Source organism: Pleurodeles waltl, chromosome 1_2 (genome assembly GCF_031143425.1).
Source record: "Pleurodeles waltl isolate 20211129_DDA chromosome 1_2, aPleWal1.hap1.20221129, whole genome shotgun sequence".
Taxonomy (NCBI): Eukaryota; Metazoa; Chordata; class Amphibia; order Caudata; family Salamandridae; genus Pleurodeles; species Pleurodeles waltl.
The window spans coordinates 373468530-373612708 of NC_090437.1; positions in this window are offsets into that span (position 1 = coordinate 373468530).

Below are 144179 nucleotides of genomic sequence, written 5' to 3' on the forward strand. Positions count from 1 at the left end.
CCATACATGGGCAGAAGTCCAAACACAACTCCTATTGTGGTGGTCAGCAGACTGCTAGCACTGGCAGTCTGTTGACTGCAGAGGCTTTGGCGGTCTTTGGAAAAGATCGCCAAAGTTGTAATGAGGCCCTGAGTGTTCTATTTAGAGATGAGAGTATTTTATCCCTTAGTGGACTCAACAATTTGAGTTCTTTTGAGGTGGCAAAGTTTTGCTGATCTGGGTTCATATCTAGAGTGTACAGTCCCCCTGTTCATCCAGATTCATTATGTCTTACACAAACCAGAATCTGTGGACACTGCTGTTTGGTTGATTTTAGATGATTATAGGTGAAAGAGCATGGTCCGTTTACCCTATACCCCGGTAAAATCAATTTAGTTTCCAATGTATATGGAGCTCACGTCCCTCTATGAGTAAACAACATGTTAAGTGTGTGTGGTATGATGCCCACTTGCTGTTTGGAGGTGAGACCATGAGTGGTACGAGTAATGTCCAATGGTGAACAGGGTTTTTTGTTGCATAAAATGCTGGTTCTCCGCCAGGTTATAGCAGTCCTCTGTGCTGACTAGACTGATGCTGCTCCTGGAGTCTTGGTTGGGAGAGCCCAAAAATGCCTGTGCCTTAGGAATATATGAATTCCTTCCAGACCGAGGCGAGGCCATATTTATAGTTTTTGGTGCAAAACTGCGCTATCGCAGTTTTGAATCAAAAACTTTACCGTTGGCTTGTGTCATTCTCAGGTGTCATATTTATAGAAAGGCACAAACCGTTAGTAAGGCCCAGCTAGCGTCCTGAAAAACGACAATAGCCGGGTGGGTGTGACAGTAGGGAAGGAGGAGGTTGTGCCTAAAAAAATGGTGCTAGCCTGTTTAGAGGCAATAAAATGCCTCTAACCAGACTAGAGCCATTTCCTGGTGCAAAACCACCAAAAACATGACTGTTGTCTTAGGAAAGACAGGAGTCATGCCCACCACCCCAAGGGCCTGCACAAGGGACATGTGTCTCCTGCTACATGGCCATTGCAACCTGTGCATGCAGGGGACCCCAAGTTAGGACTCCCGATGGCAAAAAAATAATTTTTAAAATTAGCATGGGCGATAAATATGGCGCTATGAGGATAGCACCATTTTTTGGATGGGAATGCCTACCTTGCATTTCATTGACGCAAGATAGGTTCGGACATCTAAAAAATGGTGCAAACTCCAATATTTTGACGCAAGACGTGTCTATCTTTAGCAAAAAAACTTGATGAAGAAATGAGCAAGGAATGAGGCCTCCATTACAAGAAAATGGGGTAGCGTGCCGCTGTTCAAAAATTTGCCGTATTTATGAAAATAATGCACACCCCTGTGTTTCCCCTAGTGCTGGTGCTAAAATTAGTTGCCTAGTGCCAATGCAGGCACCCTTCCACATTAACAATCAATAATGGCAAATTATTACCTTTATGCAAAATGCAGCATACATAGAAATAGCAAATTGTCATTATTTAATGACTGTTTATGAACAGGAGGGGACACCTTCCTGCATATAAACAATCACTAATGTCATTTTGCTTTTTCTATGTGTGCTGCAGAATGCACAGGAAAATAACCATACTTATTATTTGTGTGGGAATGGATTTCCCGGTCCACTCACAGCTCTTCCCTATCTCCGTGACAGCTTGGATATACAGTACAGTGCCGTGAACCAGTGACCTCTGGCCTCAGAACTCTCCTTAGAACATCAGCAAAATGTATTGCTGTCTGGGAAGGAAGTCATCTCTCTAATCATACCTCTTTTTATGGAGACAGGTATGCATTGTAGGCTATGGGGAGAAACTGCCCTCTTTTCTGAGACAAGTCTCTTGCATGATAACTCTACATAGTACAGTGTGTAGAGAGACTGGCCTCTCGCATGTGATTTGTCTCCTGGATAATGCTTGTGCATATTAGACTGTGAAATGTGGCTCACCTCTGTGGTCACACCTCTCCCCATTACAAAAGAAGTGCAAGTAAAGTATGCAGTTGAAATTACCTTTATTTGCATAAGTATATCTTGCATATAATAAAACACACTGCACTCTCAGCTGAGACATCTCCCTAGAGTAAAACATGTACAAAATATGATGTGGGTAGACACTGCTTTCTCTGCCCACACCTCTCCTTTTGACAACTGTGTCTTGCACAATCAGTGTGCACATGTGAATATAAGGACACACTCACCTCTCTGTCAGACATCTTTTTATGGGGACAAACATATGTATTATAGTGTACACAAAGGCAAAGCTCTGCATTGAAACATCTCACTAGATTGATGAGCACATATACTAAGATGAGCAAAAGAACTGCCCATAGAATACTATAAGAATGCAGTTGTATGTGTGCCAAAACTTCTCTAGTATAAACATCTTATTCTACAGTGGGAACAAACACTAATCCATCTGTTGCACCTCAAACATAAACCTACATACAGGAGAACAATTGCTGATTTAAGTCAACATTAAAAGAGTGTATTCATTTTCAAAGCTTTAAAAGCTTTTAAGGAAAGAAAGTAGTAGTAACTTCAAACATTTTAATAAAAAACGATTTAACAACATAACAAACAATAACAACATTATTAAAGTACAACAGTAGAACAACAAACTTTACAAATTATTATATCTTTGCTGATTTGTAAAACAGACACAAAGGAGTTCAGCAGGGGCAGCAAGAGAAAACACTACAGCATCACTGAGATCTGGTGATATTTGAGTGCTATGTACTCTCAATTCTTTCCTCCGGCTTAGTAGCCCAAGCTGCAGAGCTTGATGGCTCCTCAGGGGCTTCCACATCTTTGAACCTGGTGACACTGTCTGCGCACGTACTCAATGCTCAAGCAGGCAACAACCCTCCCTATAGAAATAATGCACTTTTTTGCTGCTTAATTAAACAGATCATCTTGTCTCCAAAAACAAGTAGAGTAGAGCTACACTGAACAAGCTTCTTCACAGGTATATGTCACTGCAAGCAGGTTGAACAACGTTAGTTGTGCAATTACATATTTTCCTGACAATCAACACAGTTGAGGTTCTATCTTTCTTCCAAAGTAAACAATTTTTGTTTTACTCCCCATATATTGTGTGACATGGTATTTCTGTTTTTCAGAGATTCTGTTTGCCATTTTCTCCCTATAAGGGACAAAATAATAAAACATATATATATAAATACATACTGATCTGTAATTTAATTAATAAAAGCAATACATCACTATATTCTCTGAAGATTTCTGTATTTATATTTACTGCACCACCAGCTTCATGTTCATGTTAAAAAAAAAACACGCCCTCAAACACTACATTTTTTAAATTCTTAATGAAAGTATAGAATGCCTTCAAACATGGTTCCATAACAATTTATAAAGTAGCATATTCCGTTTTACACACGATTCCTAACAGTGAGCACAGTGTTTTACTCTAGAAGTGGCAATATCCCCATTCAAATGTCTCATAGGGGTAATATATGAGCACAGTAAGGTTTATAAAACACTAGGCCTTGTATTAACAGATTGCAGATACATTGGGCCTCTTTTACAAGAAAATGTCGGAGCCTAGAGCCGCACCAAATTTGACAGTGGCGCACCCCTGTGTGTTCCCTAGCACTGGTGTTAAAATTAGCTGCCTAGCGCCAATGCAAGCACCCTTGCACCGTAGTGCAAGGGTGCCTGTATTACAGGGAATAATTGTTTATGTGCAAGAAGGTGCCCCTTCCTGCACGTAAACAATCAATAGTGGTGAATTGTTACTTCTATGTGTGATGCAAAATGCAGCACACATAGCATTAGCAAATCGTCATCATTTAACGATTGTTTGTGCACAGGAAGGGACACTTTCCTGCACATAAACAATCATTTATGGTGTTTTGCTCTTTCTGTATGTGCTGCAGAATGCAGCACACATAGAAAAAGGAAAAACAAGGAGAAATAAAAGTATTTTCCCTCGTTGTGCCACTTGAACACCATCCTCGGGGTGGTGTTAGTTTTCGGTGCTGCCTCAGGTTTCAGATTTCTCATAAATCAGGGGCAGAGTGAAAAGCAATGGGTGTTGCATGGAAATGCCCACAGCAACACCCATTACTCCCCACTCTGCCGCAAAAAACATTGTCAGGGGCCCATATTTAAAAGGCGGCGTTAAGCCACGGAAAGTGGCTTAGTGCTGCCTTGTAAATATGGAAAAAGGGCACAGCTCCACCAGAGCATCGCTGAAAGTGATGCTCCAGTGGTGCTAGGGGCTTGTAAATGAGGCCTTTTGTTTTATCATTTTATAAATACTGCCTCTTTTACTTGCAACTACATACAGATTGAACATTTTATTTTTAACACAGCATCAAATACTTGTTGCTATCTCACCACATACTAAACTCTACCTCTCAAAACCTGCATCAATAAGCATGCACCTCCACAAGCAGCTTTTGACTCACTAAACTGTGTATAGAATTGATTTAGGAACAGAAGTGCACTTACAGACACTTCTCAACAAAATTCATAAAGTTTATTTCTAATTACCTGACCTTATTGCAGTTTTCTATATACAGCTGAAGACACTAGTCTGTCTCATTTCCAAATTCAATCACTTCTTTTGAGCACAACTCCAGCAGGCTTCATTCACCTCCAAATCACCCAGAACAACCAGAGCTATTCCTGGTTCTGGACCCAAACACATCACATCATTTCTACAACCGTGCAATAACAATGGTAACTATTGGTTGAGCTCTAGCCCTTGTGTTTTTTTTACTTTCGCATACGTAAAACACCTTGTGGCAGGCCAAGTAATTTTCCATGCGGGTCTCATGAGAGGCTTGCAGGATCATCAAACACCTTGTGGCAGGCTCAGTAATTTCCCACACATGTCCATGCTTCAAGCTTCCCTCCCTGAAGCTTTTCAGCTAGTCTTGTGAGAGTCATGCAGAATAGCAACAAAATTGTAGGGAAATAGTAGTATGTGGGATGGAGTATCTACTCCACTGAGATGTATGTCTTACATGAAAGGTGTGTGGAATAGGAAGTGGGGAGAGATGGGGCTCTCAACACAGACCTCTGTCTCAGATGACAGGTGTACATTGTAGCATGTATAAAGGGACTGGCCACTGCATTGAGACCCCTCTCATGGATGATGGGTGTGTATAGTACGATGTGAGTAGAGATTGGCCTCTTCCCTCAGACCTCTCTCTTAAATGAAAGGTGTACCTAGAAAGGTGTCTGTATGGACTGCCCTCTCTTTCCACACCTCTTTCTCATATAACAGGATTGCATAGTAAGGTGGGTACATGGGCTGCCCTTTCCTTCCCAACCTCTCTCTCAGATGGCAGGTTTGCATAGTAAGGTGCATGGAAAGAGATTGCCTCACCACTAAGTCGTCTCTCTCAGATCACAGGTGTATGTACTAGGGTGTGTACTTAGACTGCCCTCATCTATTATATGCCTGTCTCAGATAATGGCTGTGCATAGTAGGGTGTTTATAAGGACTACCCTTTCCTTCCATAACCTCTCTCAGATGATGGGTGTGCACAGTAGGCTGTATGAAGAAAGACTGGCCTCTCCAGTATGACCTCTTTCTTCGATGACAGGTGTGCTTAGCAGGATACATACATGGACTAGCCTCTTCTGTCAGCCCTCTATCTCAGATGGTGGCTGTGCATAGTAGGGTGTGTACATGGACTAACCTCTCCTATCTGACCTCTCTCTCAGATGACAGATGTGCGCATTAGGCTGTGTACATGGAATGGCTTCTTCTAAAACAACTCTGTTTCAGATGATGGGTGCGCTTAGTAGGGTGTGTTGAGAGAGACTAGCCTTTCTGCTGAGGCCTCTTTCTTGGGTAACAGGTGTACATAATATGATCTGTCCAGGGAATGTCTTCCCCTCTAATACCCCTCTCTTTGGTAATAGATGTGCATAGTAGGGTGTGAAAACATACTACACCTTACTCACAACTCTTTCAAAGCCAATGGGTGTAAATAGTGGAGTCTGACAATCACCATCTCCAGTAATACTTGTTCCTGCAGTAGCAAAAGTGCATACTACAATCTATTCAAAGATCATCTACTCCTATCTACTGTCCCATACGTCTTGCAAGTTCATAACTTGTTTTTTTAGAAAATAGGAATTAACCCTCTACTCATCACAGTACTTAGGGGGTCATTCTGACCCCCGCGGGCGGCGGGAGCCGCCCACCTGGAGGGAGCCGCCATATGGCCGCTCGGCGGTCGAAAGACCGCGGAGGCCATTCTGGCTTTCCCCTGGGCTGGCGGGCGACCTCCAGAAGGCCGCTCGCCAGCCCAGCGGGAAACCCCTCCCCACGAGGAAGCCGGCTCCGAATGGAGCCGGCGGAGTGGGTATGTGCGACGGGTGCAGTGGCACCCGTCGCGTATTTCAGTGTCTGCAAAGCAGACACTGAAATACAAAGTGGGGCCCTCTTACGGGGGCCCCTGCAGTGCCCATGCCATTGGCATGGGCACTGCAGGGGCCGCCAGGGGCCCCACAACACCCCATACCGCCATCCTGTTCCTGGCGGAACAGGATGGCGGTATGGGGTGTCAGAATCCCCATGGCGGCGCAGCAAGCTGCGCCGCCATGGAGGATTCTGCAGGACAGCGGAAAACCGGCGGGAGACCGCCGGTTTTCCTGTTCTGACCGCGGCGTCAGAATGTCCTGAGGAGCACCGCCAGCCTGTTGGCGGTGCTCCCGCAACCCCGGCGCCGCCGGGGTCGGAATGACCCCCTTAATTCTTACACACTTCTTCTCAAAAGCAATTACCACAATATGCATTCCTACTAATGGAGTGTATTCAGAACTCACCTACCCGTTTTTAATGCGAACGTCCAGCAAAATCATAAAAATTAGTTTTAAACAATATACAATTATTTTATTTGCAGTAAAACATCGCTTAGACTCCTCCTCTCTAAATCTAGGGAACAGCATGCCTTTTTGCTGCCCTCTTGCATAGTTGTATTACTTCATTTCCACAACAACTCAAATTATGCACAGTAAACAGTAATGGTGGCCATTTAATTTCTAACATTCCAACAACCAGCCAATCAGAGTGCTCATGAGAGTTGCAGGAGCCTCTCACTCCTGTGAGAGCATGAAGGCTCATGGAATAAATGGGCTTCTCAGCCTATCACAGGCATCTATTTATACATTTGTGCACCCAACCATCCAAATATACATTTGTTTTTGCTTAAGTTCTCAAAACCTACTGAATGGATTTACAATATATCACAATAAGCACATTCTGTGGACCAAGATCTAGCTTTCTGTTTAATTTGGTGTCATTTGCATTCAGCATTTCCTGCCGACTTTGGTGTAATTCTGTTCAGCAGTTTTTGCTATAGCCATGTCTACAGAAGTATGGAAATATGCATGGGAATTTTATGTTTTGGGACACCTCTTTTTTCTCAGCCCTGCTTAAAAGATCACCCTCAAACTACGTTATAGTCAGGTTCTGAATTTACTCACACAAAACCATTGAAATTCAGAAGTTCCTGTTAGAGTTATTTCAAGTAACTATAACTTACTCCCTAAGATAATTATAACTTGTGCCCCCATCATGCACAGTTGATTATTCAATAATTTGACTGCTAATATTTCATTGATATTTTCACTGATGTTATAAAAGTTGTCTCAAGTGCTGCAATATTTGGCATAGTTAGCAGTGCATGGTCAGGGCCATAATTAGCAGTGCATGGTCAGGGCGCAAGTTATAGTTACCTTAAGGCACGTGTTATAGTGCTGTGACCAGGCCCTGCGACCAATCCCCTAAAACCACCCATTCCCATGCCATGCACAGCCTTTGGCCGTGTGCTGCAGAGGTTGGCCCCAATGCCTAGCCTGCGGACAGACCTTGCAGCCATTCCCCTATGCCCACCCTACCCCACCCCACCCCACCCCACCCCACTTAGAATCAGAAATGTTCTGACAAATTGAAAAAAAAAAATGACAAGTTAAAAGAGTTATATCACCTTTCTATATGTACCTTAAATATTTGAAGTTGAAAAGAATTTAAAGCTGAGAAATGACAACTAACTCACCTAGATTGGAGCCCTCAACCATCTGTGTGGGGGTCTGATACCTTAACCACTCTGTCACAGGTGAACTCTTACTGTGTATTTTCCAGACATATCTATGACATTTAAACCCAAAGAGTTTGAAGGCAAAAATATGTAAATGTTGCATCTGTAGCAATGTTTAACAATAAAAACAAGAGCAAATAAACAGACACTGCCATTTCTATGGTTTTCAATGCTATTCCTAACTATTGTCAGACACACATATGTTCTAAATATTATATCCTTGGATGTTCCTAAGATCCAGATCTGTAAATAATTTGCAAATGAATGGTCAAGATATACATACAAATTGCATTTGAAACCCGACCAAAGCCTTTTGTAATGCAACAATCTCAAACAACTGAATGATGTACCCCACACCAGCAAAGGGCACATTCTGAGTAAAGTGCCACCTTTCAGACAGTCAGTTAGTTCTGCTATGCAGGAGAACAAACATTTCTACGGGGCTTAAAATAAAAAACACTACTATTAATTCAGCCCTAATTCCTTTATCCACCCTTAACTGATCTGCATGAAATATGATAAGAAAAGAAAGTAAGTTGGACGTATCAAGTGACTGACGCATTTTTGCAGGTTCATCAGGTGGTACCAAAGTTATGGTCAAATAACAGTCTTTTTCCATGGAATTAGTAATTTATCTAGAAGTGGTGTTGCTATTCCCAGCTACAAATAGTATAAATGCAGATGTGTATAATTAAATAATGTAGTCAGTAACATTTATAGTATGGGGAGGAGGTGTGATCGTCATAAATGTGGCATGTTTATTTCTTCTAAGCATCGGTCGATTCAAACTATTTCTGTACCATGTGGGCATACAACCTTCATATAGATCAGTAATGCCACGCCCCACTGCCTGATTGAATGTCGCAGTTGAATATCAAACTCGGCCAAACAGGCTTCCCTTGTATTTATAACATTTTTGTTCAATAGAGGACTTCTGAATGCCCCACTTTCCATGAAGGGGAATTACAAAAGCATGGCAACATCACATTTTTCGATATAGCGAACTTTGGGGAATATTTAGGAGTCCCTAGTACCTTCTTGCACTACATTATAGTCATTTATTTTGACGCTAAGGTGGCCCAACGAGGCCAAAATCCACACCATATTTACAAAATGTTACAATGCTTGCATTGCGCCACTTTGTAACCCTTTTTGCTACATTATGCCTGCGTCAGGCACAATGTATGCAAAGGGGGCGTTCCCCATTAGGGAGGCCGAAAAAATGGTTCAATGAATCTAACAGATTTCCTTGCGTCATTTTATTCAGCACTATTAATGCCTGCTCAGAGCAGGCATTAAAAGGGGGCACACCATTGTTGACAATGGGCCCTTATGTACTCTGCAGGAGTAGAGGCAACATTTTGGCACTACTCCTGCAGAGTACATTAATAGCACCATAAAAATGACTTTGTTGCCCTCTACCCTGCACTGTGGTGCGCCGTATTTTAAATATGAAGCACACATGGTGGAGGTGGTGGGGTGGTACAGGTTGCAAGAAACTGGGTGCTGCACTAGGTGAAGCACCACTTTTCATAAATCTGCCCCTATGTTTTCACGATGTTAGCACAAAATAAAAAATAATACACATGGTTTATCCGGATCACACATTTGGTCACATGAAGGTGGTCACACTGGAAACCTAAATGTCTGCTAGCACAGCAAAAAATCTATGCACAGCCTCTGGTCTGATCCAGACAAATGCTGTTAACTCCAGCCTGAAATTAACACACTGCCCTACTTTCAGCTGTGAAATTATAGCCACATACATCATCAGACCATACATTATGTTGTCCCAACTAAAAGAAGTCAGCACCCCCTACTGCCCCATAGAAGGAATGAAAAGTGGATTAGGAGGGGTATTAATCCTGCCACCCAGCCATCACTTTCCCCATTAGAGCCATTGTGATGCATTAGATGCAATGTATTATCCATGTGCAACAAAACACATGGAGCTGAAAGGCAGATGACCTGGGCGCGCAAGATAAGGTAGAACAAGCAGGGCTTCAACTATAGCCCCTATTCAAATCCATTTAAGAACAGTGGCCTCCAGTAAATTTAGGAGGGAGGGGGCGGGACACACATGCACACTCACGCTCACTCACTCATTCATTCATTCACACACACAAATGGGCAGACACATACATCCATTCACAGCACTCATTATCAAATATTGCAAACATACACACACCATGCACCAAACATTCATTTTAAAAAATACACACACTTACCTTCAGCTCTGCTTGGAGGTCCCAGGAAGGTTGGGACTGCTGCCTTCCCTCATTGGCTCACGTAAGGTCAATCAATGAGGGAAGGCAGCATTTCCAACTTCGTCACAGACTGGGATGGGGTCAGTGAGACTTCTGACCCCTCCCCACTCTGTGACGAGGTGTCACTGATTGACACTCACCCTGGACCTTCCGGTCTTAAACCTGAAGTGCCAAGGTAGGAGTCAATGGATGACACTTCCCCTCATCATTGAGGAGGAGGGCCTAGAGGCACCTTTGCTGAGCTGAGGAGGTCACGCCCATTGGAGCTGTGACCTCTTCATCCCAGCAAAGTTCAGCTCAGACAGCTAAGAGCCTGTTCAAATCGCATATGTCTATCTCCTGGCTGCCTGACCTGAAGATAAAAAGTGTCTGTCAGGCTGACCTTTGCTCAGCCTGACAGACACTCTTCTTGAGGGGCAAAAGGTGGGGAGGTGTGGCCCCTCAGCCCCAATGGACAGGCCACTCCTGTTTAAGAGTGAAAACTAGCACTGTTGCCAGTACAAGCCACAGAGGTGGTCATTCTGACCCTGGCGGTCTTTGACCGCCAGGGCGGAGGACCGCGGGAGCACCGCCGACAGGCCGGCGGTGCTCCAATGGGGATTCCGACCGCGGCGGTAAAGCCGCGGTCGGACCGGCACCACTGGCGGGGTCCCGCCAGTGTACCGCGGCCCCATTGAATCCTCCGCGGCGGCGCAGCTTGCTGCACCGCCGCGGGGATTCCGACCCCCCCTACCGCCATCCAGATCCCGGCGGTCGGACCGCCGAGATCCGGATGGCGGTAGGGGGGGTCGCGGGGCCCCTGGGGGCCCCTGCAGTGCCCATGCCACTGGCATGGGCATTGCAGGGGCCCCCGTAAGAGGGCCCCTACATGTATTTCACTGTCTGCTGCGCAGACAGTGAAATACGCGACGGGTGCAACTGCACCCGTCGCACAGCTTCCACTCCGCCGGCTCGATTCCGAGCCGGCTTCATCGTGGAAGCCTCTTTCCCGCTGGGCTGGCTGGCGGTCTGAAGGCGACCACCCGCCAGCCCAGCGGGAAAGTCAGAATTACCGCCGCGGTCTTTCGACCGCGGAACGGTAACCTGACGGCGGGACTTTGGCGGGCGGCCTCTGCCGCCCGCCAAGGTCAGAATGAGGGCCAGAGTGTTTCTACAAGCCTTTGAGGCGTGGGTCCACTTATAAGAGGCCACAGGAACATGCTTGGAAGCCTAGGTTTTAATGCAAGCAAAGAGCCACCAACCCAAAACATACATACAAATTTAAAATACACTATATAACCTCTCTCATGTCCACAAACACACAAACAAACACACACATTCACACAAATACTAGTCTCACATACAAAGGCAGACCTTCCTCCTCACAAACACAGACAGACATACACTCCTTTCTTCACAAGTAAACAGTGCGTGCCTGTAGTGTGGCCTTGTGCGTAACCCACGTATAGTGTGCTGTATAGACACACTACCTACAGCACAAACACACTCCCACCCACAGGCTTAAACCGAAGTGAATAAGCGGTTTGCCATCTCAAAAAGGCAGCTGTTTCTGTGTGCAGTTTAAAAACCCTCTTAAATATCACTAGAAAGGCCCTAATGAATCAGAAGTGAATGCCAGGCACTTGGATGCTAGCTTCTAGGCACTTTGTTGAAGGTGTCACAGCAAAAGCAGTTGTTTTTAATAAGGCTACCTTGAAAGGATTTCTGATAGAAGGGGGGAGCATTCTTCTGCTATTGTTGATTGTTGAATTACAGTTTTAATGGAAATATATTTGAAGTTGCAATCTTAAGTATCACTAGAAATGCCCCCTGTGTCCTGATAAGACCCGAGCCAGTACAGTGGAAGCAAAAATGAATGGCAGGCACTTGGATGCCAGCTTGCAGGTGTGTTGTCAAAGTCATCACAGCATAAGCTGTTGTTTTTAACCTCCAGATCAGCTTATGACAGAAAACTGTCACTGTCACCAGTATGAGCCACAGAGTGCTCCTCTGAGCTTTCGAGGTGCGTGTCTACTTGTAAGAGGGCCCACGTTTTAACCTGAACATGGAGCGAACAATCTGAGCTTCTCTGTGTGGTGCCAGCGAGTGCTTAGATTAGATCTGTCCCCAGCATATTTTTAGCATTTAGCCCCAGTGAACTAGTGGTCCCCAGGACTTCTCTAAGAACTAGGAGGGAGTGCCTGTGTGCCCCCTCCTATTTTGGCCACTATGCCCCTGGCCCACCTGGGGGCACAATTAAAAGCAAGTGAGAGAGACCCCACTTGCTTTTTTTTTTAAATCATGGCAAAATTCACTAATATTCCTAATTGTTGCTGTGATTTAAACAAATGCTGAAGTAACTATAACTTGTGCCTTCCCCATGCATAGCTAATTAATCCACATATTAAATCATTGATGACATTTGCTATGCCATCTTTTATATTCTCACTTCAACATTTGCAATAAAATTATTGATGAGACAACTGTGCATGGTGAATGAGTGAGTTATAGTTACCTTAGGGCACGAGTTTTAGTTACTTGAAAGAACTATAACTATTACTGCAGAAATTCTATGGTTTTGTATGAGTAAATTCAAAACCTAACTATAATGTCCCTGTAACCTTTGGTTTTCATAGTGAATATATATATCTATATCTATATATATATATATATATATATATATATATATATATATATATATATATATATATCCTACTGGTGGTTGCCAGTAGGTAGTTACATTTAGGACCATGTTTCCAATGTAAAAGTGCTTTTTGACTTTGCCTATATCTTTTGCACCCTTAGATGAATTTTTAGGATATATTTTTTTTTTAAAGTGCCCCCGTAATTTTTTTTACACACAGAAAGATTCAGGGTGATCCATCAATCGGGGACCGCAAAAAAGAGGATGAGCAAAAAAGTTGCATTACCCATGTTAATTCCCATAGGACCTTTGAACACAACTACAGCCTGAACCGATGGGCAGAATTATACCAAATTTGGCAGAAAGCTAACTTTTGGTACGCAGATTGTGCTTTTGCTTATTTGGTGTAAATCTCTTCAGTAGTTTTTGAGACATTAATGGGTAATTACATTTGGATATCTTTAGTTGTGAGTTTTTTTGCGATGATCACGATGTATTCAGGAATGCACGTGCCAACAGAAAAACTGTGATTGGCTGGCCACAACTTGACTAGAAAGTTGAGGCTGTCATTTTCTTTTTTGGGAGAAGGTCCCCGGTGTTGAAAATAGAATTTATAAGTGGTATGAGGGGTTAGGGTGGAGGTACTCTGACCCTAGGGGTATGATATAGGGGTGCTTGAGGGTCAAATTATGGGTTTAAATGATTTAATTTCACTATGCACAATATTGGAGAATATTCCCAAATATTTGGAAATATTCTTGAATATTCCTAAATAAGCAAAAAAAAAAGAACAACAATTCACAGATTTATTCATACACTAATTCATTCACTGACACATGCACTCAGAGACTCATGTGCCCACTCACATATCCACTCAGACACTCATGTACCCACTCAGACCCACTCATAGACTCACACACCCACTGTCAGACCCACTCAGACACTCAATCACCTACTTGAGGACCCACTGACAGAGACAGGCCCTGTGGCCAACCCCACTGCACACAGGTAGAGGGAGTGCACAGCCTTTTGTTGGGTGGTTATAAGGGCTTCGTTGCAGTGCCTGGCTGCAGGTCAGGCCCTGTGGTCACCCTCACCATGTACGGCTGAAGTTCGTGTGCAGTGGTTGTTGGAGGAATGTATAGTAATTAAAATTACTTTACGTTAAAAAAAACATACAAATTAACTGAAAAAAAAAGTGACAGGGAGGGTATAGTTAGGTTCTGAATGTGCTCATACAAAACAATGGAAATTCAGCAGTTATAGTTATAGTTATTTCAAGTAACTATAACCCAGGCCCTAAGGTAACTATAACTCGCGCCTTCACTATGTACAGCTAATTATTCCACATATTATATCACTGATGACACTTTCCATGGCTTCTTTGAAATTATCACTCCAACATTTGCAAAATAATTATTGTTGAGAAAACAGTGCATGGTAAGGACGTGAGTTTTAGTTACCTTAGGGCGCAAATTATAGTTACTTGAAATATCTCTAGCTATGCTGAATTTCTATGGTTTTGTATGAGGATGATGTGGCCGGCTTTGTGGGATGGGGTCCTTGGTGTCGAAATAGGCCTAGAGAAAAGGGCCATGTGGCACCTTCCTTTTTCAATAGTACAAATGGCCCTGGGGAGTGAGTGGTCCTTGTGGCCCGGGGGTATCTGTGTGGCACTGCCATATATTTATTAAATGTAGCTTAAACAAGTTGTGGTTCCTGGGGCCTGGGGTGGTTTGTGTGCCCCCCCCCATATATTTATTAAATTTAACCCCGGAGAGGTGTGGTCCCTGGGGCTGAGGGGTAGTCCGAGTGCCCCCCCATATATTTATTAAATGTAGCCCTCAGGAGGTGATGGGGCTCAGGGCTTGGGAGTTCTGCATGGTCCCTCAAATATTTTTAATAGGTAGCCCCAGGAAGAGGTGATCCCCGATGCTGAGGGTGGTCCGTACAGCCCCATTTTATTCTTAATTTGTTGCCCCAGGATGGCAGTGGTCCCTGGGGACGCGGGTGTCCATGTAGCCCTCAATATTTTTTATGAGGTAGCCCCGGGGGGGTGGTCCTCCCCGGGGCGCTCTGCCTGGCCACCAGCAATTTACTTTAAAAAATAGGTGGTGCATGGCATGGGGTTTGGTGATTACAGGAGACTGTTTGAAGGGCAGGGCCTATGGTGTACCCTCCTGCACTCGGACAAAGCCTGTTCGTGACACAGGCTTTGGTGGATATAGGGAGCTGGCTGCAGGGCCTGGCCGGAGGCCATGTGCAGCAGTGGTTGGATTAACATGTAGTAATTGATATTACTTTACATAAAACATAGAAATTCACTGGAAAAAAAGGTTACAGGGACATTATAGTTAGGAAATAGAATTTAAAAAAACATAGAAATGTATTTAAAAAAACAAAGGTTACAGGGACATTATAGTTAAGCTTATATTTTAAACGTACAAAGCCATAGAAATTCACTTGTTATTAGAGTTATCTCAAGTAACTATAGCTTATGTCCTACGGTAACTATAACTTGAGCTCTCGCCATCCACTGTTAATTACCCCACAAATGATAACACTCATGACATCTTTGATGACATTGTTGATAATATCAATGCAATATTTACAGTACAAATTGTGATGAAAAAACTGTGCATGGCGGGGGTGCGAGTTATAGTTTCCTTACAGCACTAGTTATAGTTACTTGAGGTAATTCTAATTATAACAGGTACATTTCTATGGTTTTGTACATTTAAAATGTGAGCCTAACTATAACATGCCTGTGACCTTTGTTTATTAAGTGAAAAAATACCCTTGGACACCCCTTCCTGGGCCCTCTGACCTCCTGGTCAGTGTCTGCTGGTTCCCCTCTACGCAGCTACAGCTGTTGCTGCCTCTGCCACGTTTCGAACTGAGAGCCTGTCTGTCTCTCAGTTCGAGGTTCACCTCCACCCGCAGCATCCCACCTGTACCTCATCCCAAGTGGCCTAGTTGCCATCTGTGTGCAAGTATCTTGCTGTCTCTTTTTATTTCTGTTTATTTTTCAGTCATTTTTCTTTTTTCCTTTCTTTCTTTCTTGTCTCTTTCTCTCTCCTTCAGCCTTTCACTTTCCCTGCATTTCCTGCGCGGCTGCTACCCCTGTGGCCCCACCCTCCTACCTCCCTGCGGAAAGTGACAGAAAAACTTAACGTTGGTGGAGATGTCCAGAAGGACTCAAAAGCTAAATGCTGCAAATGTGGTACTGCTAACCGTCTATCGAATAATTAAAAATGTTTTGCTCACAAATGCCTTTGCAGAAATTGTGGCAAGAAGGGTCACTTTCCAGGGTCTGCACGAATCCCAAGAATAACAATGTGATTGAGTCCCCGAAGCAAACCAACAGATAATATTGCTTATCAGCAGATCATGTGGTGGAATTACAACAAGTGGGTGATGTTGTAGATGGGGTAAGTATAGTTATGACTAAAGGTGGCATTGCAATTCGTGAGGAAATTGTACCAGTTTTGGTGGATTTAGATTTTCCTTTCACAATAATTGGGGCAAAAATTTGGGAAGAAATATTTGGGAAGAAAAATGTTATGCTTTTGCCACCTGATATAACCCTAAAGAGATGGGGGGCTAGAGAATTCACTTGTTTTGCTATATTGTGATGTTGATCAATATCAAGAGATGCACAACTGTTGGTAGGATCTGTGGCCAAACATGATGACTACCTTTTAGGTTAGCACCACCAGAGGGACCTCAGCATCACCTAATTCCGAACTCACCTGACCAGATACTTTTAGTAACACATGTTAGAGATGATGCTAATATTGTTAGAGAGGTTCCAGAAGTATTTATGGATAAACTTGTTTTTTTGAAGAATTTCAAGCATACAATTGTTTTAAAAGCCAATGGAAAGCGAATTATGCACAACAGCAAGAACACCACCTTATGTTGAAACCCATACAAAAGGAACTCAATAAGTTGCTGCAATTGGGTAAAATAGAGAAATTTGAGGGTTCTGAGTGGTAGGAGGCCATAGCCCTAGTCTGAAGGACAATGGTGCAAAACATAGGATGTGTGTAAACCTGAGAGGTTCTACCAGTGTATTTGGGTGTACCATCATCTATTGATCAATATCAATGAGGCCTTGATCATGCCACGAAGAGCAAAAGTTTTTTGTGTCATGGATCTTTTGGCAGCCTCTGAGAAGGCCTCTTTTTGACATGGTTAGCCCCCATTTTTTGCCTGGTATGTGGTATAGGTTAGCAGTTCTTAGTGCCCAGGGCCCCTGCTAACCAGGTTCCATGGGCCAGAGCTCTTTCCCAAAACTGTTGTGATGAATTAGCACAATTGGAGACAACTTTAGCTGCCATCATAAGTCCCTAGTAAATGGTACTTGGTACCCAGGGCAGGAGGTACTGAGGGTAGGCCCCTGAGGGCAGCAGCACTGATTGTGCCACCCTCCTGGGCCATTCATTCAGGTGCACCCAGCACTGCCAATGTCCTGATGCAACCCTAAACTGCAAACTTGACATGGCACACTGCATGTGTGCCCTGTCCACTATATACTGCATACAATATAGGTAAGCCACCCCTCTCGCAGGTCTTCGAGCTCCAAGGCAGTGTGCACTTTGCAGTATGTGAGGGCAAAGCTGCATGAGTAATATACCGTCAATGTGTCCTTGCCAAACCTGGGACATAGTGAGTGAACAGAGCAGTCATTTTAAATGCATGTGCTGGATGCTGGTCAGTACAAGTTTCACAGCTACACGATGGCCACTCAGAAACCTGGGTTATTTGGTATCAAACAACTCAGAATGATAAATCCAAACTGGTACCAGAGTTGGATTTATTATAAAATGCACCCAGGGGTCACCCTACAGCTAACTACCTGGCATGGTTGCTGGTCAGTCATATCCAGCCTGCCACCTCCAGATACAAGTCTGCATCCCAGGGGTGAGGGCCTCTGCCCTCTGGGATTCAGAACAAAGTCCTTCTTGGGTGGAGGTGCCAACTCTCCATTAGGAATGCGTAACTTACTGCCAGCAGAGAACAACATGATCATCTCTCACATCTCCAAACCCCACTGGACCGACCACGGATGCATCTACTTTGCTTTCAAAAATCCCAATGCACATCACCATGCCTCCCCCTACCCCAGCAGAAGCTGGGGCAAAGTCACCAGAGAGCAACTCACTGATGAACTCAACCACTCTCCCCGTGGACGCTGCGAATGTAAACAACTCAGCATGCAACCTTCATCACTGGATCACAGAATTCACCAACAGCATAACCCCCTTCAGAAAACCCACCAGAAACCAGCACCATAAGAAACCAAGCTAGTTCATGAAAGAACTCCAAGAATAAAACGCATCTGCAGACGACTGGAAGAAAAATCAAGAAACAACAAAACAACTGAAGACCACATAGCCTACAAAAATGCAGTCACCATGCACCACAAACTCATCAAAGCCTCCAAGAAAGCTGCCATTCAAGAATGCATCAGCACCAAATCACACAACAGCAAGGAGCTATTACCATAGTCAAAGATTTCATGAACCCCGGAATGGACACCCCAGACATCCACCATCTCAAGACCTCTGCAATGACCTTGCCACCTTTTTTCACTGGAAAATCCAGGACATATACAAAGGATTCAAGAACCAAAGCCCACCCAACCGCCCGCCAGCCTCACCACGGACCACATGTCGCACCAGACCTTGAACTATTGGGCACCTATCTCCATAGACGAAACCTAGAACTCATGCACCTCCATCACACCAGAGCTCTGCCGGACTTTAAAGCTCTCCATTAAGACTGCCACTTTCCTATTCAACTGGAAGCACATAGAGATAAGAGCACTCAGGAAACCCTTCGTCAACCCAAGAGAGTTGAAGAATTACAGACCCATTTGTCTGCTCCCCTTCTCAGCCACAGTAACTGAAAAGGCCATAACGTACAATTCACAGAGCTCCTCAAAGCAAACCAGACACTAGACCCCTCCCAGTCCAGATTCAGGAGCAACCACAGCACCAAAATGGCCATCCTCGCAGTCACCGATGACATCCATACTGTACTGGACCATGGATACACGGCCACCCTCTTCCTCCTCGACCTCTCCACCGCGTTTGACACAGTCTGCCACTCTGCCCTTCAACTTTCACTTGGAGAACCTTCAAGACCACAATTCTTCCTCCCTTCTAGGCAAACTCACCAACCTCGGACTCAAACAACTGGTCACAGCACCCACCTACTCAGCAGGACACACACTTGAAACAATCTTCACCTCAAGCCAACACATAACCTACACCCACACCACCAAACTCCACTGGACTGACCACCTCTGCGTCCACTTCTCCTTTGCCAAACCCTCCACACACCACCACCAACACACCACGCCCTACCACATGTGGGACAAGATCCCCACTGAACGCCTGAACTCCCAACTGGCACACAACCGCCCTCCCCACACCAACGATCCCAACATCGCAGCCCACAACCTCTCAAAATGGATCACTACCTGCACAGACACACTAGCCCCCCTCAGAAAAAACGTCACTGCCTGCAACATCAAGAACGCCCCATGGTTCACCACTGAACTCCAAGACTCCAAGCGCAAATGCCACCAAGCGGAGAGAGCCTGGTGACAAGAACCCTCAACAACCAACTTCTCCACCTTCAAAACCTCCATTCGCACTCACCACTAACTCATACGCACCACCAAAAGAGCACACTACAAGGAACGCATTGACAACAACTCCCAAAACAACAAAGAACTCTTCACCATCATTAAAGAGCTATCCAAACCCAAAGCCAGCAACATAGACCCCCCCCACACACACAACCCCTTTGCGACTCCCTCTCCAACCACTTCCACCACAAAATCTTGGACATACAAAACAGTTTCATACCACACACACCTACCACACACGCCCCTCACCTGTCTAACTCAGTCCCCCCTCACAGCCCCCCAACCTAATTACCACCTGGGCCCCAACCACCGATGAACAAACTGAAAAAAACATGAATTCCATCCACTCGGGATCCCCCTCTGACCCCTGCCCCCATCGCATCTACAACAAAGCCAGCACAACCATTGACCCCAAGCTTCGCGACATAATCAACACGTCATTCGACATCGCCACCTTCCCAGATCTCTGGAAGCACACAGAAATTACCACACTCCTAAAAAAGCCCAAAGCCGACCCAGACGAACTCTCCAACTACCGCCCCATCTCTCTCCTCCCTTTCCCCGCCAAGGTCGCTGAGAAACTAGTTAACACCCGCCTAGCCCACTTCCTTGAGGAAAACAACACACTCGATCCCTCCCAATCTGGGTTCCGCAAGAATCATAGCACGGAAACCGCCCTCATCGCATGTACTGATGACATCAGAACCAGAGTCGACAAGGTCGAGACCATCGCACTCATCCTCCTAGACCTCTCCGCGGCCTTTGACACTGTCCGCCACCACACACTCCGCACATGCCTCCACAACACAGGAATTCAACACAAAGCCCTAGACTGGCTCACCTCCTTCCTCACCGAAAAGTCTGCCTCCCACCCTTCCACTCCACTGCCACCAAAATCATCTGCGGAGTCCCCCAAGCGTCCTCCCTCAGCCCCACTCTCTTCAACATTTACATGACCCCCTCACCAACATCCTCCGACCACACGCAATCGCCATCCTCTCCTACACAGATGACACCCAACTCATCATCTCCCTCACCCGCAACCCCACCACTGCCAAAACCAACCTACACGCTGCACTCCTTGACACCGCCACCAGGATGAAAACAAATCACCTCAAGCTCAAATCCAACAAAACCAAAATCATCATCTTCGGCCCCAACAAAACCATATGGGACGACTCCTGGTGGCCCACTGCCCTAGGCCCTGCACCCACCCCCGCAAACCACGCACGCAACTTCAGCATCATCCTGGACCCCTCCCTCTCCATGACCCAGCAAATCAACGCAGTCACCTCCTCCTGTTTTCACACACTCCGCACGCTGAAAAAAACCTTCAAATGGATTTCCACAGAGACCAGGAAGACCGTCACCAACGCACTCATCAGCAGCAGGCTAGACTATGGGAACGCCCTCTATGCCGGCAGAATCCAGAACACAGCCGAACGCCTCATCCTAGACCTCCCCTGCCGCAAACACATCTCACCACACCTCAAATCCCTTCACTGGCTCCCTATAGGCAAGAGGATCACCTTCAAGATCCTCATCCACGCACATAAATCCCTCCACAACACCGGCCCAACCTACCTCAATGAAAGAGTGAACTTCCACACTCCCACCCGCCACCTCCGATCTCCCGACCTCGCACTCGCCACAGTCCCCCGCATCCAACGCACCACCACAGGAGGCAGGTCCTTCTCCTACATTGCCCCCAAGACCTGGAACTCCCTCCACACCAACCTTCGCAAAACTCAAGACCTCCTGCTTTTCAGAAAAAAACTCAAGTCAATGTCATTTCATTATCATGCTTCCACACCCTGCGACTCCTTCGGAAGATATTCAAGTGCACCCACAAGGTCGGTCACCCACGCGCTGGTCAGCAGCAAACTGGACTATGGCAATGCACTTTATGCCGTCATCACAAATAAGCTTTAAACATGTCTACAGAGCCCCCACCACAGACACATCTCTGCCCACTACAGAGACCTGCACTGGCTCCTGATCGACAAACGCATCACTTAAAAGCTACTGAAACACAGCTACAAGGCACTGCACAACATCTGATCATCCTACCTCAACCACCGCCTGCCCCTCACCCCCACCAGGCAGTTCCCATCCTCCCAACTTGCCACCATCCCCAGAATCAGGAAGAGCACAGCTGGAGGCAGATCATTCTTCTACCTCGCAGCCAGGACATGGAACATGCTGCCACTCACCCTCAGACAGGCCACCTCACTGAAGCAGTTCAGAAAGGACCTCAAGATCTAGCTCACATGCAACAGCGCCTTGAGAAGCCATGGGTGATAAGCTGTGCTATACAACTGCCTGATTGATTTATTGATTGCTGGTGAGCTTCAAAGGGCTTAACACCTTGAAACTCAACCTCCAGGCCTGCTGCTTAGCAGTAGATGGCCGCCCCCATTGCAAACCTCTACTTTTGGTGGGAGCAATGATGGGAAACTCAAACACAGGACAGACGGTGTCCCCCTACTTAGCATGCATCACCCCAAAGATGTTGCAAGCAAGATGGACTCTCCATTTCATTTTCCTCCATCTCAAATGGAATAAAAATAGCCAATCTGTTGTAGGGAAGTGACCTCTGCCCACAGGAAGTGGTCACTTAGTGGGTGTAGCCACCCTGAGATAGATGGCCCATTAATCACTACCAGGTTCCCCCCAAAACACCCACTAAATTCACTATTTAGTGGGCATCCCTAGACCAAGAAATCTGATTGGAATGACAGAAGTAGACCAGCACCAAGAAGATCCAAGGCATGAGAACTGTGGACCTGCTCACCATAAAAGAAATGGTGCCAAACCATGCCAAGTGCACCCAGGACCCGACAATCACTGCTGAGGAGCTGCTGGACAACTTCAAAAAAAAACAGAAGACCTCTAGGCTTCACAAATTGGCAAATAACTCCCTCCGGAGTGGAGGGACCACTCTAATTCTACAAGGTACCAAGAAGCCAGTGAGGTCCACTTCAATGAAAAGATGCTAAATCCAAAACCGGATGCTGCAGCTGGACCAAACTTCACACCAACAATTATGAGGACAAATCCTGCTAGTGTGCTACATTTGGTGGCACTGCATCCTTTAGTGGCTGGCCCATATTAGTATCCTAGGGTTTGACCACCTAGCATGAGACATCCTGAAAAACAGCCCAACCAGGAGTGTAAAAGGACCAAGAGGAGACCCCAGTCAAGGGACTTTAGAAATAACCTGGACCTCCCTCCAGAGTACCCCTGCTGTCCTGCAATCGACCCTTGAAACAACCTACCTCCTGCTTCTGAGAGCATCTTTGTGCACAGCTCATGGCCCACCGATTCACTCTGTACCTGGCTGCCCTGTGCCCTGCACTGAAGAACCAACTGTGCTCTAGGGGGCCCCCACCCATTGCAACCTCGACACTGCAGAGGAATTCCCAGGATTCACTTTTAAACTTACCTATGCAGTGCTTTTCCAAGTGGTCCCCTGCAGTGGCCCTGCACCAGCTCCAGAGACATTTTCCTGCTGTTTCCACCAGAATCAGGGGCCGCCTGAACTTCTCCAGCTGGCACAGTGTGCCAACTGATGGCCTTGACCAACCTGCAAAAGAAGTACTTGGTAAACCTACTGTCTGATTTTATATACTTTTTTAAAGGTTATTCCTGTGATGTGTATTTACGCACAAAAAAGCTATTTTTGATTAAACTTCAAAAATTCATATCTAAACAAGTATTAACCAATTATGATGATCTTGGTCTTCACATTTTTATAAAACTCTGTAGTATTTTTATAAATTGGTGCAGAGTTATTTCTTTGAGAGTGTGAGTTGCAGGATTGATAGTGTTAGTACAACAAATGCTTTGCACTTCTCCAAGATTGGCATAACTGCTCGACAAAGCTATCATAGAAATGACAGCATTAGATTGTCTAGTTTTTGCACCTGCAAACCAATGTGTGGTTCCCTGGACCCTCTGCACAATGTGCCTAGCTTTGCACACTACATAGAGCTTCCTACACAGCCTATCATCAAGGATTGCTCCATGAGGATTCCAAGGTTCTCACCTCTTGTGTTACACCCATGGGAGCTTTCAGGTTTGTCAAAATGCATGGTAAACTGGCTTCAGCCGCTGCTTGTTTCCAGAGGGTGAAGAAGGAAGTGATGAGGAGTTTAAAATCAGTGATGTTTTTTTCAGGATGGTATTTTGGTTTGCAGAAAAGACAAGCTGAAGCCCGATACCAGGTTGAGCTTTTTATGAGACTAAAGTGCAGTGATCTCACTTTGACAAGGGAAAATGCAAGTTCAGAGTGGGCACTGTTTCTTACTTGGGGCATATGATCTCTGGAGATGGGATTAGTCCAAAATTAGAATTAGCCAAGTCCATCACAGCTACACCTACACCGGGTGACCAGGATCAAGTGAGGTCATTCATTGGACTTGCGGAATACTATTCGAAGTTCGAACCCCATTTTGTGAGTGTGGTGCGGCCCATAAGATTACTCCTGAAGAAAGGGGTGAGTTTTAAATGGTCTCCAGATTGTGGAAGAGCTTTTGTAGAAGTCAAAAGCAAGATTGCAGAGATGCCTTCATTGGATCATTTTGATGTAAAGTCACGCCAGCATGGAAATTGTGGGTGCTGTCCTGGGTCAGATAGTGGAAGGTGAAGAAAATGTTGTGGTGTTTGCCTCACGATCATTTAAGGGAGCTTAGGAACGCTATTCTGTTCTTGAATGGGAGGCACATCCCTGTGTGTGGGCCATGAATCACTTTAAATTTTATTTGTGGTTTTGACATTTGTAATGAGGCGTGATCATAGGCCTCTTGTGTAAACGTTTGCTTGCAGGTGCAGAGAAAATACCACTCTCCACATTAAGGATGGTGGAAGGTCTTATAGAGTTTAGCTTCCAGGTTAAGTAATTGCCTGAAAAGAGGAACATGCCTTCAGATTGTTGTTTCAGGTTGCCTCTTGGTGGTGGTCACATACTAGAAGCAGAGTTTAATGTGTTGTGGGTAAAGGAATTAGCTTTGAACAAGTCAGAGTGGGTATCTGAAGCAGAAAAGGAAGAAGTACAAAGGCATGCTCCTGATTAAGTCATTGGCAGTTGGGTCAAGTTGAGAGTGGTATCTGAAGATGTCAGAGCATTCTGGAATGTTAGATAAATGCTTAGTATAGTGGGTAATGAACTTTGCAGAGGGGAAAGATTGATTCCCCTGGCAGGTATGAATGGCAACATTGTCAATCTGACCCACAAGGGACATTTTGGAAGGAATCTTACTAAAACTTGAGTAAGGGAATGTTACTGGTGGCCTGGCCTAGATAGGCAGGTGGAGGGAGTTGTGAAGGGTTGCTTGCATTATGTGAGGAATGATAATTTTAAATCTGTCAGAACTGTTCCTTTATCTCCAATTCAAGTTCCTGATGAACCATGATGCATACTGGGTCTGTATTTGTGGGACCTTTTGAATTACTACTGCCTAATGAGAGATTTGCCCTTGTTTTAGTGGATTATACTTCCAAGTGGGTCACAGCTTGTTGTGTGAGTTCGGTCAGCACTAGAAGTGTATTGGAGTTCCTGAAGCATGTTTTTGCATGTGAAGAAATTCCTAAACCCATTGTGAATGACAATGTGGTTCAATTTGTTTCACAGGAGATGAGAAATTTCCTCAATGATTTTTACATTATTCATTTCCGTACTGCTCTATATGCACCTCAAGTCAATGGTTTGGTAGGGTAGAGGAATCAGCTTATTAGAGCTAGAACGCAGACTGCTTTAGAGAACATAGTACCACTCAAGGAAGCGCTACATAAGAAGCTATGGGCACATCGATTCGTAATGCACCTCATATTGTGACATGGATTTCTCCTTTTTAGTCATTAAAGGGAAGAGTGCTTTGATCTAAGTTAAATTCCCTGTGGTTGGGCAGAGTAGGCCAGAGGCTGCTGAGTTAATTTAATTCCAAAGAATCCACTGTGAAATGATTGGAAGAACTGAGTGTAGACATAGTCTCAGGAGAAGTGTAGCGCTTAGGAGAGGGCTGACTCATCTCAAAGACTGTGGGGCATATTTACAAGAAAGTGGCACATCAGCATTGATGCTCCACTTTTTTTGCCCTCCCCTCACCTCCTAACGGACCAATGGTGCTCTGTATTTACGATATGGTGCACCATGGCGCACAATACCACAATAGTGGCAACATTTTTTGTGCTATTGTGGCACTTTGCTGCACTAGCCCTAATTATTTTGACACAAGTCCAGCAAAGCATAGGGAGGCCTATAGGAGATTATGGTTCCTTCATTTTAATGCCTGCCCTGAGCAGGTGTTAAAAAGTACGCCATAAATGGCACAGTGAAATCTAATAAATTTCACTGCACCAATATTTTGGGCCTTCCCGCGGAGGAACCCCACCCTTGAATAAATTATGCCTGGCACAGGCATAATGTAGCACGAGGGTTTACAATGTGGTGCAAAGCATGCATTGCACCACACTTTGTAAATATGCCACATTAGGTTAAAAGAATTATGCTAGTTGGCGCAAGGAGGCGCAAGGGGCTTGTAAATATGCCCCTATGACGTATCTGGTTAGTTCCTATTTTGGTCTTCGTGTCATATTTGTATGTTCCATGGATCTATTATCTGATTAATTGTTTTATTAATTTGAACCATATATGAAACTTTATTTATTCCCTTATTACGTTCTCATTTCTTCTTAAGGTTATGTGTTACTGAACCAATGTTAAGTATAATAAAAGATACTAATCCATGCTAATGTTCATTAACTACATATGTATAATCCATGATCCATGATTCTGATCCTTTTCTATCTGTCACATGTTATTTTCTGCCCTGTTTTATAATGCGCAAGCTTAGTACAATGTAAAATATGTTTTTCACGTTTCACTTATTATTGATGGGGAGATGTGCTGTAACTTGACATGCTGTCACTTTAACTGTCCTGTGTCATCAGGTCGAACCTCGGATAACCAGGGCTACCGGATGGCAGTTTTTGAAGAGAGCTGGATATGAATGTGGCCTAAAGTGGGTGTAATAAAGAACTCATTCCAAAATCTGTGGATGCTTTCTTAACAAACTGTTCTTAATATTTGTATTTTTAAAAGTTAGGTGAACTTTGCCAGAAGTAAGAGAGGCAGAAATGATTTGAGTAATTACAGGACTGACTGATTTATTAAACATTTTTAGTAAGGATGAGGGGCATATGTGAAGTAGAATACCTGACGGCTTGCTAGCCATTATCAGCCTTTAGCATTCTTCTTGTGAGGGAGTTGCAAAGTGAGAGAGGGGACCATATCTTCAGATAGTAGTCATCTGTGAGTGCCAACAAAGTCCTCACATTAAGAGTGCACTGGTAAGATCCTCCTGTTTTTTTTGCTGATTCATTTTAAGAAATATTTATTTCTTGTGAGGTATTCTTTGCATTTAGAATTGTGTGGAAATGTTATCTTTTGTTTGCTCTCATTACAAGACGATTCTTCTTACCCTTTGTTTAAGATATTCAAATGTTTGCTTGGGGCTGCAGGTTTTGCATTTTAAATGTTCTAGTTTTTCCCGAGCCACTTTTTCTCCTGTTAGAGCTTGGGTATAAGAACAAGTGGGGTAATTAGTCTTAACTGTTTTTTTTTTTCTGAAGGGGATCTATGCTTCAAGGTTTCATTTAGTTGTGCATAGAACTGCAGTACAATGGCATCACTGTCCTTGATCACCAAGTATTCTTTCACATTTTTTTGATTTTCTGAGAAGCTAGTGTTAAAAACTGATTGGGTGATCAGTTTCAAGCTGTGATAAGTCACAGTAACATGCCAAGTATCATTGTGCATCATTAAATTTAGAGATATTAAAGATCCTCAAAAGATGGCCAGTCCAAAGTAAGTCCTGTGTTTGAAGTAATACAATATTTTCTTTTAAGGTACTCTATAAATTCAGGAACTTTTATCTGCCTGTAAGGGCAGAGGATGCAAAATATTTGCATCTACTATCAGACAAAGGTAAATATAAACATATTTACTGTCTTTTTTAGAATTTTGGTCTCTAGATGGCAGAGGTATCCATCCTGTCCAAGTAGGGACCACATACCTAGTCAGGGTGAGTCAGACACAAACCCAAAATTAATCTGTGCTCACCCTCCTGTAGCTTGGCACAAAGCAATCTGGTTTAACTTAAGAGGCAATGTGTAAAGTAGAACTCGAGATATGAATGTTTAAAGATTAAAGTGCAATGTATTGGTTTAAAGTCAATAGTGCTAAAAGGTTACTTGAGGTCAAGTAGACCAGGGTAAATCCAAAGTTCAGGCTGACCATGATAGAGTGCAGGCCAGCTACAGGACAAATGCAGGACCCGCTAAAAAAAGTACCTTTGATGGAGCATTCGTCAGCATTGAAGACTTGAAGAGTCAGTTCCAATTCACGCAGTCAGGTAGATATGTCGTCGTCGAGCCTTGTAGTTGGGTCCTGCATTACCATTGAACACCTTTTGATGCAGGCACTGCGTCATCATTGAGCACCGTAGCGATGTCTTGCGATCAGCGATTTATTGTCGTTGAACCTCCAGACAGGACCAGCGTTGTTGCCGAATCTGCACTGTATTGGCTTTGGAAGACACTACATCAGTTCTGATTGGTGCAACAGCCTCGATGAACTGATTTTTCATGAAAAAACAGCTGCAGATTTCACTCTCAAGGTCTTGGACTGGATTAGCACCTCCTGGCAAGATAGAGCTCACAGTGGCAAAGCCCTGTAGATGAAACAGAGTAGAGGAAAGTCTTTGATGGCCCTGAAACTTCCAGAACAGGAGGCAACCCAGGAAACCCTTGGAGACACTTGGTTCTGTGGAGGATGGAGAGATTTAAGGTCAGTCCTTCTCACTCTCTGGCAAGAGGCTACAGGCAGCAGACCAACACAGCAAAGCAGTTCAGCAGAGTGACAGCACCTTCTGACAGCACAGCGGTCCTTCTTCAAGGCAGAAAGTCCTCAGATCCTGAAGTGTACTAATTTGGTGGTGTTTGGGGTCCAGTACTTATAGCCAGGAGAGCTATTGAAGTAGGGGAGACTGCAAAGAGAGACTTGTGAAGTACACAAGCTCCCTGCCCTTCCTTCCTTGATTCCATTCACTCTATAGGGAGTTATGCGGCTCTTTTTGTGGGGAATGGCACAGCCCTATTCAGGTGTAAGTCTTAGCTCCTCCCTCCCAGCTAGCCCAGGAATACACAAAGCCCAGCTGTCACCCACCTCAGATGCGTATTCAGAGACAAGGTGAGGCACAGAATGTTTAAAGTAAGAAAATGCCAACTTTGCAAAAGTAGCATTTTCAGACTTACAATTTAAAATCCGATTCCACCATAAATTGTGATTTCAAATTGTGAGCCCAGAGACACCAAACTCCATATTACTATATTTTCCCATTTGAAAATTATACTTAAAAGATGTTTTAAGGTAATCCCAATGTTATCCTACAAGAGAGATACGCCTTGCAATAGTGAAAAATGAATTTTTCACTATCTGAACATGTTAAGTTTAAATTTCCATGTGCAACTTTTATAAATACACTGCACCCTGTCCTTTGGGCTAACTAGGGCTTACCTTAGGGGTGTAATATAAAGGAAGGTTTTGGCTTGATAGGTGGGTATGGCAGTTTAAAACTGCATTGACAAAAGAGAGGGATAGGGAGAATTGAAGGTCCAGTGTACGTACTCCCAATATGACTAATCTATGCAAAAAGTACATTGTTCCTATATCTAGGGTGGACGATTAAAGTTCAGGAGCTAGAGCCCTCACACACCCGAAGGGTGTCATGCTTCACCATCGGGAAGCTCCTCGTCAGACCGGCTGGTGCAATGTCTGACGGGCTCCCCTTTCGGGGGCTCTTTGCCGGAGATCTTTTTATATATGATGACTGCCGTTGAATCAAAAAAGGTCAGGCATTTGTTATGGCAGGAGAGTGAAAAAATGATAATTAAGATTGATTAGGGACCCCTAAACTAATCTGTTTACTAGCACTCAAAAGGGGTCACGATCAAGATTAAAAACATAATTAAGTGGACTATGAGAATAATGCTCAACCACTTTGAAAGCCTGGAGTACTGGGAAATTGTCACCTGACCCCTAGGCTCTGGTCAACATGTTTCACGTAAATGTGGTCGTGAAAGATCCTTTAACGCTTCATCAGGACCTATAACAAACTAGACTTCTCCTGGCTATATATAAAAGATATCACTAACCAATTATGTGTGTGAGAGAAAATAGGTACCAGTCACTTACATTTTGAGTAAACTGTCCCGTCAAGAGTCTCAAACAAAAAAGGTCGCCCTAGAAAAAATAGAAAATAGAAAAACAAACAAGTCTAGAAGCACGGTAAAATGACCATTCACACCCAATGTGGATCTGTGCATAAAGTGATGTCAAGCAAAAGAAAAGCTATGCTTACCCGCCCTCTTCGTATGGGGGGCCCCTTGGGGAGTAGCACAATCCAGCCTATGGCTTCTAGCAGGGGTTAAACGTTATTAACACAATAAAAAAATATCTATATATCTTTTATGCAGTAGAAAGGTCCCTCTAACAAATGATATTAATGCTGACAGTCATCAGCGTACGTGTCTTAACAGGTCTAGAAGTCATTCCGATGTATCGTAGACCGCATGGACATGTTATCATGTAAACACAATTCTTTGTGTTACAATTAGTATGTTTGGTCAAGTTCCATCGGCCGATGGGTGTCAAATCAAGTGTTTTTGTCTGTTGTGTCAAAAAACAAACATTACATTGTCCACAGGGATAGTGTCCTGACACTGGCGGGAGATTCCACAGTGTCGACTGGGTCTGGATGATGTTTCTGGGACGGGTATGAATTATCAAATCCTTGATATTCTGTGATCGTTTAAAAGCAAATAAAGGTCTCGGAATCGTGCAGCCGCTGCTGCCAAGTATTGACCATCTTTTCAGAATGAATCTCTTGATTTTGTTAGACAAGGGAGTGAAGGTGGTAACACACGTCAATGACTGGCTATTGTTCCTAGTGTTCGGTGTGAGTAATGCTTCGCAATTGTTATTCCTCGCTCTTTTACGGGCTTGTTTGACAATATCGCGGGGATAGTTGCGAGCTAACAGCTTGGATTGAAGGTCATCAGCCTGAGTATTGTAAGTGTGGGTTGAGCTGCAGTTGCGTCTTAGTCTCAGGAATTGGCCAAATGGTAAGTTATCGCGTAAAGATTTAGAATGGTGGCTGTCGTATGTGAGGAGGCTGTTACGGTCTGTAGGTTTGTGGTATGTGCTAGTGATTAATTTACCATTCTGGATCGTAATCAGTAGATCCAAAAAACTTATCTCATTGGTTGTCATTGTCGATGTAAATCTCAAAAAAGGATTGAGTGTATTGACCCATTCTGTAAAAGTAGAAGCGGTCTCCAAAGGGCCGTGCCATACTATCAAAATGTCATCGATGTAGCGGCGCCATAGTTTGATGTTGGTAAAAAATGGGTTTGTAGATGGTAGGATAAATTGTTTTTCGAAGTTGTACATATATAAGCATGCCAAACTGGGAGCAAAAGTACTACCCATACAGGTACCCCTTATCTGGTGATAGAAATCATCTTCAAACTGAAAAAAGTTTTCAGTCATTGCTAAGTGCGCACATTGCATGATAAAGGAAACTGGTGATGTGAGATCCTCACTGTTTTCTAAAAGGGTTCTTTCAACTACCTGTAAGGTTGCATCCTGTGGGATATTTGTATACAATGCTTCAACGTCCAAAGTGATTAGACCATGTACATCGACCGTGTCGTTGATTAGATCGATCAAGTTTAGTACATCCTTGGTGTCCTGTAAATAAGTTGACGATTTTTTGACCAATGGTTGTAAAAAATTATCGCAAAATATGGACAATGGTTCTAATAGGGAACCAATACCTGACACAATCGGCCTTCCCGGTGGTGGTGAAGTGCCTTTGTGAATCTTGGGAAGGCAGTAAAAGTATGGAATTTTAGGGTGGGGTGTGTCTAGAAAGGCAGCTTCTTTTGGAGAAATCCATGTATTATTGGTGGCTTCAAGTATCATGGACTTAATCTGAGATTGTAATCTGGGGGTAGGATCCCTAGTGATTTTAGCATAGTAAGTGTCATCACTTAGCAACCGTAGACACTCGTGTCGGTAGTCTCTGGAATTCATTATCACTATCGCTCCTCCTTTATCAGCCTGTTTGATGACAATAGTGGTGTCCTCATTCAGTGTTTTTAAGGCCTGCCTTTCGATAGTGGAGATATTGATGAAAAGGCGCTTAGGATGTATCATCGCTATGTCGGTTAAAACCGCTTTCTCGAAGGCTAACACCTCGCATGGGATAGTTGGAGGTGGTGGAGTGAAAGTAGATTTGGGCCTGAGTACCGTGTCGGTCTGAACACTGTCAGATGGTGTATCCAAAAAGTAGAATTGTAATCTAATTTTATGGAAAAATTGTGAAAGTTCGCAATTTAACCTAAAAAGGTCTTCAGTTGGTGTGGGAACAAAGCCCAGACCTCGATTGAGCACCCTAGTTTCTATCGCAGAAAGTTGTCTGGTGGAAAGATTCACTACTAGGTTCTCGGGGGTTGGTTCTTCCCCTGGCTTCTGGTGATCATCTGGGGTTCTTCCATGGCCCATTGAACACGTCTGCCTCTGCCTCTTCTTCTGCCTCTCCCTCTGCCCCGGCCTCTGCCTAAAAAAGGCATATATGGCATGAAGGGGCGAGGTTGGTAGAAGGGGTAGGGTGGCTGCCATGGTACATGTTGATTAACAGGATAGGGAGAATAATTGTAGAATGGAGGAGTGGGTGAATTCTCATCCGTACTCCATCCATCGGAGGATGAACTGTTACTGATTTTACGTGATTTTTTAAAAGAAGATTGGGAATCATCTGATGAGCGGGACTGTCCGTCTGTCTCGAAATCCTCATGGGTGTAAGGATAGATTTTTTCTCGACTAAACCTGGTGATATCTTTTTGAAGTTTGGTAATCTTTTGGTTCGTCAGAAAGACTTTTGTCTCGTTTAGTTCTGTATTGATCTCGGCTAGCCGAGTCTTAAATGCCGCCAGAGTCACGGTGGTTCTTAATGTGCCTTCTAAGGAATTGATCTGGATGGTAATGGAGTCCGCCAACCGTCTGGAAGTATTGATGATAAGTACTAACCAGTCTCTGGTGCATTTCCACGCTATCTGTGCCCAGTCTTTTCTAAATGCAAGATCTTGCAGAAAAATCCTGGGTATGTTAGACACTAAAAGGCCATTAGGAGCGATGTTAGCTCTCAGGTATTCGGTCATTATGGTCCAGTGCATAACAGTTTTGATGAGGTCATTGCACCAGCCGGTCTGACGAGGAGCTTCCCGATGATGAAGCATGACACCCTTCGGGTGTGTGAGGGCTCTAGCTCCTGAACTTTAATCGTCCACCCTAGATAGAGGAACAAGTGTACTTTTTGCATAGATTAGTTTAAAACTGCACACATGGACTTTGCAGTGGCAGGCCTGGGACATGTTTGAAGGGCTACTGTAATGGCTGGCACAATCATGGCTGCAAGCCCACTAGTAACATTTACAAATAGGCCCTGGCACATATAGTACCCTTTACTTGGGACTTACAAGTAAATTAAACATGGCAATCGTGGAGAAGCCAACATCACTGTTTTAGAATACAGAGGACCTGCACTTTAGCACTGGCTAGCAGTGGTAAAATGTACAGAATCCTAAAGCCAGCAAAAGTGAAGTTAGAAAGTCAAAAGGCAAAACATTTGGAGAAACCACGCGAAGGATACCAGGTCTAACACTGCTAAACTCCTGCAAGGGTAGTAACCTTTCACCAATATGTGGTTAGCTCTTTGGGTGCGATCTTGGTCCAAAAAGGCTGTAGTGCGTGAGATAGGACTATGTCATGGTGCACACGCATGATCTGTGTTTGCCCATGACAACACAAATCAGGATTAGGATACCAGACAGCATTACAGTTGGGGCACTCATGGCAAGTGTGCGTTTTACTAGGGACCTACAGTTAAATTAAATATTTAAATTGTGGCTAACCATGATCACCATGGTTAGAGTACACAGCACCTGCACTTTAGCACTGGTTAACAATGGTAAAGTATACAACAAAAACAAGGTCAGAAATCGAGGAGGAGGAAGGCAAAAAGTTTGGGGATGACCCTGCAGAAAGGGCTAGGTTCAGCAGCCTTAAAGAAAGTTTCTGGCACATCTAGATGGAATCATGAAAACATGTATTAGAATTCGGACAGGAGGAAGATTTTCACCAAATGTCACTGACCATCTGGTGATCAGGGTATCTATTTTATTGTCCTTTTGATAAACATTTGAAGTACAACATCATATTTGTATATAGAAATGCTTGATACTGAATGAGACAGCTTTATTGCAAATGGGTGACTTCTTTCTTAATTATTATGTGAGCTAGCTCCTCCTCCTGGCACTATCTTTTTTTAAATGTTAATTTATAACCTGAAAACCTATTGGTCTCTGTCTTGGTATTGGTACATGCCAAAGTAAGATCAGAAGTAAAAATAGTAAAGTGATTGGTGTAGCTAGGGATAGCGGATATCCTTACCTGGTTCCCACTAAAAGCGGTTACTTCAAGAATGAAAGGAAAGCTGTTAGACCTAACAGCCTTAGGGTGGTCACCCCTAACGTTTTGCCTGCCTCTCTCCACTTTTTAGAGACTGTTTTTGCTGTCTTTTAGACTCTGTGCACTTTACCACTGCTAACAAGTGCTAAAGTGCATATGCTCTCTCCCTTTAAACATGGTAACATTGTATCTCACCCAATTGGACTATTTAATTTACTTATAAGTCCATAGTAGATTGCATTATGTGTGCCCAGGGCCTGTAGATTAAATGCTACTAGTGGGTCTGCAGCACTAATTGTGCCACCCACTTAAGCAGCCCCTTAACCTTGTGTCAGGCCTGCAATTGCAAGGCCTGTGTGTGCAGTTTCACTGCCAATTCGACTTAGCATTTAAAAGTACTTGCCAAGCCTAAAACTCCCCTTTTTCTACATATAAGACACCCCTAAGGTATGCCCTAGGTAAACCATAGGGCAGAGTGCTGTGTAGACAAAATGCAGGACATGTACCTATGTAGTTTACATGTCCTGGTAGTGTAAAACTCCTAAATCAGTTTTTACACTGCTGTGAGGCCTGTTCCCTTTATAGGCTAACATTGGGGCTGCCCTCATACTTTGTTTGAGTGGTAGCTGCTGATCTGAAAGGAGTAGGAAGGTCATATTTACTATGGCCAGAATGGTGATATAAAATCCTGCTGACTGGTGAAGTTGGATTTAATATTACTATTTTAGAAATGCCACTTTTAGAAAGTGAGCATTTCTCTGCACTTAAATCTTTCAGTGCCTTACAATCCACGTCTGGCTGGGTTTAGTTGGCAGCTCCTTGTGCATTCACTCAGACACAGCCGAAACACAGGATACTCAGCCTCATTTGCATACATCTGCATTTTGAATGGGTCTTTCTGGGCTGGGAGGATGGAGGGCCTGACCTCACACAAAGGACTGGCACACCCCCTACTGGGACCCTGCAGACAGGATTGAACTGAAAGGGGACCTGGTGCACTTCTAAGCCATTCTTAGAAGCCTCCCCCACTTCAAAGGCACGTTTGGGTATATAAACAGGGCCTCTGCCCCAACCAACGCAGACACTTCCTGTAACCAAAACGTGCATCCTGCCAAGGAGAACTACCTGGCTGCCCAAAGGACTCACCTGACTGCTTTCTGTGAAGGACTGCTGCCTTGCTGTTGACCTTCTGCCTTGCTGCTCTCTGATTGAGGTGAAGAAGTGCTCTCCAAGGGCTTGGATAGAGCTTGCCTCCTGTTCCTTGAAGTCTCAGGACCAAAAAGACTTCAGCTCTTCAAGAAGGACCCCTTGTGCAGCGAAATTCGATGCACAGCCTGCCAGAAACGATGCACAGCCTGCCACGGTGAAAATTTCACCGCACACCAAACTGGAATGACACAGCCCGACTTTGCGACGAGAAGATCGACACAGTACCTGAGTAACAACCGGAAATCCGACGCAAAGCCCACTGGATTGACGCACAGCCAACCCGGAACGACGCAGCCCGACTTCCAGAGAGTAATCAATGCAGCATCTGCTGTGCAGGAGAAAATTCGACGCAACGCCCACCGGATCGACGCAGCTCCTGTGACTTCATCCTGCCAGCACCCGAAATCCACACACCGTACCCGGGGCATATGAAAACCCACAACCCGAAGAGGATCCACGACCGAGCACCGGAAAGTGACGCACCGCCGACCCTGCATGAAAACTAAATGACGCATCACCTTGTGTGGCCCGAGAAATCAATCAACACCCCTTAGTTTCCATGCATCTCCTCCTCTGAGGTTCTTTGTGGAGATTTTTCAAGCGAACCAGGTACTTTGTGCTTGAAAGAGACTTTGTTTGCTTTTAAAGGACTTAAAACACTTTACATCACTTTTCAGTGATATCTCTACATTTACTTATTGCATCTTTGATCATTTTGACCTGCATTTAACCAGATAAATATTATATATTTTTCTAAACACTGTGTGATGTATTTTTGTGGTGCTATATGGTGTAATTGTATGATTTATTGCACAAATACTTTACACGTTGCCTTCTACGTTAAGCCTGACTAATCAGTGCCAAGCTACCAGAGGGTGGGCACAGGATAATTTGGATTGTGTGTGACTTACCCTGACTAGCGTGAGGGTCCTTGTTTGGACAGGAGGTAACCTGACTGCCAACCAAAGACCCCATTTCTAACAAAAGCTATTGAGACAAACCTATGTACAAGTTACACATCAAGGGTTTTTGTCTTTTCTATAAAACAACGTTGAAAAGATACAAACAATTCCATCTTGTTAAATGCTTTTTCAATCAGAGAAACAGTTACCCAGCCCAAAAGCAGCAGTCATGTGAGATATTATGCACCTAGATACAAATAGGCTGGGGAACGTCAACCGGTTCCGGAATAGTTCTGGAAACCAATAAAATGCATCACCTATTAAAAGTACCTACAGGATACAGCAAACGGGGCCTGCTTGAATGCTGAAAAAGCAGAAAGTCTTCTTATCGGCCATGACACGACTGCTTGAATGCTTATATGCTGGCCTGAATTTCGGTACTCCCTACTACCTCACTTGAATAAGCTCATAATGTGGTTGTGATATTTAATAGCAAACCTTTTCTTCATCCCCCAAGTCAGGATGTTTCCAAATGTATCTTTTATCACGTATGTTTGCTACAAATGTCATGACATACCTCTTCCTTTCTCAGAAAAACAGAGTGTATTCATCTCCTGTCTTCATCAGTGTAATTGTCTTTGCACAGGCTTACAAAAAGAAATCACTAGGAAAACTATGAATCCAGAACCAGGCTGCTCAACTCTCATATAATCACATAACAATCACCTACAATCCCTCCATTGGGACCCTCAACTAGATGCCAACTAAAGAACAAACAAGTGTCAATATAATTTGTTTGCTTATATATGAGGCTCACTCTGGCCACTCTCTGGACTACTGCTACAGCTTGTTCTTCACATCGAATCAGTAACTACTGCCCCATTGACTGATCCTCTGCAATAAAATGTGAAAATGGTCATCATTTGGCATTTGTCATGACAATATTTATTTTGCGCTATTTGTTTGTTTGCATTAAGGGCAGAAAAGGCCCATGGGACTTTATCTATTGTTTTTCGTTTTTATGTCTGGTTTGACAATACTAATGTCCTGATCTGTCTGATTGACAGTCCTAGCCACCACAATAGCATTGCCTGCAGCACCTACCCAACCCAGTCGCTGAGGGCCTCATTTACAAGAATGTGACGCATCGGCTTGATGCGTCAGATTTCTTGGGCTTCCCTAAGATCCCCTAACAACCCCACAGATGCACTGTATTTACAATACAGAGCCCCATGGCGCACAATTTCACAGATGTGTCAGAAACTCTGACGCATCTGTTGGTGCTAAACTTGCACATTGCTGGAGTAACGTTGTTAAAATGACACTACTCCAGTAATGTGAGGAGGCTCCCATTGGAAAAATCCCTGAGTCAATTTTGCGCCTGCTCTGAGCAGGCAGTAAAATTCTGAAGCAGTGAAGTCACAGAATGGCACTGTGAAATGTAAATTTTGTTATGTCAGTTCTGCGTGGCTTTTTGCATTGGAATGCCTACCTTGCATACATTATACCTGGTGCAGGTATTATCAGTGCAGGGCTTTACAAACTGATGCATTGGGACCATGATAGAGTGTAGGCCAGTTACAGGACAAATGCTGGGCCTGCTGAAAAAGTAATTTTGATGGAGCATGCGTCGGCAATGAAGACTTGAACAGTCAGTTCCAATTCAGGCAATCGGGTAGATATGTCGTTGCCGAGCCTTGTAGTTGGGCCCTTATTACCAGTTTGTAAATCTGGAGCATCGCATTGCACTGCTAGCACCACTGCTGTGTCAAAATAAATGACACAGTGGTGGCACAAAGGGCATGTAAACGAGGCACTAAGAGTAAAATGTAAAAAAGGGATGGGAATTCTGTTGAAGACCAGTGTACCTCTCATTCTTATACATTGGTGGGGACACAGAAAGTTAATTTTAGACTTTTGACTCAACATAGCCTTTCTTGAACAGGAAATGGAAATCATGTTATGTGATATGAGCTAAAAATGATAATTATAATCACTCATTGAATGGGGTAAGTGTGAAGGTGCATTCGACACCAGGTAAATCCAGCTTCTGTGACTTCGTCTGGAATATGTGCAACCAAAAGCAACTCAATGGGTAAAATGTAGATACATTCGAATTCCGGCTCCATGTAGTAGTCTCTGACAGAAGCATCTTTAAGCACTCAATGCTTCACAAATTGGTTTGAAAGTGGGCATGTTACACACATTTACATCAGTATGCAAAAACATACAAGCTCAATAAAGGTACATATGTTCAAATGAATAGTTGGCACAACATAAATATAGGAAACATGCTCTGAAAATAAGCAGATTAGTGCTCATGCTCAGAGTTGCAGTTTAGCACTCTGGCTATGGACAGAAGGGGTGGCACACAAGCTCAGAGTGATAGGTTAGCACAAAGGCTCTTTGATAGAGCAATTGGTACACAAGCTCAGAAATCGGTGGGTTTGCACATGGTTGTATGGCCCCAAAGATTGATATGTTGGTGCATGAGCTGAGAGATGGGTGGGGTGGCACACACGAGCCAAAGGAACAGATTCATTCATCAATTCAGAAATTGACAGGTTTAATACACAGGCTATGGAATGGGTAACCCTCAAAGAAATACACAAGGGGCTTTGATCAAACAATAAATCACTGACAGTCAAACAAATGAATCAGAAAAGTCTTCAACTTGTCTTCTAAATGTTTTTTGAGAAAGAAGGAGTAGCATGTTAAAGCATTCAGAGTGGGTCAAAGAGGCAGAGACAGCAGTCCAGTGCTGGGATAAGGAACAGTGAGGTGGACTGGATGGATCAACCACAGAGGGGGCAGGTATGTTCGCCTACCCCCATCTCATCTGCTATCTGTCCTGTGACTCCCATTGTGAGTCCCAACCAAAGCACTCACCAACACCTTGTCTCATAAATGGTAATGATTTTTGCCATGTCGTGTCCTTCCCAACAATACTTACAGACTCCCTACGATTGATGGCAGGCAAGAGGCAATGCCAGGATTATACACCTTCTACAGGGATATGTGATGGCAATGTCCTGGCTTCACCATGTTGAATATAGAAGAGGTGGTGTTAAGCAATGCAGAATTAACCAACCACTTCCTTAGCCTCCTCCAGAAAAAGGAAAACTTACACTGCATGAGAATCTGTGCAGTTTCTCCAACCCGGCTGTGCAACACAGCCGGGTTGGGAAAACCTAAGTGCGCATGCCTGTTTGGCCAGCCTAAGACGGCCAGCCAAAATGATATGAGCACTTAAGTTCACTCGGTGTCTCCACTCCCTTTACTCCTAACCTCCTCCCCCTTCCCAGCCTCACCCCTCACTGCACATGCTGACTGAGCCAGCAGCTGAAAAATAAATAAAATGAAAAGTATTGTTTTATTTTTCAGCTGCTGGCTCTTAGCCAGGGGCGCGACAATTCTTCGCCATTGCGAATGAGCCACCTCTGCTTGGGAAGGGAGAGTTTATCACAGAAAGCAGACGAAATAACTGTGGTATATAGATTTTAAAAAGAAATGCAAAGATTTCTCATAGGTGACACAAACAGGCAGACATATCCCACATGCTAATAAGTGAGGGGAAGGCAAAGAGAAAGATAGCAAGGGAGAGAGAGCTCTGAATGCACTTACATTGTATTTTAATTTACTCTTTCTGTAAATTAACATCATTTTTGCAATCCAATGATTGTTCTGACATTAAAAAAAATATATCATGTTCTTATGACCTAAAAGTGGGCAAAAGCCCATAAATGGTACAAGTAGTTCAAGTTGCAGCCTGTAAGGAGCCACCTTGAAAGATTTTGGTTGCGACAAAGCTTTTTGTGAGGCAACCCTGTATGCGATATATTGGGTTCAGTTATCTAAGCTGCATATACATGTACATTTACTTCTACATCTAAATCTAGCGCTACACGTTTTTGTTAATTGCCATTTTTGATTGGAGATTTACACTATCGTGTAGACTTACATGTCCTGCACCTCCTCAAATGAGGAAGTGGAGCCTCCTTCAACAGAATCTAGGAGTGTAATGTTGAGGTGGGGATAAGAAGGGCCCCACTTACTAGATACAACAGTTCCCTTTACAACCACATGCACAGAGCTAAACCTTGACTAACAGCCACATTCCACGAGTAAAGCAGCAAACCACCAAATTCTTGCAAAAGGAAAAGCAATGACTGGATTCTGGATATTGCTTGGAAAAATATGTTAAACAGTAAGTAGTGTGTTTAAAATGTGTTTTTATTTAAAAAATAAAATGACCGAGAGTCATGATGCTGATCAATAAAAAGACGTGGCTTTACCTTGATTTCTTTATTTCATTTTGATTTTTAAATGTGGTGTCTGTTTGGGATCAGAATAAAAAACGTGCTGAGCTCACCGCTGCTTTTAAAGGAAGTACTTTTTCTGCTAATGGGCATTGAGTAGAAAAGTACAGTTCTTCAACATAACTTTTGAAAGACAGATGAGTTAGAAACTGAAGAGGATGGTTCTGCAGCTGGTGTTCAGCAGCTTCTCCAATTCTATTCATACACAGACAGCGAAGAAGAGCCTGGGGTCTGGTTTGTGAAACATTCTTAAAGAGTCAGCAATTTTCCTGACGTAAAAGCTCAGCAGTATCACAAATAGATTGTAGAAACATGTTTTAACTTGAGAACTGCTCACATTAAAAAATGAAAAAAAGATTATTCATTTGTATGAACCATATGAGGGGCAAATGTTACCACCTGCAATTCGCAAATGGTCTCCCATTGTTGCTCACGGTTTTTAATTAAAGCCCTGCTTTTATGTGTATATTTAGAGGAAAGCAGCTGGCAAATTCTGCACGAGAGGCACCTGAAATTCATTTTCTTGTTTTAGCTTGCAGCAATATACTAATGTTTTCCGTATTACCTTGCACTCCTAACAAAACGTCTTTCTGACATGGAAATTAAAAGAACAACACCTGCATTGGGCAGAATAGGGTAGCAAGGTCAAATGAATAGGATAAAAAAATTGTATTTAACTAAATGTAAGACACATAGGGCCAGATGTAGCAAAGGTTTTTACCCATTCTGTGTCTATGGGAAAAAGTGTTCGTACATATGGCCCATGATCTTTTTCTGAAAAATCTCAAGCAGCAATTTCTGTGTGTGTGTGTGTATCTATAGCTATATCTTTATCTATAGCTATCTCTCTTTCTCTCTCTCTCTCTATATAATATATATATTACCTAGTGGCAGTCGCCACTAGGTAATTATAGTTAGTACCTAGGGCCAGATGTATCAAAGGATTTTACCCATTCTGTGTCTATGGGAAAATGCTTTAGTACATATGGCCCCTAGTTCCTAGTTTCCATAAGAAGAGGATTTTTTTTTTGCTTAGCCTATAACTTTGGCACTGCTTGCCGAATCTTCATGACATTTTCAAAACTTTGCTAAGTTGAGCTGCTGTCTTAAAAGTTTCAGGGTGATCTGTCAAGCAGGGGCCAGGAAAATGGGGGGGTCCCAAAATGTGTTTTCTCTGTTCATTTTTCCATAGGACCTTTAGACACGCCTACAGCCCGAACCACTAAACAGAATTTCACCAAATCTGAGATAAAAGGTAGATTCTGTTGTGCAGATCACGCTTTTTGTTATTTGGTGTAAATCCGTCCAGTGGTTTTCGAGTTATTTATGGCAAAAAAATTTAGCTATATAAGGAAGCGGATCCTCCACAGATCCAGTGCGGGTTGATCCATGGATCCATGCATCACACGAAGAATCTGATTGGCTGCCCACAATCTCAGAGAAATCTTGTGGCTGCCATTTTCCTTTGTCCTTAACCAGTCCCCAGGACTGAAATGCAGAGGTCAATTGAGTTGATGGGGTCAGGGTACAGGTTCCCTGACCTCATGTGGGTGATATAGTTGTGGTGATGTTATAAATAATGGCTTTGTAATGTGGAAAATGAGTTTTTTAATGCATTGCGAGGTCCGCGGATACACCCACGGGGCTCAGCGAGGCCCCTGGTGTGAATCTGCGGGTGGATCCGCAGAGCTCGGAAAAGGTAAAAAAAGAAGAAAAAAAAGACTACATTCTAACAGAGAAACTCTCACCCACACAGACCCAGTCTGACGTGCAGGCAGACACTGTCACACCCACTCTCACAACTGCAGACATGCTCTTACATCCACTGTCACATCTACATAGACACTCTCATGCTCACACTAAGAAAGACACTCTCATACCCAGTCTGACATCCAAGCAGACACTGTAACACCCACTCCCACACCCACACAGACAGTCTCACACTCACTCTCACACTCAGAAAGATACTTTCACACCCACCCTTGCATCTAAAAAATTGATTTATTTCTTTTACGAGATCCACAGAGCCATTCGTGGATCTGAGAGACATTTGGGAAAAAAATAAGGGCCTTATTTATACATTTTGGTTCAAAACTGCACTCACGCAGTTTTGCACCAAAAAGTTGCACCATTTTTTAGCACCAGCTGGGCACCATAATAATGGAAATGGTGCAAGCCGGTGCAAAGGGTAGGCTAGCTTAAAAAAAATGACATTAGGCAGGTTTGAGTCAAAATAAATGATTCTGACCAGATTAGCATCATTTTTTTTACTCTAAGGGGCATATTTATTCTCTGTTTGCACTGAATTAGCGTCATTTTTTTAACTCTAATTCAGTGCAAAACTAATTCCCCATTTAAACTTTGGTGCTAGACCCGTCTAGCGCCAAATTTGTGGAGTTAAAGTCATTTTTTGGAAGTGGAAACCTACCTTGCCTCAATGAGATGCAAGGTAGACGTTCTTGTGCAAACAATTACTCTATCACACATAAGAAGTTTGTCTGGTTTGTATCTGATAGACTTTGATGACAGCAAAGTAAATGTTGATGCCAGTTGTGTATTGGAGTACAACCATTTGAGAACCCTGTATGCTCCCCATCTAGAGCAGTATCCAGTTTACAAAAGCCTACTATCCTACCAAAATGAAAAATTTCAAAAGATCTGACTGATGTTCCTGAGAAAAAGAAGAAAATAAAAGAAATAAGTATCAACATTATCTGGCTAATGTAGTTGTTAATGCACTGTTCTCCTTACCTACTCTGGCCAATGAACCTAAAAAGAAAAGGCAAAAACTATTATGCTCTGCACTATTGACTTTGTTAGAATGGTTATTGAGTGATAGAACAAAAACATACTCTGCATCTTGTATTGATGATATTGCAGATATGTGCTCTGGACCTGCACACTTTAGACAAAATACTCAAGAAGTTGCACAAGAATTTTTGATGGTCCCACTTGGTATTTTCGAAGAAGAGATGGTACCCATTGATGAACTGTTTGGGCTAAGTTACTCATGGCAGCATGAATGTGAAAATTATTCCTTTTCTTCAACAACAGAAATATATTCTGAATGATTTATCTATTTAATCTACCAGATTCAAAAACTGCCAGTTTTGAAAAGTAGTTTAAAGATGCTTCACAAAATAATACATGCATGAAGTGCAACTCAGACCTCCTTTCAAGTTTGAGTGTAAGAAAAACTTGGAAGTATGTCATCTTCATGCTGCAAAGATGCAAAGCAGATGGAACTAAATTGGAAACTCAAATCACAAATTTTAAAGCGGTTACAAATCTCAATTTCTGAAACATATATCTCCACAGCTATTATTTTCCATGAGGGAATAAGCTTTACATGTAGACATTACACCATTACATAAAGAAAACAATTGGATGGACAGAGTGTAATGATAATAAACTTGCAATTAAGCAGGAATTACCATATCCATTACCAAATTCTTAACTTCTGTTTCTTGAACCACAGTTATAAGGAAGATTACTACTGGAGGAATGGAACAGTAAATGTATGGGACTTTTAAAAGTAGAATACAAGGCATTATATGGCCTAGCAAGGATGATATATTTCTAAAGGGTTTTAAATGTAGAAATATTCTTCGTATTGGATGAAAATTGGACACATACTGTTGGAAAATGGGTTATTGGTAAGGGCAGGTAGGTACCTACACTTAGCAATAGGCCACTAACCTCCACTAAGGTCCAGTTAGGTCTCAGTAAATTAAACACAGCTCAACCCTTGGTAGCTTGGCAACAAGCGTCAAGGCTTAACTTAGGAGACAGAGTGTAAAGCATTCAAATATCACAAAACAGTTTTTAAATAAAACACAGGAAACAGTTTGAAAATCAAAAAGCAATTCATAAAAATAGATCACATTTTTATTGTTAAAATGACACAAAAATGAATAAAATCGGATAAGGGGAACCGGAGATATGAATTTTTAAAGAATTATTGTTTTTTTAGCGCCTACAAACAAAAAGCGCCAATCGGGTCATCTGGTTGCACCCTGACCGGGGCAAAGTCAAAGCTTAAGGCCGACTGTGATGGAGCCCTGCTCGGCTACAGGCTGCGGGAAATCTTGCTTAAAAGTTTACCTTCACACTTAGGGGGTCATTCTAACCCTGGCGGTCGGCGACCGCCAGGGCTAAAATGACGGAAGCACAGCCAACAGGCTGGCGTTGCTTCCCTGCCCATTCCGACCGTGGCTGTAAAGCTGCGGTCGGAAAACCGGGTCCACCGCCGCCATGGGGATTCCGACCCCCTTCCCGCCAGCCTGTTTCTGGTGGTTTTCTCCGCCAGAAACAGGATGGCGGGAACGGGTGTCCTGGGGCCCCTGGGGGCCCCTGCACTGCCCATGCCACTGGCAAGGGCAGTGCAGGGGCACCCTAACAGGGCCCCAGCATGATTTTCACTGTCTGCATAGCCGGCTTCTGTGTTGCAGGGCCTTTTCCCGCTGGGCCGGCGGGCGCTCCTTTGGCGGGCGCCCGCCGGCCCAGTGGGAAAGCCAGAATGTCCTCTGCGGTCTTTTGACCGCGGAGCGGCCAAATGGCGGTGACCGCCTTAGTCTATTTTCTGAAGATTTTCTTCAGCAGGACGAGCCTGCCAGTCCAATCCGACCTCCTGGAGCCCTTCTCCGGATACATGTCGCGGGAATCCTCAGTGGAGATTTTTACCTTCGGACTTACTCGTTTTTTCGAGGTGAAAATCCTTCGACCGGGGTAAACCTGGATCTTGATCCGACCTCCCTGGTGCCTTCCTCGGATACGCTGGATGGGAGGTCCCGGTCAACTTTTTACATCCGGACTTAGGCGGTCATTCTGACCACGGCGGTCGGCGGTCGCCGCCCGCCAAGCGGTTCCCGCCGAAAGACCGCGGCGGCCATTCCGGCTTTCCCGCTGGGCTGGCGTGCGACCGCCAGAAGACCGCCGGCCGGGACAGCCCCTTCAACAATGAAGTCATCTCGTCCATGGCACAGGGGAACTTGGGGGCCCGTGCACCCCCCTTCCCCCCCCAAGTCGGGATGGAAGGGAAGACCTTCCCCTTCCACCCCCCGACCCCCTCCACCCCCCCCTGTGACGTCAGCGCGCGAGCGCGCGCTGATTTGTCACAGGGGCCTCCCTAGTCGCGCTGGAAGCTCTGCTTCCAGCGCGATTGAAAAAGAAATGCAAAAGCATTTCTTTTTCAATCACTTGGGAGGCCCGGAGGGGCTTCAAAGGGAAGGAAAAGTATTTCCTTCCCTTTGAAGTCCCTCTGAGGGTTTCAAAAGTCGGATTGCTTGCAATCCGGCTTTTGAAACCCCACTAGACACCAGGGATTTTTTTTTTTTTTATTGAAACAGACAAAAGGGAGCGACCCCTTGGGCAAGGGTCGCTCCCAGGGGGGGCATTTTTTTGAGAAGGCCTTTTCTGCCCCCAGGGGGGGCAGAAACCTGTAGGCACCAGGGACCATTTTTTTATTTTTTTTTATTTTTATGTTTCATTTCTTTTTTTTTTGGTGGGGAGAAACCCCTTAGGCAAGGGTCGCTCCCCTTGGGGGAAAATTATATTTTGGCCATTTCTGCCCCCTTGGGGGCAGATTGGCCTATTTTGATGAGGCCAATCTGCCCCCAAGGGGGGTAGAAACCACTAGACACCAGGGAATTTTTTCTTTGCGTGAATTTCACGCAAAGGGAGCGACCCCTTAGGCAAGGGTCGCTCCCTGGGGGGGAGGGCAATTTATTTTAGGCCATTTCTGCCTATTATTAGGCCGATCTGCCTAGGGGGGGCAGAAACCTCTAGGCGCCAGGGCAAATTTTTTTTTTGTGTTTTTTTTTTTGTTGTTTCTTTTTTTAGAGATGGGGAGCGACCCATCAGGCAAGGGTCGCTCCCCTGGGGGGCAAATTGTATTTAGACCATTTCTGCCCCCCTGGGGGCAGATTGGCCGATTTTAGGTCAATCTGCCCCCAAGGGGGCAGAAACCACTAGGCACTAGGATTTGTTTTGTGGCGCCAATGTCACGCAGGGGGAGCGACCCCGTAGGCAAGGGTCGCTCCCGGGTGGGGTGGGGGTTGGGGGGGGCAAATTTATTTTAGGCCATTTCTGCCCCCCCGGGGGCAGATCGGCCTAATATTAGGCTGATCTGCCCCCGGGGGGGGCAGAAACCTCTAGGCGCCAGGGCAATTTTTTTTTTGTTTGTTTGTTTGTTTTTTTAGAGATGGGGAGCGACCTATCAGGCAAGGGATCGCTCCCCTTGGGGGGCAAATTGTATTTAGGCCATTTCTACCCCCCTGGGGGCAGATTGGCCGATTTTAGGTCAATCTGCCCCCAAGGGGGCAGAAACCACCAGGCACCGGGGATTTGTTTTTTGGCGCCAATGTCACGCAGGGGGAGCGTCCCCGTAGGCAAGGTTCGTTCCCGGGGGGGGTGGGGGCTGGGGGGGGAACAAATTTATTTTAGGCCATTTCTGCCCCCAGGGGGGGTCAGAACCCTCAGGGCACCAGGGCAAATTTGTTTTGTTGTGTTTTTTTTTTGTTTGTTTGTTTTTTTCGAGATGGGGAGCGACCCATCAGGCAAGGGTCGCTCCCCTGGGGGGCAAATTGTATTTAGGCCATTTCTGCCCCCCTTGGGGGCAGATTGGCCGATTTTAGGTCAATCTGCCCCCAAGGGGGCAGAAACCACTAGGCACCTGGGATTTGTTTTTTGGCGCCAATGTCACGCAGGGGGAGCGACCCCGTAGGCAAGGGTCGCTCCGGGGGGGGGGATTTATTTTAGGCCATTTCGGCCCCCCCGGGGGGCAGATCGGCCTATTATTAGGCTGAACTGCCCCCAGGGGGGGGGCTGAACCCTCTAGGCGCCAGGGCAATTTTTTTTTTTGTGTTTTTTTTTTTTTGTTGTTTCTTTTTTTAGAGATGGGGAGCGACCCATCAGGCAAGGGTCGCTCCCCTGGGGGGCAAATTGTATTTAGACCATTTCTGCCCCCCTGGGGGCAGATTGGCCGATTTTAGGTCAATCTGCCCCCAAGGGGGCAGAAACCACTAGGCACTAGGATTTGTTTTGTGGCGCCAATGTCACGCAGGGGGAGCGACCCCGTAGGCAAGGGTCGCTCCCGGGTGGGGTGGGGGTTGGGGGGGGCAAATTTATTTTAGGCCATTTCTGCCCCCCCGGGGGCAGATCGGCCTAATATTAGGCTGATCTGCCCCCGGGGGGGGCAGAAACCTCTAGGCGCCAGGGCAATTTTTTTTTTGTTTGTTTGTTTGTTTTTTTAGAGATGGGGAGCGACCTATCAGGCAAGGGATCGCTCCCCTTGGGGGGCAAATTGTATTTAGGCCATTTCTACCCCCCTGGGGGCAGATTGGCCGATTTTAGGTCAATCTGCCCCCAAGGGGGCAGAAACCACCAGGCACCGGGGATTTGTTTTTTGGCGCCAATGTCACGCAGGGGGAGCGTCCCCGTAGGCAAGGTTCGTTCCCGGGGGGGGTGGGGGCTGGGGGGGGAACAAATTTATTTTAGGCCATTTCTGCCCCCCCTGGGGGCAGATCGGCCTATTATTAGGCCGAACTGCCCCCAGGGGGGGGCAGAACCCTCAGGGCACCAGGGCAAATTTTTTTTTTTGTGTTTTGTTTTTTTTGTTGTTTCTTTTTTTAGAGATGGGGAGCGACCCATCAGGCAAGGGTCGCTCCCCTGGGGGGCAAATTGTATTTAGACCATTTCTGCCCCCCTGGGGGCAGATTGGCCAATTTTAGGTCAATCTGCCCCCAAGGGGGCAGAAACCACTAGGCACCGGGGATTTGTTGTTTGGCGCCAATGTCACGCAGGGGGAGCGACCCCGTACGCAAGGGTCGCTCCCGGGGGGGGTGGGGGCTGGGGGGGAATAATTTATTTTAGGCCATTTCTGCCCCCCTCGGCCTATTATTAGGCCGAACTGCCCCCAGGGGGGGGGGCAGAACCCTCAGGGCACCAGGGGAAATTTTTTTGTTGTGTTTTTTTTTTTGTTTGTTTGTTTTTTTCGAGATGGGGAGCGACCCATCAGGCAAGGGTCGCTCCCCTGGGGGGCAAATTGTATTTAGGCCATTTCTGCCCCCCTTGGGGGCAGATTGGCAGATTTTAGGTCAATCTGCCCCCAAGGGGGCAGAAACCACTAGGCACCTGGGATTTGTTTTTTGTCGCCAATGTCACGCAGGGGGAGCGACCCCTTAGGCAAGGGTCGCTCCCGGGGGGGTGGGGGCTGGGGGGGGGCAAATTTATTTTAGGGCATTTCTGCCCCCCCCCTCCCGGGGCCGGCTGAGCTAGAGGCCAAACTCCACAGGTAGGCACTTTGCAAAAAACACCTCTGTTTTCTGTGAAAAAATATGTTCTGTCCACGTTGTGTTTTGGGCCATTTCCTTTCGTGGGCGCTAGGCCTACCCACAGAAGTGAGGTACCATTTTTATTGAGAGACTTAGGGGAACGCTGGGTGGAAGGAAATTTGTAGCTCCTCTCAGATTCCAGAACTTTCTGCCACAGAAATGTGAGGAACATGTGTTTTTTTAGCCACATTTTGAGGTTTGCAAAGGATTCTGGGTAACAGAACCTGGTCCGAGCCCCGCTAGTCACCCCATCTTGGATTCCCCTAGGTCTCTAGTTTTCAGAAATGCACAGGTTTGGTAGGTTTCCCTAGGTGCCGGGTGAGCTACAGGCCAAAATCCACAGGTAGGCACTATTTTCATCCAAAAAATGGGATGTGTCCACGTTGCGTTTTGGGGCGTTTCCTGTTGCGGGCGCTAGGCCTACCCACGCAAGTGAGGTATCATTTTAATCGGGAGACTTGGGGGAACGCTGGGTGGAAGGGAATTTGTAGTTCCTCTCAGATTCCAGAACTTTCTGCCACAAAAATGTGAGGAGCATGTGTTTTTTTAGCCAAATTTTGAGGTTTGCAAAGGATTCTGGGTAACAGAACCTGGTCCGAGCCCCGCAAGTCACCCCTCCTTGGATTCCCCTAGGTCTCTAGTTTTCAGAAATGCACAGGTTTGGTAGGTTTCCCTAGGTGCCGGCTGAGCTAGAGGCCAAAATCTACAGGTAGGCACTTCGCAAAAAACACCTCTGTTTTCTCCCAAAATTTAGGATGTGTCCACGTTGCGCTTTGGGGTGTTTCCTGTCGCCGGCGCTAGGCCTACCCACGCAAGTGAGGTATCATTTTTATCGGGAGACTTGGGGGAACGCTGGGTGGAAGGAAATGTGTAGCTCCTCTCACATTCCAGAACTTTCTGCCACAGAAATGTGAGGGACATGTGTTTTTTTAGCCAAATTTTGAGGTTTGCAAAGGATTCTGGGTAACAGAACCTGGTCCGAGCCCCACAAGTCACCCCTCCTTGGATTCCCCTAGGTCTCTAGTTTTCAGAAATGCACAGGTTTGGTAGGTTTCCCTAGGTGCCGGCTGAGCTAGAGGCCAAAATCTACAGGTAGGCACTTCGCAAAAAACACCTCTGTTTTTTTCCAAAATTTAGGATGTGTCCACGTTGCGCTTTGGGGTGTTTCCTGTCGCCGGCGCTAGGCCTACCCACGCAAGTGAGGTATCATTTTTATCGGGAGACTTGGGGGAACGCTGGGTGGAAGGAAATTTGTAGCTCCTCTCAGATTCCAGAACTTTCTGCCACAGAAATGTGAGGAACATGTGTTTTTTTAGCCAAATTTAGAGGTTTGCAAAGGATTCTGGGTAACAGAACCTGGTCCGAGCCCCGCAAGTCACCCCTCCTTGGATTCCCCTAGGTCTCTAGTTTTCAGAAATGCACAGGTTTGGTAGGTTTCCCTAGGTGCCGGCTGGGCTAGAGGCCAAAATCTACAGGTAGGCACTTCGCAAAAAACACCTCTGTTTTTTTCCAAAATTTAGGATGTGTCCACGTTGCGCTTTGGGGTGTTTCCTGTCGCCGGCGCTAGGCCTACCCACGCAAGTGAGGTATCATTTTTATCGGGAGACTTAGGGGAACGCTGGGTGGAAGGAAATTTGTAGCTCCTCTCAGATTCCAGAACTTTCTGCCACAGAAATGTGAGGAACATGTGTTTTTTTAGCCACATTTTGAGGTTTGCAAAGGATTCTGGGTAACAGAACCTGGTCCGAGCCCCGCAAATCACCCCTCCTTGGATTCCCCTAGGTCTCTAGTTTTCAGAAATGCACAGGTTTGGTAGGTTTCCCTAGGTGCCGGCTGAGCTAGAGGCCAAAATCTACAGGTAGGCACTTCGCAAAAAACACCTCTGTTTTCTCCCAAAATTTAGGATGTGTCCACGTTGCGCTTTGGGGTGTTTCCTGTCGCCGGCGCTAGGCCTACCCACGCAAGTGAGGTATCATTTTTATCGGGAGACTTGGGGGAACGCTGGGTGGAAGGAAATGTGTAGCTCCTCTCACATTCCAGAACTTTCTGCCACAGAAATGTGAGGGACATGTGTTTTTTTAGCCAAATTTTGAGGTTTGCAAAGGATTCTGGGTAACAGAACCTGGTCCGAGCCCCACAAGTCACCCCTCCTTGGATTCCCCTAGGTCTCTAGTTTTCAGAAATGCACAGGTTTGGTAGGTTTCCCTAGGTGCCGGCTGAGCTAGAGGCCAAAATCTACAGGTAGGCACTTCGCAAAAAACACCTCTGTTTTTTTCCAAAATTTAGGATGTGTCCACGTTGCGCTTTGGGGTGTTTCCTGTCGCCGGCGCTAGGCCTACCCACGCAAGTGAGGTATCATTTTTATCGGGAGACTTGGGGGAACGCTGGGTGGAAGGAAATTTGTAGCTCCTCTCAGATTCCAGAACTTTCTGCCACAGAAATGTGAGGAACATGTGTTTTTTTAGCCAAATTTAGAGGTTTGCAAAGGATTCTGGGTAACAGAACCTGGTCCGAGCCCCGCAAGTCACCCCTCCTTGGATTCCCCTAGGTCTCTAGTTTTCAGAAATGCACAGGTTTGGTAGGTTTCCCTAGGTGCCGGCTGGGCTAGAGGCCAAAATCTACAGGTAGGCACTTCGCAAAAAACACCTCTGTTTTTTTCCAAAATTTAGGATGTGTCCACGTTGCGCTTTGGGGTGTTTCCTGTCGCCGGCGCTAGGCCTACCCACGCAAGTGAGGTATCATTTTTATCGGGAGACTTAGGGGAACGCTGGGTGGAAGGAAATTTGTAGCTCCTCTCAGATTCCAGAACTTTCTGCCACAGAAATGTGAGGAACATGTGTTTTTTTAGCCACATTTTGAGGTTTGCAAAGGATTCTGGGTAACAGAACCTGGTCCGAGCCCCGCAAATCACCCCTCCTTGGATTCCCCTAGGTCTCTAGTTTTCAGAAATGCACAGGTTTGGTAGGTTTCCCTAGGTGCCGGCTGAGCTAGAGGCCAAAATCTACAGGTAGGCACTTCGCAAAAAACACCTCTGTTTTTTTCCAAAATTTAGGATGTGTCCACGTTGCGCTTTGGGGTGTTTCCTGTCGCCGGCGCTAGGCCTACCCACGCAAGTGAGGTATCATTTTTATCGGGAGACTTGGGGGAACGCTGGGTGGAAGGAAATTTGTAGCTCCTCTCAGATTCCAGAACTTTCTGCCACAGAAATGTGAGGAACATGTGTTTTTTTAGCCAAATTTTGAGGTTTGCAAAGGATTCTGGGTAACAGAACCTGGTCTGAGCCCCGCAAGTCACCCCTCCTTGGATTCCCCTTGGTCTCTAGTTTTCAGAAATGCACAGGTTTGGTAGGTTTCCCTAGGTGCCGGCTGAGCTAGAGGCCAAAATCTACAGGTAGGGACTTCGCAAAAAACACCTCTGTTTTCTCCCAAAATTTTGGATGTGTCCACGTTGCGCTTTGGGGCGTTTCCTGTCGCGGGCGCTAGGCCTACCCACACAAGTGAGGTATCATTTTTATCGGGAGACTTGGGGGAACATAGATTAGCAAAACAAGTGCTATTGCCCCTTGTCTTTCTCTACATTTTTTCCTTCCAAATATAGGAGAGTGTGTAAAAAAGACATCTATTTGAGAAATTCCCTATAATTCACATGCTTGTATGGTCACCCCGGAATTCAGAGATGTGCAAATAACCACTGCTCCTCAGCACCTTATCTTGTGCCTTTTTTGGAAATGCAAAGGTTTTCTTGATAGCAATTTTTTACTCTTTATATTTCAGCAAATGAATTGCTGTATACCCGGTATAGAATGAAAACGCACTGCAGGGTGCAGCTCATTTATTGGCTCTGGGTTCCTCGAGTTCTTGATGAACCTACAAGCCCTATATATCCCCGCAACCAGAGGAGTCCAGCAGACGTAACAGTATATTGTTTTTCATAATCTGACATTGCAGGGAAAAGTTACAGAGTAAAACGGAGAGAAAAAATTATGTTTTTTTTACCTCAATTTCAATATTTTTCTTTTTCAGCTGTTATTTTCTGTAGGAAACCCTTGTAGGATCTACACAAATGACCCCTTGCTAAATTCAGAATTTTGTCTACTTTTCAGAAATGGTTAGGTTTCTGGGATCCAGCATTGGTTTCATGCCCATTCCTGTCACTGACTGGAAGGAGGCTGAAAGCACAAAAAATTGCAAAAATGGGGTATGCCCCAGTAAAATGCCAAAATTGTGTTGAAAAATTGGGTTTTCTGATTCAAGTCTGCCTGTTCCTGAAAGCTAGGAAGCTGCTGAGTTTAGCACTGCAAACCCTTCGTTGATGCCATTTTCAGGGGGAAATCCACAAGCCTTCTTCTGCAGCCACTTTTTCATTTTTTTTAAAAAAAAACGAAATTTTCACTGTATTTTGGCCAATTTCTTGGCCTCCTTCAAGGGAACCCACAAAGTCTGGGTACCTCTAGAATCCCTAGGAAGTTGGAAAAAAAGGATGCAAATTTGGCTTTGTTAGCTTATGTGGACAAAAAGTTATGAGGGCCTAAGCGCGAACTGCCCCAAATAGGCAAAAAAAGGCCTGGCACAGGAGGGGGAAAAGGCCTGGCAGCGAAGGGGTTAAATATCTTTTAAGTGCAGTTTCCCATTGCGAGCAGATAGAGATCTGGAGTTTGGGGTCTCTGAACTCACAATTTAAAAATAAAAAGTTGTTTTTTACACTATCTGTTTCAAAATGCCACTTTTATAAAGAGGGCATTTTCGCGTGTAACCATTCTGTGTCTCTGCCTGTTTGTGTAATCCACTTCTGGGTCAGACTGACAGTTGGGCTGTTTGTGAATTCCCATTAGACAGTGACACAAAGGGAGCTGAGGAGTGTCCTGCGTATCCTGATGAGTCTCCTGGTCTAGGATGGGAAAGGAGGAGCTGACACCTGCACCTGAAAGGGCTGTGCCTGTCCACACACAATGCAGTCTCCAACCTCCTAGTATGTGTCTGGGACCAGGCCTGGGCAAGGCAGGATCTAGTAAACAAGTTTGTCTACTTCAACTGCAGATATGGGTATAAGTAGTGGACCCAAAACCTCAGACCTTTAGATTACTTCTGGACTAAGAGGGAGCTCTGCCAAGGAAAAGAGCTTGATGTTGAGGAAGACCTGCCACTCTGCCTGTTGCTTTGCTGTGCTGCCCTGCTGCTGCTGCTTCTGACGAAGAGGGAAAGGACTGGACTCTGCTTTATGCAATCCTGCTGGTAAAGTGTCCCCAAGGGCTTGGACTGAGCTTGCCTCCTGTTAAGAAGTCTCAGGGACAGCAAAGACTTCACTTACCAGCCCCTTGCTCTACTTGCTGTGGATCCTAGCTCGCCAAGTGGTACCTACTCTAGTCTCTGGGCCCCTGGGAGTGAAAGCTGGTGGAAAAGACAAGAAAAACCAGTGCACTGACTCAGGATGACTGTGCCGCTGCTTGAGCAAGCAACATTGCCTGCAACCAAAGCCAAGGTCCCTGCGACATTGCAGGCCTAATGCCACTGTAGCTCCATTGACGTCCCGTGACTTTGTGAGTCCTGAGTGCATGTCACTGAGCCCCCATGACACCGGACTCCACTGTGGTGCCCACAGCCCCATGCCATGACCGCGACCCTTTGACATCACACCACCACGTCTTGACCCCCGGGAAATCAACCCTGCTGGAGCATAAAGAATTGACACGTCACACTGATGCTGCATCACCTCCACTGCTCTGCAGTAAGGAACCAATGCAACACCAGATCCAGAGATGCCTCTCCTCCCCGACTCCATGTACCGGCTTGTTTCTTCATTACCAAAGGCACTGCACCTGGGAGTCCGTGTGACTCAGGGACCGGCGTCATTGGCATCAGAGTTTTGGAAACAACTCTGTAACAGCGCCACAGAAACTCTAAACTGAAGCATTTGTGTTTCCAAACACTAAATTCAAGTTTAATCTTTACAAATTCACAACGCTGCTTGTGTATGTTGGATTTTTGTCATTTTGGTCTTGTTTAATTTAGATAAATATTGGCTATTTTTCCAAACTGGGGTTGTTTGAATCCTTTTGTGGTGTTTTCACTGTGTTACTGTGTGTGTTTGTGCAAATACTTTACACATTGCATCTGAGATAAGCCTGACTATTTGTGCCAAGCTACTAATGTGGTAAGCACGGGTTATTTGAGTTGTGTATAACCCATACCCTAGCAAGATTGAGGGTCCCTACTTGGACAGGGTGCAAACAGACTGCCAACTAGAGACACCATTTCTAACAACAACTATAGATGAAAGAATTTGGTTAATATTGTTAGTGAGTACCAAACACAGTAATGTTAATTTGAAATAACTTCCTATGAACCTGTGGTTTTTTAAAAAGTATTTATGACTACTCCTCCCCCACTGTTCAACGGTGATGATATCTTTATGCACTTATTGTGAAGGGCGAACGTATAGAAGCTGAGAACAGTGGATAAGGACATTTAGCATGTTTAAATAATATTTGTAAATTTATATATAGTAGTAAGTATTTGGCATGTGTTAACATTTGCTATATTATTTTTATTACATATTGAAAACTTCAAATGGATAAATTGATAGAATCAAAGTTTAACTTATTTTATGTTTTGGGTATTTTTATACATGTAAAAATTTGATTTTACTGAAATAATGTAGATAAGTATGTATATCTATCTTTATCCATAAATCTACCCAGTGACAGATAGGTAATCATAGTAATAGAGAAATACATTCATGTAAAAACAGTTGTTTACCTATCTGTATATACTAACACACTCATGAAACACTGATGTTTAACCTTAGAAACTTTGGCAAAGACTATCACATAGACTGATGTATTGAAGCATACATAGGAATAGACTCTCAAACATCTAGTCACACAATGATACATTCATTAAGACACCCAGGTGCACTGTCATGTATACATTAAGACACCCAGAGCAGGCACACACTTATGCATATACTAACACAGCTAGGTAGACTGTCATTTGTTTACTGACATACCCAGGTACATACTGATGCATGTACTAACACATCCAGCCAGAGACCTATGTCTACACTAACACACCCACGTAGATTGCCCAGCACACATTGACACACTCAGGACACTCTTATACATACACTAATACACAAAGGCACACAATGTCCATACACTAACACACCCAGGTACACTTTCATGCAGATAGAGAGACACCCAGGCAGACACTTACGTATATAATAACACACCCAGGTGAACTCTCATTCATACACTGACAGTTCCAAGAACACAGTGATACATATGCTAACACACCCATCCAGACACTTATGTATACAGTGACACGCCTAGGTACACTCCATAGCATACAGCACCACACCCAGAGACACTCTTACACATACACTAATACACAAAGGTACACAATAATCTATAAACTGACACTCCCAGATACACTCTTATTCACATAAAGACACACTCAGAGACACACCTATGCATATACAAACACATCCAGGGACACTTTCATTCATTAGTGACACACCCAGGGGCACACTATTGCATACATTTTCAAACCCACATGGACAATGATGTATACACTGATACATTCAGATACATACTAATACATACACTGACAACCCCAAGCACACACTGATTCATACACTGACACAGTTACACAGAAACTCAAGCATACACTTAGATACCCAGGTATAAACTTATGCATACACTGATACAGCCATACAGATACTACTTCATACACTGACACCCAAATGCAAAATCATGCATGTACTGACCCACCCAGGCCCACATGATTGCATACACTGACACACTCAGATGCACACTGATGTATAGACTAATACATCCTGAAACACATTAATACATACACTGACACACCAAGATACACGCTGATCCACACACTGAGAGACCTAGGCTAACACTAATGCATAAACTAACAAAGCCAGTGATATAGTAATGCTTCCATTCAAACATCCAGGTACACATTATCATAGACTCTGACACATCCAGGATCAGACTTACACACACACTAACACACACAGGGATGCAATTATGCATAGATAGAGCCATCTAGACAGAAATGGATGAATTAACTTATACATGGAAATGAAAAGTTATACATGCACTCACAGAGGTATTGAAATTCTGATGACTAATAAAGACTCAAACACAGCTCTTTTTTGATTTAGTGGTGGTTCTAACAAGAACCTTTTTTGCAGTTTTTATAGAACAAGTTTTTAATTTTTTTTCTTTTTCTTTTTTTTTCAGAAAATTTATTGGAAGCTTGGGAAGCACGTAAATGCAAAACTTTTGCATTATTAAAGCACAACAGTGTACAATAACAGCTTCTTTGAAGAAAAACATTGTGAAAAAAATTGGTAACAGTGGTTTTTCACCTGCAAAAAGAAATTGTTGACATCTTTAACTTTTGCAACCACAAGATTAAAGCAGATGCTGCAAGATATTACCATTCAACCTAATTTGAGGCATGTGACTGGCATACTGATGTTCTGAGCAGTAGCCTGGCTATATGATGATGTGCCCGGTTCAGCATTGAAAAGTGTCAATTCTTTTTAACTCATCATTAGCCAATATGCCCGTTTGTGGATTGTGCGCAGATACTTCCAAATACTCGACGTTCCGTGGATGTATTTTTTTGTTGTAGTATGAGACAGCTCTTTTCCACAGAGGTTACATTTCACAATTCTTGCATTATTTTTTTTTGTCCACTAGGTATAGTAAAAGAATGCAATAGATCACTCTCATTTCTAGATGAAGAAGGCTTCTGTTGAGTATCATCGTCTTCAGGAATATCTTGGGACCGTGCAGGTGGTGGTGGAGCACTTTCTTCAGCCCTTCTGGAAGCTTCTGTGGCGGGAGGATCACAACTAAGATGCTTCTTCCTCAACAGCTAGTAGAATAATAACTCTTTTAAGGAGTGGACCTACCCAACACTAGGGCCCTCATTACTCATGTGGCAGTCTCAAGACAGCCACACCCTGTGATGGTGGGGGGACCAATGCAGACAGGGCGGTCTGACCACCCTATTATGACCGTGGCAGATGGGCCACAGTCCGACCACTGCCACCACCAGATTGCCACAAGTCGACAACCTGGCGGTCTCGGCGGTCGCAATCCACCAGGGCAGACCTGCAAGCAGTGCTGCCCGGGGGATTACAAGTCCCCTTTCCACCAGGCTTTGCATGGTGGTCTCACCAACATGCAAAGGCTGGCAGAATGGGGGTGCCTGCACTGCACATGCACTTGGCATGGGCAGTGCAGGGGCCCCTATTGGAGGCCCCTCGCGATTTTCACTGCCCGAATTACGGGCTGTGAAATGCGCAACAGGTGCTGTCGCACCCGATGCACCACAACATTGCCACTGGTTCGATTACGGGCCGGCGTCAATGTTGTGGTGAGTTTTGCGCTGGGCCAGCTGGAAGAAACACTGTTTTTGTACGCTAGCCTAGTGGAACACTCATAATAGGGCGACCAGCCTGCCTCCAGCACTGGCGGTATGCTGGCTGCAGCGGCTACAGAAGTCTTTAAAAAAGACCACTGAAGCTGTAATAAGGAGCTAGGTGTGGTTCAAAAGTGACCAATGAAATGCCAGACTACTCTTCACACATCAAGCGGCTCTGCATTTCTGAACTGAAGTCACAGTTCCATGAAAATTGTAATATAAGTTTGGTGTTGTTTTGTAAATAAATAAAATATGTTTGTCAGTTGTAAATATGTCCAGGCTTCTATTATATGGAAAAAATGGGGTGTATATTGTTAGTTAAAATGTATATATATATATATATATATATATATATATATATATATATATATATATATATATATTGTGAATCTTCAGATCTGAACCGTCATGTGATCGGAACGGAAACCATAGAGCTTTGCCACTCTACCTGTGTGGAGCCGCAGATGGCACCGCAGTATCAAAATGAATTTAAAAAATAATAATAACATTAAACTACTGCTTCACAAGTGTGTAAATACTGAATAAAGTATAAAACGGTATCAGCACTACTATTGTAAAAAGGATTGGGCTTGTTCAATTGAACTTGCAACAGTGTACAACATTGGTGTTTTTCTTTGGGGGAGACAGCTTAATGAAAGGATTCCCAATACTTTTCCCCAGACTTCTGGGGTTAATATTTAAGTTTATATGCGAAAAATATTAAAAGTACCTAAAAAACCCAAACATTATAGACAAGTTATAGTTATGGAATACACTTAAACAAACCTTAGAAATTCAATGAAAATACCAAAAGTTAAAGGGTCATTGTAGTTAGGAAATAGAATAAAAAAACAAAGAAATTCACTGAAAAAAACAAAGGTTAGAGGGACGTTATAGTTAGGAAGTAAAATTAAAAAACCTTAGAAATTCTTTGAAAAAAAAAAAGTTTACATGGACATTATAATTTGGTTCTGAATTTACTCATACAGACTATTAGAAATTCAGCATTTATAGTTACCTGAGCTAACTATATCTTGTGCTCCCGTAATGGACTTCATCTGACCGCTCATATTACATTACTTATGACATGGTCAGTGACATTACTGATGACATCACTGATGACATCTCAAATTACATCACTGATGGCATCACTGATGACATCATCCACACAATCATTCTCACACCCCATCATCCCCCCAAAAACTCTTGTCCATGCACACACACAGCTGCTGACTATTGTCTTCCTCCTCATAGAGCTGTGGTTGTGATACACCAAAGTGCTCTGTGTCCCTAAGAAAGCCTATTTGGCCCTGGTCCGGCAATTCATTTTCCAAGCTAAATATCTCACATACTCATTCTTTGCAAAACCCACCTTTCTTAACAAGGAACTCCTTTCCTAAACCTGGATACTACTCAGGAATTATTCCTGTGACTGAGGTGCGATAATTAGCCCTAAAGAATTTCCTTCTTTAAATTGCAGATATTTTGTGAAATGTCAAAAATATTTACACTCTATTATACGTTATTGCCCAAAAATGCACGACCATTTTGGATGCAAGGACACAATTTATGCGAAAATCGCACATAACACGAGCAACAGTCGCCTGCATTCTGTTAGGATGTTTACCCTTAGTAAGGGAATGATTTAAGTGTGAGCAGACGGCTTGTTGTTTGACCAGGCCATTGAGTAACAAATTCATTACATTTTCACCCCAATTATTATAGACTGGGGGAAAATGCGGAGTGGGGGATTTTGTGTAGGTTTGGCAGTTTGTCCTGATCCTTTATGCAAGAACATTTTGTGAGTGCCATTTCACCAAGCGTTTTCAACAGCACTGCTCCATTTATGGAAGGTCTTCAAATTGTCATATCCCTGCTCACAGTTTCCAAGTGCAAGAAGCACCACACATTACAAATCTATTTCTGCAAAGACATAAAAGTATCTTTCCATCTTACTTGAAGCCTGGAATGAAAAACATCAAAATAATATGTTTCGAGCATTTGAACGCAATTGTTGTAGATAATTGATTGTTCACATAATATTTGTTTTCAGAAAATAGAAAACCCATTCCATACTGCTATTCCAGCGCTTCATACAGATTCCTCGCAAGCTTATTTTAATGATGCATGCATGTGCATTTTCGCCCTATATGATGCTTTTGGGTGATGCTCATGAATGAGAAAATGGCAACCGATTTCAGAAACGTATGCGGCAGCTGCTGACTGTTCTACATCGCTGCCGGGGGAGAGGGGCGGAGGGGGTGCAGGGTAAAAGGACTGCGGGTAAGGGCTCATTTAGTGGTAACAGAACATAAGTGTGTCAATGGTGGGAGGTGTTCATGGTTTAAGTATCACGGCATTCTCTTCTGTCTCCCATTCTGCTACAAAGTAATGAGGTATAAATCAAGTCAACAACAGAAGCGGCAATCAAGGAAGCTATTAAACAAAATAACAGCAGATAGCACATGTGAAGTGTAAAACAAATGTTACTTAGAGAAAAATATCTTGGAGTTGCAAAATATTGCAGCTCTCAGAAATATATCTAGCTAATGATGTTTGGAATACAAGTTTCATGTATCCATATTGAATATTGAAGCAGATGCACATATATTTAGGTCCATAAATATTTATGGTCAAGTGACGCAGCATGTCACAGTGAAAGGACAGGGATGTGCCATATTCAAAAGAACAAGGCAGATTCCTACCTTTGTCTCTGTACCAGTGCCATTTTGAGAGCCTAGAATCAAGTCAGTTGCGCAAGGGTGCCTTTGTTGTAAGGAGGATTTTTTTTGTGCAGGAGGGGACACCTTTTTACACAAAAACAATCCCCTGAGGCTTTGTCCTCTTTCTATTTGTGCTGCACAATGCAACAAACATTGAAACAGGAAAAAACTAAGAACAATAAAGATATTTCTCGTCATTGCACCTCACCTCTATGCATGTTGCGTGGGAACACCCTTGCAAAACCCATGAAACGCCTTCCTGGGGCTGTTTTACTCAAGATTTAGGAAGCCACCCAGGGTCACTTGGATTCATAAATCTCATTTTGGGCTTGCGTTGATGGCGACGACGAAATGGGACTCATAAATATGCCCTTTAGTCTTAAGGTCTTGCTTACAGTCCTAATTGCAGACATGGATCAATTGGTTTTATATTCCCATATTGAAGTTTAAACAGATCCTCAAAGAAAGCAAACACACTACTTTGTTGTCATGTTTTCGGATTTTCCAGTGTCTGTCCTTGTGCAGATGTTTATCAATCAAAGTCATTCTCTCACTGGCAGTAATCACATTTACTTCATTACCTGTGAAAATCTATAGGTGCATGGCCTTAAACATATACCCCTCCTCAAATCATCTGTCCTTTACCAACGGGCACTTATATTACGAATTCACTTGTCTACATATATGGCACTCCTTGCCACTGCTTTGTATGTGTTAATATATTTATTTCTGAAAAAGGAGTGGTTTTTTTATATACATCTCTGCCTTTGTCGATAACTAGTGATTTACTCGGACTGAGACACTACTGTAGCACGAAGGGATCAAAATGTTTGAATATTTTAACCACTGCACTTTGTCTTAACCATAATGCTTTGGACCTGCTGACATGACAGAAATCATGCCAGTTGCTGTGCATTTTTGCTATAAAAGGCTTCAAAAGCCGAGCAATCAGATCTTTATACTGCTTAATTTATATTGCTCTTCGGACTCGAGGGCAGCGAGTATTAAAGTTAAAGACCCAGGGCACATTAACAGACTTTAACAAAAAAGTAATACCCGAATCATTAATATATTCCAAAGCCAACTTTCCTCTCTTTTTGTAAAGTTGAATACGGAAAAAATATCGTATTGTCTGCTCCGATTGCACAGACCAGGAAAAACGCTAGACCAATCAAAACGGGAATGCAACCTTCATAGTTTCTGTCTAGAATTTGCAAATCGTTCATGGATAACTATCTATTAAGCTAAACTTAAAAAGTCCGTTTAGAATGCAAAAAATCCAGAGCTACGTTTTGTGAAACAGTAACATCATCCGCTAAAAAGAATCAATAAACGAGTAACTGCTGCGTGTGGAAAGTATTTCTATTAATCACATAATATGTGGCACCAGCATTCAGCGATGGCAGTGAAGCAGGGAATATAAACAATTAGGTAAAGAGATACACATTTTGGATGCCATTGTTTGTCTCCCTCTCCAGTTTCCAGTCCCAAAATAGTCTGATCCACTTTAATCCTGAATCTAGAATTAGTCAGTTTGGGTGTATGAATCACTTTGGAGTTTTCAGTTCACTTACCAGCAGAAATATAATGCTTTTAATGCCATGTCATTGAAGCTTAACTCAGTTCTGAAGTGACAAGGTATCTTGCTGGGTAACAGTCTTCCTTTGCATAAGGTGGATACGGAACTGCGAATCCTTTGTAGATGGTCCTCAGGTCAACTGCAAGACCCCCTGAATCCGGTAATGATAAACAATGGGCAGAAAATGAGCCACTTGTGCCAAGAGCCTTTAGCTTGAGACAACTATAGTTAGCAGTCGAGTATGAGAGTGAGTACTACCCAGTAACCTGCATAAAGAGCCTTAAGGCAGGCAAAAAGAGTGATTTGTCTCAGCGTTTCAGAGCGCATGCAATTTTCCAACTGATTCGATGTGATACTGGAAAAACAAACAATAGAAAATTGGTACGGTGAACATTTTTCTTAGAACCAGCTTCCACAAAAGTTTCATTTTGAATGGCTTTCACCATGTTGAAGAAATCAAACAAGTAAATGCGCTTCCTGCTAAAAATTCCCTCAAATATTTTGTGCTCGTCTCAATTACATTTTATTTTCTCACATCCCGAACTCTCACTTTTCAGAGGCTATTCCACCTCTGTTCCGTACTCCTCATTCATCCCCATAAGCCTTACAACCTCTCCGTCGTCCTGCTACCACCCACCACCCACACCTACCCACTGTGACTTTCATTTTTGTTTTTAATTTTACAGGGTGTAGTCCCTCCACGCGCCCACCTTATTCTCTCCTCGCTCATGTATTTGATGTTTTGCATTACTTACCACCATATTCCGTCACCATGAAAGCCTCTCTTTTCCTCCTCTTTGTCTCACTGTGACTGCCAGTGCCCACCACTATTTCCCTCCCCTCTTTTTTTATACTTACCTTATTTTCTTTTTGCCCTTCATTTTATGGAGCCATTTTCCTCGTTCCCTGCCTTCCTGTCCTCTTGCTGATATTCCTTTCTACTCACTTTGACCTATATTCTGTTTAACCAGGTTGCACTTTCTATTTAAAAAAAATATATTCTTGCAATTGCTAACTTTAATGAACAGTAAGAAGTTTAACAGCTCGTTGTTTACACCAGATCTGGGATCGGTCCCAGGATCGTTACAATTTTTTATGAAAATCTTCAGTTTTTCGTGGAAAAGGTATTTCCTTGTTATGATAGTGTCCTAAAATGAAGGTTTGTCATTCTAGGGTTCATAGGGTTGTTCTAAGTTTTGGAGTTTTATAACAGAAACAGAGCCCTGTTCAAATGTTATCACTAGAGCATATACATATGTGCCTTAGTCTATGTCGAAGCAGACGGCCGTCTGGGACCTATGGAAGGTAAGGAACAGTACATTATTCCTTAACACTCTCTGTGCAGCAACACCCTTCCTACCCACCTCAGTACTCCAGTCGGTACTGGACTGTACTGCTTACCCTTTGTGACATATATGCGTACCTATGGAGCTGTAGTCTGCAGCAGGCAGAACATTTTATCTGAGGTTTTTGCCACGCAAAGATCCGTTGACCTGCGCTCTATGGCCTGATTTACAAAAAAAACAGACATCCCACTTGAACGTAGTTTTACGTTTTTCATTCACAAACAGTTCCAAATCTACACCTGTAAAACTCACCCACGTGCACATCTTCAAGCATACTACTAGGAGGCTGAACTAGGACAACAAACACCACGTTACCATGCCTGTGCATTTGTTCAGTAAACATACTACACTGTTTGCTCACTGTTTACCTGCTACCAGTGAACACATCATATACTGTTTTCACAGAGGTTTTGGAGACAGAGTCATGTCTCCCATTCGTTTATCATAATCCTTTCCTCTAACATATAGCCCTGTATTTACTGTACCTAGGTCTGGCGAATTGAGGTATAATACCCGTCTGTTGCGGGTAAACTTTTACATATATCACCACTACTACAAAGGAATGATTAATTCATTTTCACTATGGGAATATGTGTGGCACAATGAACACATCTTGTAGTAACACTGCTTGTTGAAAGATGCGTACACATGCCGACCTGAAGGACAATGTCACCAAAAATGCTTCTTTTGTGCCTCTTAAATTTTGTTTTGTTATTGGTGATGACAATGGTGAACACATTGAATGTTGGATACCGTTTGTATTTTCAAGACCAATTAACACGCTGTAGATGTACTTTTGTTTATATAATTGGCACACTTTTACCTGCAGAGTGATAGGATTCTATTTTAGGGCCTACTGAATGCCAAACAGCTCTTTGTAGGGTTTAGCAATTGGCAGAAACATGTTGATACCAATATAACTAATGGGCAGAAGTCATATCCCATGTTTCTTTTCAATACGCCCCCTAGGGACGTACAATACATTTGTTGTTCAGTCCACAGAATGGTATATGTACTGTTTTCTTTTTTGCTCAATACACACTCTGACAACACTCTTCCACATCAAATATTTTACATGGGTGTTCACACCTTAAAAATAACCAAAAGTGCTCCTCTCCATTTTTGGTGAGCAGTAGGTCAAATTACTGCCCCCCTTGGAAGTAGTGTGAGGAGGGACCTAATGATAAAGTATGTCACTTAATGGTGGGTGAAGCGTCTCATTCTAAAACACAAAGGCCCATATTTATACCTTTTGACGCAAACCAGCGCTGGGGCTGGTTTGCGTAAACATTTTTAACGCCGGCTAATGCTATTTCATGGCCCAACCCAGGCATCAAATTTATACTTTGACGAACGGCAGCGCAAACCACTGGTGACAGTCATTTTTTTTTTTACTCAAACCAATGCACCACGCCGTAAAGAAAAACGACGTTAACGCAGCAAAAATGACTACATCGCAAACTGGATACGCACCATTTTTTTTACGCAATAGCGTCAAAAAGCAGTACAAACACTGCAAAAAGCCCCAAAATGGATTCCAGAAGCTATGATAGACCCCAGGAAGATGACAACCGACCAGGAACCAGCCAGGAGGACCCACACAAGACCCAGGAGAGGGACAAGAAGATAAAGAAGTGTTGGTTCACTGCAGAGGATCATGAAATACTGGTGAAAGAGGTGACAGAACACCAGCACTAACTTTTTGTCACCTCTAAGTTGCCAATTGGTAGGAGAGAGGAAATTTGGCAACAAATTGTCAATAAGATCAACAGTGTGGCAGAAGTACTGAGAACAGTCACTGAGTGCAAGGAACGCTGGCATGGCTGCAAGCGCAGGACCAAGGAAAAAATGGCAAGGAACAGGAAGGTAGCACTGCAGACTGGAGGTGGGAGTCCAGCACCGCAGAAGGCCCTGGGCCAGATGGAGGAATGGTGACAGCCGTCATCCCTGAGGAGATCGTCACAGGGAAATAAGGACAGACAGCACAGACTACCAGGATACAACACAGATGCAGGGTAAGTGGCATGGAGAACAAAAATGCCTAATTCTTAACTGCAAGCGGGGGGGGGGACATACCTACTACACAATGCATTACAGCCATGATAATCAGGTAATAGAAAGGGCAAAGGGGCACGGCACGGGGGCATGGGCTATGTTGGGCAAACCTGGGGCACAGCACAACACTACACCAACAACCTTTGCATGGGGGTATGCTGCCCTGCCAAGGATGTTGGAAAAGCAAAGCCAGTCCATGAGGGTAGGGTACAACGTGAAACTGGCAGCCTGTCACACGACAGCTGGTTTTCTCGCTACATGAAGTAGGCCGCAATGAACAGTCTCAGGCCATATCCGCAAGTGGAAGTTAACATTGACAACAGTTGCCACTACCATCTCTGCTGAGTGTGCAGGACAAGTAGCTAATGGCAGTTACGTGCACATGAATCAAACACACCCAAATTAGAGGGTTCAGGATGACAACGTTATCAATTCCGCGTAATCAATAAAAATTTGCAAATCCTGTCAAATGCTCATGTCCATAGTCGCTACAAACAGTAGCCATTGTCATAAACATTATGAGGTACACAGCAGTAATGTCATGCACATGGTGCACATGTCAGGGTCCACCCTGTGCCTGGGTCACAATAGCTGCAATGCTACCATGCAACATCTCAAGTGTCATAGTGCTAAGACAACTGCATTGAGGGGGATGACATATGTTTCCAGCTAGTGAAACACACCCGCACAGTCAGAAGAGGAAATGGAACACTGCTAGGACCATCAGTGCAATCCAATGTAGCACACATTCCTCAACATCAACATTACACACTACCAATGATGACACCTGTATTGTGCCATGCCAATGCTATGTATAGTATATGCTAGGTCTCAGCAACATATAGCTGGATGTGAAATATCTGAGACTGGGTCACTTCCAGATTGTTAAGTGTGGTGCAAGTGCCATCAGAACACCCACAGCCAGTGCAAGGCCATACCATGATAATGGAAGTAGACGGAGGGTTGAGTTGTGCAAGAAGGTTGCAACATACAATTTGGGCAGAACCTACACCTAGAGGATGTGACGCAGACAATTCCCCAAACTGCCCACACTACATGTGACATGCAGGTGGGGCATAGGCCTGGGAGAATGCTAATATTAATGACAGGAACAATAAACAGAAACCAAGATCACAATGTGCAACTAATAGGAAGTCAGGAACGTCACATTACAAATGCCACAACACAGACACACTAATTGTACAATATCTCATTGCAGAGGACGATGGCTCTCCTGGGGATGTGCCTGTCATGGACTTCCCTGATGACATGGATGACGAGCTGACAAACATCAGCCAGTAGACCTTCCAAAATGTCCTCGGAACCCTCCAGACTCCACCTTCAGTCGCAAGGAGGAGCACAGAAGTAGCAGTCTATACAGAGGACCCACCCACCACCCCAATTGTACAACCTGCCAACTCCAACCCAGCTGAGGACTCCAACAAACACTGGCACCAGCTTTGAGAGGACTGTAGTTGGAGTACAGCGGGAGCTGGCCAAGGAGGTGCGGGTGGGGATGCAAAATATGGCAGCCAGCCTAGAGGGGCCATTCAAGTGCCAATAAATGTGCAGTAAGGGGTGGTCGCATATTGACTGCAATTCCTACCTGTTGCGGGTTCACCATAACGAATGGTGAGTTTTATTCAGAGATAAGCACATCAAATGGGGATGAAGCTTGAACAACCTACAGCATTAGTTAGATACTCCCTACTTAGCTGAAGAGGAACATCCTCAATACCACAGACATCTCCGTATATAGTACTGTGGTGTCTTTGTATGTAGTGAGACAGAGATACTCAGGAGGACCTAGAGCCTGACCAAACGTTGGCAGCACCATGTCGCATAGGCTCTCATTATTGTAATGAGACTACTGGATTTGGCTGGCAGAATCACTTGCACTGTGGGGGACTGAGTCTAACCCACTACAGGTGACACCTGTCGGCCTAATCCAGGTTTTGCGCTGGCTAACTTGCAGTGCCTCATCTCCACCCAAAAGCAGGGATGATTGGGCAGCCGAGCACATGACACAATTGACTCCTCAAGGAAATCCTGGTCACTCAGATCACATCCATTTCTCTCAGTTACATAGTCTCACATATACAAGGGCAATCAGAAGCAGTATATGTTTCAATAAGGTTTTAATGAAGCAACTGCATCTTAGATAATAAAGCATGTACTGCAATCACTAGGACAATGAAGCATGACAGGATTAAAATTGTGACCAGGAGGGTAAAGCATAAGAATAAGGCTACCGTATTGTCACTGGAATCATTAAAATAATTCCTACCTAGGCTATGTTAGCATGTTAAGCTCTGTTTCTGCCCTTCAGGTTCCCCTGGGAAGATATCATCCCTCATACCTGAGCTAGAGGCCTGTAGTCTACATAAGCAGCTGTAGCGAAGGGATTCAGCAGTCAGCATGCAGTCGTGGTCATCTGGCTGGAATTTCCCTATAACGTGTATGGGACAGAGAAGTGTTTATATAATGAAACAGCTGATGTTCCAAGAAAGTATCCCTACGTAAGAGTGTGTATGTTTCTATGAACACTAGAGACAAAGCGTTACCACATTTACTGGCAACCTATCTTACTTCAGCCTTGAGAAAAGCACAGAGTGAAAGACATGTCTTGTTTAAGAACACAGTGCTGACCTACGCAGAGAACAGCTAGATAGAGAGAAATAAAACAAGACCGCAAATATGGCTATTGTTAAAATAAAAAACGAAGCTGAATAAAATATATCTAGATTAAAGTGCACAGCGGCAGGCCTAGTTTGCTATGTTTATGGAGCTATAACTAAAATGGCTACACAACAAGTTTTTATTATTAACTACAATGTAATATTATTTTTGTGAACATTTACTAGAAAACAATAATTGTTTAGGAGAGTATTTAGACCACATTGTACTGGTACCATAACCAAAGCCAATGAGTAATAAGGGGTGTAGCTTTCTATTCATTTGAAGAGAACACAAACCAAGTACATGCAAAAATGAAAATGTACTCATGTAGGCATTTTACTCTAAGTCATTTGAGGCTCACACATTCGCTGTGTACGACATCAAATATCTGGTATGCTTAGCATAAGTAAGCAAAAATATAGGTTGTAACTATTCTTTACTATTAAAATGGTACTCTGAATTTTAATGTTATCACAACTAGTCTATCCAAGAAATGAATTGAATGAATGCTTAGAACATACCTTTGATGGTGATGGAGGTAAGTTACACTACTGGTGTCACTCAAAAGCACAAAGGACAGGCAGCAAACAAAAAATGAAAAAGTACTATTCTACATACATAATCCCTTTTGTGTATTCTACTTTCATCTACATCCCCCAAACCCTCTGCGAGAGACACAAACACTGTAGGTCTTTCAAATGTGGGTGTGAGACCTGATGCCTGGGTGGAGTAGGTGGGGAACATAGTCTGTCAAATTATTTTCATTTTTAACTAAGGGAATACAAAAAAGCCATTGAATTGCTCTCAGCCACTGAGTATTACTCGAGGTCACATCACCAGTCCACCTTTTTTGTGCTCTTCTCAGTGCGATACCTTAACTGCAATGGATGTGGACTTGGCCGACAGGGCTACTCTCATTGGAGCATGACTAACAAGGATTTGTGTATGGCTGTTTCCTGTCTGAGGGCATCATATTTTTACTTTCATCAGTGTTTCATTTTCAAGCATTACACACTATTGTTTTCAAAAAGTGAACACACCATTTCTCTATAACACACATGCGCTTTTGGTTAGCGGTGATTGAAAAGTGAAGTGATAGATGCACTATGAGGATGCAATGAGGTATCATAAGGAATGGGTGTATAGATACATATAGTTTGGAGAATAGTATTCATATATTACCTAACTGTATCAGCTTATATTTACAGACTTGAAAAAGTCACAAACTTGCCTGCTCTGTTTGGTGGTGGGGAGGGGCAAATAACGTGCTGACTATGTTTCATGCAGATATGACACAAAACATTAACCTGGAATCTCATCATATATCAAGATAAAGCATAAAGTAATTGAAAAAAATGTTAAATGCTTGAATACTGAACCTTTGCATAACAGCCTAGGTTCTACACTTACCCTATGTATAAATTGTTTCTATCGTGGTAAAAGGGATGGGATAAAATCTGTACTTTACATGTAGGCATACCCTATTGACAGAGTGCATAAATGATTTCAGTTAAGACTCTGACATCGAACCGGTATTCTTTGGCCCACAGTTGTTTTCATTTCAGCTGATCTAGAGACTTCCACTCTCCAGCACAGCCATCACAGAATCATTACTGCATTTAATGGCAACAGTTGCCTTGGAATACCACAAGCTCTGGTGTAAGTAGTTGAAACACTTAGGCCCAGATTTAAGAAAAGTGGCGCTTCATTAGGTGAAGTGGCAATTTTCTTGCACCCCCCTTACGCCACCATGTGTGCGCCGTTTTAATGATACGTCGCACAATAGCACAGTTTAGGATCAATAGCTTCATAATTTCTGACGGTATTGTGGTACTTTGCAGGATGAGCACAAAACATGTTGGAGCTAATACTGCAAAGTACATGGACGCCTATTATTAAAAAAATGGTGTGCCTCAATTTAATGCTTGCACTGAGAAGGCGTTAAAAATGATGAGAAAAATGGCGCAGAGGATTCTCATGGATTCCACTGCATAATTTTTCCTGGGCCTCCTAAGAAAGGAAAGCCCCCCCCTTGCATACATGATGCCTGGTGCAGACATAATGTGGCACCAGGCTTTTCAAAACCAATAGCTCATGTTTAAAAGAAACACATTTGCCCTATTTTAAAAAGGTCAGTTTTAAAGGCAGCTCAATGAAAAACAACATATGGGGCTTGTAAGGAAATGCCTCCTGTGCATGGTTATCCCCTGACTTTTTGCCTTTTGTTGATGCCAGTTATGATTGAAAGTGTGCTGGGACCCTGCTAACCAGGCCCAAACACCAGTGTTCTTTCCCTAAACTGTACCTTTGTTCCCACAATTGGCACAGCCCTGGCACACTGATAAGTCCTTTCTAAATGGTACCCCTGGTACCAAGGGCCCTGATACCAGGGAAGGTCTCTAAGGGCTGCAGCCTGCCTTATGCCACCCTGGGCACCCCTCACTCAGCACATGCAAAGTGCCTCATAGCTTGTGTGTGCTGGTGGGGAGAAAATGACTAAGTCAGCATGGCACTCACCTCAGAGTGCCATGCCCACCTCACACTTCCTGTGGCATAGGTAAGTCACCCCTCTAGCAGGCCTTACAGCCCTAAGGCAGGGTGCACTATACCACAGGTGAGGGCAAATGTGCATGAGCACAGTGCCCCTACAGTATCTAAGCAAAACCTTAGACATTGTAAGTGCAGGGTAGCCATAAAGAATATATGGTCTGGGAGTTTGTCAAACACGAACTCCATAGTTCCATAATGGCTACTCTGAAATCTGTGAAGTTTGGTATCAAACTTCTCAGCAAAATAAATGCACACTGATGCCAGTGTGGGATTTATTGTGAAATGCACCCAGAGGGCATCTTAGAGATGCCTCCTGAATACCAGTCCGACTCCTAGTGCTAGGCTGACCAGTTTCTGCAGGCCTGCCACAACCAGATGAGTTTCTGGCCACATGAGGAGAGTGCCTTTGTCACTCTGTGTCCAAGAACAAAGCCTGTACTGGGTGGAGGTGCTTCTCACCTCCCCCTGCAGGAACTGTAACATCTAGCAGTGAGCCTCAATGACTCATGCCTTTTGTTACAGCACCCCAGGGCATCCCAGCTCGTGGAGATTCCCACCCCTCTGGCCACTGCCCCCACTTTTGGAGGCAAGGCTGGAGGAGATAATGAGAAAAACAAGGAAGAGTCACCCGCCAGTCAGGCCAGCCCCTAAGGTGTCCTGAGCTGAGGAGACCCCTGTCTTAAGAAATCCTACATCTTGAGACTGGAGGATTCACCCAATAGTATTAGGGATGAGGCACAAAGAGGGTCTAGCCACCCTCCAGGACAGTAGCCATTGGCTACTGCCCTCCTGACCTAAACACACCCCTAAATATAGTATTTAGGGACAACCCAGAACCCAGGAGACAACAACTGACTTACCCCAGCCCTACCGGCCTGTCTCCAGACTCCAAGAACCTGCACAGCGACACATCCGATAGGGACCAGCAACCTCTGAGGACTCAGAGGACTGCCCTTAACCCGAAGGACCAAGAAACTCCAGAGAACAGCAGCACTGCTCAAAAACAGCAACAACTTTGCAACTTTTTAGCAACCTCCAAAGAACTCACTCTTCCCTCCGGAAGCGTGAGACTTCACACTCTGCACCCAACGCCCCCGGCTTGAGCTCCAGAGAACCAACCCTGCAAAGAGGACTCCCAGGCGACGGCGACCTCGTGAGTAACCCGAGACGACTTACCACAGCCCCACAGCAATGCATGCAAAGACGATCCAGAGGCTCCTCCTGAGCGTGATTGCCTGGAACAAAGAACCTGACGCCTGGACCAAGCACTGCACCCATTGCCCCCAGGACCGAAAGGAACCAAACTCCAGTGTAGGAGTGACCATCAGGCAACCCTCTGCCTAGCCCAGTCAGTGGCTAGCCTGAGAAGCCCCCCTGTGCCCTGCCTGCACCTCGAGAGTGACCCCCGGGTCCCTCCATTGATTTCTACAGAAAACCTGACGCCTGCACACTGCACTCGGACGCCCCTGTGCCACTGAGGGCGCATTTTGTGTGCCTGTTTGTGTCCCCCCCAGTGCTCTAAAACCCCCCTGGTCTGCCCTCCGAAGACACAGGTACTTACCTGTTGGCAGACTGGAACCGGAGCCCCCCCTGTTCTCCATAGGTGCCTGTGTGTTTTGGGCCCTCCTTTGACCTCTGCACCTGACCGGCCCTGTGTTGCTGGTGAGCTGACTTTGGGGTTGCCTTTTACCCCCAACAGTGGGCTGCCTATGCCCAGGAAACTGAACTTGTAAGTGTCTTACTTACCTCAGAAACCTAACTTTACTTACCTCCCCCAGGAACTGTTGATCTTTGCACTGTATCCACTTTTTAAATAGCTTATTGCCATTTTAACCTATACTGTGTATGTTACTAGTCTAATTCAAAGTTCCTTTCTTACCTATGTGGACTACCTTGCATTTTATGTATTTACTGCAAATCTTGTGGTTCTAAAATAAATTAAGAAAATATATTTTTCTATATACTAACTATTGGCCTGGAGTTAACACTTTGAGTGTGTATTCCTCAGTTATTGCCTGTGTGTACAACAAATGCTTAACACTACCCTCTGAGAAGCCTACTGCTCGACCACACTACCACAAAATAGAGCATTCGAATTATCAAATTTTGCCACTATCAACCTCTAAGGGGAACCCTTGGACTCTATGTACACTATCTCTCACTTTGAGATAGTATATACAGAACCAACTTCCTACAGGGCTATTACAAACCAATCAAACATTAAAGGAGTTGCCATGTAGATCTTTAATCCTCATATATCATCCTCTAGGTCAGTAGCGATAAACAAGGGTAATGAATAATGGTTCAGTGTAATTATCAACTAATCCTCTGACTTTTTTTTGCTATATTTACTACTCCCTCCCCCAAACACTGATGATCAAAACATGTGACTGAGGCTTTCTCCAGAACCAAGGGCCTTATTTATACTTTTTGGTGCAAAACTGCACTGAGGCAGTTTTGCCCCAAAAAGTTTTGCACCGGCTTGCACCATTTTTTAGCACCAGCTGGGCACCATATTTATGGAATGGTGCAAGCCGGTGCAAAGGGTAGGCTAGCTTAAAAAAAAATGACGTTAGGCAGTTTTGAGTCAAAATAAATGATTCTGACCGATTAGCATCATTTTTTGACGCTAAGGGGCATATTTATACTCTGTTTGCACTGATTTAGCGTTATTTTTTTTTACTCTAACTCAGTGCAAAACTAACTCCATATTTATACTTTGGTGCTAGACCCGTCTCATTAAGGCAAAGTAGGTCTCCACTTTCAAAAAATGACTTTAACTCCATAAATTTGGTGCTAGAGGGGTCTAGCACCAAAGTATAAATATGGAGTTAGTTTTGCACCGAATTAGAGTAAAGTCCCTGCAACTCAAAAAGTGTTTGGGGGAGGGAGTAGTAAATATAGCAAAAAAAATGTTCATATCCAAAATGACACTAAAGTCCCTGCAACTTTATGTTTGATTGGTTTGTAATAGCCCTGTAGGAAGTTGCCATGTAGATCTTTAATCCTCATATATCATCCTCTAGGTCAGTAGCGATAAACAAGGGTAATGAACAATGGTTCAGTGTAATTATCAACTAATCCTCTGACTTTAGTGTCATTTTGGATATGAACATTGATCATTTCCCCAGCCACCTTCTGCTCTGACTTCTTGGAAAAACAGAATTTCAGAATTTGCTTCTTTTTCATCCTTACATAAAGAATGTTAATAAACAGACCTTTTTTTAGTCTCTCATGAGTTACTGACATTAACTGTGCCGACAATATTCCCCAACGCTGTTAGAGTCCATGCTATTATTTCTATCCTGATGTGGAATAATGATTATCTATTCGCTTCCATGCCTCTGCTTTTTTCTGCTTATGCTAACAAATGCCTAAAGGAAGTGCCCACCTTGCACGTTTTTGAGCCTCTATTTTGCATCTTGGCTCCCTATTCCTATACTAGAAAGTGTTAACTAGATTGCTCAGCTAAAATGCTCACATTCTTATTCCAATCTGAAGATCATCATCTTCTTTTCTCATAATCTCAGTCATTGGATGCCTTTCTATAACCCAGGACTGCGGACACCGTCACAACTTCCTGACAAGAGCCGCAGACCGCACTTCTAGCAAGCCAACAGGCAATTTAAAGTGACTTCCCCACTGCGCTAGACACCTTTCTCTGGCCCAGGACTACGGGCCCATCACACTTCGTGGCAGGAGAAGCAGACCACATTTCGAGCATGCCAGCAGGTGCTCAAAAGTGACTAACATTCCACACAGTATGGGATGTACCAGGTAAAGCCTGGGCAAGAAGCTGGCCTATCTGTGCTTGTCAGAGCCTGTAGGAGGCTGGGTTGGGCCACCCCCTTTTAATTTTGCCTACAGTTGATCAAATGTGGTAAAATCTGCTATAAATGGTCATTACATCAGAGCTGTGGCCCTCAAACTACTTATCTGCCTAGCTGTTATATCCATGTTAGATACTGCCATGGGGAAACTGAAAATACAGGGACCCATTACCATGAAGACTATTCCATCATCATCAATAAAAACCCAGTCTATTACAAACTATTTGGAGGCCCTCCATGCCTAGTTCATCACCCACCCATCCTCCCCCTGGTCTGGCCCAGACTCTGTATTCTTCAATGATAGCTACTCACTGTCCACTAAAAAAGAAAAGCAATATTACTAATAATATACAGAGACAAATTATTGGATGCCCGGAAAGAGATGCTTCCTCTGAAGAAATAGGAGAGTTACTGAATTCTACTAATGACAGACCTACACATATCCCTCACTCCATTAACCACCAGAATCAACACCCTATGTGATCATCTTGGACAGCATCCCAGTTTTAGCCATAGGGAAGAAGGAAACATAAGAGGACTTAGAACATAAAATAATGCACTAGTTAAGGGCCAATGAACGCTGGGTAATTGATCTCTCTTTTGAGAACCTAATAGTAAGAAGAGTGTCAGGAGTAGGCAATGGTCTGGAATCTCAGTTTGGGGAGTGTGTAATTATCAACCTTAGATCCCCTTGGGTGGTGAGTAATTTAGTAGTAGCATTAAACCATCTAGTGAACGTTCTCTCCCGAATCAGAGCTTATAACTAGGGTAACTTTTATAGACCCTCACAAGTTTTGTACGGGGCAACCTGCAAATTGAAAGGACCAGGTTAATCCGGTGGCCTGGACAGAGATACCCACATTAAAACTACCAATCATTCTTCAGTGTCAAGGAAGGACTAACACATACGGGTTAGTCATTTCCGTATTAAGATGGGCTGGTGCTGGCATTTACATTTCGGCGCGAGTGACGCTCGGTTGATGAGTGCACTCACTTCCAACCACTGTGGACGTAAGAGCTGGATTAGAGCTGGCCCGAGGTAAGTGTAAAGGCCCAGTCGGACTGACACTGGGAATCTAGGCTGAAATATTGAAGTGGCGATACTGTGATTTCTGTATGATTTTGGCAACTAGCGAATATATTTTTCGGAAAACAAAGGTTTTGTTATTCTTTGAGGACCAATGGGTTTCGACCACCGGCTATACTTTAGGGGGTAGTCTTTCTCTTATATGCATAAGTTACCTGTTATGCATATTTAATTATCAAGTAGGGACATCATGACAGATCCAGATTTATTTTATATATATTGGCTATAGTGACTCTATGAACCTGTAAGGAGTGGAGGTGCTTATTCATTGAGTTTGGAGCTTTATAGTATCTAGGGGCTTTGAAGCTAGACCTCAGTGGTATACAACTCTGAGACTACAGTGGCAAGGACTTACACTTATTTAATCTGACTTTGGTTTTGGTGTTTGGATAGAGAAAATTGAACATCATCACTTTAAACCTTGAAACATCGATATGAAATTAATCTAGGAATAACAATTAGAGAGACTTTTCATGCAAGAATTTTTGAACATTAAGGTTAGAGATATTATATTATCTGGGAATTGATCACAGTGCCATGCACACAGTTATGGTTTACACTGTTGGTCGATTTTGGTGATATTGTTTTGGGATGAGTGTTATTCACATAGGTACATTTAATAATTCTGGGTATATGGTCACCTATGCACATAATAGTTGCTATTCATCTATTCATCACATTTATTTAGGTGCTTTTGTCTGTTTTCCTTGTCACTATTCAACTACCCACACGACACCGCATGGTTACTCACATTATCAGTAATATTGGCCTCAACATTTTACCGTGTTAATATGTGTGTTATACATTTTTACAGCCGTGATGAAGTCATAAGGTGATATCCCTGACAAAACACGTGTTGGCTGGCTGGATTTGAGAGATTTCAGGAGATTCTATCGGCGGAAATTCAATGTGATGCCTATTTTGGAATTGATTTAGAGATTTACAGAATACGATTTATTGGATCTTGTATCAACTGATTGTGGATACAGTGGTGCCAATCTGAACATGCATATGGACTAATAAATAACTATAACATAGGTAGAACTACTGTTGTAATAATACTTATATTTTATACATTTCAATTGATTGTTGTTCTGGCGGGTTGTGTGCCTAGTAAATTTAGGAAATATATGACTTACCAGCATGAACTGCTGGTAGATGGGGTCTTTTAAAAGTATTCATCCTGACTAGTGCACCTTCTGAGCCAGTTGGAATGAGGGATTAGTAGTGCCTTTATACTCACTGAATACTTTCCTAACTGACTACATCCATTCAAAATTAACAAACAAGGGTTGGTTGCGTTTTAGCACCAAGGTTGAGCTGATTTGTCCGCAAGAGACATGGGCAATGGAGAACTTATTTGTAAATATTTTCTTTTTGTACTGCAACCCTGCTGTTCCTGCAGTTTGGGAAGGGCGATGGGTGGACTGACTATTTTAATTTTGGTGAAATGCAATATGGAAAGAGTGAAATTACTAGATTCTTCCCCCTGGTATCAATTGCTACTAATTTAAGGATTGGTAATATAGAAATGTTGACTGTAAATTTCTACCCCAACCTTTTCGACCATCAAAACACTAATGTCATAGCTATGTTAAATTAGGCGATTGTGAAGGCAAGTAGTGTTAGTCACCCAATTTGTATCTTGTGGGCAAGTGAGTTTAACTGCCCAACGTGTCAGTTTACCAATTGAGGGTGTGTGGTATAGAAAACAATGAGGGTCAAGCATTATCAAACTTCAAACAATCCCAATATGGGATGCACTAAATAATATTTAATATTCTGATTACAAATGAGTTAGGGGGTCATTCTGACCCTGGCGGTCCATGGGCATTCGTACCGCCGCGGTCAGAAACGGAAAACCGGCGGTGTCCCGCCGGTTTTCCGCTGCCCTGGGGAATCCTCCATGGCGGCGCTGCAGGCAGAGCCGCCATGGGGATTCCGACCCCCTTACCGCCAGCCTGGTTCTGGCGGTTTTGACTGCCAGAACCTGGCTGGCGATAACGGGTGTCATGGGGTCCCTGGGGGCCCCTGCAGTGCCCATGCCAATGGCATGGGCACTGCAGGGGCCCCCTAACAGGGCCCCACTAAGATTTTCAGTGTCTGCATAGCAGACACTGAAAATCACGACGGGTGCAACTGCACCCGTCGCACCCTTCCCACTCCGCAGGCTCCATTCGGAGCCGGCTTCCTCGTGGGAAGGGGTTTCCCGCTGGGCGGGAGGGCGGCCTTCTGGCGGTTGCCCGCCCGCCCAGCAGGAAACTCAGAATACCCGCAGCGGTCTTTTGACCGTGCAGCGGTATTCTGGAGGTTCCAGCCAGGCCGCCGGCTTCCGCCGCCGGCCGGGGTCAGAATGACCCCCTTAGTCTTTTTAACTGACTGTGTGAAGGCTACCTGTAACTACCAACCAACCTTTAAAGAAGGAAATAATACTAGTATGATAGATTTTTAATTAATTACCAATGATTATAGCTGTTTAGTAACTGATTTCAAAGTAATTCCACATTCTGAAAGTGACCTTAACCTTTTAGTAGCTTCTTTAAAATTGGATTATGCTACATTTGAGCCTAATCAACAACCATCCCCATTGCATGCACCTCAAACAAAGGGTTCAGAATAAAATGGAAGCTGGTCGATCCAAAAAACGTTGAGGGGAAAATCGTGTCTGAAAATTATGAGATAGTTAACAGGTGTTTATCAGATGAGGCCTCCTCTGTGTGATTAGTCCAGGATTTTAAGAGCTTATGTTCTGGCATTTCCCATGCTTTAAAGGCTTCATAGCCCGGAATCCAATTCCTCCACCCCACAGCGAGTTAATAGTTGTAGGAAAATACCATCTTGCCTGGCATGTTACCCCCATATTTCACTGTATATATGTTGTTTTAGTTGTATGTGTCACTGGGACCCTGCCAGCCAGGGCCCAGGTGCTCATAAGTGTGCCCTGTATGTGTTCCCTGTGTGATGACTAACTGTCTCACTGAGGCTCTGCTAACCAGAACCTCAGTGGTTATGCTCTCTCTGTGCTTTCCAAATTGTCACTAACAGGCTAGTGACCAATTTCACCAATTCACATTGGCATACTGGAACACCCTTATGATTCCCTAGTATATGGTACTGAGGTACCCAGGGTATTGGGGTTCTAGGAGATCCCTATGGGCTGCAGCATTTCTTTTGCCACCCATAGGGAGCTCTGACAATTCTTACACAGTTACGTTATTTCACAGCCATTTACCACTGCACTTAAGTAACTTATAAGTCACCTATATGTCTAACCTTTACCTGGTAAAGGTTGGGTGCTAAGTTACTTAGTGTGTGGGCACCCTAGCACTAGCCCAGGTGCCCCCACACTGTTCAGGGCAAATTCCCCGGATTTTGTGAGTGCGGGGACACCATTACACGCGTGCACTATACATAGGTCACTACCTATGTATAGCGTCACAATGGTATCTCCGAACATGGCCATGTAACATGTCTAAGATCATGGAATTTTCACCCCAATGCCATTCTGGCATTGGGGAGACAATTCCATGATCCCCCGAGTCTCTAGCACGGACCCGGGTACTGCCAAACTACCTTTCCCGGGGTTTCACTGCAGCTGCCGCTGCTGCCAACCCCTCAGACAGGTTTCTGCCCTCCTGGGGTCCAGCCAGGCTTGGCCCAGGAAGGCAGAACAAAGGACTTCCTCAGAGAGAGGGTGTTACACCCTCTCCCTTTTGAAAAAGGTGTCAGGGCTAGGGAGGAGTAGCCTCCCCCAGCCTCTGGAAATGCTTTGATGGGCACAGATGGTGCCCATCTCTGCATAAGCCAGTCTACACCAGTTCAGGGATCCCCCAGCCCTGCTCTGGCGCGAAACTGGACAAAGGAAAGGGGAGTGACCACTCCCCTGACCTGCACCTCCCCTGGGAGGTGCCCAGAGCTCCTCCAGTGTGCTTCAGACCTCTGCCATCTTGGAAACAGAGGTGCTGCTGGCACACTGGACTGCTCTGAGTGGCCAGTGCCAGCAGGTGACGTCAGAGACTCCTTCTGATAGGCTCTTACCTGTGTTGCTAGCCTATCCTCCTTCCTAGGTAGCCAAACCTCCTTTTCTGGCTATTTAGGGTCTCTGCTTTGGGGAATTCTTTAGATAACGAATTCAAGAGCTCATCAGAGTTCCTCTGCATCTCTCTCTTCACCTTCTGCCACAGAATCGACCGCTGACTGCTCAGGAAGTCTGCAAAACCGCAACAAAGTAGCAAAGACGACTATTGCAACCTTGTATTGCTGATCCTGCCGCCTTCTCAACTGTTTTCCTGGTGGTGCACGCTGTGGGGGTAGTCTGCCTCCTCTCTGCACTAGAAGCTCTGAAGAAATCTCCCATGGGACGACTGAATCCTCCCCTGGCAACTGCAGGCACCAAAAGAACTGCATCACTGGTCCTCTGGGTCCCCTCTCAGCACGACGAGCGTGGTCCCTGGAACTCAGCAACTCTGTCCAAGTGACTCCCACAGTCCAGTGACTCTTCAGTCCAAGTTTGGTGGAGGTAAGTCCTTGCCTCCTTACGCTGGACTGCATTGCTGGGTACTGCGTGATTTGCAGCTGCTCCGGCTCCTGTGCACTCTTCCAGGATTTCCTTTGTGCACAGCCAAGCCTGGGTCCCCGACACTCTAACCTGCAGTGCACAACCTCCTGAGATGTCCTCCGGCGTCGTGGGATCTCCTTTTGTGACTTCGGGTGACCTCCGGTTCACTCTTCTTCGTAGTGCCTGTTTTGGTACTTCTGAGGGTACTGCCTGCTCCTGTGAGGGCTCCCTATCTTGCTGGGTGCCCCCTCTGTCTCCTCACGCAATTGGCAACATCCTGGTCCCTCCTGGGCCACAGCAGCATCCAAAAACCTTAACCACAAACCTTGCAGCTAGCAAGGCTTGTTTGTGGTCTTTCTGTGTGGGGACACCTCTGCAAGCTTCGTCACGACATGGGACATCCATCCTCCAAAGGGGAAGTTCCTAGTCCTCTTCGTTCTTGCAGAATCCACAGCTTCTACCATTCGGTGGTAGCTTCTTTGCACCCTCAGCTGGCATTTCCTGGGCATCTGCCCAATCTCGACTTTGTCGCGACTCTTGGACTTGGTCCCCTTGTTTCACAGGTACTCTCGTCTGGAAATCCATCGTTGTTGCATTGCTGGTGTTGTTCTTCCTTGCAGAATTCCCCATCACGACTTCTGTGCTCGTTGGGGAACTTAGGTGCACTTTACACCTACTTTTCAGGGTCTTGGGGTGGGCTATTTTTCTAACCCTCACTGTTTTCTTACAGTCCCAGTGACCCTCTACAAGCTCACATAGGTTTGGGGTCCATTCATGGTTCGCATTCCACTTTTTGAGTATATGGTTTGTGTTGCCCCTATACCTATGTGCTCTCATTGCAATCTATTGTGACTGTACATTGCTTGCATTGCATTCTATTGCTATTACTGCATATGTTTGGTATTGTGTACATATATCTTGTGTACATTTGCTATCCTCATACTGAGGGTACTCACTGAGATACTTTTGGCATATTGTCATAAAAATAAAGTACCTTTATTTTTAGTATATCTGTGTATTGTGTTTTCTTATGATATTGTGCATATGACACCAGTGGTATAGTAGGAGCTTTGCATGTCTCCTAGTTCAGCCTAAGCTGCTCTCCTAAGCTACCCTTTTCTATCAGCCTAAGCTGCTAGACACCTCTTCTACACTAATAAGGGATAACTGGACCTGGTGCAGAGTGTAAGTACCCCTTGGTACTCACTACAAACCAGGCCAGCCTCCTACAATAGTGCTTGCTCAAAAGCAGATAGGCAACTCAAATTATCTCTCAAGAATGTGCCAAAAGGCAGGGAAGAGATCATTACCGCTGTAAGGTATATAACTACATAATCATAGCCTGAAAGGTTGAGCTAAGAAAAGAAGCTTGGGAGGATTTGTTCGATGCAGGATATTCAACGGAATTGAGGAAATCTTGGGAGATAATAAATTGCTCAATCTTTATGGAGGCCCCCCCCCGGCCAACATAGAATGTCTAAATTCGGAAATGTCCTGGGTAACACATTGCTCCAGTAATTGTAATCCTTTTGCTAAAATGTTAACTCCTCAGGAAGAGGAACTGAAAATGGGGAAAGGAAGAGAATCAGCTCTTTATTTAAGCCAGTCCATCTCACTAAAGGAAGTTCAGGGACCAATTAGGCAAGATAAATTTAGAGAAGCTCCAGGCCCTGATAAGTCCAAGCAGACGTGTTTGAAGAAAATTCTGACCTATGGGTTCCAATGCTTGCCAATATTTTTGGAGCTCTCATTAGTGACCGACTTCCTTCATCTTGGAAAGAAGTCACAGTAGTACCTATCTAAAAAAAAAGATGAATAGATCTGACCCAGCATGTTATAGGCCTAGCTCCCTAATATATTCTATAGTCAAGATCTTGGGAAGGGTTCTCTTAGCATGCCGAGAAGTGCGGGTGATCATATACTTTTGAATGTCCAAATTGGCTTCAGACAGGGAATGGGTATAGTTGAGCAGTGTTTTAATGTATCGCTTATTGTTGGTAAATACACTCAATCCAAGAAGGGCTCTTTACATCAAGCATTCATGGATTTTTTGTGTGCTTTCAGCACTGTCAACCATGCAAAACTTTGGGACATGCTGGGTAATATGGGGAAGAGGAACCTCTGGTAACTCTCCTCCGAAGATTGCATTGTAATACCATGTTCAAGATTCATTACAGCTTAGGGGGAGAATGCACGCCTTCTGTAGTTTTAACTGAGGGCATTGTGGACCCCTTTCTATTTTTCATTTATGTAAATGGTCTAGTAGCTCATTTGCTGCAAAAGAGGTTAGACTTTCCGAGAGTGGGAACTCACTTTATCCCTATGCTCCTTTATGCAGATGATGCTGTCATTCTAGCAAGGACAGCAGATAGCCTGCAAACATCCCTTGATGCCTTTATTGACGTTATGGCCCTGATTCCAACCCTGGCGGTCATGGACCGCCAGGGCCGGGGTTGGAGGATGCACCGCCAACATGCTGGCGGTGCATCAAGGGCAATTCTGACCGCGGCGGTAAAGCCGCGGTCAGAAAAGGGAAACCGGCGGTTTCCCGCCGGTTTTCCCCTGCCCCTGTGAATCCTCCACGGCGGCGCTGCAAGCAGCGCCGCCATGGGGATTCCGACCCCCTTCCTGCCAGCCTGGTTCTGGCGGTTTTCACCGCCAGAACCAGGCTGGCGGGAACGGGTGTCGTGGGGCCCCTGGGGGCCCCTGCAGTGCCCATGCCAATGGCATGGGCACTGCAGGGGCCCCCTAACAGGGCCCCACATTGATTTTCAGTGTCTGCCTAGCAGACACTGAAAATCGCGACGGGTGCAACTGCACCCGTCGCACACCAGCAACTCGTTGCTGGTGCTTTCCCGCTGGGCGGGCGGGCAGCCTTTTGGCGGTGGCCCGCCCGCCCAGCGGGAAAGTCAGAATTACCGCAGCGATCATTTGACCGCGCTGCGGTATTCTGGCGGGGAAACTTTGGCGGGCGGCCTCCGCCGCCCGCCGAAGTTAGTATGACCCCCTATGTCTTCTTATCTAGATCTCAGAATCAATCATCGGAAATCCTTTATAATGGCATGTGGGCCAAAAAGGACTAAATCTAAGAAAAGGTACCTAATTTGTGCCATCTGGGGGTCATTATTTACAATTAAACTGGAACCCATTGCTGGTCCTAAGGACCCAGCAAGCATATAGGCCCCTATTATGACATTGACAGTCAGCTGACCGCCATGCTGGCGATGATGGTAGTTCCGTTGCCAGGCTGGTGGTGAAGACTGCAAAATTATGACCATGGCGGTGATCCCTCCCATTGAGAGCCAAAGTACCACCTGACACGCCAGTGCGGTCTGGCCAGTGACCACAGCAGTTGACATCTTCAGGCTGGTGGAACCCCATTCCCGCCCACCATAATATGACATAGCATACCGCCAGGATTTCCGGGGCTGGACCGCCACTACGAAAATCCTGGTGGAACTAAATCATATAAAAAGAGACACTCACCTCCAGGGACACAGAAGAGTCCGCGGCCGCCATGAAAGCCGAACTTGAAGTCCTGCCTATGCTGTACCACGCAATGGCAATCCAAGAGCAATGCCAATGATGACAGTGAGTACAGCCGCCTACCACACAAGGGAGGGAGGGGAGAGTGACACACCCAGACCCACAACACATACCATACACACATACCACACACCAAGAACAAACCACTGTCAAATCCAACAAAAACATAAGAAGTAAAGAAAGCCAGGACACATACCTTTGATCCAACCACTGTATTCTGGTAGATTTGCACCCACAACAAATGAGCCAATTATATACAAAGGGGCATTGGCCAGTCCAATGTAACAAACAACCCACAGAGCAACGTACCAGGCCCAACTTGACTCCTGACATCCCAACTCACTCCACTGGGCAGGGAGATCATGATGGAAGGCAGGCACCTCAGGAGCCAGGGAGGGGTGGAGGTGTAGGGGAGGGGGGTCTTGGGGAGGGGGGTCCTTGGACTTGGGTTTGGGAGGGGGTGGGCCTTTGTTTTTTTTGTTTGAGGGTGGAGGAGTGGGCTTGGAGCGGGGGGTCCGAGTGGCAGTCTTGTGCTCCTTAGTGGAGGTTTTGCTGCAGGGGGAGAGACATGACAGGACTGGGAGCTGGATATAATGGGCTGGGTGAGTGAGACCTTCTTTTTCCGGACAGTACAGGGTGGGGGAGGAGGAGGAGGGAAGAGGTCAAGGCAGGCAAGGAAAAGTTCTTTCAGTACAATGGCGCGGGCTGTGGGAGTAGGTTTGGGAGTGGAGGTAGAGGGAGTGGTTATAGGAGGAGTAGTTGTGCTGGACTGGGTTGCAGGTGCATGTACAGTGTGCATGTGTGAGGTGGATGGGTGTTGAGTGTCTGAGTGGGAGCGTTTATGTGATTTTGTAGGGGGTAGGCAGACAGGGTGGGAGAGGACAAACAGGTCATGTGCATGTATGTTGTGGTGGTGTCTGCAAGTGAGGTGGGTGTGCTGTATGTGTTTGTGATGGTGGTGGTGGTGACTGCGCATGTGGTGAATGGGGTGCTAGTCTGCGTGTGTGCTATTGTGGTGATTGTGGGCAAGCCTGTACAGGTGGCAGGATATGGGACTGAAGATGCAGTACTTGCAGGCATGAGTGCTGGTGTGACTGTGAGGGAGGAGGAGTAGGGGTAGACAGTGGAGGCAGTGTCTGTTTTTGTGTGTGAACCTGGGTGTTGGCTGTGTGTGTACTTGTGGTGTGATCTGTGGTGCATGTGCTTGTCTTTTTGAGTCCAGTCTGTTGTCTTGGGTGAATGCTTGTCTGATTGTGTGCTTGGGATGGGTGGGGAGAGAGGGTTTTGTGACTGGGAACAGGTAGTTGGAGGGGGGACGGAAGAACCAGGGACACTGGCTGCCATCAAAGAGAAGGCCAGAGCCTAAAACAATCTCTGAAGGGCAGCCAAGCCACCATGAATGCCCTCCAGGTAGGCATTGTATTGCTGATTTTGGGATGCCAGCCCCTGGATGGCATACACTATGGTTGACTGCCCTACAGAGAGGGATCTCAGGAGGTCAATAGCCTCCTTAGTGAGGGCAGCAGGGCAGACTGGGGCAGGGCCTGGGGTGCCTGGGGCAAAGCAGACGCCCACCTTCCTTGGTGAGCAGGCACAGGCAACTGGGTGGGGGGCTACTGGGAGGGTAGTGCACGCACAGGGGTGGCAGAAGATGATGTAGCTGGCGTGGTCTAAGACGGGTCCACCACCAGCAGGGAGCTTCCATTGGAGGAGGAATCAGAGTCAGTAGTATCAGCTCCTGTCTCCCCCATGGTGCTCCCCTCACCCTCCAACCCACTGGTCCCCTTGGCATCAGTGGACTCTTCCTCCTAGGTCCCGTGTGCTGGCCCTGCTCTTTTGCCAGATTATGCTGATGCACACAAGTGCAGGATGAGAAAAGGAGAGAAGGTGGGGGAAAAAGAAAGGGAGCACATGGTCACTTTCAGCAACAACAACACATATGGCTTACACATCACAATGACTCAGTGGGACTAACACTGTGCGGTATGAACCACAATACCAAACCTTTGCTAGGAACTACAGCAGAAATGAACTCAAACACTACCATCTGCACACCTAATCACACTCACTAACCCATGTCTGCCATGGTATGGCAGCTACTTGCCAATACCAAATATGCATACCACTCTACATTTCTAAGCAGGACTCTACAAGATTGGGCAAACAAGCATATTGGGCCATCCACTGACTAGAACCTTGCACCCATACAACCTGGCAGGCATCAAGAAATAATTCCATTCATTGTGTATCACCCCCTTATGGCTGCTGCACTGCCCTTAAGTGCCCATCCAACTCTGGGTTGGCCACTGCCAGTATGTTGGCCATTAGGGGGGTCAGGGTCCGATGGGCACCCCTCCCTCGTTGGCTGGACATCACCAGCTGGGCCTCCACAGTCTTCTGGGCCCAGCGTCGCAGGTCCTCCTACTTATGTATCCCCAGGGTCTGCACGCCCTTGGCGATGGCACACCATAACCCTTTGTTCTGATGGGTGATGACCTGCATAGGGAACACAGACGAAAGGACACCTTGAACTCAACACTACATTCTGTTACAGCAATGGCTTACATACTGCATAGATCCCACATTAACCTCACTCATTACTCGTACCTCTGTGTACACATTGCATGCAGCAAAAATACACTCCCCAAATGACACACTGCCAGCACACACATACATATACATTCAGCCATGTTGCATCCAAAGTACCCAAAAGGGGCTCACCTTATGATCTGGAGGCCGATACAACTGTCCATACAAGGGTGGACCCCATCTACAAGCTTTTCCAGTTCCTCTTATGTGAAGACTGGGGCCCTATCCCCTGTAGCACGGGACATCACGGGTTCCAGACTCAGGACATAGCAGCACACGCAGTGGAGGTGTTGATGTGTTGAGAGTCAGGAATCAGGTGAAGTGGGATAGTGAAAGTGGCGGTCACGTCCACGTCGGTAAACACGGTCACTGCTGGCGGTGATCATAATTGGTTCCTTGTGCTCCATAGATTTCTAAGTTAATCAATGAGGAGTTGCACAGCGGTGCAGACAGCCTTTTGCCATGACGCCAAATGCCGGCGGAGTGAGGTCACTTCCACCTGTCCCTGCAGACAGGACAGATGGTTGCCAATTCCTAATGCTGGTACTCATGGTGGTCAATTTACTGTGCGCCATAGGTACAAATGGTAGACAACAATGCAATTCCAGTCCACTACATACTTTAGTTTGCTTGTAGACTCTGGCACTCAAATTAGATCTCATGGAAGAGAACTGCTTGCAGATGAGTAGTTGACAGAAAATTTAAAATGGGTTGCTACTAACTACATCTGTGAGACACAATGGCTAACGAACAGTATTGGTATTTTTTAGGAAGTCCATTTGCATGTAGAGGACCCCAGTGCAAATTACAATCATTGTTGGAGTATATTGGATGTGACTGCTCTGTGTACTGTGATTTCTGTCTCCATCTTTCCTGTAGTCACACAATTCTTTGGTTTACTTAGATACCAACCACTGCAGAGGAGGAGTCAAGCACCTGTGTACAGACCACTAGTCAACTTGGCTACACTGGAGGACACTATAATGACGTATTGTCTGGAGAGGGCCACAATCACTGACCTGTGTCAAAGATTGTAGCCAGATCTGATTCCTACTATTTGTAGTACTACAGCAATAGCCCTTGCAGTACAGGTACTGACAGTGCTCCACTTGCTGGCAAGTGGTTCTTTCCAGGTGACTGTGGGGTTGGCTGAAGGAATGTCACAACCAACGTTTTGAATGTGTTTAAAACTGTTTTGGCTGCCTTGATGAAACACATGAGCAGCTCTATCACATTCCCCCAGAGAGAAGATTTGCCCACTGTGAAGGCTGCATTCTACACTATGGGACACATACCACTTGTGATTGGAGCCATTGACGGGACCCATATTGCATCTCTCACGTTAATACCAAGTTTCCAGGATCTGTGCATGAGCCTATGTATTGAGGAATATCAGTGTCCCACAGGGGATGGCACGACTAAAGAGGGAGAGAGTGTGGCTCATAGGTGAGCTTGAGTTTTCACCCAATGTATGTCACTAGTTGTCCTCTGTGCTATTATACATGAGTAATGTGTGTCTCTCACTACTTCCAGGTGGCTCCGGCTAACCAAACCCATCCCTGCGGTTAACACTAGTGAGGAATCCGAGGACAAGTGCAGAAAATCGGTACAATGAAGCACATGGTCATGCCATAAGGATAATTGAATGGACTTTTGGGCTACTGAAAGCCAGGTTCCGGTGTCTCCGTGTAACTGGTGGATCCCTACTTTACGCCCCTGGGAAGATCTGACAGATAGTGGTGGCTTGCTGCATGCTGCCCAATTTGGCCCTCAGATTCCATGTGCCATTCCTGCAGGAGGACGGGGAAGACAATGCACCTGCAGCACCAGATGACACTGCAGAAAGTGATAAGGATGAGGAGGAGGAGGAGGATGTAGACAACCGGACACATCTGATACAGCATTGTTTCCAATGACACTCAGGTAAGACTGCACTTCTGTTCATACCTCCATTACAGTTAAATGCTGTGTGGCTGCTGTGTTGTGCCAAGCAAAAATATGTGCATTCTCTGACCTGATACTGTTCCATCTGTGGTCAGTCATGCCAGTGTTGTGGTGATGTTGTACAAGCTTATTCTGCCCATGCAATGTGTCAGTAGCTTAGCTTTCTCAAATACATGGCAACTGCAAACTGTATCCTCATCCAATACTGTACTTTGCATATGTTGCTAGGATTTTCATGTGATTTACAATGTGCTTACACAACCGATCTGTGACTTCTATTTCCCTGACAGTTTGGCCCAGACTAGGTGGTCCAGAGGAGGGATTACCATGCTAACAACATGGCATAGCTAATACTGTGGCATCTTGTGTGATGGCCTGAAATGTGTTGTTTCTCCACACAGATGGTGTTTGGAGTCAATTGCTGTGCAAATTACTGAGTAAAAGTGATCAGCTGAATGTAGTCTGTTGTGTTACAGGGGCTCATGTTGCTCTAATACCTTCACTTCTCAATTGACTGTCACTAATGCTTTCCCTTTTTGCAGATGTTGATGTGGTCACAACTGAGAACTAATGTGATGACTACAGACTGCTTAAACATATTTGGTGGATGGATTCACACTTTACATGACATTTGCACAAGATAATACAGGTCAAGACATTGCACATTGTTGTAAATAAAGCATAGAACCTTCAGTTGTGTTCAAGGATGTTTATTGAAGTGACAAAAAGGAAGTGGGGTGATGGTGGACATAATCTACAGTGTAGTGGCCCATTTGGTTTGTAGCACAGGTCCAGTTTCCATGGGGCCATAGGAAAAGGAGCAATGGCAGTCAAAAGTGAACAAGGTGTCTCAGTGGCACAAAAGAGACTCATTCAGGAGGGGCTAATTTCCTAGTGGTGATTTGGGTCTTGGCTACAGTCTCTGGTGTCTATCTGGGTCACAGGGAATGTTTTCAGGGTTGTTCTCCTGCTGCAGAGGGAGGGGTGCTTGTGGCCTGGGAGTCTTGTGGCAGTTCCTCCTGTCCACTAGCTGCAGCAGATATTGAAGGATGGTGAATACACTGACTAGTGGAAGGGGCCCGCTGGTGTGTTTTGCACTCATGCATGATATTCGCCATGTTACCCAGCACCCCTTCAATGGATTCCATGTTGGCACTTAAGCCCTGTGACTGCTGCATGACCTCCTGGTGGTGTTCCCCTTGCAGCCGCTGATTCTCCTGCAAAATGGTAAGTACCTGGCCCATCCTGTCCTGGTGTTTCTGGTAGGCTCCCAGGACGTGTGTGAGTGCCTCTGGGCAGTCGGTTCCCTGGGTTGGGCCTCCCCTTGGCACACAGCTAATCTCCCACTGGCCGTGGCCCCCTGTGCCTGTGTCCCCTGAACTGTGTGCCCACTCCCACTAACACCAGGACCTTCATCGTCTTCTCTGTGTTGTGTCGACTCGGGCTCACTGTTGATCGACGTATCTTGGGGACAGAGGTTTGGGGAAGCTAGATGGCTGCTGGGGTATTGGAATCGGATGGGGGGGGGGCCTGTGGTGGACTAGGTGTTGGCTGTGGTACCCTACTGACCAATTGTCCCAGATGGGCCAGGGAGATCATCCAGATCGAGCCATCCAGATTTGCTGTCATCACCAAGGGCTTCTTTTGGTGGAGGACTGGGTTGCCGTGGCACATGTTCGCCGCTGTCATTGGCTCGGATACCTGTGGACATGTAAAAGATTTGTTACAGTCATTGTCAATTACATATTTCTGGCTTCCCCTATTGGATGGGTGTTGTCCTTCCACCTTTGGTTAATGTATGTTGATGGAATGTGAGATTGGTACTGCTACATGCTTTCCATGCATTACTGTTGTGAGTGCATGCAGAGCTGGGGGTGTGTGCTTGCAGTGGGTAGGGCATGCAGGGGTACACAGTTGAGTGTGATAATGCTGGTGGTTCTCTGTATGGTATGGAGTGAGGAGAAGGGAGTCAGGGTAAGGGTAAGGGGGTGACATGCCATGCAGCTATCGGAGGTGGTGAGGCAGTAATGGTGACTTACCAGTGTCCAGCCCTCCAGTGATTCCAGTGACGCCCTCTGGATGCAAGATAGCCAAGACTTTCTCCTCCTATGATGTCAAATATGGAGGAGGCAAAGTGGTGTCCGGAGGCCACTGCACACACCTTCTCCAGTAGGTCATTCCACCTCTTCCGAGGACAGGTTCCCACAGATTTCACCTTGTCCACGATCCTCCACCATAGCTCCATCTTCCTGGCAATAATTATCTGCTGAACCTGTGCACCAAACAGCTGTGGCTCTGCCCTGACTATTTCTTCCACCATCACCCGCAACTCCTCATCAGTGAAATGGGGGTTCTTTTGTCGTGACATGCCTATTATGTAGTGTGTGTGTGTTGTGCATAGGGTGTTAGGTGTTGAGGTATGGTGTGTGGTGTGTGATGCGTGATGGGTGTATAGTTGGCTGTGGTTTGTGTGTACAGTTCTAGGGATATGTTGGCTGGCAACGAGTAGTAGTATTTTCGAGTTTCTAAAGAATTGTGGTTTGTGTGTGGGTTTGTTTTATAGTGCTGTTGATGGGTATGTACGGTATGTATATATGTGTCAGGTGTGGGTTTTTTCAACCTGGCCAATGTTCCCTTCTATTGGCGTGGAGTGGCCAATTCGATCATGGCGGTCCACACCGCCAATAGCTTACCGCTGTTGTGTGTCTGCTGTGGTGATTCGTGATTCCTAAGTTGGAGGGCGGTGTGATGCAGGTATAGTGGGGTGGGTGGTGGGTTTCGACAGTTTTTCACCTCCTTTGGGTCTGGCAGAATTGTTGTTGTGGCTGCTTTTGGTCGGTTTTGTGTGTCATAATGTGGCGGGCTGATTTCCGCCTCCGCAGTGGTCTGTTGGCAGCAATCACCACGGCGGTCTTTGGAAAAGACTGCCAATGTCATAATGAAGGCCATAGAGCTGTAGAAGCAATTTTCCATTTTGGAGCTAAATTGTGTCATAGACCTATGAAAGAAATTTTAGTTCTATGTAATGCTAAGTGCTTGTTCATTACTACTTATGGGGCTGTAGCGTGGGGGTATATCAAGGTTGTTCCAGACTCCAAACTATATAAAATGGTTTTCTTCATAGGCTTTTGATGCCCCCCCCGGGAGCCTCAAAATTTTTCTGTAATTCTGAGGTGGGTCAGAAATTTTTGAAGGACTGTGTGGGCTTGGTTTCCCTGTGGTTATGGATAGAAATTTGACCAACGCCAGAATTGGAATCCTCTAAACATATCCTCAGGGACTGTCTGGCTCCGGACAATGTTGAAAGCAACCCTTGGCTTGGTTTCATATACTGTAGCTTTAGGGAGCTGGGGTTTAGAGGTTTTTGAGGTTCCAACCAAAATAACAAAAACAGCTAGCGCTTTAGATAAGACAGCTGTCTTATCCAGGTGATTGGTTGACACCTGTTCGGTATAAGTCAATAAGGACGCTCAATGAAGGACCACACGCCAATTATGAATACAAATTAGCTTTACTAGAATCTCAGGGAAAATGTATGAATTTAGCACTTCAACAATGGCAGAATAAAAATAGCAATAAAGAGCATCTATATATATATATATATATTTATATATATATATATATGTATATGAGTACACTAGAAAGAGAAAGAGCATCTATGTATACATATGAGCAAAGAGTTCATTGACAGATATATGCTTGGAATAACTGTATACCAAAATGTGTTACACTACGATGTTTAGGAAGTAAAATATAAACGAGTTGAATACTTCAGATAAGCTTTGATTTACTGCACACCAAAATGCATGTTTCAATTACTGCAGCAGGCTCACACTACGATGTTCAGAAAGCAAAATATAAACGAGCTGAATTCTTCAGATTATAAACACAGTGCAAGCATAATAATCAACCATAATAATAGAACCGAGAAATAAAGGTCTTTCATCCCTGGGTGGAACTTAACTTAGTCCACGAAATGCTGGGAAACCCTCTACCACCCGCTTGGACCTCTCTCCCCTTCGAGCATCACGGTCTCTGAACAGCACAACAGGGAGGCTGCTCTGAGTCTGAAGATGACAGTTTTCACAACTCCATCTCTGAGCTTCAATTCACTCACTCGCCTTTCAGTGCTTAAGTAACCTGAAGCTCGGATTCTATCCCCTTCCAGTATTTTCTAGCTATGTTATCAGCACATGTCTCTTGGCTGCCTTGCCATTCTCTGGCCATTGTTTTCATTCCATCTTTTACTGTGGTCTTGTTCTCAAGGTTGAGACTGAATCTCCTTCACAACCTGTTTCTTACACATGTAGCTGCAAATAAGTTTATCTACGGAATGTCATAAAAAAACAAGCTTGAAAGCGAACATCGTGAATTTTTCCATGTTGCTCTGGCTTCAGCAGGCATCACGCTCATCTACACTGTTCAAGCTAATTAACCCTTCGCGTCACAATGTCTTCCGCACCTTTCCCTATACTGATCACTCCACCCCTTAGATGAGCGCGATGCGTGTGAAACAAGAATCATTTATTTTGACACTTCGCTAGCTAGGTTGCTACTGATACTTGTTAGCATTATTTTAAGCGCCTGCATCTTAGTATAAAGCTGGTTTGTGCGTACATATAGTCTACATAGTATAATCATTAGCGTGACACAGACAATCAATAACCAAATTACTGGATGTAATACTATATTTAGCGTCTTCGTAGCTCCTGGTGCCCAACCTAAGAAGATGTCATACCAATGGTGCTCAGTTACTGACTGGATGCATGAAGCAGTGTGCATAAGCTGTTTGGCGTCCATGGTCATCTGTATGGCGGTATCCTTGGTATATTTAGCCGACATGTCGAATTTAGCAAATGTGTTTTGTGCGTAGCGCCTGATTGCCTCTAGTCTAGGTAGCTTCACAACAAGCGGGATGTTCCATTCTAACTGTGCTTGCATTTGCGTCTGTAATGTGGTTGTGGTGAACTTAGTCGGTCGGTATAGGATGTGAGTACTTATGTCAATAATGATGTTAATATTGCACATACACATTACCTGCTCTCCGGTGGTTTGTACAAATCTGTTAATAAGTAAGGGATGATTAGTAATGTAACATATGCTCTCTGTTCCTATCTGATATAAGTCTGTGCCATTAATAGGATAAGGTAACCATTCACATTCTCCTGGTATTGGGTGAAGGCATGGATCTAGCACCCATCCAGTGTCTGTACATACCCACCCCTTAGACCAATCTGCACATCTAGCGGGATCTACGGTGTGATTTGTTTGATCAATCCACTTTTTGTCAGTGTGAGGTATCCACCATTCTTCACCTATCACTGCAGGGAACAATAAAAAGGGGCACCATACTTCAGGAGGAAGATCACTTCTAGCTATATCAAAATGAGCATAACACATCTCTCCCTCACAATGAAACTTTATGGGCTTTACCCATATTTCCTCAGGCAAATGCAAATTGTTGTCTCCAATATTCACCCTGAAGCTGTCCCAATTCTGCTTCGAAGTCTACATACTGTTGATTAACAATGCTTTGCCATAGTATGCACTGAATGCCTTTGGACACTGTTTGTGTGCTTTAAAAGGTTTTCCCAAATTGTTCATAAGTGAAATTATGCCATTGACAATCACGATACAACCCACGCATAACCTTCCATACTTCTTGTGAGTGTGTGGGCCCCCATTGTGAAATTACTTTTATGGCCTCCCCTGTACTATATCCTGTAGAAGATAGCTTATTCCTAATGGCTTCAATATCAAAAGTGTTCAGGGCCCCTACCCTACCCCAATTCCGGTGGCCCCGGCTATCAAGGATCCTAGATCTCTTCTGATGAGTAACTTCGGCAAGGGCCATAACTGTAGTGTCTATGGTGTGCATAATGGATCATGCTTAGAAACATTCCCCTTGGCAATAGTTATCTGTAACACAATATGGTTAATCATGCTTGCATGCAAAGCTTGCTTACATCTTATTCTATATCAAACTATGGAAACTTTGCCTAAATTACTAACCATGCGTCTTTCGGCATCATAAAACATAAAGGCAGACGGTTGGGAGTATCGAACTCCTTTGGTTCCATTTTCATTGTAACAACCACCATATGTCTTGGTAAAATGTTTTGTTTGTTGGAACAATCATAGGATCTACACGGATATGCCTGTACTGGTGTGAAAGGTACAATGGTATCACAATATTTACATATAATGTTTAGTGTATAATTCAAAGCCTGTACTGTTGCTGGCATCCCCTGCACTCGTTCAGTCCGTTGGCATGTCGGATTGCTGTCCAGTTACCTTCCAGGTTACAGCTTTGGCAGCCATCCACTTGCCTCCAGGTACCTTCACGTTGCAAAATGAAACATTTCCCTGGTCATCAGTCACGTTAGTGGCTTGAGGTGCACAAGTGACATGAAGGTCCGTAACGACATTCTCTGCTATATTCGGTCGGACCCATACACCTTTTCCGGTTATAATCATGACTGCAAACAGGAACCACGTCATCGATGCAGATGTCATCATTTACGACCGTGGGGTAAGTCTCACTGTAGGTACAAATACAGGTACATTAGAGTTCTTTAAAAGTACAATATACATACTCCCCACTCAATATCTCTCCTGCCTCTGGCTTTTTCCCTGGATGATGCACCCATACTCTTCTTCCTGTGCTTCCAAATCCTCCCTCATCTCTCTGGGTGTTATCGGGGGGGGAAGATCTTTCTTCAATGTGGGGGGTATACGCTTGTTCACAAATCAATTGAGCAAGTCTGTCATGTGCTTGATATGATACAGTAGCATCTCCTTGGTTCAGTAATACTACTTTAACCTCTCCTCTAAAATCTGGGTCTATGACTCCCCCTTGAACCGACACTCCCTTGATGGCTAGGCTGGATCGAGGGGCAATTCTACCATATGTTCCAGGTGGTAGTCTTACTCCTATTCCTAGGGGAACAGTCTTCACCTGTCCTACGGGTATTTCTCCATCCTCTGGAGCAAACAGGTCCAGTCATATACTGCCTGAAGTAGCCTGTAAAGGTAATCAAGCTCGAGGGTCTGTTTTCCAGACAATCATTGTGTGGGTGATTTCTTTATCATGCCCTTTCATCCGAATGAAAGGAGTCTGCTGCCCAACTGGTCTATAGTTCAATTCGAACAAGGCTTTGTCTAAATTACTACTCCATCCTTTTAGAGTCTGATGTGCTGATAACTTTTTTAGCTGTTCTTCCAACAATCCGTTATGTCTCTCAATCATGCCTGCAGCTTGTGGATAATACCTAAGGTGTAAAATCCACCGAATTCCTAGTTCCTGCACCCAATCCTGCACTGTTTTCCCTGAAAAGTGTGTGCCCCTATCTGTTTGGATTTCATCAGGTACCCCATAATGTTTTATCAGGTAGTTTAGCCTTCGCAAAGTGGACTTCTGATCTGCAGACTTACAGGGCATACCCAACATAAGGCCAGAGTAGGTGTCCACCATGGTCAATACGTAGCTTTTTCCTCCTTCCTTTGGTAGTGGCCCGATATAGTCCAATTGCCACACTGTGGCAGCTGTGGTTCCTCTTCTGATATGGCCGCTAGGCTTCTTTTGCAGGAGCATTTGTCTTATCTGGATGTGGGGCGCTCCTTTACTGCTTGTTGCACCTGTTCTTTAGTAACTGGAATCTGTCGTTGCTGTGCCCATGCATAAGTGCCATTCTCTCTTAGATGTCCAGATGTTGCATGGGCCCAGTTTGCTAGAGCAGCTTCAGCCTCCATATTGATGACCACTGTTCGTCTTTTGGCCATCTGATCTGCAGTGTTGTTGAATAGAGATGCAAGTGAGGTGTCCAATGGGCAATGGGCATCCACATGTCCCACATAGATTTGACATTTTTGCCCTTTCTCCCACATCTCTTCCCATAGCTGCTTGCCTCCCCAAATGGCGGTGCCTTTGATTTTCCATCCATCCTTGCGCCAAGTCGGGTCCAGCTTACTAGTCCTTGGTAGGTGGCCCAGCTTTCAGTGTACACAAATGTTTTCTCTCCGATGGGGGCCTGTTCGATCACTGCTGCTACCCCCTACAGTTCTGCAAGCTGGCTTGATCCATTATCTCCTCCTTGCAGCAACAGCGTTTATGTAGCAGGCTGGAATTCGACTATTTGCTATTGTCTTTTTCCTTGACGGTACCGGGCGGTACCATCTGTGAACCATGCATTTTGCTGTTCTTCTTCTGTGAGTTGTTCAAAAGGTGGGGCTGTTTTAAATGGTGAGGACTCCATCTCAGATGGCTCTGGCAAGGGGACCATTGCCTGTAAGTCCACTGCCCCCAGCATATGTTAATATAAGTTCAACACTCCTGCTGGCCCCGGTTTTGCCCTCTGCTGCAGATACCATTTCCACTTTACGATGGTAGACTCCTGCGCCCTGCCTACTTTAGTGCCTACCCCTCTTCCTCTTATCCAGCCTAGTAACGGGACCCGTGTTCTTAAGGTAACCGGCCGGTCACCAGTTATGCGTTCTGTTTCTACTAATGCCCAATATGCTCCTGCTAGTTCTTTTTCTAATGGGGTGTAATTGCTCATGGTTGGAGTTAATCTCTTTGACCAGAATCCTTTTGGCACTCTCTTTTTTCCCTGCCTCTGCCATAAGCTCCACATCACTACATCATCCTGTACTATCATTTCCACCTCAAACGGGTCTCCTTCTGTGATGGGACCTAACGCACGTCACGTGTGACTTGATATAATGGTCTCAGTATTAATCCTAAGTGAGGGATATGTTGTCTCCAGAATCCCATCAAACCAATAAATCGTTGTGCTTCTGCCTTAGTTGAAGGAATCTTTAGCTGCTGTGCCGTATCAATCACTTCCTGCGGTATTCTTTTTACTGGTCCTGACCAAATAGCGCCCAGGAATTTCACCTGTTGTGCCGGGCCTTGGACCTTTTTCGGGTTAATAGCCCATACCCTCTGTTGTAAGTATTCAATTAAACTTCCCAGTGTGTCTGAGACTTGCTCTTTAGTGTCCCCAGTGATCATGATGTCATCAATGTAATGTGCAAGTGGGGTGTTTCCTGCCAAGAAGTTGGCTAAATCTCTGGCCATTAGCCCATGACACAATGTGGGACTATGCACGTACCCCTGGGGCAACTTCCTGAATGTGAATTGTCTGTCCTGCAGGCTTATTGCAAATTGGTCTTGACTGGCCTCATCAATATCAATTGAAAAGAAGGCGTTTGCTAAATCAATCACGGCATGGCATTCCCCCACATCTTTACTCAACTGTTCCACCAGTGTGATGATGTCTGGGACTGTGGCTGCCAAGGGTGGAGCCAATTTATTCAGTTGTCGATAGTCGACAGTCATTCGATAGGTATCATCTGGTTTCTTCACGGGCATTATGGGAGAGTTAAATGGGCTCACAGCCAGCCTTAACACACCTGCATCTAGCAGCCCCTGAATGGTTTCTGAAATCTCTTTATGACCTCCAGGTATGCGGTACTGTTTAATGCACACCGGCTCCTTCGGAGGAGGCACATGTATTGGACTCCACTTTGCATACCAAACCAGAACTGTCCTAGATTTCTTTATATGTACGCTCCTCACACCAAAAGTAAATGTTCCCCATTGCGTATCAGTAGTTTTGCTTAGTAACAAATCCATGCCAATAATGTATTCTGGTACTTTGGCTATTAATACTTCTGCCGTGAACGGGGGTCCTTTACCAATTGACAATATTAGCTTAACAGGTTTGGTCTCTGTCTCTGCACCCCTGTAACCGTTAATGATCACACCCTTCCTGGCAGCCTCTTAGGGTTTCCATTTATCAAAGTTACTTCCGCACCTGTATCGAGCAGTGCCATAACATGTTGTGTTCCTTTGTGCCAATAAATGATGAGAGGTACATATGGCCGCCTGTCCCCGGGGCTTACCTCTTGCACTGCTCTGACCCCCGGGGTTTGGCCTGAACTTCATAATAAGGGGTCTGGGACTTCCCAGCTATCGCTGGACAAGTCGGTATATAGAGTTGAGACAGGCACCTTCCTATTTTTCCCTGATTCTGTTTGTTCCTTCTCAGACTCTTCCATGGGTGGTGCTGAGGGCTGCTTCTCATCAAATGCCTCCTTCTCTTTCTGTCTACGCTGCAATCCTTTCCATTTACAAAGCTGATAAGGGGTAGGCTTTCCAACTATCTCCTCTTACTTCACCCCAGAATTCAACCAATCTATCCACATTTGTCGTCTGGTCACTTTTATTGTAGATTCTCCTCCCTTATACTTATTGTCCTGCCCCACTGCTCTTGCTGATTTTTGTCTGTCAAGCCCTTCCAATTGTGCCATTAATAATACCACATCCCCCACTGGTCTTCCCTGAGCGGGTCCTAGAAGAGCCAACAAGGCACCTTTCATATGCGGAGGGGCATTTCTGATTAACCGTGCCCTGATCCCTGCTGTCACTGGTTCAACATCAGGTCCTAAAAACTGTTGGGATTACACTGCGCTCTGCATCCCCATTTCTCACGGTTGTTCATTTGCCTCTGAAATCGTATGCCAAGGGCCCCAACTCTCTTCCACATCTATAGCAGTTGGGTACAATTGCTTCACTCCTTCCATCAACCAACCCATTAGAGAGAAAGCTTGGTGCCCCTGTGCACCTCGTAACCATTGCCCTAACATAGCATGTGTAGTTACTGATCCCATTTTCAAAAGTTCAGTTGGTGACAAATATGTACCATCTGCTCCAGTGTCCCACAATCTCACCAACCATTTAAACAAAGGCTCTGCAGGCATCTGCCTAAACATACGAGTTATCTCCAACAACTCACTCTGTGTATAATCTCTTACCAAACGAGAATTCTATATTTGCCCACCATTCACTCCCTTTGATTTATTTTGCACGAGTGGGCGAACCTCCATTACACTTCCCCTTTCACCTTCAGTTTCACCTACACGTCGTTCTTCACTTTCAACTCCACCTAGTTCTGCTACACGTACTTCCACCTCATCCTCCCAATTCCAGTCATCATCATTATCCAAGACTGTTCCATCCCAAGGATAAGGATCCCAGTTTTCTTTGCGTACCAATGCCCTCACTTGCACAGGTGAGGGTATTTTAGGCTTCTGCCTACTCTTCTGTTTTGCTACTCGTACTGCTAATGCGGTGCACCTTGCCTCCATTTGATCACCCCTAGTCACTGCACTTTCTATAGTTTCTTTCATAAGTAACTGCCTTTCCTACAAGGCTGCAACCTCATCCAGCAGTTTTTTTTGCATCTTGTGTTAATGTTTTCCTGTATACCGTATGGAGCGCAGACAGGAAAAGCCATCCCACTTGCCCTGCTGCTTTCAGCTTCAGCTTCAGCTTCGCCCCTCTTAGCTTCACACTCTCAACCGCATCTTCCACTAAGAGAGGAGTCACTTTCTCATCCAATGCGTCCCATAACACCAGCGCTGCCCACCAGTTCAGGAGTCCTGCCACACCAGAGAACGGGTCAGTTGCTAACCACCCGGGAATGGATCTGGCTTCTGCCCCATGCTACCTTCCGCTCTCTGCCTCACTTTTCTTACGTCCCCAAAGAGATATTATTGACTTATGCCCCACTTCTGGTACCAAAATGTCTTATCCAGGTGATTGGTTGACACCTGTTTGGTATAAGAAAATAAGGACGTTCAATGAAGGACCACACGCTAATTAGGAATACAATTTAGCTTTACTAGAATTTCAGGGAAAATGTATGAATTTAGCACTTCAACAATGGCAGAATAAAAATAGCAATAAATAACATCTATATATATATATATATATATATATATATATATATAAGAGTACACTATAAAGAGAAAGAGCATCTATGTATACATATGAGCAAAGAGTTAATTGACAGATATAAGCTTGGAATAACTGTATACCAAAATGTGTTACACTACGATGTTCAGGAAGTAAAATATAAACGAGTTGAATACTTCAGATAAGCTGTGATTTACTGCACACCAAAATGCATGTTTCAATTACTGCAGCAGGCTCACACTACGATGATCAGAAAGCAAAATATAAACGAGCTGAATTCTTCAGATTAGCTTTGCTCAACTGCATACCAAAATGTATGTCTCAATTACTGTAGCAGGCTCACACTACGATGTTTAAAAAGCAAAAAGAAACAAGCTGAATACTTCAGATTATAAACACAGTGAAAGCATAATCATCAACCATAATAATAGAGCAGAGAAATAAAGGCCTTTCATCCCTGGGTGGAACTTAACTTAGTCCACAAAATGCTGGGAAGCCCTCTACCGCCCGCTTGGACCTCTCTCCCCCTCAAGCGTCACGGTCTCTGAACAGCACAATAGGGAGGCAGCTCTGGGTCTGAAGATAACAGTTTTCACAACTCCATCTGTGAGCTTCAATTCCCTCACTCGCCTTTCAGTGCTTAAGTAACCTGAAGCTTGGATTCTATCCCCTTCCAGTATTTTCTAGCTATGTTATCAGCACATGTCTCTTGGCTGCCTTGCCATTCCCTGGCCATTGTTTTCATTCCATCTTTTACTGTGGTCTCGTTCTCAAGGTTGAGACTGAATCTCCTTCACAACCTGTTTCTTACACATGCAGCTGCGAATAAGTTTATCTACGGAATGTCATAAAAAAAACCAAGCTTGAAAGCGAACATCGTGAATTTTTCCACGTTGCTCTGGCTTCAGCAGGCATCACGCTCATCTACACTGTTCAAGCTAATTAAACCTTTGCGTCACAATGTCTTCCGCACCTTTTCCTATACTGGTCAACAGCCTAATATGAACAGGATTGGCTTAAAGAGTCGGTGCAAATTCCTCCAGTCCACCTCTTTGGTAAATTTGGAAGTTAAAGTATTCAACCATGAGATCAAACATTATCCTTCTCTTATAGAAAACCTCCAATATAGATTTTACCTAACCTACTTAATTAGGAAGCATTATGGCTAAGCATTCCCCTTATGATGTTTCGACCTGGGGTTATTTTATGTTAATGTGATGAATTATGATGCTGTACTAACTGGCTAATTGTATGCAATGTGCTGTAAATTCTATTGTTTCATTTTGTATGGCTTTGTAAGGTGAATAAAGATTTTGAATATGAATCTGGACAACTGCATGCTCCCTTTGTTTAAACCGATCACCTACTCTCCATCAAAGACCCCTGCTTATGACCTTTGTAAGTGTGTGATGTGCCTTTATTTGCCAATAATGGCACATTTAAGCTTGCTGCAAGAACCTCTGGCAATCTGAATCTGTGATTCAGAGGCTATTCATTTTTCTTTTGTTAATAAACCATTTCAGTCTTCCATTGGTGTGAGAGTTTGTTCTTTTAACTCTGATTTAATTTAATAAAGCAACATATATTACTACATGATAGACATTTGATCAGTTACTCCCGAAGGAGCCCCATTTTATGACTAACTTCAATCAGAAATTAAAATATTCATGGATTTCAATTTCTATTGCTCACTTATCTGTATAATATACTTTAAGGCGTGACTCATGAATATTGAAACCACAATATAGAAGGGGAACAATATCGAGTACAGAATATCAAAAATAAAATATCAAAAGGTAAATCTAGATTTTCTATACGTAACACCACATATATGTTGATACATAAATCTTCTAACTATCTAGATGTGGTGATAGGAATAGTAAATCTACATATCCCTATATGACTTACTTTTCAATATGTTGTCCCTGGATATTCTTTCCTCAATTTTCTTGTACCACAATATTGTTGGTGTCAATTTTCAGTATTACAACCATACTTTAAAAAGCTTTAAATTGAGCTTTATGTCCTGGTTATTGCATTAGGAAACACATGATTAGACTAAGGAATCAGCAGCAGCTGATCATGATATGTAGATCTCCCAAGACCCACTTGAGTGAGCCATTGTCTCATACGATAATTCTTGGGCTTTTTATATATAGGAATATTTGTTTGTCTTCAGGACTAGTATAGAGGCAGAACTTTCCAGTAAAGCATGGCATAATTAGCATGCCTAAGTCAATGCGGCATATAGAAATATACAATATGCTAGCCAGGTTCTGAAAGATCAGACTGAGATTGAAACCCCATATTACCCTAAATCTCCACGCTGTGGTATCAAGTAGCTAAAAACAGGGAAAAGGGGTGTGAGAAAACTAAGGCCCATATTTATACTTTTTTAGTGCTGCATTTGCGCCGCTTTTTGATGCAAAAACGTCGCAAACTTCCAAATACAATTGTATTTTGCAAGTTTGCGCCGCTTTTGCGTCACAAATGACACAAATGTGGCGCTAAAAAGTATTAATATTGCCTAAGACTGGATTTTGGCATCCAGAACTTTTGATCAGTTGGTCTTTTATATTTCGAGGTATATGGACCTGTTGAAGTTAAGGTAGAAAAAGGACAGTTAGGAATCAGGAATGGAGCAAAGAGAGTTAGCCTGAACTTTAGGTAAACAGATATAATTAAATGAGGCAGAGTACTGGCAGAGAGAGTGGTGTTCAGCCCAACAGACAGGAGGCCAGGAAGGAATCCCAGGGTTCACCCGGACCAGGCCAGTAGGCAGTTGAAGATCAAGGTATAAGGCAGGAAAACACAAGCATATGGAAACACAGGGAAGTAATAAGGAGAAAACAAAAAGGTGCAAAGAAGGTAAACTTTATCAATTAAAGAGAAGAAGGAAAGCAACAACAACTACAGAACATGTTTCAAGGGGTCTGCTCCATTTTTAAGGGGCTATAAGCACTAGCTTGCTACTAATACTACTTTAATGATACAGTGAACCAAGAAGTGGGGGTGTGAAGTGAACCTAAGTTGTGTGGTCTAGTGTTTACTAGAGCACAATGTCCACTGAACTGTTTTCCAAACTCTACAAGCTTTCCTCACCCTGCAAGTAACACTGCAATGTGGGTCCCTTCTGAATCCTGCCAAACTATGGGGGTCATTCTGACCCCGGCGGTCTAAGACCGCCGGGGCCAGGGTCGGCGGGAGCACCGCCGACAGGCCGGCGGTGCCCCGCAGGGCATTCTGACCGCGCCGGTTTACCGCTGCCCTTAGAATCCCCCATGGCGGCGCAGCTTGCTGCGCCGCCATGGGGGATTCTGACACCCCCTACCGCCATCCTGTTCCTGGCGGTTCGCCCGCCAGGAACAGGATGGCGGTAGGGGGTGCCGCGGGGCCCCTGGGGGCCCCTGCCGTGCCCATGCCAATGGCAATGGCATGGGCACGGCAGGGGCCCCCGTAAGAGGGCCCCGCAAAGTATTTCAGTGTCTGCTAAGCAGACACCGAAATACACGACGGGTGCAACTGCACCCATCGCACCCCTGCAACTCCGCCGGCTCAATTCTGAGCTGGCGTCCTCGTTGCAGGGGCATTTCCTCTGGGCCGGCGGGCGCTCTTTTGGAGAGCGCCCGCCGGCCCAGAGGAAATGTCTAAATGGCCGCCGCGGTCTTTTGACCGCGGTGCGGTCATTCAGCGGCGGTACCTTGGCCAGGGTCATAATCAGGCCCTATGTCTTTCACACTTAAAAATGGTAAGACCAGCTTGTTCCTATAAAAGACAAAAATGGGGGTTCCAAACGGAGCTGCATCAAATAAAAATGTTTTTGTACAATTTTACTTCATACTCCATAAGAAGGAGTGATGTACTCCAAAGGATAGAAAGGTCATTTTTTTCTTCAATTCTAAGCATCAAATAATTTACTAAACAGAAAGGATTGAAATTTGTAGCTCAGTCACTCACTGATGTGATACTATCAAATATAGTCAATAAAGCTGAGGGATTTAATGGCGATAAATCCTCCTAAACCGGTGAGCCATATATTAGACACTGCCCTTAAATTGTGTGAGAAGATCTCTGTATCCATTCTGTTCCTCTTCACATAGATTGACCGTTTTGAGGTGTCCCTCATTATGATCCATTCCTGATCATCTAAATTCCCAAATTAAGGCATCTCTATTTACTTCCTTTTCCAGTATGCTGACCTCTTACATTTGTCATCAAGTTCCTCTTTTAATTACACTATAACCTCTTACATTTTTTCATTAAGTTCATCTTTTAATTAAACTATAATCCATTTCAGTTGTTGGGTTTCTCAGTCAGCCAACATCTATGCCCCCATTAACGAGTGTATTGTCATGGTGTACTGAGGCTTTGTCAGTTAGTAGGGTTACAATAAGAAACTGGGTTGAAAATGACAGACATATTCCTGTAGCTTTACTTCTGCTTTCAAAGTGTGTAAGAAAAATATTAAGGACACATACATGTCTTTTTTAATCCATCTAGCAAACTATTATCTATTCAGCTGTTGGAAGGACTATGCAACTCTCTTGTCTAATTTCAAAATAATAATGAGGTGATTTATACATATTGATTGAAACAAAGTCACCTTCTTTGTCCTCTTCAAGTGCCTCTCTATTGCGTTTCCTTCCCGTCTTGCCAGGCAGGATGCTAGAACTTTTCAATACAATAAAGTCTAGCTCTCCTCTGTACCCATGTCTCCCTCACATATTAGCTGCTGCGCCTACAGCCATGAGCCATGGGTCAACTATGAGCTGTGCACCACTGTGTAATCAGTATTTAAGTGAGCTCTTGTTGTACTGTCCCTTAAAAAATGAGGGCCTGACCGTTTTATACTCAGCAACATTTTCCCTATTTACAAACATCTACTCCCTTTCTAAAGTAAATGAAAAACATGACAATATTCACCATTCAAGCTTTCTAGAATCCAATTTTCTTCTGTGCTCTTCAGTTGGGTTTTTAGCCTTGTCACAGCACTAAAATAACACTACTGGATGTCGCTGACATAATTCAGGATGATGGACAACCATGAAGGTATTCCCACCTTTATATTCTTGGATATTTCTAACTCAACTATGAAGTTCCTAGGAGATTTTTCATGAGACTCTTTTGAGTTCCCCTTTACTACGCTCATTTAGCTACAGTACAGTACACACTTTTAAAGTTTCACTACTGATCTAAGAAGATGATCACCCAGATTGCCACCATCTTTAATTCCAGGAATGGCTGCTAGATGTAGCCTTTCTGAGGTGAGTTTATGCCCTTAGATTAAATGCAGAAAAAAACTGAGATCTTAACCATCAGTGGTCTTATATCTATTTACACCTGTTTGGTGGCTTTTTAAGGTAGTGCCTAAAACTTTTTTTGGTTGCATGCCACAATGTTGAGATCAGTCATATAAATCTACACATATATCAACTCAAAGATATTGACTATGAACTTACAAAGTTTAGAATACATAGGGAAGTACAGATTTACTGTTGCACAACTCCTTATTATTAGACAGTATGCAGTAAGTTGATATTGTTGAGTACTTATGAGTACAGGTCAATATTAAAAGTTCTTTCTTGCTTGAACTACAGCAACTCCTTGTAACTTGGCCTCCTGTGCTATCTTTCTGCTGAATTCTTAATTGTGCAAAAGCGTGATGCTTGGATTATGCTGGGTGTCCTGGCACCATCTTGGTTTCTAGGTGCATTGTCAGCCTTTGTAAGTTTCATTTGCAAAACACAGATGTTCAGAGTAATAAGCATCTACAAATGTGCTTATTCCAAGTAAGGCTTAGGATCACTTGCCGCAGCACTTCATTTCTTATGTTGCTTTTATTTGTGTTAACTCTGTTTATCTGACCTTCTCTCTGCCATAGATTTACAGATTTCTAGCTTTTGTCCATTCTTTTTTTCCTTTCTTGGATTTAAAGCTGGATTTTAAGCTTCAAAACAAGATTTCCTTGCCTACTGCATTTTGTTTAGCTCACTCGAGAAACTTGTGACCTCCTGTCACTGAATTACACCACCCTCTCACTGCATTCCCCGTATCCTTCAATATATCTTTCATACTTTTACACTACTAGGTTCCAGACTGAACTAATGCTTCTACTTCAGTCCTGCTGATGCTTGCAAAGCGCCTTCTTGTAACCATGGTGCCTCATATCCAGACAATGGACCTCATTGTAACATTGGTGGTAACAGATCTACCATGCTGAAGATGGTGGACGGACCGCCGCCAAGCCGGCAGTGAAGACAACCATATTATGACCATTGTGGTCAACCCACTGAAACCAAGCTAGTTTGCCGACAGTAGCACCAATGCGGCCAGACCACTGACGATTACCATCCGCACCGCCCACCCTAATGTAATACTGCAAACCGCCATGATTTCCGTGGTGGACACCCGCCACCAAAAGCCTGGCGGAAACAGCAAGTACGAAAGAACCCACTCACCTCCAGTGAGTCAGACAACTCCACAAAAGCCATGGAATGCCACCTTTCCAGTGCTCTTCCTTGCCTTTTTCCTCTATGACCGGCGATGCCATTGGTGAGTACATCTGCAGAGCACACAAGAGGGGGAGGGGAGAGTGACATACCCACACAAAACATACACACCATGCACAAACTCCAGCGCGCACACACGTGCACACATGCAACACAACACCTGTACCAATTCACACACACCCAGAACACAGCCACGCCAAACACACATCACATGCACACACCCCAGATCACAACTAGACAACCACACCAATAACACCAACAAGCAGAGACACACAAACCAATTCAAAGGTACAACACTACGTACAATGTCCAAATACAAGAAAGAACAGTGAAGCTGAATGAAAAAATGCCTAGAAATGCACATTTAACAGCACATGATAGATAGATGGAATCTCATCAGAGAACAAAAAGACTCAATAACTGTATATTAAGGAAACTAACAGGAATCCTGTTTTGTAACCATATATTAACCATATATTAATAATAAATGAAATGTAAATGAGAACATGAAGCACCAAGGCCTGTAGGCAAGTCTAAAGCCCAATGGGTACAACTGTGCCTGTCTAAGGCCCCAACTTGACTCCTGACAACATGATGGCCTCCACAAGGTAGGGGCATCAATGGGGCAGGCATGCTCCTCAAGCTTCTGTGGATGGGAGTTTGGGTTTAGGAGGGGAGTCCTTGGGCTTTGGCTTGGGAGGGGGTCAGGGTTTCACCCTTGCTCTTGACAGAGGGCCCGAGGCCTTGGAACCATGTCTTGAGGCAGCTTTCTTCTTGGGGACAAGAGACGGCTTCTTTGTGGGTGGAGGAGCAGCAGAGATAGAAGGGGGGTCACAGGAGGCCTTGGAGGTGAGGGACTTGGCTTGGGAAGGGAACAATGAGGGTGAGGGGCAACAGGTAGTGGGAACAGGTCAGGGCGAGCAAGGAAAAGATTCTTTGGGAGGGGAGGTAGAGGAAGTGATCGTAGGACGTGTAGCTGTACTGGGTATGGGTGCAGTTTATGTATGAGTGAGGTGGAGGAATGTTGAGTGTCTGAGTGAGGGCATTTATGTGTCCTGGGGGGGGAAGAGAGGGTGAGTGGACATACAGGTCATGTGGATGAATGTTGGGTGGTGTCTGCATGTAAAGTGGGTGTGCTGCATGTGTGAGTGATGGTGGCTGTGGTGAGTGTGAATGTGGTGCATGGGGTGCATGTATTAGTGTCTGCTGTTGTGCTGACTGAGGCCAAAGTGGTGATAGGGACAAGGAGTGAGGATGCAGTGCTGGCAGGTGTGAGTGGTGTTTTGACAGCAAGGGAGGAGGTGCTGGGGAGACAGGAGAGGTAATGGCTGATGTTATGTCTGCTTTTGTCTGTTGAGTGTGTGCATGCTTGTGTTTTCATTTTTGGTGCCTGTGTTTGTCTTTGCATACCTTGTCTGTTGATTTTGGGTGAGTGCTTGCCTGTATGTGTGGCTTGGCTAAGAGAGGGCTTTGGGATGGGGCACAAGTAGCAGGAGGGAGGACGGAAATACTAGGGACACTGGCTGCCTTCAATGAAGAGGCCAGAGCTTGAAATGATCTCTGTAGACCAGTCAAGGAACGGTGAATGCCCTCCAGGTAGGCATTAGTTTGCTGCATTTGGGATGCCAGCTCCTGGATGGCATTCACGATGGTTGACTGCCATACAGAGATAGACCTCAGGAGGGTAATAGCCTCAGCATTGAAGTCAGCAGGGCTAAATGGGGCAGGGACAGAGGTGCCTGTGGCGAAGGAGATGCCCACCTTCCCGGGTGAGCAGGCACGGGAAACTGGGTGGGGAGCTACTGGGAGGGTGGTGCTGGTAAGGGGGGTGGCAGATGAGGATGGTGCTGGGATGGTCCCAGAAGGTGCCACCAGGGAGCTTCCATCGGAGGAGGAATCTGAATCAGTGGTATCAGCTCTTGTCTCCTCCATGGTGCTCCCCTGGCCTTCTGTCCCACTGGTCCCCTCGGCTTTGGGTCTCTGCCTTCTGGGTCCTGTGGGCTGCGGCCTCCCCACTCGTCATTGCCCTTATGCCTATGCTTGATGATGCTAATGCACACAAGGATAGGATTGTAGAAAAAGGAGGGTAAGGGGGGAAACAGATGGAAGCATTGGGTCAATACCAATCCCCATTGCATGCATGTACATTACAACAACATGCCTCTATGTGCATTCCTGAGTACACTCTCTACAATGTCAATGGAGATCTCCTTACACCCACTGTGCATACACTCTGATGTGCATGCACAATCATGATGCCACTACAATCACACTCAGGTACTACTTTACACTGTTAGGGCTCTTGTAGACAGAATCATTACTGTGAGAAACCTGCCAATGAGGGACATTTGTACATTGTCATACCTACCTGTGTCTCCCATTATGGACATGTATAGATAGGTATGGATACCAACTGAAGATCCTGTATGTTCATATGAAGCCAACAATTTTGCACTGTAAAAATGCCATGATACATTGATGCTCACCTATCTCAGCTACTTCTGTTCACAGCACAACTGTATCCTACCTACATTAACTGTCATACCTATAGTTTACATCCTTGATCCCGTGTCTAACGTACACATCCAGTCCATAGCAACCTGCACAGGACATGTACTATGTCACTCACCCACTTGTGGCTGCTGTGTTGCCCTCAAGCGCCCATCCAATTCCAGGTAGGCCACCCCCAGTATTTGGGCCATCAGGGGGGGTCAGCATCCGATGTGCACCCCTTCCTCATTGGGTGGCAGTCCCCAACTGGGCCTCTGTGGTCTTCCATGCCCAGCGTCTCAACTCCTCCCAACAATTCCTGCAGTGGGTGCTCCACCAGATATGAACCCCCAGGGTCCGCACTTCCTTGGTGATGGCTTTCCACAAATCCACCTTTCTGATGAGCACTGACCTGCATGGGAGACACAGAAGGAAAGGCACATTAATGTAGACTCAACAACCTATGACATTTATATGTCTACCAACAGTATACAAATCAGCATCGTACACACTTCCACAACATTCCTAGCAGTCATGTCTGTAAGTACACCCTCTACTGTAACATCCTGCATACACATACTATTACGCACTTACATACCCATGTAGCAACATACATAACCATTATGCGACTTACCTGCTGTTCTGGAGCCCAATACAGCTTTGTGTACAATGGTAGGACCCCATGCACAAGTTTCTCCAGTTATTCCAAGGTGAAAACAAGGCCCCTAACCCTTGTAACATGTGCCATTGTGGTTCCAGGAACACGACACAGCAGCACACTCAGTGGAGGTCTTAATGGTTGGAGAGTCAGGAGTCAAGTGAGATACAATATAGAAAATGGTGGTCATGGCCGCAGCGGTCTGCACTGTCACCATCAGCGGTAGTCGTTATTGGTTCCTGTATGCCGTAGACATTAATGTTAACCAATGAGGAGTTGCATGGTGGTTCTGACTGCTTACTGCCATGACGGCATATGGTGGTGGAATAAGCTCACTGACATCTGTCCCCTGCATGTATGACAGGCAGCAGCCATCTTTCAATACAACTGTACCAAATACATTAATTAACAAAGTCACTACTTATTACGCTGAGTTACGCCCTGGAACAATGTTAAGTCCAATTAGGCAGCATGAACTTGCAGTGTGCACATATTCTGGTAATGACAACATGACATTGTGGGAATGATCTTACATATTGATGGTGACTGTAGACTAGCAGAGGCAGACAAGCATCTCACTATTGTCATCCATTGTAAATCCCAGATGTATGTGCAACTGAAATGGGAATTACAACACTTCAGCACATTGAAGTCTGCTTTGCATGCAACAGGTGGCAGCATATGTGATGTTGATTCACCGTTTGTCACCCTGCAGCAGGACTCATGAATGGTAATTATTGACATACTTGTGTTGTATCCCATGTGGAGATGCTGACCAGTGTGGAGGGTGAGGCATGCACCTGTGTATCGGCCCCTGGTTTACCTGGCAATGATGGAAGAATGCCACATCATCTCCCACTATCGACAGTCAGGGAGCTGTGTGCCCAGTTAGACTCTTATCTGCTGTCAGCAATTCAACAACCTACAGCCATTCCTCCAACTGTGCAGGTTGTATCTATCATCCATTTAGTGGCCACTGGTTTTTTCCAGGGGATAGTGGGAATGGCAATCGGCATGTCTCAACCTATGTTTACCAATGTGTTAAGGAAGTCTTATCCGACTTAATCAAACATATGGACAGCTACATTCAATTTGCCAATCCTGTAGATTTGCCCAGTGTGAAGGCTGATTTCTGTGCATTGGGACATATCCCTCATGTGACTGGGGGCATAGATGGCACACACATTGCATTAATACCACTCAGGGCTGATGAGTAAGTGTACAGGAACCATAAGGCTTTCACTCCATGAATGTGCAGATAGTCTGCTTAGTTGACCAGTACATCTCTCAGGTGACTGCAAGGTTCTCAGGGTCTGTCCATGATTCGTACATCCTTAGGAATAGCAGTGTCCCACGGTTGATGGCACCTCTACAAAGAGTGAGGGCCTACCTCATCAGTGAGTATGATGTGTGTACATGTCATCACTGTTACTCCAGTATGTTACATTGTAGAATGTAAATGTTGGTTTACCCTATCCGCAGGTGGTTCAGGTTATCCCAATCTCTCCTGGCTACTGACACTGGTAAGGAATCCATGGCCCAGGGCTGAGGAACAGTACAGTGAGGCTCATGGGAGGACAAGAAGGGTGGACAAACAAACATTTGGTCTCTTGAAGGCAAGGTTCAGATGTCTGCACATCTCTGGTGGTTACATGCAGTACTCACCACAGAAGCTGTGCCAGATTGTGGTGGCCTGCTGCAGGCTCCACAATCTGGCACTAATGAGGAACATCCCATTGTTGGAGGAGGTAGGAGTAGGGGACAATCCAATGGCAGAGGAGGTAGGAAACATGAGGGGGGAAGATGGGTATGAGGAAGATGTCGACACAAAGACAGATCTCATCCAAGAGTACTTCAGCTAAGCTTATGGTAGGTACTTCTGTACGTTTGACATGTCAAATGTTGGTGTACAGATTGGGTGTACTTCATTTTCCATCCCTGATATCAGTAGGTGTTGACCCCAGTTGGGTTTCAGATGAGTGTATACAGGTGTGGTCTAACAAGTAGGTCTACTGTGTCACTGTGAAGTTAGCTAGTCCATCTGTCTGGGCTACAAATAGTTCTGACATACTTTCTACTTCTTCACACATTTGTGACTTCTCCATTCTGGAATAAAATTTTCAATGGCATACTTTGCAGCTTCTTGTGACTTCAAGTGCTGTCAATACTTGGCATTCAAGGGTGTGAGCTGTGTGGTACAACTAAATGGGTGTCAATTACTCAGGTCATTGCTGTTAGATGCAACGATTAACTTGTCTCATTGTACATGAGCAGGGTTGTGGTCATGTGTGCAATAACGTTAGATTGTCAATCACTGTGTGGACCTAAAGTGTGAATCACTTAATCATCATGATGTGCATACTGTTGTCAAAAGTGAACATAATGTGTGTTGAACATTCTGTGCTACCAATTGCAAATGTAATATGGATAATGATTCACCACTCTTCCCAGTCTGCTGCCTGAAGAACCAGGGTTGTGTGGACACTGACTTTGCTGCAGGAAGCCAGATGACAGCATGATATATACACATCTTCAATGTGACTTGGAATTCAATTCCTGTGAGATGTCACACTTTTGTTGCACTTTTACAATGAGTAAACACATAACACCAAAACTTGTGCGTAAACGCATTTATTGTGTATACCAAAGGGAGGATAGGGTGCAAAGCAGTGGGATCAGGTGATTGATTCCATCAGTCTGTAGGGCCCAGCAGTTGGTAGCACAGGTCCAGTGTCCATGTGGGATTTGGAAATGGGGCTCTGGCAGTAGGAAGTCAATAAGGTGTCTCAATGGCACACAAGGGAGACAGTTCTTGAGAAGCTTATTTCCTGGCAGTAGGGTTGGCCTTGGCTTCTGTCCCTGGAAGATGTCTAGGTTTGCGACCACATTTGCAAGGGGGTTCCTCTGCAACAGGGGGTGGCTCAGTGGTGGCTTGTCCTCAGGCATGACCATCATTCCACTAGCTGCAGCAGATGTTGAGGGCTGGTCAGTAGGTTGGATAGTGCAAGGGGCCTGGTTGTGGGTGAAGGACTTATGCAGGACTGTGATGAGTTCCTCAATCAAGCCTTTCATGGAAGCCATGGTGGCATTGCGGGCATGCCGCTCCTACATGGCCTCCTGATGGTACTCCCTTTGCTGCCTAAGGTTTCCCCCCAACAGGTCTAATAACTGGCCCATCTTGTCCTGGGTTTGGTGGTATGCCCCCAGGACTTGTGCAATAGACTCATGGGCAGGTGGTTCTCTGGGTTGCCCTGTCCTGTGACCCCAAGGTGCACTCCCACTGGCCCTACCCCCCTGTACCTGTGCCCATTCCCACGCACATCAGGACCTTCACCATCTTGTGTGGTGGGTGCTGACTCAGGTCCCTGTAAAGGTGGGCACACTGTGGATTGACGTGGTCTTGAGACACCAGTGTGGGGGCACTTTATGACAGGTGTTGTGGTGGCAGAGGTTGTGGGGGGCTCCATGGTGTCCATGGTGCCCAGAGATCCCGAATGGGAAAGGTAGGTCTTCCAGTTTCAGACATCCTGTGTCGCTGTCATCACTGGGATCTTCATCAGGTCAGAGATTGGCTGTACTGGCACCTGTGGATGACAGGGATTGTTATTCGCATCTGCCTGATGTATGTTACAGGGGCTGCAAGGTGATTGCTATGTGTCATGCTTCAGGACTCAGGTGTAGTTGTGCGAGAAGAATGTGCATTGTTAGGTGGCTACAGGGTGATGCATTGTGGGAGTCATAGTGCTTCCTGCTGTACATGCATTGGGTGCAGCTGGGAGTGTGGACTTTGGGATTGGTGTTAGTGGGGTAGGGTGGGCATGCAGGGCATAGGGATGCATGCATTACAGGTATACTTCATACAAGGGTATAGGTGGCTTACCAGTTCCCAGTCCTCCGGGGATTCCACTGAGACGCTCAGGATACAGAATCGCCAACACTTTCTCCTTCCATGATGTGAGCTCCAGGGGAGGAGGTAAGGGACACCGCCGGTCTTCATTAGGACGATTTGGTGTCTGGACGCCATGGAGTGGACCTTCCCCCTCAGGTCGTTCCACCTCTTTTGTATGTCATCCTTTGTGCGTGGGTGGATTCCCACTGAGTTCACCTTGTTGATGATCCTCCGCCATAACTCAATCTTCTTTGCCATAGACATTTGCCGGACTCGTGCCCTGAACAGCTGTGTCTCTACCCTGATGATTTCGTCCACCATGATCCTTAATTCATCATCAGTGAAACAGGGGTTCTTTTGTTGGGACATGGTGAGTGTGATGTGTGTGTGAGGGTTCAATATTTAAGTGAAATGTGATGCGTGAGAGGTGTGCAGGTGCCTGTGATGTCTGTGTGCAGTGTGAGCTTCAACGTGGATGTACAATGTATGTCAGTTTTTTGTCGTGGCAAGGGGTTGTGGGTTGTGTGTGTGTGTATTTTATAGGGCGGAGGTGTAGTGTGTGCATGTGTTTCAGGTGTGGGATATTCCAATTGGCCTCTGTGGTGTTGTGTTGTAGTAGAGGATCCATCTTGGCCCACATGGTCCCGACTGCCAATGGATTACTGACGTGCTATGTTCGTTGTGCTGATTTGTGGGTCATATTAGGGGCTGCGGTCTTGTTCTACTGCGGGTGGTAGCTCCGTATCTCTGCTGCAGTTGTTCTTCCTGACTGTTTTAGTTTTGTGGCTGTGTTCTGGTGATTATGTTTTTATTTGTCATAATTGGGTGGGGAGATTGCCGCAGCCACTGCGGTCTTTTGGCGGCCGCCTGCACAGCAGTCTTTAGGAAAGACCGCCAATGTCATAATGAGGGCCAATGTGTGATAAGCAGTTCCTGTGTGAAAGGTTGCTTGGGAGGAAAATCAGTGAAGAAAAAAACACCAAAGTCAAATTGAAGAAGAAGTTTGGAGAAATAAATCAGTAGGTGACGCAATGCTAAACTACACATGGCTGAGTATTGAATATTCTGGAAAAAGTACTTTCAGGAGAGACTTGCAGAAGGTTCTTGAATTGCAGGGTAGAAAACTGGGACAAAAATTTAGAACAAGAGGCACAGAAGGTGTCATAAATACTTCTGGCTCCACCACAGCACACCTTCCTCTCAATTCAGCAGCCTTTTACATTGTAAAAAAAGGAGGTGCCATCACGGGAAAACCAGGAGCTATCTTCAAGGGCATAGAAATGCATTGCACCCAGTATCTTTGGTTTGGGAACGACTATGTGGTCCAACTCTTTCTCTTCCCAAGAAATTCTGGGACATGGAAGATTCCAGAAAACAGAAAGTGTCATCATACGAAATACAAAGGCCAACTTTGATTTGTGAAGCAGACATCGGAATCCGCTGCACTCACCATCTTGAACTTGGAATCATGATATAGTCTGGCTCCATCACTTCCTGGAGAATAGGGGACACAGAGGACTCAGAAGGTGATTAAATGACTTCCTGAGATTAATTAGTTTCTCAAAAATCTTTCCCACCTGAGATGTTCCTTGCAGATGTTTGGGTTTTTAGGAGAAAAAGTTCTACGAATCTGTGAACCCAGACACAAATAGGCATTTAATAAAAGCACTGTGAACTGCAGCCACTCATGTTCTGGTGTTCCCATGCATTTACAGTAATTATTTGCCGCACATTGAACCATTCCTAGTACATTTTTACAGTAAATGGCTCATAATTATGGAAAGCAGTATAATGGCTCAATTTAGGGAATTTACTGTAATAACAGTAACACAATGTTCCCAAAAATATGCAAATTACACCAGCATAATATAAATGCCACCCATGCCTACTGGTAGAAATGGAGTATCTAGGTGGCAGAGGTATACACCCTTGTCTAAGTAGGGACCACAATCCTCGTCAGGGTAAGTCACACACAATCCAAATTATCCTGTGCCCACCCTCTGGTAGCTTGGCAATGAGCAGTCAAGCTTAACTTAGAAGGCAATGTATAAATTATGTGTGCAATAAATCATGCCATAACACAGTGAGATCACTCCAAAAAGACACCACACAGGTTTAGAAAAATATTAGAAATGTATCTGATTAAATTAAGGTCAAATCGATCAAGATCTGATAATCACAAATTGAAATATTTCTTTTGTAATGATAAGAAGAGTCTTTAGTTCTTAAAAGCAACAATTGTCTCATGCAAGCACTAAGTACCTGGTTTGTGTCAAAATTACAAGCACGAAGACCGCAGAGTAGGAGATGCGTGGGTAAAGGTAGGTATACGTTGATTTTCGGGGCACACGCAGACGATGAGTTGATTCTTTTCCACGCGGCAAGGGCTTTGTGTTGAATTCTGGCGCACACGCTTGAATCCTCTCTGGGATGCGGGGTCTTTTGACGCCCAGGGACGAAATCACACTTGTTGCGTCGATCCGGTGATGTGGTGGAATTTCTGCCTTACGGCTGGTGCTGCATTGATTCCTCTCGCAAGAACTCAGGCTGCATCGTTCGGGTTTGGTGATGCGTTCTTCCAGTGGGCTGGGCATCAAAGTTCCGGTCACACCGTTGGCTCTGCGTCGATCCTCACTCAGGGAGCTGAGCTACTTTCTTCCGGTTCGGCGATGCATTGATTTTCTCTAGACCGCTGATCAGGCTGTGTGTCGATTCCGGCAGGCTGTGCACCGATTTTCATCGCACAAGTAGTTTCTTTGCAGAGATGAAGTCCTTTTGGCCCTGAGACTTCAGTAATAGGAGACAAGCTCAATCCAAGCCCTTAAAGAGCACTTCCCAGCAGAGCCAGAAGCCAGCAAGGCAGCAGGGCAACAGCAAGGCAGCAGTCCTTCATAGCAAAGCAGCCCAGGTGAGTCCTTTGGGCATCCAGGCAGCTCTTCTTGGCAGGTTGCAGGGGTCTGTCAATCAATCAATCACTGCATTTGTAAAGCGCGCTACATACCCGCAAGGGTCTCAAGGCGCTGGGGAGGGGGGGTGCTACTGGTCGAAGAGCCAGGTCTTGAGGAGTCTTCTGAAGGCCAGCAGGTCCTGGGTCTGTCGTAGGATGGTGGGGAGAGTGTTCCAGGTCTTAGCGGCGAGGTAGGAGAAGGATCTGCCGCCGGCGGTGGTTTTTCAGATGCAGGGGACTGTGGCGAGGGCGAGGTTGGCTGAGCGGAGGCTTCGGGTGGGGGTGTGGAAGCTGAGTCGGTTGTTGAGGTAGGTGGGTCCGGTGTTGTGCAGTGCTTTGTGTGCGTGGATCAGGAGCTTGAAGGTGATCCTTTTGTTGACGGGGAGCCAAAGCAGGCCTCTCAGGTGGAGTGTGATGTGGCTGCGGCGGGGGACATCGAGGATGAGTCGGGCCGAGGCGTTCTGGATGTGTTGGAGTCGTCTCAGGAGCTTGTTTGTAGTTCCTGAGTAGAGGGCGTTCCCGTAGTCGAGTCTGTTGGTGATGAGGGCCTGGGTAACGGTTTTTCTCGTGTCGAGGGGGATCCATTTGAAGATCCTGCGGAGCATACGCAGGGTGTTGAAGCAGGACGCGGAGACGGCGTTGACTTGCCTGGTCATGGAGAGAGTGGAGTCGAGGATGACCCCCAGGTTGCGTGCGTGGTCCGTGGGTTCCGGGGCTGTGCCTAGTGACGTGGGCCACCAGGAGTCGTCCCAGGCTGATGGGGTGGGTCCGAGAATGAGGACCTCCGTCTTGTCTGAGTTCAGCTTCAGTCTGCTGTCCTTCATCCAGTCGGCTATGGCCTTCATTCCTCGGTGGAGGTTAGCTTTGGCGGTGTGGGGATCTTCGGTGAGGGATATGATCAGCTGGGTGTCGTCGGCGTAGGAGATGATGTTGAGGTTGTGTTGTCGTGCGACGTGGGCGAGGGGGGCCATGTAGATATTGAACAGTGTCGGGCTGAGGGAGGATCCCTGTGTGACGCCGCAGATGATCTCAGTGGTTTTGGAGCGGAAGGGTGGGAGGCGGACGCTCTGGGTTCTGCAGGAGAGGAAGGATGTGGTCCAGGCCAGGGCCTTCTCTTGGATACCAGCGTCATGGAGGCGTGCTGATAGGGTGCGGTGGCAGACCGTGTCAAAGGCTGCTGATTGGTCCAGGAGGATGAGGGCGGCTGTTTCTCCTTTGTCCATCAGGGTCCGGATGTCGTCAGTGGCGGCGATGAGGGCAGTCTCGGTGCTGTGGTTACTGCGAAAACCAGATTGGGACGGGTCCAGGATGTTGTTGACTTCGAGGTAGCGGGTCAGCTGTTTGTTGACAATCTTCTCGGTCACTTTTGCCGGGAAAGGGAGCAGGGAGATGGGACGGAAGTTCTTGAGGTCTTTGGGGTCCGCCTTGGGCTTCTTCAGAAGGGCGTTGATCTCGGCGTGCTTCCAGCTTTCTGGGAAGGTTGCTGTCTCGAAGGAACAGTTGATTGTTTTCCGGAGGTGGGGCGCGATGGCTGCGCTGGCTTTGTTGAAGACGTGGTGAGGGCAGGGGTCCGATGGGGATCCGGAGTGGATGGAGTTCATGGTTTTGATGGTGTCTTCGTCGCTGACGCTGGACCAGACGGTCAGGCGACTGGTGCGAGTGGTAGTCGCCGGGGTGGTGGACTCGGTGGTGGGTGCGGGGGGGTCGGGGTTGAAGCTGTTGTGGATGTCGGTGATCTTGCGGTGGAAGAAGGTGGCCAGGGAGTCGCACAGGTCTTGAGATGGTGGGATGTCGTTGGTGATGGAGCTGGGGTTGGAGAGTTCTTTCACGATGCTGAAGAGCTCTTTGGTGTTGTGTGCGTTGTTGTCTAGGCGGTCCTTGAAGGCGGTCTTCTTGGCGGTCCTGATGAGTTGGTGATGTCTGCGGGTGGCGCTCTTGAGGGCTGTGTGGTTGTCTGGTGTTCGGTCGTGGAGCCATTTCTTCTCCAGCTTCCGACAGGTGTGCTTGGAGATCCGGAGGTCCTCGGTGAACCAGGCGGCTTTCTTGTTGGTGTGGTTGGTTGTAAAGGTCTTGAGAGGGGCGAGGGTGTTGGCGCAGTCGTTGATCCACTGTGTGAGGTTGGTCGCGGCAGTGTCTGGGTCGGTGGGTGGTCTCAGGGCGAGGGCGGTAGTCAGTTGGTCCCCGGTGACCTTGCCCCAGCAGCGGCGTGGTAGCTGTTGGGTGCAGTGGTGTGTGGTGGGTTTTCTGAAGGTGAAGTGGACGCATCTGTGGTCGGTCCAGTGTGGTTCGGTGGTGTGGTTGAAGGAGACGTGGGGGCTTGCAGAGAAGATGGGGTCAAGCGTGTGTCCAGCGGCGTGAGTGGGTGTCGTTACTAGCTGTTTGAGTCTGAGGTTGGCAAGGTTGTCGATCAGGGCGGTGGAGTTGGCGTCGTTGTTGTTCTCAAGGTGGAAGTTCAGGTCCCCGAGGAGGATGTAGTCCGTGGAAGCGAGGGCGTGGGTGCTGATGAGGTCAGCAATGGTGTCACTGAACTGTGGGCGGGGTCCGGGAGGTCTGTAGATGAGAGTTCCTCTGAGGGTGGTGTTGGGGTCGGTGTGGATCTGGAAGTGCATATGCTCGGCGGTGGTGAGGGTGTCATCGGTGTTCGTTGAGATTTTGATGGAGTCTTTGTGGATGATGGCGATTCCTCCTCCCACTCCGTTGGTGCGGTCTCTGCGGGAGATCTTGTAGCCCTGTGGGATGGCTATGGCAATGTCTGGTGCTGAGCTGGCGTTCAGCCAGGTCTCCGTCAGGAAGGCGACGTCAGGGGCAGTGGAGTCTAGGAGGTCCCAAAGTTCGATTGCGTGCTTGCGAGCGGAGCGGGTGTTGAGGAGGATGCAGCGGAGGTGGTTGGGTTCTCTGGCTGGTGGTGTGGAGGGTTGGATGCTGGTGAATCTGCAGTTCCGGCAGGTGAAAGGCCCCTGGGTGCGTTTCGGGGTGGCCCGGTAGCAGGGGTGGTCTCGTCTGGTGTTGAGTGCGTGGAGGGTGCTTGCGTCGTAGTGTAGTCTGGTGATGCGGGGGGTGCGGGTACCAGGGGTTCTGGTGCTGGGTGCGGTCCAGGCGCGGACGGGCGCAGACGGGCTTGCCTTAGGCACGTCCGCTGCGCGCCCGCTTCGCAGCCTCCATATGAGGGCAGAGGGAGGGAGGAGCAGCTGGGAGGTGGGAGCGGGGTGGCCAATGGGAGTGAAGGGGGCGGGGCAGCAGGGGCTCAGCAGCAAGGGAAAAACCCAGGGAAAAACCCAGGGGAAAACCTGGGGAAAAAACGGCGGGAAAAGACGGCGGGAGAGGGACAACAGAGCACAGGGGTACAGAAAGCAAAACACAGGGGCACAGAATGGAAAAAACAAGTGGCACAGAAGCACAAGCTCAGGGGAATAGAAAAAAGGGAGCGAGTAGTCAGGCGGCAAAAGTGGCAACGGAGGTTCAACCCACAGGGGGCTGCATGGCAGATGGGGGGAGCGACCTGCCTGGTGACAGGGTCAAAGGTCGCTCTCTACCACCACTTCGCGGCCTCCATATGAGGGCAGAGGGAGGGAGGAGCAGCTGGGAGGTGGGAGCGGGGCGGCCAATGGGAGTGAAGGGGGCGGGGCAGCAGGGGCTCAGCAGCAAGGGAAAAACCCGGGGAAAAACCCAGGGGAAAACCTGGGGAAAAAACGGCGGGAAAAAACGGCGGGAAAAGACGGCGGGAGAGGGACAACAGAGCACAGGGGTACAGAAAGCAAAACACAGGGGTACAGAATGGAAAAAACAAGTGGCACAGAAGCACAAGCTCAGGGGAATAGAAAAAAGGGAGCGAGTAGTCAGGCGGCAAAAGTGGCAACGGAGGTTCAACCCACAGGGGGCTGCGTGGCAGATGGGGGGAGCGACCTGCCTGGTGACAGGGTCAAAGGTCCCAAGGCTTGGTCCCAAGAAGTGTCTGAGTTAGTAGGGTGAGGAACCCAGTTTATATACCCAAAAGTGCCTTTGAAGTGGGGGAGACTTCAAAGAGTGGTTTTGAAGTGCACAAGGTCCCCTTTCAGAACTACCATGTCTGCCAGGGTACCAGTAGGGGTTTGGCAGTCCATTGTGTGAGGGCAGGCCACAGTCCTTAGAAATGTAAGTGTCAGGCCCTCCACCCTTCCAGCCCAGGAAGACCCATTCAGTATGCAGATGAGTGCAGGTGTGATTGAGCATCCTGGATTTGTGGTTGTCTGGGTGAAATGCACAAGGGAGGTGTCAACCAGCCCAGCCCCGATGTGGATTGGAGACAGGCTGTAAGGCACAGGAGGATGCTCACTTTCTAAAAGTGGCATTTCTAAAATAGTAATACAAAATCCAACCTCACCAGTCAGCAGGATCTTGTAATGCCATTATGGCCATACTAAATATGACCTGTCTACCCCTTTCTGATCAGAATCTACCACTCAAATGTTAGCCTATGAAAAGAGCAGGCCTCTCAGCAGTGGAAAACAAATTTAGGAGTTTTTCACTGACAGGATTTATAAAACACACAGGTATATATCCTGCCTTTTACCTACACAGCACCCTGCCCTATGGGCTACCTGGGGCCTATCTTAAGGGTGACGTATATGTAGAAAAAGGGAAGTTCAAGGCTTGGCAAGTACTTTTAAATGCCAAGTCGAAGTGGCAATGAAACTGCACACACAGGCCTTGCAGTGGCAAGCCTGAGACATGGTTAAGGGGCTACTTATGTGGGTGGCACAATCAGTGTTGCAGGCCCACTAGTAGCATTTAATTTACAGGCCCTGGGCACATGCAGTGCACTTTGCTAGGTACTTACAAGTAAATTAAATATGCCAATTGGGTATGAACCAATGTCACCATGTTTTAAGGGACAGAGCATATGCACTTTAGCATTGATTAGCAGTGGTAAAGTGTGCAGAGTCCTAAAACCAGCAAAAATAGTGTCAAAAAAGTAGAGGGAAGAATGCTATACATTGGGGTTTTCTATGGTGGGTCAATGAATTACACATCTCATTAATCTTGTAAAGCAGTTGACCTCCTACTGAGAAAAGTCCAGGTATATGAAACAAACAATGGAATGGATAAATCCTAAGGGGATGTGGTAAGGACAGCATCATTCTTTCAATGCAATTGCAGAAAAAACATGAAAGCTACTGGATTGATGCACTGAATAATATGGAATAGACCATAGAAATGAGGTTTGAATTGATTAGAAGAGGACCAAGAATACAAAAATGCATTAAGACACCCACCCCCAGAATAAGTTGGTACAGAGAATTTGTCAGAGTATTCCTTTATCTGTTCATTCAATTAAAATAGACATTCCTGACCTTGAGTGATTGTTTTTCGTCCTTTTTAAATAAAGTTAGCAGCAGCTGTAACGAATGAGGAGATGCAAGACGTTGAGAGAACAACTCAGTGATGAATTCCTTGCATGCATAACAATAAAGTATATTTTACAACCCTCTGGATAGATATGTTTTAATAGAGTTCCTAGATTGAAGAAATTAAACACAATCAATTTGGGTTTCATTATAGAAACACTGTAAGAGTTGTTATAAACTCTGACTAGTTTGCACAGCCCCACCATTAGTCTGAGGACGAAAACCTGAAAAATTAGCCAGATTGATATTTAATATCTTGCATGATTCTCTCCAAAAATGGAAAATATATTAATTTTCTCAATGGGAAATAATGGTATGAGGAAGTCCATGTAACCAAAACGTGCCTGTGATAAATTACAGAGCCATGGTAGAAGCAGATAGTGTAGTGTTAAAAGGATACATATGAGCCATCATAAAGAATAACTCAATGATCACCATTATGGCTCAATATCCTTCCTTTAATAGGTGGTAATCAAACAATGAACCTTGTTGATGTCTTATGCCATGGTTCTGGAGTGACTGGTAGAGGCAGTAGATAACCACGTGGCTTGGAATGAATTGATTCAGGCTGAAATTCAGATCCATGACCACAGACTAGTTTATGACATCTGCAATGATGTGATCTATTAAATATGACTGGCACATTACAAAGCACAAATTGCATAACACAATATTCATGGTGACCAAATGGGGTATGAAAGGTCATCTTCCAGAGATCATCAGTCTTGATTCATAAAAGATGACAACCCCCTTTGAATATCTAATTTTGTGAATATCAGGGCATCCATTTGCAAATAAATCTTCAAGGTTTCTTGTTCAAACTCTGTAGAGAATCACTTTGACCAAAAGGTATGGTGGAACTCGATTCAATTAAAATTGCACAGTCACATTCCCTAAGAGATGACATGGTCAAGATCTTAGTCATTTCAAAGACATCTACATAAGTATGAAAACAGCATGACAGCTACTTTAACTGAATCTACCTTGATTTAATCTTTTGGAGACCAATAACTGTAAGAGAAAAAAAAAAAACAGTAGTCATAGCAGAAATGAGAGGAGAGCAATATCGTTTGGGTTTCCCAACTGATGTGGAGTTGTGCCTTCTTAGCTAAGGCAATCTGAAAAATACCTCTCACTACTCATGTCAGGATTATATCTTGTGCCCTTTGCCAACTCCCCCAAGGACTCATTGTTAGCCATGTGAAGCCCATTGGTCCCACCCTTTCTGGTTATGCAGTGGGCTCTCCTCCACATCCTTCATCATTGCTTGCCCAGACTGTGCCCCAATCACGCAGTAATATCAACAGCTGGTCTTAGGCAGCTGGCCCATACTGAACCATGTGCCCTGTTATTGAGCTCTTGTGATAGTAAAAGAACATTTTGATCCAGTGGCACCCATTTTGAGGGCAAGCAAGTATAAAAGTAATGCCTCGACTTACAAAAGCTGCTTAGCTCCATTACCGCCGAAGGAGCCGCACCGAAGCATTGGAACTTCCATCAGACTACTTACTTTTTTGGTGCAACATTCTCCTGTGGCTTCTTCTGGTCCCTTGACAACACTCTTCTTCCAAGCTTTAAGATCAACACAAGCTGGGAGCAACAGTGATAGTGCAAACATCAATTCCTATAACATCTTCCAGGAACTGTGAGTGATACACAATTTTGTATGTGTGGTGGTTTTAAAACAAGGGCACATTAGTTTATACAAATAGAGAATAATGGCTGCTGATGACCGCTGAAATAATTAAGAAGTATTACAATCATTTTATCAGCTCATCCTTAAAGTGAAGGTCACTGGATGTGATTACAGGGACCCATTGCTCTGAAGGTAAAATATGCAAAAGGCAATTTCATTCTGTAAGTGCTGTAGCTTTTGCTTATGTTGTTGAAATGTTTGAGTAAACCCTTTTGTAATTTTCAAAATGGCTCTTTGATTCACATCCATGATAGACAGAGAACGAGAAGCCAAATTTACTGGTGCTGAAACTTGTGAGGTTCTGGTCTGGGCCAGGGCTTCTATCTCAACTTTGCTGCTGCCTGCTGCTTGTATGATTCCTTCCTTTAACAAAGGTGCCACCTAAAAAAGCTAACAATGCAAGGTAAACAGATGCCCTCAAAAGAGGATGCAAAGGAGGAAAACCTTGAGGTGAAAAAGCCTTTAGAGGCAAATGGATGAAGAAGTTTGAAAAAGCAAACCAGAAGTTGATTTGAAGACGTGTAGCGAGGCAATACACTTACCAGGAATGAGTAGCAAAAAATCTAGAATCAGGAGAGCTGCAGGAGAGATTTACAGGAGGGTCTTGCATCCAAAGATAATCTACTGGAGCTGTGCTTGTGCAAAAAGTTAGAGGGATTTCTGAGGTAAAATAAAGGCACTAAAATGTGAAGTTCCCCAAGGCTCAGCACTGTCACCTCACTTATTAAATCTGTATATCAGGACTGTGATAAGGGTGTTCACAGCATCAGGTTGTAGTGTATATAACTACGTAAATGACTCTCAATTTCACATGAATAATACTACATCTTATAAAAACTTTGCCAGCTGAATGGCAACTAATTTATTAAAGCTGAATGCTGACTAGACTAAAATAGTCTTGCTGAACATTTAAACTGGCATTTTGAATAAACTTTACTGGCCAAGTGTTCATGGTCCATCGCCAACTCCTGTAACTTTTGAAAAGTGCCTAGGGGTTGTGATTGATGAGAATCACTTAAAAAATGATTACTCCAATTCTGTCTATGTGGGACTCCCAAATTTTGCTTGTCTTGTTCCTAAGCATACCCATGTCGCACCTTTATTAGGAAAATTATATTGGCTTCCTTTAAAGGAACAGATTCAGTTTAAGGTGTGTTGCATGGTGTTTGAAAGTATGAATGAAACTGCTACTAAATTTGTGACAGAAAGAATTAAGAAATACATAGCTTTCCACAATCTAAGATCAAGAAAGGAAATATTTAATAAATATTTATTGGGGGGCCGAGTTATTTAGTGGTAGCTCCATCCACCGGGATAAAATCCGGCAGGAGATGGACTGCGTGGCATTTTATAAATTGCTAAAAGCTTGGCTTTTTAAACAGGCCTATGATAGTAAGTAATAACCTTTGTGTTCTCATTTGAAGAAGTATTCAGTATAAGTACCAGGAAACCATGGGTGAACGTGTGCTGCCATAAACAGTAATAATATAACATAACAAGGTTGGAGCTGTTTTATTCAAATTAGGAACTTTATATGAGTCTGCACAAAGATACTCTATCATGGAAAGAGAGGGAATGAGTAGTATGCAGTCAGTGGAGTTTTTCAGAACTTTTTTAGAGCAGGGTGTTATAATACCAATTGATGTTTCAAAAGACTGTCAATTGAACTAGTGGTGTTTTACTAAAATCCTATCAGAGCTATATTTAGTGGTCACTAATAAATAAAGCTATCAGTAATTATGTCAAGAAGTGTGTTGCTTGTGCTATTCCTAAGAAAAGTTTGAAAGTGTGTAATGTGCCTTTGATCACTGTTCACTTTCCAAAGTGTTCAATGCAGCACTTGAGCCACTGATTTCCACTGTCCAGTTCACAAGCTAAAACAAGATTAGAAACATTTTACTGTCATAATAGACTATTTTTCTAAACATGTAGAACTGACATGTATTAGCTAGCCCAACAGAGGTGGATATCTTCATGACCATCACCGCTGACAACTGGGTGAAATTCACGTGTATTAGAATGGTTCATTTTATAGTACATCAAGGTATTGTACACAATTGCTTTTCATTACATAGGCCCTAATTCTGAGTCTGACGGGCGGCGGAGGCCGCCCGCCAGACTTCCCCCCTCCGAAATACCGCTCCGCGGTCGAAAGACCGCGGAGGGTATTCCGAGTTTTCCCCTGGGCTGGCGGGCGGTCTTCGCAAGACCGCCCGCCAGCCCAGGGGAAAACTCCCTTCCCACGATGACGCCGGCTCGTAATAGAGCCGGCGGAGTGGGAAGGTGCGACGGGTGCAGTTGCACCCGTCGCGTATTTCAGTGTCTGCTTTGCAGACACTGAAATACTTTTAGGGGCCCTCTTACGGGGGCCCCTGCCGTGCCCATGCCATAGGCATGGGCACGGCAGGGGCCCCCAGGGGCCCCGCGACTCCCCCTCCTGCCATCCGGTTCCCAGCGGGAGAACCGCCACGAACTGGATGGCGGGAGGGGGAGTCGGAATCCTCCATGGCTGCGGAGCGCGCTCCGCAGCCATGTAGGATTCCTACGAGCGGCGGAAAGTCAGCGGGAGACCGCTGGCTTTCCGCGTCTGACCGCGGCTAAACCGCCGCGGTCAGAATGCTCGTAGGAGCACCGCCAGCCTGTTGGCGGTGCTCCCGTGGTCGGTGGCCCTGGCGGCCACCGACCGCCAGGGTCGGAATGACCCGCATAGTCTCTAGATTCCATTGGTCTTAGGAGAAAATAGTTTCATTTTCTTTTGCGAAGGAGTTCAAATGACTCTTACTACTGGTTCTTCTCTCAAATCATTTTTACAGGGCAGATGTGGGCCCATCATCTTTCCCCACGTTCTCCACAGATTGCTTATCTTTTGAGGTTTTGACAAGTTGCGTACAGATAAATGCCTGTCTTGTGTATCTCATTATAGCCAAGGAGGTAAGGAAACATGCTGGCTGATCAACAGTGGTATAAGAAGATGTTTGAATCTAAACAAAACTGGAAATAATTCATACTGTATTGGTGTAGGGTGAGGTCAAGATTAAAATTCCTCATTATGTCATCAAGAATTGTTTGCAGGAGAATTATTCATGTAGGGTAATCTCACATCCAGTAGAATGATGAGAAGTGGTGGAACCTCTAGAGTATTCTCAAGAATATTAATGGTGATGTGAGTAATCAGTTACTCAGTATGTAGCCTGATGTGAAGGTAGAAGGGAGAAGCTGTCTAGAAGTTATGTCTCCCTATTCTTTTCATGGGTTGTGACATGTGTTAATTGGGAAGTTGAGCACCCAAGATTCTTTATTTCTCCAGGGTATCTCTACCAATAAAAGCACGTGTGATATCTGTGTAGAATCAAGGGAAGAGCCTGTTTACCCTGCTTTTGATGTAAATTTACCTTAATTCCAAAGATGTTCATAGGAGTGGCAGAAATTCTGTAAATCCAACACATTTGGTTGGGAAACACCTGGAAGAACGAGTCCAGAACCACGAAGTTGTGAATAACGAAAGCAAATCAAAGCTTTCGTTTTCCATGGCTTCCTGGTTTTGGCACCTTAACCCTGCATGTCTGAACAATGCATGTGCAGTGCACTTTGCTAGGTACTTACAAGTAAATTAAATGTGCCAATTGGGTATGAACCAATGTCGCCATGTTTTAAGGGACAGAGCAGATGCACTTTAGCATTGATTAGCAGTGGTAAAGTGTGCAGAGTCCTAAAACCAGCAAAAACAGTGTCAAAAAAGTGGAGGGAAGAATGCAATACGTTGGGGTGTTCTATCGTGGGTCAATGAATTACAAATCTCATTAATCTTGTAATGCAGTTGACCTCCTACTGAGAAAAGTCCAGGTATATGAAACAAACAATGGAATGGATCCTAAGGGGATGTGGTAAGGACAGGATCATTCTTTCAATTCAATTGCAGAACAAACATGAAAGCTACTGGATTGATGCACTCAATAATATGGAATAGACCATAGAAATGAGGTTTGAATTGATTAGAAGAGGACCAAGAATATAAAAATGCATTAAGACACCCACCCCCAGAATAAGTTGGTACAGTGGATTTGTCAGAGTATTCCTTTATCTGTTCATTCAATTAAAATAGACATTCCTGACCTCAAGTGCTTGTTTTTCGTCCTTTTTTAAATAAAGTTAGCAGCAGCTGTAATGAATGAGGAGATGCAAGACGTTGAGAGGACAACTCGGAGATGAATTCCTTGCATGCATAAAAATAAAGTATATTTTACAACCCTCTGAATAGAATTGTTTCATTAGAGTTCCTAGATCGAAAAAATGAAACACAATCAATTTGGGTTTCATTATAGAAACACTGTAACAGTTGTTATAAACTCTGATTAGTTTGCACAGCCCCACCATTAGTCTGAGGACGAAAACCTGAAAAATGAGCCAAATTGATATTTAATATCTTGCATGATTCTCTCCAAAAAAGGAAAATATATTAATTTTCTCAATGGGAAATAATGGTATGAGGAAGTCCATGTAACGAAAAACGTGCCTGTGATAAATTGCCGAGCCATGGTAGAAGCAGATAGTGTAGCGTTAAAAGGATACATATGAGCCATCATAAAGAATAACTCAATAATCACCATTATGGCTCAATATCCTTCCTTTTAATAGGTGGCAATCAAACAATGAACCTTGTTGATGTCTTATGCATGGTCCTGGAGTGACTGGTAGAGGCAGTAGATAACCACGTGGTTTGGAATGAATTGATTCAGGCTGAAATTCAGATCCATGACCACAGACTAGTTTATGACATCTGCAATGATGTGATCTATGAAATATCACTGGCACATTACAAAGCACAAAAGGCATAACACAATATTCATGGTGACCAAATGGGGTATGAAAGGTCATCTTCCAGACATCATCAGTCTTGATTCATAAAAGATGACAACCCCCTTTGAACATATAATTTTGTGAATATCAGGTCATCCATTTGCAAATAAATCTTCAAGGTTTCGTGTTCAAACTCTGTAGTGAATCACTTTGACCAAAAGGTATGGTGGAACTCGATTCAATTAGAATTGCACAGTCATATTCCCTAAGAGATGACATGGTCAAGATCTTAGTCATTTCAAAGACATCTACATAAGCATGAAAACAGCATGACAGCTACTTTAACTGAATTTACCTTTATTTAATCTTTTGGAGACCAATAACTATAAGATTAAAAAAAAACAGTAGTCATAGCAGAAATGAGAGGAGAGCAATTTAATTTGGGTTTCCCAACTGATGTGGAGTTGTGCCTTCTTAGCTAAGGCAATCTGAAAAATACCTCTCACTACTCACATCAGGATTGTATCTTGTGCCCTTTGCCAACTCCCCCAAGGACTCATTGTTAACCATCTGAAGCCCATTGGTTCTACCCTTGCTGGTTATGCAGTGGGCTCTCCTTCACATCCTTCATCATTGTTTGCCCAGACTGTGCCCCAACCACGCAGTAACACCAACAGCTGGTCTTAGGCAGCAGGCCCATACTGAACCATGTGCCCTGTTATTGAGCTCTTGTGATAGTAAAAGAACCTTTTTATCCAGTGGCATCCAATTTGAGGGCAAGCAAGTATAAAAGTAAGGCCTCAACTTACAAAAGCTGCTTAGCTCCATTACCGCCCAAGGAGCCACACTGAAGCATTGGAACTTCCATCAGACCACTTACTTTTTTGGTGCAACATTCTCCTGCGGCTTCTTCTGGTCCCTTGACAACACTCTTCTTCCGAGCTTTAAGATCAACACAAGCTGGGAGCAACAGTGATATTGCAAACATCAATTCCTATAACATCTTCCAGGAAGTGTGAGTGATACACAATTTTGTACCTGTGGTGGTTTTAAAACAAGGGCACATTAGTTTATACAAATAGAGAATAATGGCTGCTGATGACCGCTGAAATAATTAAGAAGTATTCCAATCATTTTATCAGCTCATCCTTAAAGTGAAGGTCACTGGATGTGACTACAGGGACCCATTACTCTGAAGGTAAAATATGCAAAAGGCAATTTCATTCTGTAAGTGCTGTAGCTTTTGCTTATGTTTTTGAATTGTTTGAGTGAACCATTTGTTATTTTCAAAATGGCTCTTCGATTCACATCCATGATAGACAGAGAACGAGAAGCCAAATTTACTGGTGCTGAAACTTGTAAAGTTCTGGTCTGGGCCAGGGCTTCTATCTCAACTTTGCTGCTGCCTGATGCTTGCATGATTCCTTCCTTTAACAAAGGTGCCACCTAAAAAAGATAACAATGCAAGGTAAACAGATGCCCTCAAAAGAGGTTGCAAAGGAGGAAAACCCTGAGGTGAAAAAGCCTCTAGAGGCAGATGGATGAAGAAGTTTGAAAAAGCAAACCAGAAGTTGATGTGAAGACGTGTATCGAGGCAATACACTTACCAGTAATGAGTAGTTAAAAATCTGGAATCAGGAGAGCTGCAGGAGAGATTTACAGGAGGGTCTTGCATCCAAAGATAATCTACTAGAGCTGTGCTTGTGCAAAAAGGTAGAGGGATTTCTGAGGTAAAATAAAGGCACTAAAAAGTTCCCCAAGGCTCAGAACTGTCACCTCACTTATTAAATCTGTATATCAGGACTGTGATAAGGGTGTTCACAGCATCAGGTTGTAGTGTATATAACTACGTAAATGACTCTCAATTTCACATGAATAATACTCCATCTTATAAAAAGTTTGCCAGCTGAATGGCAACTAATTAATTAAAGCTGAATGCTGAATAGACTAAGGGCCTGATTCTAACTTTGGAGGACGGTGTTAAACCGTCTCAAAAGTGGTGGATATACCACCTACCGTATTACGAGTCCATTATATCCTATGGAACTCGTAATACGGTAGGTGGTATATCCGCCACTTTTGGGACGGTTTAACACCGTCCTCCAAAGTTAGAATCAGGCCCTAAAATAGTCTTGCTTAACATTTGAACTGGCATTTTGAATAACCTTTACTGGCCAAGTGTTCAAGATCCATCACCAACCCCCATAACGTCAGCAAAGTGCCTAGGGGTTGTGATTGATGGGAATCACTTAAAAAATGATTACTCCAATTCTGTCTATGTGGGACTCCCAAATTTTGCCTGGCTTGTTCCTCAACATACCCATGTCGCACGTTTATTAGGAAAATTATATTGGCTTCCTTTAAAAGAACAGATTCAGTTTAAGGTGTGTTGCATGGTGTTTGAAAGTATGAATGAAACTGCTACTAAATTTGTGACAGAAAGAATTAAGAAATACATAGCTTTCCACAATCTAATATCAAGAAAGGCAAAATGTAATAAATATTTATTGGGGGCCAGAGTTATTTAGTGGTAGCTCCATCTACCTGGATAAAATCCGGCAGGAGATGGACTGCCTGGCATTTTATAAATTGCTAAAAGCTTGGCTTTTTAAACAGGCCTATGATAGTAAGTAATAACCTTTTTGTTCTCATTTGAAGACGTATTCAGTATAAGCACCAGGAAACCATGGGTGAACGTGTGCTGCCATAATCAGTAATAATGTAACATAACAAGGTTTGAGCTGTTGTATTCAAATTAAGAACTTTATATGAGTCTGCACAAAGATACTCTATTATGGAAAGAGGGATTGAATAGTATGCAGTCAGTGGAGTTTTTCAGAACTTTTTTAGAGCAGGGTGTTATAATACCAATTGATGTTTCAAAAGACTGTCAATTGAACTAGTGGTGTTTTAATAAAATCCTACCAGAGCTATATTTAGTAGTCACTAATAAATAAAGCTATCAGTAATTATGTCAAGAAGTATGTTGCTTGTGCTATTCATAAGAAAAGTTTGAAAGTGTGTAATGTGCCTGTGATCACTGTTCACCTTCCAAAGTGTTCAATGCAGCATTTGAGCCACTGATTCCCACTGTCCAGTTCACAATCTAAAACAAGACTAGAAACATTTTACTGTCATGATAGACTATTTTTCTAAATGTGTAGAACTAATATGTATTAGCTAACCCAACAGAGGCGGGTATCTTCATGACCATCACCGTTGACAACTGGGTGAAATTCACGTGTATTAGAATGGTTCATGTTATAGTACATCAAGGTATTGTACACAATTGCTTTTCATTATATAATCTCTAGATTGCATTGGTTTTAGGACAAAATATTTTCATTTTCTTTTGCGAAGGAGTTCAAATGACTCTTACTATTGGTTCTTCTCTCAAATAATTTTTACAGGGCAGATGTGGGCCCATCATCCTTCCCCACGTTCTCCACAGGTTGCTCATCTTTTGAGGTTTTGACAAGTTGGGTACAGAGAAATGCCTGTCTTGTGTATCTCATTATAGCCAAGGAGGTAAGGAAACATGCTGGCTGATCAACAGTGGTATATGAAGATGTTTGAATCTAAAGAAAACTGGAAATAATTCATAGTGTATTGGTGTAGGGTGAGGTCAAGATTATGTCATCAAGAATTGTTTGCAGGAGAATTATTGATGTAGGGTAATTTCCCATCCAGTAGAATGATGAGAAGTGGTGGAACCTCTAGAGTGTTCTCAAGAATATTAATGGTGATGTGAGTAATCAGTTACTCAGTATGTAGCCTGATGTGAAGGTAGAAGGGAGAAGCTGTCTAGAAGTTATGTCTCCTTATTCTTCTATTCTTTTCATGGGTTGTGACATATTGTGTTAATTGGGAAGTTGATCACCCAAGATTCTTTATTTCTCCAGGGTATCTCTACCAATAAAACCACGTGTGATATCTGTGTAGAATCAAGGGAAGAGCCTGTTTACCCTGCTTTTGATGTAAATTTACCTTAATTCCAAAGATGTTCATAGGAGTGGCAGGAATTCTGTAAATCCAACACATTTGGTTGGGAAACACCTGGAAGAACGAGTCCATAACCACGAAGTTGTGAATAACGAAAGCAAAACAAAGCTTTCGTTTTCCATGGCTTCCTGGTTTTGGTACCTTAACCATGCATGTCTGAACAACATACATCCGTGGTTAAGATACAGAAGAAGGGAGTCATAGTGGACGTGGTAGAGAAGGAGGTAAGTTGGGCTGGGACTGGGGCTTCTTTTTGGGTTAGTGGGGGGATCCTTTTTATTAGGGTTTAGGGAGGGGGCAGGGTTTAGTTTTAAGGGGTGGGTTTGGGGTTGGGGTGTTTAGGTTTTAGGGGCAGGGGTGGGGACTCGGGGTATTTTTAGTTTCTGGGGTGGGGTGGGGGCTGGGAGTGATTAGAGTTTGGGGGAGGGGGTCAGGGTTTAGGTTTAAGGGGTGGGGGCTGAGGTGGTTTAGGTTTTATGGGAGAGGGGTTGGGTTTCTGATAATTTTGTGGGTGTGGGTTGGGGTTGTTGTGGGGATGGGGGGTCGCGGTAATTTTTGGGGTGGGGGCCAGGGAGGAAGCATGCTGGATCGTGCATGCTGATTGTTAATGCCTTACCAGGAATGCATTTACAACAGTAAAATCTTTGTAATTCGTGGTAAAGGCATTAGTGGTTAGAACGAGGTTGTTGTTCCGACCTCGTTGTTGAGCCACGGGTGCTTGAAGCACCTGTGGTTCCAACATATAACTCATTTGGTTGATTGCGCATAACATTTTCCACTTTCCTGAATTGTATAAGTCATTAATGTAGCATTGTTCTGATCTTACCTTTCTTACCTTTAATTAGTAAAAGAGAAAAGTGTGTAGTAGTGTATTTCTTTTTAACTTTCTCTCCCCTTTTGCTGATTCACTCTTCCTCCATTTGTTCTGTGCCTTGTAATTTCAGGCATATGTCTCTTTCCTTACCTGATCACCTTCACCCTTTGTCCTAATGCACTTAGTTGGGATTCTGTCCTACTAGTCAAGTGAACTCATGACCAGTGGCAGCTGGAGGATGTGGGAATAATTTGTTTGTAGTTCCATGCCAGGAGCTTTCATTATAAAGGACATTATGCAGCCAATTTAGAGTTTTGCAGAGATGTTACTGTGTCTCAATGAAGTTCGAGTAGCCTCTCCACCAAACTCTCTCTGCCAAAGATAAGGTCCCCCTGGCATCTAGGTTTTGTTTTGTAAACATAACCACACTTTAACTGTGTTTTTTTCAGTGAATGTACGAGGTTTACGTGAATCTACATTGGGTATTAACAAATGCTAGCCATTACTTCTCTTTAACCATTGTATTTTTAAGTGTTTTTTTTCATGTACCACACCCAATAGTTCACTTTGCTCAGCCTACTGCTGGCAGGCAGTTCCTGGTGTGACCAAACTTCAACCAGGCCTTGCACTCAGCTACAGTTGGTGCCTAAGTCTTGCTGTGCATGGTCTTTGGGGTTGGGCCACAGGGCCTGGCAAATCAATGCAGCCTGTTTATTCCTTTTGTTAACTATATTTAGGGGCTTTGTACTCCCGCTGGGCAGCGAATATGTGTAGGACCAGGTTAACAAGTCTTTCAATGGCAGCACAACATCTTTCCTCTGTTTGCAGCTGTCCAATGTGAGCTCACAAGATCCAACTGTGAATTCATGGACACATATGTGGGACAATTTAAGAAAACCCATCCTCATCCAATAAGATGTGAATATATTATCATTTTTATGTCCGCAGAGGTTCACAACCCAGGTTCGCAGGCCTCCACATATTAATGGTCAGCATATCACAACAATTTAAAACTTTCAATCCTATTGAGTAAAACATAAACACTATGGGCCTGATTTATACTTATTTAGCGTCGCATTCGCATAATTTTTTTACACACAAGCTGGATATATAATTTAATTTTGTAAGTTTGCGCCGCTTTTATGACACAAAATGACACATATTCAGTGCTAAAAAAGTATCAATCAGGCTGTATTTATTTTTAAACTATCAGAATTAATTAACACCAAACCAAGCAAAGGCACTTTCTTGAGTTAAATTCTACCTTTATTCCAAGTTTGGTGTGTCAGTCCAGCTGTTTTTCTGTATCAGAAAGCAAAGAATCCTATGGGAATTAAAATGGCAAATGTTAATATTTTACCTCCCTCCTTTATGGCCCTCAATTGATAGATCTGAATGAAGCCTGGCTAAGTTTTCTTTTGGTCTGGGCATGAAGCGGTTAAGTTATAAAGATGTCATTTGACAGTTAGAAAGGTGTATTTTTAATTTAACTACACCTTTGCTGCTATGTGAGGTATACGCACAAAATGTGGCCAGAACGTACCATGTTTAGATTTCTGTTTGTATTATTCAATGTGCAGATTCATCAAGAAGGCCAAAGTTAAAAGGGGGGTCAGAAAAGTGTTCACTTGTTAATAAATGCGTCATGATCTGATAAATCCATGTGACAATTGTCAGCCATTTAGCATGTTTGGTCTCCTCTGCTTATAGCCACAAAGCTAACAGGGGGTATAAAACATTTAGGGGTAGATTTATGGAAAGTGTCAATGCACCAAGTGCACCGCCACTTTCTTTGTGCCCCTTAGCACCCCCCTACGACCACCATGTATGCGCTGTATTTAAAATACGGTGCGCCATGGCGCAGGGTAGGAGGCAATAGCATCATTTCTCATGACGCTATTGATGTACTCTGCAGGAGTAGCGCCAATATTTTGGCGCTACTCCTGCAGAGTACATAGGGCCCCATTCTAAAGAATGGAAGCCCCCTTATAACTCTGGAGCAGGTGTTAAAAGTGCCATAAAAAATAGCTCAAGGAAATCTCATAGATTTCCTTACGCCTGGCGCAGGCATAATGCAGGCATAATGTAGTGCAAAGGGTTACAGAGGGGCACAATGCATGCATTGCGCCTCTCTGTAAATATGGCGTGGAGATTTCGGTCTCGTTGGGTCACATTAACATAAAAAATAATGAGGTTACTGTGGCGCAAGGTAGAGCTAGGGCATTATAAATATGCCCCTTATTTGCTAATAACTTTGGTGCAGTTTTATAGCTCTCACAACACTTGCCAGACACATACCATGTGTAGCTTGCTCTTGTTATATCTTATTTCACACTAACCCACAAAGGGGGGGACGCTTAATTGGGTAACTGAAAAAGCAATGTTTCTCTTTTTTAACTTCTATAGATATTTTTTCTCCCGCCCTTAGAAAAAAATCACTGAACGGAATTACATCACACATGGCTCAAGAGAGCATCTTTGCTTGGTTTGGCTTAGGTCTGTTCACTTGTTTTTGAGCCATCAGAACCATTGGTCGCTGAACTTGAAAGCATTAAAAGTTAGTGATACATATGGACCGTTATTACACAGACAGTCCTTAAATCCAGGTTCACTGATTGACTGCAAACCTAATTTTGAAAGTAAAAGACCCCAGCCCCATTGGACAAGGACACTTCTTGCTCCTTCATTTATTTCTGGTTCATGTACCAAGGTTGAGTCCATAAACCGTCCAACATGGTCCATGAACATTTAAAAATATTCAAAAACGACAGGCCAAAGGCTGTGCACAGAGTGTTGATTGAAACGCCTTGTCTGTGTCCCGATCCTGTGGCCACCTCTCACTAAGCATAGCTGAATGCCATACACCTTTAGGGTTGGCACTCCACTGCAGGTTGGGTGAATAGCATGCTAAATGTCCCCAGGCACCCCACAGAGACAGACCAAGACTCAATGCACACACTTATCAGCTCCATTTACATCCCATCCCGCATGGCCTGGCTGAACTCTGTTGCAATTGGTCCCTTTAACTTTGCTCACATTTTTACCTTTACCCTTCTTGTCAAGTCTTTTTGAAACAAGAAATCTGTGCACTGGGCTTAACCTGTTAACAATCTGTATACCATTCAGGCTCATTAACCAAGAACAAAGTTATTAGCAAATGAACACTGTTTTGCCCAATTTCCTGTGCACTCTCTTGATGAATTTGCATGAAACACAATATAACATAAGTAAGCTAAACATGGTAGGGGTCTACCTAATGGCATGCAGGTCAGTGATACGACACAAAATGTAGCAAATATCTTCTGGACATTCTTTAATTATTCCCCCGCCAGATCTGCCTTGAACCAGATATTCCTACAGTAGGCTAAACTTGCATTCACATTCTCAAATATTGTGCTGATTAATTCACAAGTTCAAATGTTATTAGCAAATATACATTTCTTTGCCCACTCCCATTGAACTGTGTCCCAAGTTGACTGATTTTCATGACTATATGAGGAATATTGTAAACATGATAAAGGTCTGGCAAACTGTGTGCAAATCTGTGATAAGGCTCCAAAGATATTAGCAAATCAAATATGTTCTGATTCCTTCCCCTTCAAATTTGCTATCACATTTTTAATCTGCATAAACAAGCATACTTCTTAAAATTAAACATGCTGAAAGTCTGAAATATTTCATTTGGATTTATGAAACGGTGTCACATGTATTAGTAAATTAACATCAATGTACCTGCCTTTTTATTGTGCAACTCCTTAAAAATGTCAAACACACAAAAGGTGACAAGAGGTATGCTTGCGAGAAGTCTAACCACTGGCAATCACAGAGTGTAGCATTCCAATCCATTGTTCTTTTGCCCACCATGCCATCACAGTTTGGACCCATCCATCTACAATCAGTCTTGCCGCTTCTCCGGTAGGAACAGTCAGTCTGAACTGTCAGGCCATAGTCTCCCTGAAATGGAGCACAAGCTTTCCAAGATTAGTTTCCTCCTGATTGAGGTTCATCAGTTGGGTGTAGCTTAGTCTTAGGCTGCTTGTTCTGCAGCAAGGTCAAGATTGTTTTGTATTTGGCTAGGTCCAAATTGTGGTGGCATAGTATGCAAAATAACAATGGACAGAAATGCAGCCCTGAATAATTACCAGTTGCTGAGATTAATTCAAGCATTCCATCCATTACTTTTTGTATTCTTCAGCAATGTTCCATGTAAAGGTGCGCGCGCGGGTGCGCGCGCACCCTTCCTTCCCCCACCGCGCAGGCCTCTTTGTGAAGCGCGCACGTCACTGCCTGCATCATGCCTGCATCACGCGAGAGAGTGGGTTTCACTCTTGTTGTGCAGTGATTTCTCCTGCACCTCCATTCGTTGTCCTGCTCTGCCGCGAAGAGAGTGACCGTGTTTTCGCCCTGTTTCTTTTTTTTAAATGCAGCGCTGACATACGGTTTGTATTTCAGCGCTGCATTTAAAAAAAAGAAACAGCGTGAAAACACGGTCACTCTCTTCGCGGCAGAGCAGGACAATGAACGGAGGTGCAGGAGAAATCCCTGCACAACGAGGGTCCCAAAAGAAATCAGGTACGTGTCATTAAAGGGCCACAGTGGCAGTGCAGGCATCTCCTCTGCAGTGACCATGTTGTCTGCACTGCTCAACCTTTAAAAGTAAAGGTGCTGGTGCCCAAAGCCCTCCACTTAAACATGCGGCTGCTGCAATTGTGTCTTTTTAGGCGTGCTGAGCCGATTGGTAAAAGCAGTCGGTCTCTTGTCAGAAGTCCCCATGTCTCTTCCACATACGCACGTAAGTAAATAAAAACGTGCTGGTGCTCAAAGACCTCCTCTTAAACACGAGGCTGCTGTAATTAAATCTGCCAGAAGTCAATACCGAGGCAGCATAAACCTGAAGCCATCTCGGGCCTCTTCAATCCATTTACGGCCCTCTCCCCAGCCCCTTCAGCTCAATCCTGCAGCTTTCTACTTTCACCCTTTATGACGTACTCAGGGAGCTGGCGAAAACATACCCGTGTTGAGTATGTCTGAAAACAAGGAAAAGCACCCAAAAGTGCAGATATTTAAGCTCTGGTTGCAGAAGAACAAATGAGCAAGGTGAAATAGAAATAGCCCCAAAAAATGTGAGCGAAGTGCCCAGACAAAAGAGCTCTGAATGAACTCAAGCAAAAGATTACGGACACGCTCGAATCCTTTAGACTGTTTTGAACAATGCACATTATACAGAACAAAATGTGACTTTTTAAAAACAACATTCTGTCAACAGTGGGTATTTTGCATTAATTCATTTCTTTTACACATTTTGATGAAAGAAAGCTTCACGTAATACTTTTGACATGAGGCTGCTGTAATTAAATCTGCCAGCAGTGAATACTGAGGCAGGTAAACCTGAAGCCATCTCGGGCCTCTTCAATCCATTTACGGCCACCCCCCTGCCCCTTCAGCTCACTCCTGCAGCTTTCTACTTTCACCCTTTATGACGCGTTTTCGTTGTTTCCTTCTTCCGTCTTTTCCATGTGTGTCTTTTGCTCACAGCAAATGCTTGAGGCATAAGAATAAGCATCGCCCCTCAAAAATAAGTGCTGGTGCAATAAGCACAAATTAAGCATTGGGCAGCAGTCTGGTCATCAGCCTTTGACCCACAGGGGTCAGGCAGTAGTCTGTGCTGATGCTTCTTCTTCACTCTCAGGGTGCCAGTGACAATGCGCATCACCGCTATTGGCCTCCCAGCAGTTTTTGTTAAAACTATGGCACTCAGCATCAAGACATCCAAACTGAAAACAGCAGTGGTTAGTCGATATACAGGGCGGTTTTGCCCAAGGCACAGAGTGACTCAAGTTCTGGTGGTCTGCTGTGCACTCCTTCTTCACAGGGAGTCAGTGATCGGTGGTGGCCTCTGCCTGCAGTCCCTCGGTGGGGGGTGACATTTCAGTGGCTTTCTCCATATGGGGCTCAGAGCAGCAGCTTTGCTTTTATATATTTCAACCGGGTCACAATCATGCAATCATGCCCGTGAAAGTCACTGTGGTCGGGTGCACGAGGTGCTCAGATCAGGTCTTGCACAGTGTACGTGAGTTTGTTGGGCAGGCTCCTCGGCATTGCCCCCACCACTTCAGTGCCCTCAAAAATAAGTGACGTGCTCAGCACCAGAAACAACCAGCACAAACTAAGGGCCATATTTATACTTTTTGACGCCAAAAAATTTAGCGCCGCTAACGCCATTCTGAAGCGCCATGCGGGCGCCGTATTTATTCAATGACGTTAGCCGGCGTTAGCCGCCGGTGCTGTCTGGTGTGCGTTAAAAAAAAGACTTACACCAGGCAGCGCCGGCGTAGGGGGAAAATGGCGTATGGGCGTCCACAAATGGTGCAAGTCAGGCTGAGGCAAAAAAATCGCCTCAACCCGATTTGCGCCATTTTTTTACGACGCCCAACCCCCATTGAAATGACTCCTGTCTTAGCAAAGACAGGAGTCATGCCCCCTTGCCCAATGGCCATGCCCAGGGGACTTATGTCCCCTGGGCATGGTCATTGGGCATAGTGGCATGTAGGGGGGCACAAATCAGGCCCCCCTATGCCACAATTTTTTTTTAAAAAAAATACTTACCTGAACTTACCTTAATGTCCCTGGGGTGGGTCCCTCCATCCTTGGGTGTCCTCATGGGGTGGGCAAGGGTGGCAGGGGGTGTCCCTGGGGGCAGGGGAGGGCACCTCTGGGCTCATTCTGAGCCCACAGGTCCCTTAACGCCTGCCCTGACCCAGGCGCTAAAATCCGGCGCTAATGCGGGTTTTTTAGACCCACCCACTCCCGGGCGTCATTTTTGCCCGGGAGTATAAATACGACGCATATGCATCGGAGTCATTTTTTAAGATGGGAAAAACGACGCAAATTCGGCGCAAACGGAGTATAAATATGCCCCTAAGCGCTGTGGGGAGGGAAGGAGGAGGGACAGGGACAACAAGCACAAATTAAGCTCAGTGGGGAGGGAAAAAAAAAAAGAATCCAACAGGGAAAGAGAACAGCTATTTGCCACTCAGAGAACAGTGAAATGTCTCCGGATTATTATTTCAGACAAAAATGTAAGTGAAACTGTTGGACCTGGCTTTTTGACAGGGACATCCCCAAACTTTTTGCCTCCTTCCTCCTATTTTTTTCTGACCTGTTGTTGTTGGCTTTTGACCTCTGAGCACTTTACCACTGCTAACCAGTGCTAAAGTGCATATGCTCTCTGTGTAAATTGTACTATTGATTGGTTTATCCATGATTGACTATTTAATTTACCTGTAAGTCCCTAGTAGAGTGCACTACATGTGCCTAGGGCCTGTAGATTAAATGCTACTAGTGGGCCTACAGCACTGGTTGCGCCACCCACCTCAGTAGCCCCTTAACCTTGTCTCAGGCCTGCCATTGCAAGGCCTGTGTGTGCAGTTTCACTGCCACTTCGACTTGGCATTTAAAAGTACTTGCCAAGCCTAGAACTCCCCTTTTTCTACATATAAGTCATCCCTAATGTGTGCCCTAGGTAACCCCTAGAGCAGGGTGCTGTGTAGGTAAAAGGCAGGACATGTACCTGTGTAGTTATATGTCCTGGTAGTGTAAAACTCCTAAATTCGTTTTTACACTACTGTGAGGCCTGCTCCCTTCATAGGCTAACATTGGGGCTGCCCTCATACACTGTTGAAGTGGCAGCTGCTGATCTGAAAGGAGCAGGAAGGTCATATTTAGTATGGCCAGAATGGTAATATAAAGTCCTGCTGACTGGTGAAGTCGGATTTAATATTACTATTCTAGAAATGCCACTTTTAGAAAGTGAGCATTTCTTTGCACTAAAAACTTGTTGTGCCCTTCAATCCACGTCTGGCTAGGTTTAGTTGACAGCTCCTTGTGCATTCACTCAGACACACCCCAAACACAGGGTACTCAGCCTCACTTGCATACATCTGCATTTTGAATGGGTCTTCCTGGGCTGGGAGGGTGGAGGGCCTGCCCTCACACAAAGGACTGCCACACCCCCTACTGGGACTCTGGCAGACAGGATTGAGCTGAAAGGGAACTTGGTGCATTTCTTAGAGACTCTTTGAAATCACCCCCACTTCAAAGGCACAACTTAGTATAAAACAGGGCCTCTGCCCTACCTCATCAGACACTTGCTGGAGAAGAAACCTGAACCAGAAACTACATCCTGCCAAGAAGAACTGCCTGGCTGCTCAAAGGACTCACCTGTCTGCTTTCTCCAAAGGACTGCTGTCTTGCTGTTGCCCTGCTGCCTTGCTGAACTCTTGTCTGGCTGTGAAAGTGCTCTCCAAGGGCTTGGATAGAGCTTGCCTCCTGTTCCTTGAAGTCTCAGGACCAAAAAGACTTCTTCCTTTCACGTGGACGCTCCGTGCGCCGAAAATTTCGACGCACAGCTTGTTTCGCGGCGAGAAAAACGCCGCACACCGACGCTGATCAACGCGACGCCCTCGGGACGATCGAGACTTCGACGCACAACCTCGCAAGGACAAAGCCGCCCGACTTCCAAGGAGAAATCGACGCGACGCCTACCGTGAGTGCGAAACTTTGACGCACGGTCTCGCAAGGACAACGCCGCCCGACTTCCAAGGAGAAATTGACGCGACGCCTGCCGTGAGACCAAAATTTCGACGCACGGCCTCGCAAGGACAACGCCGCCCGACTTCCAAGGAGAAATCGACGCGACGCCTACCGTGAGATCGAAACTTCGACGCGCAGCCCCGCAGAACGACGCGCAGCCGAAAAATAAGCAGGAGAATCCACGCACAGACCCGGGACATCTGGTAATCCTCGCGATCCACAAAAAGAGACTGTCTGCGCGCCGGAAAACGACGCCCGACTTCCCCGCGTGGAAAAGAACGACGCAAGTCTGTGTGTGCTGAGCGGAAAACGACGCACACACCCCTTTTTCCACGCATCTCTTCTCCTGTGGCCCCCTGAGGAGATTTCCCACCAGAAACCAGGTACTCTGTGCTTGAAAGACACTTTATTGCTTTTTAAAGACTTAAAGACTCTTAATATCACTTTTCAGTGATATCTTTACAAATTCGTATTGCAACTTTGATCGTTTTGACCTACAATTATCCAGATAAATATTCTATATTTTTCTAAACACTGTGTGGTGTATTTTTGTGGTGTTATACTATGGTGTTGTATGATTTATTGCACAAATGCTTTACACATTGCCTTCTAAGTTAAGCCTGACTGCTCGTGCCAAGCTACCGGAGGGTGAGCACAGGCTGGTTTTGGATTGTGTGTGACTTACCCTGACTAGAGTGAGGGTTCTTGCTTGGACAGAGGGCAACCTAACTGCCAACCAAAAACCCCATTTCTAACATTGGTGATCAGCGGTGAGGATAGGACTTGTGTTTGTGCAGTGACATACAGTAGCTAAGTATTTCACTACCTACCCACAGTTGAAGGTCAACTTGATTTTTTTATCTTTTTTTGACTTTTGGTCTCTGATGTCCTCCTGGATATACTATTGATATTTTGGACTTTGGATTTTGGTTTTTGCTGGTAAGATCCTATCAGAATGGGATCGCTTACCTACTTCTTTTTGCCTACTGACCACCTCACTAAGGCTGACCTAAGGAAGCTTTGCAGAGAATGTGGCCTTCCTGTAGCAAAGAGATCTACTAAAGCAGAGATGCTACATGCCTACATAGTCTGGGAGGAAGACAGATGGGCAGAGAGAGAGGCAGCAAGAAACCAAATGACTAAGTACCCCTCAGAGGAGGAGGAGGACGACTCAGATGAGGAAAGAGACCCAGTGAAAAAAGAATGGCTCATGGCTCTAGAGCGGTGTCTTGAAGAGCTAAATGAGCAGCTGGAAAGGGCTGAGGCAGCAAGTCTCTTAGCCCTGGAAGAAGAAAAGATTGCAGCTCAAGAGCTGAGCTGTAAAGAGCTGAAACTGGAGGCCGGAAGGGCTGAGTCCAGTTCAGATGGTGGCAGCAAAAATCTTGCATCTAGTACTGCTGAAGAAGGGCACAAGCCCAGAGATGTGGTGCCCAACTTGAAGAAGGGAGTTGACACACCCCAGGCAGTTCAAGGGTATGAGGTAGTTCCCGTTATGCACAGGGTCCCTGAGAAGAATTGGGGAACTGGCACAGGGAGTCATATTCCTACTGGGGGGAGGGACACTTTACTGACTCTAGCAGAGAGTGACAGAGAAAAGGGTTCCCCCCTGGTGGACGTCCTGGATATAGAGTGTCGAGACATCCCAGAAGAGTTTGGGTTGAGTGTCAGGGACAGACAGAAACTGTCTCACCAGTCTCAAGAGGGTGATATAGAGTGC